The sequence below is a fragment of the Martes martes genome (genome assembly GCF_963455335.1).
Source record: "Martes martes genome assembly, chromosome: 10".
Lineage (NCBI taxonomy): Eukaryota > Metazoa > Chordata > Mammalia > Carnivora > Mustelidae > Martes > Martes martes.
The window spans coordinates 30,008,879-30,152,432 of record NC_137898.1 but is presented as its reverse complement, the minus strand read 5'-3'; the positions used below and the strand labels follow the sequence as shown (position 1 = coordinate 30,152,432).

General features: G+C 45.5%; 4 protein-coding genes across 8 annotated transcripts in view; 1 reads left to right on the top strand and 3 right to left on the bottom strand.

Annotated features, from left to right (window-relative positions):
• KIAA1549L (KIAA1549 like) overlaps window positions 1-54,799 on the top strand; it is a gene marked incomplete at both ends in the record, with an annotated part of 252,816 nt that extends 198,017 nt beyond the window's left edge. For all 4 annotated transcript variants that reach the window (XM_080817502.1, XM_080817503.1, XM_080817501.1 and 1 more), the window contains 7 exons: window positions 4,840-5,057; window positions 11,381-11,510; window positions 31,109-31,459; window positions 42,474-42,571; window positions 45,042-45,190; window positions 46,357-46,508; window positions 54,518-54,799. In XM_080817502.1, coding sequence (XP_080673628.1) covers window positions 4,840-5,057; window positions 11,381-11,510; window positions 31,109-31,459; window positions 42,474-42,571; window positions 45,042-45,190; window positions 46,357-46,508; window positions 54,518-54,799 — 1,380 coding nt within the window. The remainder of the gene's footprint in view (window positions 1-4,839; window positions 5,058-11,380; window positions 11,511-31,108; window positions 31,460-42,473; window positions 42,572-45,041; window positions 45,191-46,356; window positions 46,509-54,517) is intronic.
• An 18,649-nt stretch (window positions 54,800-73,448) lies between these two features.
• LOC308351258 (uncharacterized protein C11orf91 homolog) lies at window positions 73,449-75,536 on the bottom strand (the record flags this gene model as incomplete). The annotated part of the gene is made up of 2 exons (XM_080816778.1): window positions 73,449-73,706; window positions 75,047-75,536. The coding sequence occupies 2 exons, from the start codon at window positions 75,534-75,536 to the stop codon at window positions 73,621-73,623; spliced, it is 576 nt and encodes a 191-aa protein (XP_080672904.1). The 3' UTR covers window positions 73,449-73,620.
• Window positions 75,537-85,776: 10,240 nt separating this feature from the next.
• CD59 (CD59 molecule (CD59 blood group)) lies at window positions 85,777-106,395 on the bottom strand. 2 transcript variants are annotated; one of them, XM_080816663.1, is made up of 5 exons: window positions 106,343-106,394; window positions 105,068-105,151; window positions 96,826-96,901; window positions 93,433-93,531; window positions 85,777-87,358 (listed from the first exon to the last, which is right to left on the bottom strand). In XM_080816663.1, the coding sequence occupies exons 3-5, from the start codon at window positions 96,881-96,883 to the stop codon at window positions 87,162-87,164; spliced, it is 354 nt and encodes a 117-aa protein (XP_080672789.1). In that variant the 5' UTR covers window positions 96,884-96,901; window positions 105,068-105,151; window positions 106,343-106,394; the 3' UTR covers window positions 85,777-87,161. The 2 variants fall into 2 exon arrangements, with proteins under 2 accessions (XP_080672789.1, XP_080672788.1); XM_080816662.1 differs by lacking the exon at window positions 105,068-105,151 and having other exon boundaries at window positions 106,343-106,395.
• Window positions 106,396-109,532: 3,137 nt separating this feature from the next.
• On the bottom strand, window positions 109,533-141,572 carry FBXO3 (F-box protein 3). The gene is made up of 11 exons (XM_080816112.1): window positions 141,435-141,572; window positions 137,652-137,741; window positions 135,601-135,764; window positions 126,428-126,542; window positions 124,125-124,329; window positions 122,931-122,976; window positions 119,399-119,483; window positions 118,415-118,537; window positions 116,934-117,049; window positions 115,837-116,027; window positions 109,533-110,730 (listed from the first exon to the last, which is right to left on the bottom strand). Exons 1-11 carry the CDS (start codon window positions 141,536-141,538, stop codon window positions 110,554-110,556), a joined length of 1,416 nt encoding a protein of 471 aa, XP_080672238.1. The 5' UTR covers window positions 141,539-141,572; the 3' UTR covers window positions 109,533-110,553.
• Between the last annotated feature and the right edge of the window lie 1,982 nt (window positions 141,573-143,554).

Sequence of the window (143,554 nt, the reverse complement as noted above, 5' to 3'; positions counted from 1 at the left end):
CTGGGCATTATAAACCACATCAGGGTTTCAAGGCTGCTGTGGCCACAGACGTCTCCGGGTCCTCTTGGCCTTGGTTTCCCAGCAAGCCAACGGTGGCAGGAAGGGGTAGGAGAGGAGGGCAACCCTGCTCTGCGAGCCTTGCAGGTTGTGCCAGGAGAGTAGCCAGCCTGGGATGGAGGCAGCCGGGGCCTGGAGCTGCTGACCCACACATCACAAATGCCCCTGTGGAATGGCATCCCTTGGAAGAGAGCTTCGAGGTCCTAGAACAACCCAGGGGGGCCATGGGCTTCAGGGGCTACCCCCTAGTAGACTGGGCTCATGGAAGGGGTGAGCACTAGGGGCAGAATGTGGGGCAGTAGTGGAGCCAAAGGCATGACCACACTGTGAGTGGAGGTGGGCAAGTAGGAGTTGGCAGCTGCCCAAAGTAAGGCCCTGTGACTCCCACCAGACGGTCCCCTGGGCTCTGGGGTACCCTGCAGTTAGTAGCAGGGCCAGGCTCTGGGCTCAGGGGAGAGGGGTGGTACCCCCCTAAAAAGTCTCCCCCTCTGCTCTCCTGGGCCTAGAGAGGGGGCAGGGGGTCCCAGAGGTCTCTCAGAGGGCAGGGGTGGGGTGGGCACCACCTCCTGCCCACTGTGCCCAGAGTCAGCTGGGCCTGGGCTGCTCCATGGCATGCCCCCAGGGGTCACCCAGCGAGACTTATTGCTGGAACCCTCGCTGAGGGGTGGCTGGGCACTGGGCAGCTGGGAGGGCCAGCAGTGCCTCACGCAGGGGCCTTGTCCTTGGCAGAATCTCCCCACATGCCCCTGCTCTGCCAGTACCAGCACAGCGCCTGGGCTGGGATCAGGCTCATGGTGACCACCCAGACACTACCCTTGGCCTTGGACTTTGCAGGATCTTTAGGCACCTTGCAGAAGCATCAGTGGGAGGAGAGGTTGTGGGGGATGGAGTCCTCCCAGCCCTTCTAGTCCTCCCTGAAAAAGGGAATGTGGCCCGGACCTGACCTGACAGATGATCCAGGCCTGCTTCAGCCTGCAGGGGGGTGCAGGCTGAATCACCAAGGCAGTCATAGTCAAGTAGGTGCAGGGGCCTTGTTATGCCACAAATATCCCTTCTTCTTCCTCTTGGGGAGCTGGGAAGACAACTCCGACTGGGAAGCCCCAGGCATGGGTTGCTGCTGGTCCCCATGCAGGGGGAGCGGGCCAGCAGTGGGGGCAGGGGCCTGGCCCCATGGAGGGCACAGGGCAGTGGGGGAGTGTGGTGAGGCAGGCAAGACCCGAGGGTCATCAATTTTTAAAAAGTACTTCACTGGTTGTGGATCTACAGGGAACTTCTATGCCAACTTCCTCAGAGTTTAGACAAAGAAACCGAGGCCAGAGGGTCAAGCGGCTTGCTCAGAAGCACACTGTGGAAATTGTGAAAGCCCCGATATGGTGTTCAGGCCCCTGGCTCCCTGTCCAGTGCTCTTTCCCTCTCTTTGACTTACTGCAGCATGTCAGTGAAAAATAGCATTGTGCTTAGAAGAGTACAGACTCTCAAGTTATCCTGCAGGGATCTGAAGCCAAGGTCTTCTACTTAGTATTTATGTGGCCTTAGGCAGGTTAGTTCATTTCTTGATGCCTCAGTATTTCCATGTGTAAAATGGGGCTATTGGGAGGATCAAATGAGTTACTATAGGTAAAACACTTAGAACAGGGCATAGCAGATTGTAATGTACAATCAGTACATTATTATTATCATCATTATTATTATTGTTATCAGTCAGCCAATGAGCATGGATTCATTGATCATTTATCGTCTGATGTCTCTTGGTTCTATAATTTGGGAACCTTCATGTCTTCTCAAAGCCAATCATGCCCACTGAATCTTTCCTTAGGCACAGTTCTCCCACCTGATACACAAGCCCAATGACTGGAGGCCTCTGAGGGGGTCACTAATAACCTGGTAACTGCTCTTGATTAGGACGTCTGCCCAGTGTGAATCTAGATAATGGGTGCCTTGTCGGGATCTTTTCACCCCAGCTTCCTGATGTGACTGTCACGGGGACACGTTCTAGATCTCAGTGAAATTCAATGTACAACTCCTTTTTTCTGCCAGGCCCATCACCCTGTCCCAGAAGGAAAACAGATGAGTATTTTACCTGTCCAGAAATGGATACCTCTTATATTTTGGCAGTTAGAGGAATGGACCTTGCTGGCATTTGGATTGGAAATGAGCCCTGAAGTGTTCTCTGTAATCTACTGCTTTGTAGCATTTAAGACAGATTGTCTTAGACTTTTCTTCCTTCTTCTCTTATGGTTGGCTTTTTTCACTGAAGAAACCACAACCCCAAAGCCATCAACTTTCCTTTTATGAATTATAGGTAATTCATTTAAAGATTATTTTAAAGAAAACATAATAACCACATAGAATGTTCAGAAGAAAAAAGAAAAACCACTATAATCTCACTACCCTTCCATATCCTGTTTTCATTTTCTATACCACCTCCCCAGACTTTTGAACAAACTCATGTATATTTTAGAATCTCATACAGACAATTTTATATCATATCTTTTTTAAGACTTTATTTATTTATTTGAGTGAGAGAGTGACAGAAGGAGAGGGAGAAGCCAGCTCCCCACTGAGCAGGGAGCCTGATGTGGGGCTCAATCCCAGGACCCCAGGTTCATGACCTGAGCTGAAGGCAGATGCTTTTAACCAACTAAGCCACCCAGGCACCCCATATCTAAACATTTGCAGTTGTTGCTATTGTCTTTGGAATGATCATTGTTCATGACCTCGTTGAGTAGGTATACCATTGATTGGAAAACTGGTCGCCCATTGTTCAAATCTTCCTGGTAATTTGTGGTTTAGTTTTGGTTCTGGTTATTATATCTGAGTAATTTCATGCTTGACTTTTAAAACCTTCTTATTCTGAGATAATTTCAGATTTACTCAAGAGTTGTGGTAATAGTACAGAGAGCCCTGTTGGCTCTTTACCTAGCTACCCCGAGTGTGAACATCTTTTTTTTTTTTTTTAAGATTTTATTTATTTATTTGACAGAGAAAGAGCATGAGTGAGCACAAGCAGGGGGAGTAGCAGGCAAAGGGAGAGGGAGAAGCAGGCTTCCCGCAGAGCCGGGGAAGCCTGACACAGGACTCAGTCCCTGGACCCCAGGATCATGACCTGAGCCGAAGGCAGCCACTTAAGTGACTGAGCCACCCAGGCACCCCCTGAGTGTGAACATCTTACATAACCATAGAATAATTTTCAAACCCAGGGAATTAACATTTGTACTCTGTGATTGACTAATCTACAGACCTCATTTGAATTTCATTGGTTTTCCCACTAATGTCCCTTTCCTGTCCCAGGATCTGGTCTGGGATCCCACATGGCGTTTAGTCATGTCTCCTCCAGTCTGGAACTGTTCCTTGTTCTTCTTTGTGATCATTCTTTGTCTTTCATGATCATTACTCTTTTGAAGAGTACCGGCCAGTTATCATAGACCATGTCTCTCAGTCTGGGTTTGTCTGATGTTTTCTTGTGATTGGATTGTAGTTATGCATTTTTGGCATAACCACGGGGGTGATGGGCTCTTTTGTGGGGATCAAGCCTTAATACTGATATGTCTGATTACTGATGATGTTAACTTTCATCTCTGACTTTGAAGCCCACTTGGAATGTTGCTTAAGGAGAGATTCCAGAAATGGGATTCCTGGCTCAGAAGATGTCATCTTAGCTCCTTCTCTTTGCCTAGTTTTCTTGGTGGCAAGCAGAATGAGGGAACAATGAAGACTGTGAAATGCTACCAGCCTAAAAATATCATTAAGGCCCAGGGTGGGGAGACCTTGGCAAGGGTCAGAAAAAATATGCCATAAATATAAAACATCTTAAGTAGAGCCTGTGTTAGTGAACCTTGGGCCTCATCCTATAGCTCTCTGTCTTATCACTAGATGAATTTTCTGTTTATGAATTGCAGAAAACTCTTTTAAAGATTATTTTAAAGAGAATATAATAACGACGCTATACATGGTTATGTTAATAGAATCCAGTCTGATTACAAACAGCACGAATGAGCCTCCATATCATCCAGTAGATGTCAGGCTGATTTCACCAGTCAGCTCTGCCCATGGGTATAACGTCCTCATTGTTGGTTATTTATTTACTTAGCATAGCCATCTGCTTGTATCTTTGACAGGTCAGAAGGTATGTTGGCCATGTTCCTTCCTATATGACCAGTCTGGCTTTGCCCTATCCAGTAGGAACTAACTGACATGAGTGGGCATACAAGGCTTCAGAATTACCTCTCAAGAAAGATACAGATTGACAAAAATAAGCTCTTAAATGCAGGTTGGTAGAGAGAACTTGGAAACAGGACGTCTACTCTGCCTTCTCCCTCCATTCATCCCAACTCAGCCTCTTTGGGAACTGGCTATCTTGTCCAACTGGGCATGAGCTAAATGGCCAGGGGAGGCCGTTGGGTTCCTCAGGGCTGGAACTACAAGTGGGGTACCAGGATCCAGCTGGGCTTCCAAGTCAGAAGCTTCCAGACAGGGGAACCTAAAGGATGTAGGTGAGATTAGCCCAACACTACAAAGGCCTGAGCAGACTTGGTTAGAGTAGGGAGAAGGAGCCCCTGATAGAAGGTCCAAGTGGCTTATGTGAGTGTCAGGCTCTATATTGTTTGTGGCCCAAACAATATTGTATGCTGGTATTAGAATGGGACACAGGTGGGTTTGGCTGGCTTGAAAGACCAGAGGTGAAGCCTAGGACAGCTTTTGCAGGAATTGTGAACTGATGAAAACCTCCCATGTATTGGCTGTGGCTGATTGGATGTGGCCTGAGACTCCCTCTCTCCCCAGGTGAACAAAGCCCTGAAGCAGAAGTCAGACATTGAGCACTATCGGAACAAGCTGCGCCTCAAAGCCAAGAGGAAGGGATATTATGACTTCCCCCCAGTGGAGACGAGCAAGGCTCAGACAGAAAGGAAAAAGATGTACGAGAAAACCCAAAAGGAAATTGAGCACGTTTTGGATCCAGACCCAGAACTCTGTGCCCCATTTGCTGAGTCTAAGAACAGGTACAGTGTCTAAGGGATTCTCTGATGGTTGCTGTCCCATTAGTGGGTTGAGGGCAGAGGGTTCCCTGGGTAACAAGGTCTTGGTCCCTCAATCTGTTACCTTACGACTGTGATCTTTGCTGGCTGGTGATCTGGACCATGCTGGTCCGTGCGAGCTGGTGCTCCATAATGGGTTTAGAAAAGAATAAAATTGAAGCCATTAAAAGAAGTACTTGGGTAAACAACCATAATTGTCGTTTAGCTCAATAATATTACAAACCAGTAGCCATTTCAGAGCTGGGTGAAGATACAATTATCACCTGCCTGGTTTTGCAACTTCCAGATCAAGGGACATTGTATTTTTCAGTTAACTAGTGGCTCTTGCATAAGGAATGCCAATTTCATGCCTCATCTTTTCATTCAGCTTCAGTAGGTACTTGTCGCACAGTGACTCAGAGCTGTGTGCTGGGTTCCTCTCTGAAATTCATAGATTTGTTCATTTGTTTGACATTCGTCATCACCGACTATGCATGAGGCACCGAACAATTTGCTGAATGCTCTCGTGGTCGTGTATGGTTTGTCCTATTCATTCATTCTTCATTCACTCATTCATTCATTCCACTCATTCAGGATTCTGTGGTGGGAAGGACAGCCCAGTGAATGCTCTTGTGTGACTTCCAGTCTGATGGGAGAAAAAAGATAACTACCCCAGAAGTTCGATACTCACAAGTTCAGTGTGTGTTTGTCATGTGATGGTCTGTAAGGGGGGTGAGCTGGCCTCGGGGGCGGAGGGCGGGCAGGGCCAGTGGTTTGAACTGGCATCATCCCCAAGCTTTTTTTTTTTTTTTTTCCAAAGATGTATTTATTTATTTGAGAGAAAGAGAGAGTGAGCAGGGAGAGGTGCAGAGAGAGACGGGGAGAGAGAATCTCCAGCAGACTTCCCACTGAGCGTGGAGGCTGCCACGGGGCTTCACGCAGGGCTCAGCCCCACAACCCTGAGATCATGACCTGAGCCAAAATCCAGAGTTGGGTACCTAAACGGCTGAGCCCCTAGGCACCCCAGCATTATCCCAACCTTTGTTGTTAACTAAGCAGACTGACCTCACCTACTAGGTAAAGGAAAAGAGGCTAGCAAAGCTCAACATGACCATCTCTCTTCTTTTCCATCCTACCCTAAAGCCCTCCTTGGAAGCATTTTTATGGGTCGAGACCATCCCTTCCAAATATACATTCTCCTTGGCAACAGCCCCCTGGCTCTGGGCATGCCGGCTCTCCGATCCCCCCCATATATCCTATTGGCAGAGTCACCCTTCGCAAATGAGGCGAGACAGGACAGCTCCTGGCCTGAGCAGCCATTTGTTCAAAGCAAAAGTGACTATGTGACAGTCTTGGATGGAAGCCACAATAAAGTTGGGAGGTAGGGCTGAATTTTAGTAATTGAATTGACATAATTTATTTTTAATAAAGAGGGAATTCGAAACCATGACTTCATTCATCATGCTTCTGATTAGACTCAATGGGTGTGATAAGCTAGTATGAAAATCACACTTTGACAGGGCTCACAATGCACATGTCCCCGTGTTGGTAAGTGTAGAACAAAGAGAAGAAGGCTATGGGTTTTATAGGAAGTCTGGCAGCTTCTTTAGCTTATAGGTCACACTTGGGGATTTTTTAGCTCAGCGGTCTTTTATAGACTGGGGCAGGGGTTGTTTTTCCTGGGTTTCCTGCTGCCACTTGGAAAATGAATCAAAGATCATGTGCAAATAAGAGGAACTTAGCTTGGAGGTTATTTGGGAAATACATAAGAAATTTTGGTTGGAGCTTTTTATGAGAATGGACACATCTCCCCTCCCCCACCCCGAGATGCATCCCGTTGCCCAGCAAAAGTTCAGGCTGGATCCTCAAGGCCCTTCCCTAGCCTGCTGATGTCCTGAGCGTGTAGTCCCTTCCCCATGAATGTCTGTGGAAGAAATGATTGAATGACTCTAAAAATAATGTTAAAATTTGTTCTGCCAGTGAAGGGAATAGTACGAAAGACCACAAGTTGGGTGGGGGGAGGGGGTAGGACTGGAGATGAGATCAGCAAGGGATGGGATTAGGAAGGGAAGGATTCACAGAGAAAAAGAGAATGACGGTGACTTGGTAAGCTCTGAGGTGTCATTGCTGTCACACTCTGCTGGTGAGGCCGGGGCTGCCGCCAGTGTGTGGGGCCTGTTCTCACACGCTGGAATTACCTCGTAACTGCTGCTCCCAGTTCCGCTCTGCAGAAATTCTGCTCTTGGTGACCTCTCCATGGCAAGGGACGCGAGAGGGACACGTCCTCCCGTCCAGGGGCAGCGACAGTAACCAGGACTTTACCCTGAGACCTAAATTAGATCAAATCAAAGACAACGTTTAGGTTCCAAATGTTGACTCATCCCAACATCTTTTAAAAGGGTCCTCATGGCTTTTTCTTTAAAGTCAGAAGAACACCCCCATTTTTATGTTATAAACTCTTACCCGGAGGCACGAAGACCGTCGTCACGCGTAACTGAGGAAGATGCTGGCAGAGCCCCCTCCCCACAGATTCCCTCGGCCCCCACTGTTCCTGGGCAGCCCACATCCAGCAGCGCAGGCATCTCTGACTGCCATCCGGGGGACTTTTCTCGGTGGCCCCCACAGGAAGTGTGACGTGGTTGACGTGCCCCGGAGGGGCTTTGGACAGGGACAGGTACGAGCTGATGGGGAAGCACCCTGGCAAGAGAACTCTGAGGTGTAAGCTACCCTGTCGCAATAACCACATTCTCTAGCTTCTGTTGGATGTCCGACATCTGGGGCCTGGCCGACTCTGGAGAAACTGCCCCTCCCAGGGCCATCTGGCCAATTCTGAGGCAGTACCGGGCTTGTCTGCCAAGTGCACCTTTTTCATGTGAACCAAACAAGCCGGAGCCCATGCCCCAACCTTCTCCTTCACATAGGGCTCTCCCACTCTGGGCTCCAGTCCCTGTGCCCTGATCACCTGCAGGCTGGTTACCCCACAACTGGGAACGACCCCTTTGCCCCAGAGACTGCTGAAATGATCCCAACAATCCAAGCCGAAGCCTGTTTACCCTGCCTTGCCTGTTCCTTCCCCAAGAAACCACAAGCAAGCCTCTTGCCTACCTTTTCCCCTCACCGCCTCTGCCTTGTGGTTGACCCTGGTGCTTCTCCCCTGTGGAACCCCAGGGCAGGTCCCTTCCTCTTGGAATTTTGAGTACGACAAGCTGTCTTTTCCATGGCAGCTGCCTTCCGATCTGTTGGTCTTGGCCATACCTACATAAAGTAAAGCCTCCATTTTAATGCAACTATACTCCACCCTTCTCCAGTAAGTTTGAGGCCCCGGTTGCCCAAAATACTATCTCATACCCTCTGTTGGCCTCCTTCCCTTCTCGCTCTCATTTTTCCACTTCCCAGCTTGTGCTTCCTAGAAGCCTTTCCCCAGTAAACCAGTTGTACTCAAATCATCACAGAGCCTGCTTCCAGGGAACCCAACCTAAGGCAATAACTAATAAAGATGGAGTTGTTTTAATGAAACCAGAGCTGCTCCTTCTCAGGGACTACATTTCATCTTTATGGAACCCTAAGTTCCCACAGAACACAGTTTGAGAACTACTTTCTTAAACTATCCTGGGATTAAAAAGCCCCTAAAAGTACAAATAAAATGTATTGCTATCCACCCAGCAATATTTTCAGAGGTTAAAAAAAACTTTTCAAGTTTGCAAGTTTCAAAATTTATTAACTTTTGAAGAATATGCCCACGAAAGGCCCACAAGAAATGAATATACCTAATGGAACTCTATTAGATTAAAATAAGTAATTCCTCTACCCAAGAGCCTAATTTATTTCTAAGCAGTTGGTTATGCACCAAGCACATGTGGGTGGTCTGGCCCATTGAGATCCATGTTAAATAGCAGCCTTTAAAATGAATGCCATAATGGAACATTGTCTTTGATGTATAAGCAGACTGGCGTGCACTCCAATGTCTAAGTTCTCACCCACGTTCATGGTTCTTGAAAGGGCTCACACAATCTTGCTATTGTATTTCTAATACTTCCAAAATAGCCTACTTAAATGTCAATTGCTAACCCTAGTGTTTACTCCCCCACCACCCTTATTAGTAAATCTTTTCTAAATGGGTTAATTGGCAATCTCAGGACAGTCGTGAAGTCTGCTTTTTCAAAAAGTGATCTGTAATTAGGTCAAGGATGAGAATTCTTTGGGGTCTTCCTTTAAGGGTGAATCACTCTTTCACAAGGTTGTGCTCCATTCCTAAAGGAAGCTTCTAATTGCAGATAACCATAGGGCACAGTTTATAATACTGGTTTTAAGCCCCTATATTAGTCGGGATTCTTTGGGTTGCGAATGATGGCAATCCGGAACAAACTGGTTAAATAAAAAGAGAATTTGTCATTGAACATGAAAGGTCAAGGCTTCAGGCATGACTAGATCCAAGGGTTCGTACAATGTCCCCCTTATTTAGCTTGTTCTCTCATCACTCGTTGCTGGTCCCTCTTCATACTCTTACCTCATAGTGGCAAACTGGCTGCCAGCAACTCCCCACCTATATCCTATCTTCTCAGAAACTTCAAGACCAAGAGAATGCCTCTTTCCTGGTTGCTCTAGCGAAAGCCCTGAAACTCAGTCTCATTGAGACCAACTCGTGCCCATCCTCTGACCAGTCATTGTGGCCTTGGGGATGTGACGCTTGATGCTCCGGGCCAACTCCTGCAGGAAGGATAGCCTCCAAAGAATGTCAGAATGCTCCCACCGACAGAAGGTCATCATGGGTATCAGGCAAGCAGAGATCACAGAGGCCCTCTAAACAGGTGTAAGCTCCTCGTGGTGAGGGGATAGGTCTGATAGCCTCTGCTTTATTCCTCAGGCTAATTGCAAGGGTAGTGTATTGCCTTGGGCGTTCTATTGTTTGTTCTAAGCTAACAGCATGTGACTGTCGTGCTATGACTAACTGGGTGTGTGATCTTGAAAAGGTGTGTGTATGTCTACCTGCCAGGTTTCTGGCTTCCCACATAGTCATTGGGAATAAGTAATATAACCTCACCTTCAACCCATGAACGGATAGAATCTTAGGATGGAGACAAAACACAGGTGCTGGGGCAGGGGGGGTTCTCTGAAGATAGATGTTACGAAATGCCAGTATTCACAGAGAGAAATCTACTGTTATATGGAAGGGGAGCAGCCACCTTTGGCAGCCTGCAGTACCATGTGGACCCATCCATCCCCACTGGGCCGCACTCCCTACTTGTAAGAGTTGCCTTGTGTGGACGGAGAAAAGCGCAGCCACAGCCCTCACTGTGTTCCTGTTCCTTTCTTCATCCTCAAAAAGATTCCTCTAACGGCAAATGTAAACAGTGGGAGGCACGAAGGGAGCTTTCCTAAGGGAGCTGAGTGGAGCCTGTCAACATACTACTCCCTGGGCTTGGAATGTTCTGTGCAGGGTTGGCACGTGGCGGGCTCTCTTTGGGTCTCAGAGGAACTGTCCCTTCTCTAGAGAGGCCTTCCCCAACCATCCTGTCTGAAGTTGTCCCCCACATTAGCCATCTTCCATCACATCTTATTTTTCGTAACAGCACTCATCATCCTCTGAAATAATCATGAGAATTATCTGTCTCCTCCATTAGAGTGGAAGCTCCAAGAGAGCAGGGCCATGTCTGTCTTGTTCACTGTGAATCCCCATCGTCTTTCACAGTGCCTGGCACATGGTAGGCACTTGATGAATATTGGATGGAAGGATGGATGGATGGATGGATGGATGAATAGATGAGCTCAGCTCCAAACTGCCTCTTGGTTCATGGCTCCTTAGCCCAGAAAGAAATCCCCTGTGCGGAAGTTAGAAAAGAAAATATCAACACTCACAGTATTAAGAGGCTATTAGCTGCAGGGTTTATTAACACATCGTAGAACCCTGTCTGCGAAATCAGAAAGATTAAAAGGAACAGCGGGCTGCTGAGTCAACAGTCAACAAAATCAAGTTTAGAGGTCAAGAGAGAGCCCCTGGGCTTGCCGGGAGGCAGAATTTCAGATGTGGTAGTAGGGCTGTATTAGGTTAGTTACCTGGTTCCCATAAGTAGATTATTTACAATTAAACCAAATGGTTACAGCCTCTGGGAAAACAAAAACAAAAAACAAAAACAAACTTTGACTCCACTATTCCTCTGGCCTCTTATGGCCAGAGAACAAACGGAATGAATCCTGAGATCTGTAAGGCAAATCCAAAGCCTTCATTGGTTGCCTGTAGTTTGGATCTGTGGAGAATTCCATCTGTCAAGGCATTTGCTGCATCATAACAGTTGTTGGATTTTCTTCAGGCAACCGATGAAGAACTCTGTCTACCGAAGCCGGCAGTCTCTGAACAGCCCAAGTCCGGGGGAGACAGAGATGGACCTTCTGGTGACTCGGGAGCGACCCCGGCGCGGGATCCGTAACAGCGGATACGATGTAAGTCGCTGCTGGGCTACGGTGAACGTAGGCTTTGCTTTCCCCTGAAAACAAAGGAGAGAGAGCATCCCACAATGTTTCACTGTGCTGTATATCTGTGGAATTTAGAAGTGCACCAAAATGTTTGCTATTTTATTATTCCTTGTTACCTATTTTGCAGAGTAAGATGACTTGGAATGGGTCAGAGTGACAAATTATTGCTAAAAGGATTTTAATTCCTAAATCCAACTCTTTTAGGAATAGTACAGTATTGATCTTAAGTCAACAGTGATTCCAAATGTCCTTATTTTTTTTTCCCCCTCTCTCCTTAAAGCTCAGTAGGAACCACGGCTGTAGGTTAGAATTCATTTGAACACAGGCTTCTTTTAGTCCATGGCAGTGTGGAGAAGTTGGATTTGTTCCTGATTTCATAACTCCCCAATATGCCATGGAAACAATCAGATGTCCAACAGAGCGATTTGGTGATTTCATAGGATACAAACCATGCTTATGTGCAGTCGTGTCTCCAAATAGCAAAAATTGTTCTAATCCCACTGAACTTCCCCAGAAGAGGAGCTCCAAGGCAGTGTCTCAAATCCGATGGCTCCTAGCCTGTTAACGTAGTTGCATCCGTGAGCTCACGGAAATGCTACCCAATATCCTGAGAGGATATTGGATAACACTTCACCCTGTCCCAGAATTTCAGATGGCCTTAGGTCTACTCTTGGGTTTTATGGAAAAGGTTTCTTTCCCATTCTCCTGAAACATTTCTCCAGTTACAAACAAAAGCTTTTGTATCAAGAATTAGGATTCCAAAATGTTTGGATAAAATTTGGCTATAATCTACGAGGTTGTAATTTGACAATGACACTCGATTTCTTAAATGTACTGTGCTAATTTGAAGGCAAGAAGGGTTTTTTTTCCTCCACTCAGGATTGGTCATTGTTTGCCACAAAAGATTGAAGAGGGAATTTTAATTGTTCCGTTAAAAACAGAGATATTCTACCTAATTTGAATTTCTAGATACTTTACCCTTGATGTTTGTGTTGGTCATGATAACCTTATCTTTTATTTCTGTTTTCTTTTTCATATAAAACAAATAGATAGTTTAGTTTTATAAAATTCTAGATGCTTCAGGCAAATCTTTTTTTTTTACTCCAGGTGAAATTACTCAACACTAATTGTTCTCTTCATAAAAATCTTTTATACTTAAGCCGGTCAGCAATTTGATAATCAGCCTGTCGTTAAAAATTTGAATTTTCCACTTAATCTCTCCGTACCAGCAGTGAATATTCTTCCCACGTGCCCATGGTTTGGGGGACTTCTTTTGCTCAGACGTAGCTGAGGTATATGATAAGATTCTTAATGTATTTCGAGATTGGAATTAATGGGTCTCTTGGGAGATTCTAGGCACAGACATTTTTACACTTTGAGGAAACAGGACAATTTCTCTATTAGTTTTGAAAAGAGAAAAGTGTATTGCTTTTTTATTTTCTTGTAACCATAGACAATGCCATGACTTGCAGTAGTGACTTAATAATTTTAGAATGCCCTGTGAGTACGTTACTTATGGCAACAGAAGGAGAGGGATGATTTTTAAAAGGAGGTTGCTCACCCCCCACAAACATGTATAAATATTCCAATTACAAATTGCTTTAAGGGAAGCCCACTCTATTCTAATAGATTTTTCTGATTTCAGAAAATTAGAATATGTGTCTTGAGAATTGCATGTGGTCTCAAAAACATAAGCAAAGATAAGTTTCCTTAAGACAAAATGATTGTCTAGGGACCTGTTTTAAGAATTTAGACTGTTATTTATAAGAATGCAGTGGCTTCCTGTTTCTTTTCCCCGTGTCTTTTGTGCTGATCACATGAAAAGTAGCCATCATTTACTGACTGCACACAGTAGACCAGCCTCTATTCTAGTCTTTTTATGTGGATTATCTAATGGAATTTGTAGTCACCAGCCAGGTAGGTACCCCCTTATACCCATTATACAGATGAGGAAATCAAGGCACAGAGCAATTACCTAATTTGTCTACCCAACTCCAGAGCCTCTCCTCTTAACCACCATGCAGTAGGGCTTCCATATAAACCCATCACACTATATATCTGCCTTCACATGATTCTATATCCTATACTTCCGATCTCACCAAGAGGCTGGATGGCAGGTCTCACAAGAATTCTTGCATGGATGACTCACAAAAGCAAAAAATGGACCCGCAGATAAAGGAGGAAAAGAGGAGAGTCATGGCTTTAAACAATGCATTCATTTTCTGAACTCCTGATTTTCCAAAAATGCTAGGGCACCTCTGACAAAAGAATCCATTAGCCTAGCAGTGAACAGATGAGTCATTTGGAAGCATGTCATTCTTCCTACTGGGTCTGGGGATCTTGAAGCCAGGCCCAGATTTCCAGTCATTTCTGCCAGGTTAGGGATCACAAGGGGGGACCTGCTCCTTGATGTGGTAGAAACAGAAGCACTGGGAGACTGATTTAATTTCTCCAAAGCTGACCTCTTGAGAATCCCTACAGGAAAGGCTGCATGTAAAAATAAGAGAGTAAATAAATGAAGAAGCAAACAAACACACAAAGCACAGGCAAATCTTAGCCCCAGGACTGAGGGAAGCTTGGATTGTTTGAAAATGTTTCCGTAGAGCAAGGATGTACTGGGACCTGCCCAAAATAGACCCTTAGCTCTAAGGGGTGTGGGAGCGACTGTGTTTTGCAGCAACAGTTCTTAACCTCTTGGTCTCCCTAACAGCTAAGGGATGCAGTACACTCCAGGCAATTCCTTTGGCTCACCTGGCTAATAATTTTCTAGAAGGCAGCACCCCCTTTTGACGAAGGCATGACTTTAGAAAGATGGCCGGACCAGACCTTTAAACTAACCTTGGCATTGAAATGAATTCCTCCCAGGGCATGAAGCAGTTAGAAAAGATAATGTCAGCCTAATATCTAAGAGCAAAAATACCTCTATTTCAAAGTATTTTTTAAATGTTTTTTTCTGAATAAAAGACATATAGAAAATAATGAGCTGATGAGGAGGGAAAAGAAAATGCCCCACGTGTGAATTCTCAGGCAGAATAAAGACCCCAGTGATGTTCCCTCTATCAGGCAAATTAGTAATCCCTTTATGTCGTTGAGGAATCAACCTTTGCTTCCAAAGGACAAAGGATAACCCAATCATTCCCCAGAAATAAAAACGTACATCCTCAACCTTGATTCGTGAACGTCTGAGTTGTACCTTTGAAAAAGAATGCTCCCCTGTCTGAAGCAGAGAGCTCTACAGGCCCCTTCCCGTAGGTTTCTCTCCAGCACCTTGTCAAAGCTCACACTTCTCAGAAGAGGGGATGCTGAGGCTTCAACGGTAGTGACCACAATCACCGTCACTCCAGAAGCGTTCTTCAGGGAAACGTTTGGAAATGTTAGTGGAAAACCAGATGGTTTCGCAATTGAGAAGTAGACGTAAACCTACAAAAAGGGATACTATGTCAGGCAAGGTTCTGCTGCAAAAAACAGAAAACCTCAAGCCATTTGAACAGACCAAACATGACTGTGTTTGTGTGTGTGTGTGTGTGTGTGTGTGTGAGGCACTCACCAAATCATCAGAGGCCTGGCAGAATGTTCTGGGAGAGACTGAGAACAAAACCACAGGGCTGGCTGCGACCAGGAGGTGGGGGGTGTTTGCTGCCTGGGAACTACCAGGGGGCAGAAAGATGGGCCCTGCCTCATTTCCTCTGTTGGGCCGGCACACCAGGGCCTTCAGTGACAGAAGCCCAGTCTCCGTCAGGCACAGTCACCACCTCAGAGAGGGCCATAAGGGAATGTTGGCCGGTCAGCCTCGGCACTGCAGGAACGCACGCTGCAAGGAGGTTGCCAAGGGCCAGCCCCCCATCCCCATCACAGGTACAGGAGAGATGGGCGGAGAATTAGCAGGCAGAGTAGTATTTGGGAAACAGTGGGGAGAGCTAGAGGAGGCAAGGAGGCCTACCGGGAAGATGAAAGCATCACTCGGAGCTCGGTCTCCAGCCATCGGCTGAAGGCCTGTGAGGCCGAGTGGTGTGTGATAAGGCATTTATTTACTAGCTTCCCTTGCCTCACAAGGCAGCCAGCTCCCTCTGTCCCAGGTGAGCGGTGGTCACTAGAAGGGAAGGAGGCCAGAAAATCCAAGCGGTTGTTTGGGTGGGTTCTATCCACCAAGGGATGCAGTGTGATCTGGAAAGCCCCAGCTGCCTGGGATGGCTGATGGCAAATCTGGGGTCAGGGGGTCAGTCCTGTATTACCAGCAGCAGCCTCTCCTCCTCACTCACACTCCCTGCCCCAGCATCCGACGGCTTGGGCATGGTGGTCAGAGACTGTCGTCAAGAAAGGGCAAGGCTGTCCTCGAGCTGCATGAGGTCCCCAGCTCAGGGCTTTCGGTTTCTTTGGGAGGCAAGGGATTGGATGTGAGGACTTGGTCCTTCGCCTCCGAGGCAGCCTGCCTGTTGCCCTCTGAACTGGGGGTTCTTGCGATGACCCTGTCCTCACCACCATCTGCCCCCCAAGCATCCCACCCAGAACTGTCCCACACGTGTGCTCCCCGCTGAGCCCTTAATCTCCTTCTCTTACCTCTGCCAGCTAGCTTAAGCTATTAACAAGCGTGGCTTGATATGTCATCTCAAGTTAATTCAGGGGTTTTTAATTCTGGGGGACTATCTGATACTAAGAAGTCAGCCTCCCTGCTTGAGCCCAAGGCAAAGAGGTGGAGGGGTTTGGTGGCAAAGGGGCCTCGTGTTGTAGGCCAGATCTCGCCAGGCCGTGGCTGTCCAGATACCTGTTCCCCCCCACAGAGATGGGTGCTGCTTGGCAAGTAGGGAGCAGGAAGTGGATTCTGGTTGGCAGGTTTGAGAGGGAGTAGGCCAGGTTTCAGGATGGCCCTGTGACCTCAGTGGGAGCGAGGCCTCCCCTACAGGCCCAGGATTTCCCTCCCACACGGGCCATTTCCCACCTGGCAGGAGACACACAACTTCCTTCTGCTGTAAGCACGCAAGTGCCATCTCCCTGCTTATGCTCTCGGATTCCTGTGCTCTGACACTTCTCCTCGTGGTGCCTGCCTACCCATCTTGCTTCTCCTAGACTCTTGCAGGCCCGGGTCCCCTGTGTGCTGCTCTGGGTAGGGACACCTATAGGGGAAGGGAAAGAAGCAAGAGGATGCAGAGTGCAAAGTTGGGCTGTGGTACAGATATTACAAGGTCTCGGCTAAGCTCGTGTGACCCTGCAGAGTTGCTCCCAGTGTGTGTGAAGCATCTGGGCTTTTGTACTCTAGCGCTGACCATCACTGGCTGTCCTTGGGCAAGGCAGCTGTCTTTAGCCAAGGACAATTGCTACTAAGAGAATTGGCATTGCCGATTCCCACCAATGCCCAGGGAGAGCAAAGGCAATTCCCAGCTGACAGCTGAGGCCCGGCCGCTGGCAGTGTGCCCAGCCGCTGGAGGGAAAGTCCTCTGGTCCTGAGCCATGCACGCCACGCTAGTTCCTCCCGGCCCTGTGTGCTCCCTAGCCCACCTGTGCCCCCAAGCCCCTGCAGGAGCCGGAGGCCTACGGGCTAATGAGAATTCCTTGGGAACTGCTGTCCCTTTCATTTCTTCTAGTGAACATTTACTGAGTGCTAGAGCCACTTAGCATATGTGAATTCAGCAACATGGGCCCCAAAAGACTAAGGGAAGCATTTAAATGTTGCCCCCAAGATGAGTTTTTGCGTATGTTCTATAGAGACGGTATATTGCTTTTCACATACTGTAAGGTTGTATACACAGGCACGTATGCTGTACCCCAGGGATCATCTAAGGACCTTTCGAAGTTTTACTTTGTCTGATTTTTTTGGCAAATTTCTCTGATTTCTACCTCCTCTGCTGGCGTTAGCAGGTAAGCCTCACAGGTGAGGCCACCATCATACTGCCTGGCCGAGGCTGGAGGGGAGAAAGTTGGAGTCCCTCGAGTGCTTCTCCACACTCCTAGAGGAGGCAGGTGCAGACACGGCGGAAGCAGTGCAGCAGGCTGGGGCAGTGAACTTGGACGGGAGGCCTGTGCCTGTCCGTGCCGTAGCTGCTGATGGTCTGGTCCCCAGTACTCACCACTTGGGAAGCTGCCCTACAGCTGTCAGAGGAGGTGTTCTAAAACACACGCCCTGGTGTCAAATCCTTCGGGAACTCCCCACAGCCCTCAGGTTAAGATTGAACCCTCCACTCCGGGCCCAGGAGGCATCTGCGCTGGCTGGCCCCGGGCTAGCACATGCTTGTCGCTCCCTCACCTGCCCTTGGCTCTGGCCCTACAGGCCCTTCCCAGCTCTGTCATGTTGACTCCCATCTCTGTGTTCTCCCCTCTGCTCAAGACATCCCTTCCCACCGACCATACAGCCAAGCTTTCTTAGCCTCAGCACTGTTGGATTGGGATCTGGATAATTCTTTGTCCCGTGCGTTGTACAATGCTTAACAGCGTACCTGGCCTCTCCCGCCGGCTACCATAGCACCTGCGAAGTGGTGACTACAGGTTTCCAGACATTACCCCGGGGGCAAGCCCGCTCTTGGTTGAAGACCAGTGATCCAGGCAAAGCTTGCAGAACTGAGTCTCCACATTTTCTCCCCTGGAATCTTTTCCTTGACCACGTATCTGTGGGGCGGATTGAGGCACCTGTCCTTGGTGCTCCCGTCACACGGGGGACTCACCCCATCCAAGCCCTTTCTCCCGGGTCCCCCCTGTAGACTTACTCATGTTATTCTCCCTGTTTGACTCCTCAAGGACAGGAATCATGTTTTATTCATCCTGGAAGCCTCAGCACTCGAAACAGGAACTGGCGCATAGTAAATTCAGTGTCTCTATTTGTTGAGCAAATGAGCAAACAAGTGTGTCAGCCAGCAGACGGGATTCCTGAGCTGAGACGCGGATGGGGAGGGTGGCTTTAGAACTCTGAGCCATACAAGCATTTGATTTGACTGGCTTATCCAATCGGCGTAGACAAACGTATGTTACGGTTTAAGTTCCATTTCAGCAATGGTTATCTGTGAGGACGTTTGGGCTGACGTAAAAGAAAACCCATTCCGAACCAAATGATCTTAAATTGTGAAGGGAAGGTATTGGGTATAGTAAATCCAGGCGTGGTCAGACTAGGGCTCCAGTTCTATCCCTCCACATTGTGCGGCGCTGTCCTTAGACGTCGGCTTCAGCCACAGGTTAGCTCTACTAGGAAATGGCTGCAGGAACATACATACTATATGGACCAATGAAAGAGAGAATTTCTCCTTCCCAGCCATGAAACAAAATGTATGGGATTTACTCTCACTGAGCCTCTGAAGGTCAAGTGCCCAACGCATGTATCCATCACTGTAGCAATGGGAGGGGGAGGCTTACACTGATCGGTTTCACCTGGTAAGACCTCACCGAGGGAGCTGGGTCAGGAGAAGTGTGTGCTAGGACTATTGCAGTATCCACTACTCCAGGAACAGTGGTGGCTGGGCCTTGTAAGGAACAACACCAGCATAACCCTCCATGTCGCTTGTTCCTCCAGTCTCCGCCTCTCATCTTTGGTTGGCCCTCTGTAGAGAGAGAGTTGAGTGAGGTGAGGAGCTAGAGACTGCTGTTCTTTGTGGGGCTGGGAAGGCCTGGCTACAGTGAAAGGCTGTGTTTTAGGGCCAGATGGAGGGAGAAAGAGGGATTTTGTGAGTCTGGCTGGCTTTTTCAAGACCCGAAAGGAGAAAGAGCAGATTTGAGTGGGCACTGGGGAGAGCCTGTTTTGTTATGGAGTGGTGTCAGCTCTCAAAACTGACCTTCTGTCTCCTCGGCTGCCCACAGCACCTGCTTGGCTAAGAAGATGAGAAAAAGCAGGGGATGGCTCCCTTCAGACGCTGCCAGTGAAACAACTTCCCATGAGCAAAAGCCATCCTTATGTGCTTACTTTCAGGTTGAATCCTTTTTAAAAGATATTTGTAATTAATTGACTGGCTCACGCCTCGTTCTGGGCGTTAACAAGCAATGCTGTGGAATGGTCAGGCTTGACGTCCTGGAGCTTGGCTGCCCTCGAATTCTAGCTCAGCAACTTACTAGAAGCATGAATTTGGCCTACTCTGCCTCTCTGTGCTCTAGTTTTCTCATCTAGAAAATGGGAATACAAAGGGCACCTGCCTGATAGGGTTGTTGTAAGAATTAAGTGAGTTAATGCTGGTAAAGCACATAGAAAACACCCTGTGAGCATCAGCTGTTGTAACTATGCTAACAGATTCCATGAGGGAGATAGGGCCGCTGTTTTTTGTTTCTTTTCCATCCCAGCACTTTGGACATCTCAGGACTGCTAGGAATTTTGTCGCACGTTGTGATTTTGTGATTTATAATAAAAAATGTGTATTTGGTCTTTGTCCACTATTCAGGACCCAGAGCTCCAAAAACCCTTGGAATTTAAGTGATGAGCATATTAATGTGTGTTTTGTTATGTTAATGAGGTGATTTGGAACTCACCGAAGGATAGGGGCTGGTTGCACACACAGAGCCAACTGGGAATGTGATTTGGGGGATGGAAAGTTTCAGGGAAATGTGCAATTTTGCTGAGACTTTAAAAAATTCCATTCTCATGCTGATTGCAGAAAAGGAGTCACCAAACCATGAATTTGAACCCTCCTACCTGTTCTGAAGGGTGCCAGTCTCCCTTTGTTGCTAGAGAAGTTTTTGAGAGGTAGGCTCAGGGGGAAGCAGCTGCCCCGACTTGGGCCCTGAGAGGGCTTCTTCCCGGGGACCAGGGGAAGTGAAAACTCCCCGGCTTTTGATTTCCAAAATCAGCTTTGTAAGCATGTCTCTGCCTCCTTGGTGATAGGCAGCACTTGTACTGGGGCTGTTCAGGCCAGAGCTGGCATCAGATGGAGAGAAGCAGCCCTAATTTTGTGTTGCCCAAAGGACCCTGTTTGGTGGAGAGAAAAATGGACACAGAACCAGATCAAGGCATCATGGCCAGATGGCCCAGAAATGGATCTTGCTGAACCCTCCACTTGGTCTCTGGGCCCTTACTGGGAAGTTGCAGAATTTGTTCAGAATCTGTTCTCCTTGCTGAATGGAGCCGTGAGCATGGAGCTGAAAATCAGGGCCTTGGAGAGACAGTGGAGAAAAACAGGGGGCAAATTCTTGAATTCCGTAAGTGGAGAGCCTGGGCGAGGCAAAGTGCAGTTGTGGACACGTGCGTCCTAGGAAGTATGGTCTTGTAAGACAACTGTCTACTTTGGGGCTCGTAACTCGAGAAATTCTGGAATAAATGGCCTCAATGATCTGAAAATGTTAGGGTTCGGAACGAACAGTCAAGAAGGAATTCTTGAGACATCTTCTGTGCAAAAAGGTGGTTTTATTAAAGCACAGAGACAGGACCCGTGGGCAGAAAGAGCTGCGTCAGGGTTGTGAGGTGAGACAGATTATATACTTTCTAGTTGGAAGGGGGTTAGGGGTAGTGTAAGTCTCTAAGGAATTTGGAAGCAAGGTTTCCAGGACCTTGAGGGGCTAGCTGTTGTTAGGAAAAGGTCATTTATTACTGTCTAGTAGAACTTTAGTCATGAGACCCTTCAGATGTGTATTAGAGGGCCATATGCTTGGAGGATGATTGCCAACATATATCTTGGGGCATAGCAATAAAGGACGTTTGCAAAGGAATGTTTATATGTGGAGACTTACAGGATCTTGGACATCAGGATAATGTTAAGCTTAAGTAATAACATCGAGGCAGTTGAGTTCCTAGAGAAGGGTCACTCTGCTTGTCTCAAGGACTTGTCAATGGGTTGTAGGTTGTAAGGAAACTAAATTTTTCTTTTGCCTGTGTTCTCCACATCATCAAGAACCCTTCATCCCTCCTCTTCAACTCCATTCTAGATAAGGCTGTCTAATGTGGTGTCTAAATGTGGCATCTCTCGGGAGACTGGGGGGCCCCCAAATGCGGGGCAACAATTGGGAAGAAGCCAGGGGCTTGGGCTGTGAAAGAATTCAGCTGAGACGGAACAAAGGAGATGGAATGTTGAGCGCACAGCAAGGGAGCAGGCAAGGGAGCGGAGGGGCAGGACAGCAGAGAGGCTGTCTGCCAAGAAGCAGTGGGTGGGGGCCATTTTTAAAGGGGGAAGATGGGGAGGTATAGCGATGTATGGACGTATGAAATATTCCCAGTTTTGGCAACTGTGCCTAGTTGTAAGTAGCCCATTGGTCAGTTAGGGCCGATGGGTATTTCGAGCTGGGTCGCCTTCTGGGCCTGTCTGGATTCAGCCAGGGGGTCGCTGTGAGCCTTTTTTCTACATTCCGTCACTCAAGCCTCTTTGCCTAAAAACAGCTTCTACATCGAATTCATTTTAGACACTTGGCGATGTCTTTTCCTGGTAGAGGCTTTTGAGCAGAAATCCTCCAGGCTCTCTTTGAAGATGAATTTTGATTTATTCATTCAACTAGGATGTGTTCAAGTCCTGCTGTTTGCCATTCTGGGAAGCAGCAGGACACACAACAAAGTCCCTGCCCTCAGGGAGCTTATATTCCAGTAGGAAGAAAAAGTAACAAACATCTGAGCACACAGATGTTCAGCACGTCAGAAATGCTGAGGGGGAGCATAAAGCCGGGTGAGACCTGGAGAAAAACAGGAGGCGCTCTTCATAGGTTGTCTCCAGGGAAGGCGGGGGGTGGTGACTAGCCTGGCTGGCCTTGGGGAAAGAACATTTGGGCCGAAAGAAGAGCAAGTGAAAGGGCTCAGAGGACAACACGTGCCCGGGGAGCTTGGAGCACATCAAGCTCCATCCAAGTAGCAAGATGCCGCCTTCTTGGTAAAGGTCTCAACTTTGACTCCTTCCTTTGTTTCATCCGCATATCTCATCTCTCACCAAGTCTGGTCAGCTCTCTTCCAAGACATCTCTCGAGCTCATCTATCCCTTCTTTGTCCACGAGCACCCTAACTCAAGCCCCTTCTGTCTCTCCTTACCTTTATCACGGCAAGAGCCTTTTAGCTCGCCTTCTGTAAATTCCAATCACCTTTCTCCCATGCTTAAAATTCTTCAAGAGTTTCCCATTGCCCTTTGAAAACTCTCCATTCTTCTCACCATGGCCTTCAAGACTCTACGTGATCGTGATCAGGCTCCTGCCTGCCTTTCCTGCCCCGCCACGCCTCCTGCCAGCTGGGGCTCCAGCCACACAGGTCAGGTGTCAGTCGGCTCCGGCTGCCCTTACCAAGTGCCACAGACCTGGTGACTTAAAACAACAGAAATTTATTTCCTCACAGTTCCAGAGGCTAAACGTCGAGGGGTTCGCAGTTCAGCCCATAGCAGCCCATCTTTCTCTTTCTCGAATACTATCAGCTCTTTCCTGTCTCAGGACTTTTCCCGAAGCTCCCCTGTTATCTTCCCATGGCTAACCCCTTCTCCTTCAGCTCTTCAAAAATGTCCCCTCTTCAGAGAGGCCTTCCCTGACCATCCCCATAGAACTAGCTATGTGGTCCAAGCCATTTTGTTTTGTTTTATTAAGGCAAAATTAAAAATGATAAGATGTATAGGTGTTTAGTGTACAACTAGATGAGCATTGCATGCCTCTACCCTCTTAACCACCAGTCCAACCGAAATATAGGACATTTTTATCACCTTCTGAAGGTCACTCCCATCTGCACTATGGCCCCCCTGGCAACCACTTTTCTGATATCTACCTTCATAGTTTTACCTATTCTTAGACATCATGTAAATGGCATTTTTACTTACTTATTTGGTACGTACTCTTCTGTGCCTGACATCTTTTGCTCAGAATTCACCTACGCTGGGATGCCTGGGTAGCAGTCCATTAAGCATCCTCTTCTTGATTTCAGCTCAGGTCATGATCTCAGGTTGGTAACATTGAGCCCCACGTCAGGCTCCATGCTGGGTGTGGAGTCTCCTTAAGACTCACTCTGCCCCTCCCCCTCTGCTCTCTCTCTTTCTCTCTGTCAAATAAATCTTAAAAAAAAAAAAAAAAAAAGAAAAGAATTCATCTATGTTGTTCCATGCATCTGTCATTTATTTATTTTTTTATTACTGGGCACTGTTCTGTTGTATTCTGTTGCATAAATAGATCACTCTTTGTCTACCATCCTGTTGTTGGACATTTGGGTTATTTCTAGTTTGAAGCTACCAGAAAACACTACTGTAAATATTTTCATAGTTTATGAACATACATGCTATGGTCACCCCAATTTTTAAAAAGATTTTTACTTATTTTTTTGAGAGAGAGAAGAGAGCAAAAGAGAGCACTGGGTGGGGAGGGGCAGAGGGAGAGGGAGAAGCAGGCTCCCCACCAAACAGGGAACCCCACTCTGGGCTCTATACCAGGACCCTGGGATCATGACCTGAGCTGAAGGCAGACACTTAACCAACCGAGCCACCCAGGAACACCCCCCCCACACATCTTTTTTTTTTTTTTTTTTTTTTTAAGATTTACATCCCCCAAAATTTGTGTGCTTAAATCCTAACCTCCGATGTGTTGGTATTAGGAGGTGGGGCCCTTGGGAAGTAATAAGGTCATGAGTGCGGAGCCCTCAAGAATGGGATTAGTGCCCTCAGACGGGAGAGCCCAGAGAGCTCCCCGACCCCTTCCTCCATCTGAGGTCTGCAACCTGGAAGAGGACCCTTACCCGGCCATGCCGGTGTCCTCCCACTTCCAGCCTCCAGAACTGTGAGAAGGACATTTCTGTTGTTTATAAGCTATCCGGTCTGTGGCATTTTGTTCTGGCAACTGGAATGGGCCAGGACACTGTGTTTTCATGTATCTTGGATAAATCTGTAGGAGTGGAATCTCTGGGTCATAAGGTGTATGTTCAACTTTCTAAGAAACGACAAACAGGTCTAAGAGGTATGTGGGCTATTTGAGCCTCCCACCAATTTGAGCCTTCTCACGCCATTGGTGGGAGGCTCAAATTGTTCTGATTTCACTCCTCAACCTCACCAACACTTGCTGTTATTAACCTTCTTAATTTTAGCCATCTCAGGCTAAAATGTGAAATGATTTAATTTCCTTAATTACCCGCCACTGTTGAGCACTCCTTCGTGTGTTTATGAGACACGTTATGTATCTTCTTGTATTGATAATGTCAATTCCAGCCATTTGCCCATTTTTTTAATTTTTATTTTTTATTTTATTATGTTAGCCACTATATAGTACATCATTAGTTTTTGATGTTGTGTTCCATGATTCATGGTTTGCGTTGCCCAATTTTTAAACTGAGTTGTCTTTCTGTTCTTTACGTGCAGGAATTCCATATATATTCCGGTCACAAATCCTAGTATTTTCTCCTGGTCCATGGCTTGCCCTTTCATTAGGTGTCTGATAGAAAAGTAGTTTTTAGTTTTGCAGTTGCGTTTTTGTTTTGTTTAAGATTTTACTTATTTATTGGAGAGAGAGAGCATGAGGGGGGTGGGGAGGCAGAGGGAGAGGGAGAAGCAGGCTCACTGCTGAGTAGGGAGCCCAATGCAATGCCATTCGATGCAAGGCTCCTTTCCAGGACCCTGAGATCATGACCTGAGCCCAAAGCGGACACTTAACTGACTGAGCCACCCAGACACCCCAGAAAACTAGTTTTTAGTTTTGGTGACGCCTTACGGCTAGAATATGCTCCGGGACCAGGCATTAGGACTAAGTTGTGTCCTAAGCTGTGTTTGTGTTGGAATACTTTCTAGAAAGAAGGTACGTGGGGATCCCAGTAGGGCTGTCATTCCCTTCAAGTTTGTCCTGTAGTATTTCAGAGAAGCTGAAGTCACATGGATACTTAGCTCCTGAGTGAGTCGTCCTGGTATGCTCTTTTGAAAAAAGAGTCTGAAAGGGTCACAGATTCTCACTCTTTCCAGTGAGTACCAGAGCTCAAGCCCCGAGTGGGGGAGGGGTCGCGTGTTCAGGTGTGGAGAAGAAATGGCCTTAATTTCTTCTAAATACCAGTGGCCTTTGCTGCTGAGTGATAATATATGGTAAGAGTCCAAGATCTTCCATATGTGTGTATCCCTTGACCCCATAATTCCACTTGTAGGGGTCTAACCTAGGGCTGAATCCATGGTTATGTGCAGAGTGTCAGTCACAAGTACCCTTACATCACCTTTGTTTCTATAGCAAGATATTAGGACCCCACCTACAAGAGCGGATTCTGACATATAGACCGAAAACTCCATATAGCAGAATGCTATGAAATCATTTAAAGTTATTCCCAACAATACATATATTTACGGCAGAGACATTTCACAATATTGTATATGAAAAGGGCTTCGAAATATTACATACAATCCCATTTTACAAAAAAAACCTTATATATGTATATATATGCATACATATATATGTATGTATGTTTGTTTGTTCTGTTTATAAAAGCATGACCCAGATGGCTCAGTTTGAGTGTCTGTGTCAACAAAAGTAATTTTTCAGTACATCTATTCCTTTACTCGTATTTGTCATACAGATGAAGGCGATTATATCATGCCCTGTAATACTCACAAAATTCCCTAAATTCCTCTCCCATTCCTTTGTCATAGGTGCTTCTGCACCTCTCTCCAGAATCCCAATTAAAAATCCTGCAGCCCACACCCCTTCTGCTCGCTTGTTCTCCCCCACTTCCTATTTTCCATCACAATAGCTGGAGAATCTGGGTGGCCTGCTTGGGGCTGTCCTTGAAAGGGGGGAGGGGAGAAACTGCAGGGCCAAGCCCGCATTCTTCATTTTGGCCCAGGATGGGAGAGTGGGGGTGGGGATTGATGGGGAGTGGGGAAGTGATGGCAAGGCTCCAGCCCCGATAATCTTCCTCCTATTTCATATGCATAGAAAACATCTGGAAGGATACGCACAAAGGCCAAAATGTTAACAGTAGTTCTTTCTGGCAGGAGGATTAGAGGGATTTTAATTGTCTTCCTTTACTTCGTGTTTTCTAATTTCCTACCATGAATGGACATTCCCTGATTAATTTGTTAGAATTGTTATTGAAGTCTGTCTTGATTAACTTAGAAAATAGCTTTAAAAAAAAAAAAGTTTTGCCGTGCTTTGGGAGTTTGGAGAAGTAAGCATGGTAAACTTCAAGTTAAAGAGGTTTAAAAACAAAGTCTCTGTCCCAGACACAGCCCCCAACATTTACACAAGTCAACCATCAGCCCACATTGGGAAGTTTGCCTTTGTTCCTGTCTCCCCCTTTTTGACAAATAAAAGCAAAATGTATTTTCAGAAATGTGTAAATTAGAGAGAGGGCTTGGGGCAAGTTAAGCAAGTTACAGTAGCATAGAGGTGATATGCCTTATCTGGAAAGTGGGTACAGCCAGATGGTCCTCAGGGGTGGGTGAGGAAACACATGTGGAAAACCCAGGACTCTTCCGGGGGCAGACAGAGTCCAAGCAACAGTAAAGGTGAGAACCGGAAGGTCCTTCCCAGATCAAAGTTCAGCTCCCCCATCTGATAGCGGAGGAGCCTAAGGATGAGGGAGTTGACTTGCCTGTGGTCATACAGCTCATCAGCCGTGGAGTAAACGTGTCAGAGAATGTGGGTCTTTTAGCTTAACCTCAGGTTCTACCCCATGGACAACTGGACAGAATTTCTTACTGGTTTAATTTCACAGTTTTTTTTTTGAATATGCTAAGTTTATAAGAGACAGAGGTGAAATGGGCTCAGGGAGCATCCAGATTTGGGCAAGATGGACATTAAATAAGCAAATGCAAGTGCGAGGAGGGGGAAGCCCAGGGTACAATGACAGTTCATCTTGTTTCCATCGGTAGATGTCCGGAGACTGAAAAACCAAGTGAGAACAGTAGGAAAACAGGAGGAGGCTGGAGCAAACCTATGAGGTCACTTGGAGTATAACTCTGGCCCTTCCAGCTGAAGGGAAGCCCCCTTCCATACGAAATGGAAACTCTGGGGTGGGAAGCAGAGGTCGACTTCTGTTGGGGTGTGGTGGGGTGGGTGCAGTGGGAGCCTGGAGAAAGTGTCTCCACCTCCTCATTGAAGGCGATATCTTTCCCACCAAACTTAGAGAACCCCCAAGCTGGCACAGCCCCCCCATCCCCCACCCCCGCAGCCCGGGCTCCTGGGAGAGTGGCAGAACAGGGAGTCGTTGCCAAGAAGTATATTTTTGCCCTGCTTAAAGCACAACTATAAATTCACATAATAGATCCACCAATATGACTGGAAATGCATAGGACAGCTCAGGGGTGGGAAAAATCATAGCTCCCCCCAGTGCTATTAATCTTCCACCTGGGAGCAGGTTAGCCTTAAGCATGCATTATTTATTAGGGAGACGGGGATGTAGGGAGGAAGGGCAGTGTATGGGTGGCAAACAGCACCGACAGGGAAACGTAATGGGCAACGTGGTGCCGCAGGATGTGGGAGGGATGGAAGGCTCGGCCACAGCCACCCTGGGTGACTTTGGAGAAATTACTTCAACCACTCTGGCCTTGACCACCCCATCTGGAAATGGGGCTTGGATTCACTGGTCTCCTGAAGTCCTTTCAGGTTCTGTCCAGAATGTTCTCTGCATCATGAAGATAATTTGTTTCAGAAGTTGCATTCACCAGCTAGAAGGTGTCAGCAAACCATCAGGGAGCACATTTCTGGGCCTTTCCCTAAAGATCCCCATTTGATAAGAGTCCCTGGGGGCATGCACCCAGGTAAGAAATGTTTCTGAGTTTATTAGGGCAAAAGTAATTCTGCTTTCTACTCCATAACCCATTTTTGCTTGTGTTCCTATAAAAATAGTATTCTCAATTCTTTTTTTTTTTTTTAAAGATTTTATTTATTTATTTGACAGAGAGAGAGATCACAAGTAGGCAGAGAAATAGGCGGAGGCGGGGGAAGAGGAGCAGGCTCCCTGCTGAGCAGAGAGCCCGATGTGGGGCTCGATCCCAGGACCCTGAGATCATGACCTGAGCCGAAGGCAGAGGCTTACCCCGCTGAGCCACCCAGGCGCCCCAGTATTCTCAATTCTTACTGTAGATGTTTGTTGATAAATCTAGATCTGAAGGTTGACAGAGAACCTCATCTTTTTTTTTTTAAGATTTTATTTATTTAGTTGACAGAGAGAGATAAATCATAAGGAGGCAGAGAGTGGGTGGGAAGCAGGCTCCCCGCTGAGCAGAGAGCCCAATGCAGGGCTCTATCCCAGAAGCCTGAGATCATGACCTGAGCCAAAGGCAGAGGTTTAACCCACTGAGCCACCCAGGCACCCTGAGAACCTTATCTTTTGATCTTGATCTACCGCCAAGCCTTAACTCTGGGTGATAAGATAGATTACAGGAAATATCTCTTGCCTTCTTGGTGTTTTCTGCATTTTCTATTTCTTCTCTAATGTACTTATATTAATTTAATACTAATGGAAAGTGCCTTTACGTTTTCAAAATAGGAAAAATAACAAATTTCTGACCCTCTGTGTACTGATTTTAAGGAGCAAGAGACTTCCCTTTATGAACGAGTTCCCTGGTGACATTTTCTCGTTGTGCTCTATCTCATGTATCCAAGAGACTGACGCATAATAATTCTATGAGAAACAGGTGCGGTTGAATATATAAAAGTAATAATAACGACACTTATGGTGACGAGGGTGGCCGTCGTGTTTTGCCATATGCTACTATTCTAATCTCTGTATGTATCATCGTATTTAATCCTCGTGAGACCCCTGGAGGCAGATGCTACTACTGTCCTCACTTCACAGATGAGGAACTCAAGTGACAGAAAGCGAAGTAACTTTCCTGGTTCGAACATCTTTTATGCCCCGTCTTGTATCTTCTCAAAACACCCTTTAGATCTGGCCTTTGCAGCAGCAACTTGATGGCCCTGTAGTGGTCCCTTAGCTTTTACTTCTGCCCTGAGGCTTCTCTGTCTCTGTTCCGTGGGACACCCATGGAAGCCTGTTGCTCCCTGCGCCTGCAGAGATCTCAGAGTCCAAGGACACCTGCTGGAGCCAACTCTTGACTAGTGGGGGATGAGAGCTGGCGGACAAAATTTTGTCATACAGTCCTAAAGCATGTTCTGTCTGGTTCCTTGGAGGATCCCCAGAAAGGTGAAGTCTGAACTGCCCATGACAATCACTAATTTAATGCCTTGACTGGCTTTTTTTCCTTCCCCCAGTTTACTCATCCTAGGCCCTAACTCCTATTCCCTGGAATTGTTTTCCAAAACAAATGATCTGTAAATAAAGTAGGTCTCGGGTCCTGCTTGATGGGAGAGCCTTAGTTAAGACATTGCCCCAAGGTCACCTAACTGTTAAATTCTGGCACCCAGGTGGGAGAATATTCATTCTCTATAAAATAGTAATAAGCACCCAGAACCAGGATCTAGATATCTAAATCTTTTTAATGGGTGTGTGTGTGTGTGTGTGTGTGTGTTTAGGAGTTCACATGCACACCCCAATAGGCTTGGGAGTGGGATAAGTACACCAAAGGTTAATGAATTTTTAGAATTTTTTTCCACTCCTACTTAACCGTATCGTCTAATTTTGCTGAAGTGGCAGTGTGTCACTATGTCATGGACTGAGAGCAGGCTGGTAAACTGATCTGCGCTGATTTATTCTCACAGAACCCTCGCGCTCTTCTAGCAGACAGTAGTAGCCATGGACATGCTTGTGTGAATGTGAACTATCCTCCCACAGCCTCGCTCTCAGGCCATATCACAGAAGCGAGTCTTAGACCCAGAGACCCAGACACAGGCGGACTCCTTAAATAAGCATTCATTAGCAGGCGAGCATGGGACAGTCCGTGCAGCCTGCCCTGGAAGCTGGGGACGCCCCAGCCTCTGCCCACTCGGGGACTGCAGCTGCCCCCAAAATGAAAGGTTCGCTGGAGGAAGGCAGGAGAACATTCTAGAACCGTTGGCCTCCTGAGCAGGCAGTAGAGTCTCCTGGAGGGCTGGCTAGAGCACAGGTTGCTGGGCCCTGCTCCAGAGCATCTGATGCAATATGTTGTCCACCTTGAGATCAGGGATCTAAAGGCAGAATTTTGTTGCTCTCTCCAATAAAACTAGTGTCAGGCAGCCAGCAATTCCCTAAATGGCTGGACACAGGACCACTTAGGGAGTGAATCTAGAGTCCAGACCCTCAATCATTGGGGTGTAGACCACTAGACTCTCTAGGTTCTTTTTTTTTTTTTTTAAGATTTTGTTTATTTATTTGACAGACAAGAGATCACAAGTAGGCAGAGAGGCAGGCAGAGAGGGGGCGGGCGGGGGGGGGGAAGCAGGCTCCCTGCTGAGCAGGGAGTCCCATGTGGGGCTCGATCCCAGGACCCTGGGATCACTACCTGAGCTGAAGGCAGAGGCTTTAACCCACTGAGCCACCCAGGCGCCCCACTCTAGATTCTTTTCTAAAAGGCACAAGGGGGGAGAATGTCTCTAAGTGGTTTTAGAGGATTCCATTAATGCCGTCATTGAAAAGCCATTTCTCATCCTCCTATACCAGTTAGCACACAGAGAGCTGGCCAGTGGCCTTCCGAGCCCAATGCTAGCTTACCACCCCTGTGGGCTGGATTCCTGGCTGGGGCAGCGAGGAGGTGCTAACAGTGAGCACTGTCCCTAACAGCACATGTCAGCTGAACATTTTAAAGTGCAGACAGCATTAAGGGGAAGGAAAGTTCATTAACAAATCAATGGGCATGTGTTTGATCCCCCAGACGGAGCCTGAGATCATAGAAGAAACCAACATTGACAGGGTGAATGAGCCCCGCGGCTACGGCAGGTCAAGGCAGGTGAAGGGCCACTCAGAGACATCCACGCTCAGCTCCCAGCCCTCCATCGACGAGGTCCGGCAGCAGATGCACATGCTGCTGGAAGAGGCCTTCAGCCTGGCATCGGCAGGCCACGCAGGCCAGAGCCGGCACCAGGAAGCCTACGGCTCAGCACAGCATCTGCCCTACTCGGAGGTGGTGACCAGCGCTCCGGGGACCATGACGCGGCCCAGGGCAGGGGTGCAGTGGGTGCCCACCTATCGCCCAGAAATGTACCAGTACAGTCTGCCTCGGCCGGTAAGTCAGACGTCCCTTCCCCCTACCCCAGTGGGTCAGCTCTGCCCGGTGTGTTCCCGCAGGGGTCTCTGGCCTGGGATGTCTAGGGAAAAACCACCTGGGGATTTGGAGACAAACGTTTCTGGGCTCTCTTCCCATCCTCCACCCACGATCCAAGACTAAGCCCGTGGGTGCACACACACAGGAAGCCCTTACATCAAACCATAATACACTGCAGAATGAATTTCCTTTTCGACAATCCCTCCTGTGAAGGCTTAACCTCATTCTTCATGCACTGGTGGTTTCCTGCATTTCCCAGTGTGGGGACCCATTTTCAATGTCGGAACACATTAGGGGGCCACGGGCCTGGTGGTTCAGCACAGAGGCTCAGGCGACAGGAGGTTTCACTCGGAGTCCCTGCTCTACTCCTCTCTAGCCTTGGAGACATCACTTAAATTCTCTGCAGGTGAAATCAGCAAGAAAAATAACCTGCTTCCTAGGGTTGTTGTAAAGATTAAACGAGTCGATCTATCTGAAGTGCTTAGAAGAATGCCAGGCACACAGTAAATGCTACAACAGTGTCAGTCACACCTATTTCGTTCGCTGGTAAGTGCACTTCAGCATCGGAGAAAGCGCCCCGTGACTGACAGCTTCCATGATTTAAACCAGAATTTTAATTAACATGCATTTCACTCATTACCAGAGCATCTACAGATACTTCTTTAAAAAGACGGATAAACCATGGACCGCAATAAACAATGCACTGTGCATGTGTAGGTTTCATCCTTGTAAGAGTCTCTGCCCTATTCCCTAAGGTTACTCATTAACAGAACTTTATAAGTAGTTGTTGTGATGTGTGGTGACATAACAAAAGCCAATAGTTACTGTTTTATCGTTATTACATTTTGATCATGTGTATACATATGCTCTTGATCATGCTAGCTTATTTATTTCGTCCTTACTACGTACGGACCACTGAGGCCGGTATTAGTTTTCCCCTATTTTACAGATGAGGGAACTGAGGATTACACACATGTTCAGGTCCCACAGCCAGGAGGGGGCACTGCTGGGACCCAGACCCAGGCAGTCGGCACCAGGGCCCGTGTTCTTAACAAGCGTGCTCTTCTCCCTCGTGCGATGTTACCTTGCCTCCTCGTCCATGTTATTTCTTTCATATGCTGTAGACTATTTGGGACATCCATGGGCTTGTGGACCCTCGTGATAATTTCATGCCCCTACCCTCCATAGTCCACACCACACAGGCACTTAATAAATCATTGCTATGCTGTGTAAGTAAGTAGCCTGCACACGGTTGTGAATTTCCTTGTTCTCCCTTGCTCCAGACTCCCCCCTCTCCTCCAAGTCACTGAGATGTCTCCCCTTGACCCTGCTTCTCATCCCTCCCCTTGGAATGTCAGTGTCTAGCCTTAACCTTTCCCAGTGGCTAAGCTTTAGCAGGAGAGACAGGTCTATTTCAAACGGAACCTCGAGGGTAGGGTGGCTGTGTGTGTGGGACCACCACCCACATGCATTTGTCCTTAGTTCGGCAGGTGCAGAATTTCTATCTTGTCTATTCACTCCATGGGGATCGGCAGTTCGGCAGGTGCAGAATTTCTATCTTGTCTATTCACTCCATGGGGATCGGCTCCTGGGAAGTTGGCTCACTCTGATTAGGCTCCCAACAAGGCTTTTTTAAGGATTCGAACTTAGCAACCTGCAGTGAGAAGCTGGTTGACCACATGGGCCAGAATACTTACGTTTGTGGCTCAGTGTGGTCTTTCATTTGGTGAAGGCCAAGCCGAGGACAGTAAGACATTGTCGGAAGAAGGGCTAGTTATTGGAGCTCTCTTCTCCATCTGTGATATGCAAACTTGGAGAGTACTGACAATGAAGGACAAAGGGTAAACACCAGCCATCTTTTTTACATCCCATTTTCTGAGATATGGGTAGAATACAATGCAAAATTCTTAAAATAGTTTTTAATCTAAAATAGAAGACATGGGGGCCATGCCCAGCTCTCAGGAATCTGAGTCTGGCAGATCAGGAAAGTTTGCTGGATATCCAGAAGCACCACCTTCCAGAAGAGTGTCAGCAACTGTGAGGCCAACACAGGCCATGCTCCCATCAGCCAGAGTCCAAACATCCTTTTCTCAGAAAGAGAAAAATTCTCACCAAGCCTTACAGATCCATCACCTTTAAAAGACTTTCCCTTGGCCATCATGTTACAGTTTGCAAAATTATAGTTTTCTAATTGCCCATTAAATCAGTACCCACTCTAATGGGGGAAGAAGGGGTTTTTCTCACTGAGATTTAGAAAACACCTGAATCTTACCACATTTATACACAGCTGTTAAATGTCTGTCCTCTGGGTAGGGTCACCTGTGTCTGTCTGTATTGATTCGTACTAACTTCAGTTTCATGGGCTCATCCTTCTTGACCTCTGTACATTGACCCCATCCCTGGACTTGCCCTCAGCCTGGAGTAGAAGGGCACACAGTGGCTGAATGACCATAGCCAGGGGCTGCAGCTCTGAGTCTTGGATTCCTCGTCCACGAAACGGTGATAAGACGGCCTCGGTGACGATGAAGTGATGGAAAATGTTTAGCACCTGTTACTTGTTTGCTGGTATTAATCAGAGGGCTTCCAATGATGCCCAGCACCTCAAATTGCTTGATAAGTGGTAGTCATCATTGTAAAAATATTCTGCCCTTTTCAGGGAATTCCCCTAGTTATATCCCTTCCCCTGACAGACTTGAGACTCTATCATTTCCTCCTCCTGCTCTGTTAAATTTCTTCACGGGGAAGCTCCGGTGCTCCAACTAAGTGTCCCAAAGAAGCTTCATTTCTGCTGGAAGATGATTCTCAAGAAGAGCTGGACCCCTCTGGCTGGAGGCCAGACTCTGGGGATCCACAGAGAGATCCGATTTCAAAGCGAAAAAATCTAAACCACCAGGAAGGGTCTTCCAGCCGATGATGGGATCCACATCCACGGGGCCTCAATTTAACAAAGCCATCTGAAAATTTCACTGTGGGACATAGGGAAGCCTAGATCATTCTGTTTGTCATAATTTAGGGTTGTCAGTGGTGCCGAGAGGGCAACAACATCACCATTCTAGGCTTGAAAAATAAGGCCACCGAGAGAGAGAGAAAAAAAACTGGGAGAGAACTGAGAAATAACACAGCAGAGAGATGGGCCATCGAACCAGAACAGTATCAAAGGTACTTCTCTTGTGATGAAGGCTTCCTCTTTTTTGCTAACACATGGGGTCCCTATTTTCATAAAAGGAAAAAATAGCTAACAGTACACAGTAGAAATCATGATTCTTAACCCGAGTTCTTGCTGAGCCCCCTTGGGCTATGATAGTGTGGGAATCCATAGAAAAGGGGACAATTTAGAAGGATAACTATGATTACTTTTCGGCTTCCCAAAAGGAAGCGCTTGGAGCTCCGCCGGAGGATCATTGGAAGCTGGTAGTTTTATTTTTTTTTTTAAGATTATTTATTTATTTGACAGACAGAGATCACAAGTAGGCAGAGAGGCAGGCAGAGAGAGAGAGAGAAAGGAGGGAGCAGAGAGCCCAATGTGGGGCTCGATCCCAGGACCCTGAGATCATAACCTGAGCCGAAGGCAGAGGCTTTAACCCACTGAGCCACCCAGGTGCCCCATGAAGCTGGTAGTTTTAAATGAGCTAGGCCAGGCTGATGGCATTTATATCACGGAAAAGGTTACTGCCGCCAGACTGGGACCTTGGGGTTGCAGTTTGGGGAACTCTTGATCCATTTCAACCCTAGAGTCTGTGAAGGGACGGACTCGACACCTAACGACCAGTCAGTTTTGCCGGCGGCCCCTGATGTGTCAAGTGGAATGAAAACATCCTTCGTCCTTCCTGTTGGTGTCAAAGGAGGGGATTCAGAGCAAGGCGGGAGCATTAAAACCGCCTCCCCACTAGAGCCTTGCCAGGGGCAACTAACAGTAATAATTACAACGGTGTCAGCTGCGGCCATCTACTGAGTTCCTGTTACGTGCCGACACGAAGCTAAGTACTGTGTAGACGTTATTTCTTCGAATCTAACTAGCATCCTGTGAGGTCAATAGTGTTATCCCCATGTGCTCAGTGAGGAAACTGAGGCTCAGAGAACTGAAAAATCATGCCCAAGGTCACACAGCTGTCGAGGCTAGACATGGGGTAGGAGCCCAGAGCTGTTTGACTTCAGAGCCCACACACTTTCCACCCTTTGGCCCAGTGGGCCTTGGGGTGTCCTCCAGACTTTGGGGAGACTCAGATCCCCAGAACATCAGAGTGTGATCTCCTCATTAAGGAAGCTGACCCCGAGAGGATTTCGCCCATTCCTATCACTGCCACTGGTAAGGGAGACATCTCTATTAGGATGAAATTGAGAATTTCACACCTTTTTTTTTTTTTTTCCTGTTCTCCCCTCAAAATCAAAACAAAACCTCTGTTGATGAGATACACAGACCTGTCAGGTATGATTCTGCCTTCACCACAACACTTGACTTCAAGAGATAATTACGTTTCTTATGTTTCTCGGAACCCGATTTGAATCCGTTCTGAGTTCGCATCTGGTCAGGTGGGGTGGAAAATTCAGTGTCAGTTTTTACTGGGCTCCCTCCACTTCTGGTTGCTCCAAAGTCATTGATGGCTGGGAAACAGTTGGAACACCAGGAGAGGATCTGTCCCCCGCACTGTTGGTTGGTGGGTCACTGTCCAACTCTCGGAAGTCCTTGAAAGAAGGTCACACTGTCCTATAGCCCTGGCATGGGGATCTTTGCCTCTGGACCACCCTGAGGAAAGCCCCTTGAAAGTCAGCCGAGTACCCAATATCCAGCAAAGGCACACCCTCGAAGCTTAGAAAAATCACTCAAGTGAATAAAAACCAGTTTATCCAGGAGGACTGCATGGGAAGGGAGAAGGGGAGGTGTAGGACATGAAGTCTGGAGAAAACTTGGCCCACAAAACTCAGGGGGAGCAGGACATATACTTTTCTTTAGTGTTCTCTTCTCCGTGTGCCCAAAGCTCTATTTCTGTTCAAGGTCTCCCTCCCTACCCCCGAGTTGAGCTGTTGCGGGGTCTTACATGATGCAAAGCCTGGTGAAGGCGTGGGAAGAAGACATCCGAATCTGGTTTCAGTTTGTCTTCCTCTGACTACTCCGGCTGGTGTCCCTAAGGAGTCCTTGTTTCTATCTAGTTTCCAGCTCTTAGTCCAGGAGGAGCACAGCTGGATCCCGGCCTTCTGTTTGCAAGCTCTGTCAGGACGCCTCCCCACTTCCTGCCATGCACACACACACACACACACACACACACACACACACGCCCTATCCCTCTCCCCTGTCTAGCATCTTCTCATATTAACTACCCCCCCAACTCCCCCACCCCCCCTACCCCCTCGAGGCAGGACCTAGAGCCCCTTCTCCAGACCCATCAGCATCTAAGCCCTCTGGCTTCCCTCCAACTCTCCCCCCTTCCTAACCCAAGGGTGTTTACCTCATCTAGAGGCAAAATAGTCTAAAGGTACCTCTCTTCTTCCAAATCTCTTCTTTCAGAATCAACTTTAGGCCTTGAGTGCTTTCCGGCTTAGGTTTTTTATATTCAAAAGCCTCAAGTCAGTGGTTTCGGCTATTGGGCTATTGAAACGCCAATGAGAACTGGCTCCTGGGCCATCTTCAGTGGCTGTGGCTATGGCATTCCTTCCCTGGGGCAGGAAGGCTGGGTGCCCTTGCTGCTTGGGGTAGGAGGAGGGCCCTGGATTCCAGGAATTGTGGGGAGAAGAAAGTGTTGCTTACTACAGTTACTGTATCAAAGGATTACCCCTCTCAGAAGGAAGTGGTTTTCCTTGTGGAGGACCCACTGTGTGCCAGATGTCACCTTAACATGCAAAATGAGTCTTTTCAAACAGCCTTTGGCCTGGGGGTCTCATAGCCACCATCAGCAGGTGAAGAAAGTAGGCACAGACAGATGAGTTGCTCATAGTCAAGCAGCTGCTAAGGATCAAGCCAGGATTCAACCCTGGTTTTGTCTGATTTCAAACCCGTGCCCTCTGCACCACCCCACCCTTAGCTCAGAGTTGCAAGGCAGCGGCCTTAACTGGCTATGGGATTTTGGACAAGTCTGTTGACCTCTCGGCTTTAGTACCCCCCTTGGTTAAGGCAAAGGGTATGGTCTCAATGTCTCCTGCCCTCTTTCCAGCTTGAACCTTTTATGAGTCCCAGGGCCTTGGAAACCTTAGATAGGACTCTAGCAGTAGCTCATGGTAAACTGACAGACCAAGATAAGCTGTGGGTTTTCACCATAGGGTTAATCTTCAATTACCAAGTCCTCTGTTTTCAACTAAGTACGAACTGTCCTTCTGGAAGGTTTTAGTTCCTACATCAGGACGTAAAGCTCTGTGCAGCCCCATGTAGATGCCTGTTTTGCCTGGAGCAGTATCGTCAGTGTCAGCACAAGGCGCTGGAGGGGGCACCGGGCAACACAACCCAGCACTGTTCGCAGGTATGGAGAGACCAGTGCGTCCACTTTGACCGGGGGCTGGCTTGCTGGTACTGGATAAAAGCCTCCAATGAGGATGGGTCGACTATGGTCTGTCAGTCCTCCTTCCCGCACCATGCAAAGCCTGAGACCCTCCGCCCTGTCCCTCCAGCTGCAGGCTGCCCCCTTTGACCTGTATCCCTGTAGTGCTCCCCTTGAGCACTGTAACTAGTAACTAAGGTTACTAGAGAGGACGGCCTTGACCCACTGCCACCACCTCCCAAAAACATTGCAACTGAAACTTTGAGCAAACTACGTAGTTAACCTTTTTCCCTTCTACTCTTACAACCAAACTTCTAAGAAGCCTGAAGAGTGGCCCAGTCTAGTCACACCCAGGCTCCTTCTACCTCAGAGACCTCAGACCTGTTTATAAAAATGCCTTCAGTTCTGAGTCTCCGATCTCCTTCCTAGGCAGAGGGCAGGGATCCCAAAAGACGGTGTCCTTGGGTACCAGGCTGGGCACCTCATGGCCACTGTCACGGAACAGGGAACTTGGAACCAGACAGCAGTTTTGAGCAATAGCTTCCAGTGAAATCTCAATCACGACGCTGCGAGCAGGAAGCCAGATCTCCAACTACATAACAAGAGAAACCAGAACATGAGGGCTCAGAAGTCTGGGGAACCTGCACAGAGGGAGGGAAGAAGACACAAGGGAGGTCATTGTCTCAGCCACCAAGCACAGGGCACAGGCTCTATTTTTTATGTGACCCCTGTGGCTACCACAGGGCCCTGAGGATACAGCCCAAAGGCAACGGTCTGATCTCTTGCGTAGTCTTGCTTGTATCTGGAAAAATCTTCCAGAGAAAGGAATTCCCTTGGTACTTATCAAAAGTTCAGGATATTTAATCCATTCTTTGGTGAACGGGACAGACACAGGCATAGAAAGGCTTTTTCTTGGCTGAAAAAAACTGTTGAGCATAGAATAAGCCTTCCAGGAATCAGGGATAAAAATAGGTCGTCTGTCTCCTCTACCAAGTATCGTGAGAGAGGCTAGAAGAGAGAAGAGGGGCTCCAAACCCCCTTCTCTATTTTGGAAAAGGCATGTCCTTACTTGAGGGTTTATTGATAATAAGGAAGTACAAGATAATGAGTTTCCAACTCTCTACAAAACCTTAGAGTTTAGGGAGGTCCCAGGTTGTCATCATGCTGGTCCAAATTCACCAGCACCCCCTCATCAACTTCAACCACAGAAGCTCTGCCCTAATCTGGGTATGTGTTCAGGTTATGTCGTAATGATTTCATGGCTATAGAAAAGTTTGCTTGGAAGCCAATAGCTACTCCAATGCCTTATTTCACAAGGAAAATGACAAAAAATGAGGGGCAAAGCGACTGACTGATGTGTACAGAAAGTGAACGGCTGAATCAAGATGAGAATTTGGGTCTCCTGACTCTGGTTCACTCAACATTCAATTGAGCAAATACTGATTAAGTATGATTAGGTGCAAAACATTTTGCTTCACAAGTCTGGGTACCATGGTTGCTGACACCCAAGGAGCTTAGGATCTAGTCGAGCTTCAGAGTTTGGCTCCCTGAATACGACCTTAGCATACATCATTGATTAATGCTCAGAAAATGAAAATGCAGCATGGTAATTGAGCTTTCCAAGTTGATTCAGCCAGTACCCCTAGATCTGGGCAAATGTTTTCTTTCTTTCTTGTTCTGGAAAGTGAGCATTGCTGATACACTCCTAGGCTGACAGTTATTTTCATTGAGCACTTTGCATTCCATGGTCTTCTGGGTGATGTTGAGAAGTCCAGTGTCAGTTTAAATGTCATCCTTTCGTAGATGATATGCCTTTTCCCTCTGCTTTTAAGATGTTCTCTTTGCTTCAGCAGTCTACAGTTTCGGTACAATGTTTCCAGGTGTGTGTTTCATTTATCCTGCTTGGGATACATTGCACTTCCTGAATTTAGTAATTCATTGATTTTATCCATTCTGGAAAATTCTTAGTCATTGCTTTTTAAAATATTGCCTCTCTTCTTCTCTGGGACTTTGATTAGCTGCATGTTAGACCTTCTTACGCTGTCCTCCATATTTTTTTACTGCTCTTTTATATTTTCTGTCTTATCTCTTTGTGCTTCATTCTTGGTAATTCCTTCAATTCCATTTTCTAGTTTATTAATTTTCTCTTCATCTGTGGCACCTCAATTTCTTCATTCTCCATTGTTGAGTGTTTTCTTTCAGTAAGTACATTTCACCTCTGAAAGTCCTATTCGTTCTTTTTCAAATTTCCCGATCATTCCTGAGAATATCTCTGTCTGGTCATTTACTTTTTTTTTTTTTTAAAGATTATTTATTTATTTATTTTACAGACAGAGACCACAAGTAGGCAGAGAGGCAGGCAGAGGGGGAGGGAGAAGCAGGCTCCCCACTGAGCAGAGAGCCCGATGCGGGGCTCGATTCCAGGACCCCGAGATCATGACCCGAGCCGAAGGCAGGGCTCAACCCACTGAGACACCCAGGCGCCCCTGGTCATTTACTTTTTATAAACATTTTTTACCTTTCTGTTTTCTGTTTTAAACCTAGAAATCACAAACTCTTAAGTCCTTAAAGATCTAAATCTGTTGTTTGTTTTTTTTCTCCTGACTTTCACCTGTGTTTTCTGGTCTTTGATTATGAGCTCCTTTCTGCTCATCTTAATCTATGCCATTCCTGAGAGCCTGGGTTAGGGAGCTTGCCTAAACTTAAAATTGCTCTTGCCCGAGCCTGGGAGCACTACCAGCCTGCCTTCATGGAAGGGACCGATGTCAGCCCCTTGCAGGTTGGTTGTATCTCTGTGCCCACCCCACCCCCTTGCCTGTCCCAAGGCCTATCTCTTAATCGTTTACCAACATGGCACTTGTCTTCCAGGCAACCCACCTTTCATATTTGCATACTTCTACTTCTGTCTCTGGTTTCAGCTCATGGTTGGGTTTCAGTTTGCTGAGGTGTGTGCAGGGTTGCGGGGAGGGAAGGGAGTGGGTGGTACGTAGGGTCCTTGAGGTTTCTCTTAAATCTTGCAATTCCCGCGGTGCATTAAGAGGTATGTTTCATCTAGGATCTAGTTGTTAGCTCATGGGTCGGCCCTTACAAGTATGTAGTCTGCTAAAATGCTGCGGGGGAGAAGACCTCATTCAGTTCAAAGAACCCTATTTATGGATTCCCTCTGCTGCTGCTTTTTTGTCCTGATGCCTTCAGGCTTAAAGTCTTGTCATCCTGTTCCTCAAGAGATCTAGCAGGCATGATACCTAAAGAAAAAGATGAATGAGGAGCACAAGTTAAGCTTTGTCTTCCCAGACAGCATTTCCAGATTTTCTCTCACTAAAGGAGGCTGTGGCTTGGCTCTCTGATCCTGTCTATCTCTGCCTGTTTTCCTTTTATCCCCTCACGTGTTGATTAAAGTCTTCACTTTTGTGACAGTTCCAATCCTTTTATCTTTGAATAGTGCTTTATAGATTGTGAAATACTTACACTGACTTGCCTGATCTTCCTAGTCCCCCCCCCCCCCCTTGGAGCAAGGCATCCTTGTCCCCATTTTAGAAGAGGACGGTGAGGCCCAGAGAGGTCCTCCTAACTTGCTTAGGGACATAAAGTCTATTTGTCCGCAAACCAGGACTTCTACCCTTACTTCCTGACTGTAAACCCATTGCTTTCACCCACTAAACCTGCTTTCCATGAATAAGAAAGTAAAATGCAACCAATGATTCATTCATTTATTCATCTACTATTTATTGATCATGCGTGATATACCAGGTCCTGTGGCAAGCATCAGGATAGAGAGGACAATAAAGCCCCCGCCTTCATTACACTCTACCTGGTGGCAGACAACACAGAAACAAGCAATGATATGCCAGAGAATGACAACTGCTATGACAAAAAATAAAGCGGAGTATGGAGACAGAGTTACTGGGCCTTTGGGGGAGCATGGGGCTGGCTGAACGAGATGGAGGAAGGAGCCCCGGGAAGAACTGGGAGACAGCATCCCAGGGAGAAGCAGCAGCACGTATAAAAGCCAGAGGCAGGAAAGCACTTGGTTTACTCTAAGATCAGCTCAAGGACTCCATGACCACAGTGGTTCAAGCATAGGGGAGCATGGTCAGAGATGAGCTAGAAGAGGGGGCGGGGGGACAGAAGGAAGAGCTAAGGGCAGAGCTGGAGGAAGGAAGAAAAATCTGACCTGGAAGCTTGCTTTCCTTTTTCTTTTTCTTTCTTCCTTTCTTTCTTTCTTTTTTTTTTTTTTAAAGATCTTTATTTTTTTGAGAGAAAGAGCACAAGCGGGGGTGGGCGGTGTGAGGGGCAGAGGGCAGAGGGATAAACAGACCCCCCACTGAGCACAGAACCTGACACAGGGCTGGATCCCAGGACCCTGAGATCACGACCCACCAAAGTCAGATGCTTAACCAACTGCATCACTCAGGTACCCCATACTTCCCTTTTCAGTAAGAAAAACCTGTGTGTTGATCAACACTGTGTTTTAACATATCTTCCTCTGTTGCTTGTCCCTTTCACAGGCATACAGGTTTTCCCAGCTTCCTGAAATGGTCATGGGCTCTCCCCCTCCGCCTGTACCTCCCCGGACTGGCCCTGTGGCTGTTGCTTCTCTCAGGCGGTAACACATTCCTTTCTTGGCCTTGTCTGGAATGTCGGGATAGGATTTGGTCCCGTGCACTCTGACCTGACAGATTTCCTTCATGCCTGCTCCCATTCAGGGTGCATCCCTTGTACAGATAACCATGTGCTTGGGATACCCCGAGTACTACGAAGGAAGTGGGGGCACAGAGGGTTGACCAACTTTCTTTTCATTTGAAATGGAATGTCCTGTAGAACCTACAATTGAAGAAACCCAGGGTCAATCAACCCATTCCCTGACCTGCAACATCTGAAAATTATTCCAACTCAGGCCACTACAATGGCCGCATCCAGTCTGGGCAGCTCCAGGCACATGTGTGCTCCCTGAAGCCCCATTTGTCATTTAGAGGTGGTGTCCAAGAGGCCAGCAAGCGGCACGTCTAGGCACCCACCCTCACTCTTGACTCCCAGGAGGCTGAGAGCACAGGAACTCAGATATGTATAAAGAGATAAACTCAGAAAGCTACAACTCAGATATGATAAAAATATTGTCTCTGTTCTGTAACCATCTGACAAGCCGGTGTTTTAAATAAAGATAAGCAAGAAAGACAAAACCCGTGAGCACCGAGGGGCGTGCTGGAATAGGCATCGGGTCCAGGATTAAAGAAACAGCTGGGCCCCGGGGTAGGGATAGGCCAGTGCCCTGGCCCTCCCTCCCCAGCCTCCCCCGACATGCTAGCCACACCCTATCTGGGGATCACAGGTCTGACCTTTGTGGAAATAGTGAAGAAAAATGAGTTCCCCCCAGAAATGAACCTGCCCTAATTTTCCAGCAGTTTCGAACACCAAGCTGTGTGTAGACACCAGCTCCTGACCGCAGTGAGCCCGGGGTGGCGTGGGAAGCAGCAGACCAGGTTCCAGCCTAACCTGCTGTGTAACCCTAGGCGAGTGGCCTCAACTCGCCAGCCCCCTGTTTCTTTCTCTGTAAAATGAGGGCAAGGGTCTAACAGATGGCAGAGACTCGGGGATTCCTCCAAGGGGGCTGAGTGTATGGAGCAGAACCTGGGAATTTTCCTGGGAAGCGTTTTCTAAACTTGTAGCAGATACCTGGGAGAGTATGTGGGAAGCCAGGGAAGTGGGGGAGCAACCAGGAGAAAGAGGGGAGGAAGCAAGAAAGGAAAGGAGACCCCACACGACCGAGCCCCCAGCACCCACTCTGAAGCTGAGTGAACTCATGCCAGCCTCTGTGTTTCACCCTCCCTGGGCAGTGGTGGGGGCTTTAATTACTGCTGAGAGCTCTAATGCGATGAGCTTCACAGCAGTCATTTGTGGCCCATTTGCTACAGGCCAGGGTCCCTTTCTTATTTCTTCTCTCAACCCTCCGTCTCTTCCCACACCCTTCCACACTGTCTGCCGTCTTGCCAGATACCAGCAGGTCACTGCTTTCCATTTAGGCTCGGAGGATTAGAGCAGGGAGGAGCCTTGGACAGGGGGTCATCCACCCCCTTTGTTTCACAGACAGGGAAACTGAGGCTCAGCAGAGGGAGGAAGCTAGGACCCAGACTTCTGCCTCTCTGCCCAGCTGCCTTGCTGTGGCTCTGTTCTGTTCCAACAGGGACAGACCCTCTGCCGCTCAGAGGGTGGCCATATGGGCTGGCAGCCTGCCACCTGCTGTGGCCGCCTTTGCCTCCTTCCACTTTAATTTTAGGAGAGCCTGAAGTCCCTCTGTGAAGGGGAGGATAGAGACTGGCTAAAGCACCCTTTATTAGAGGGGGAGAGGCCGGCCCCTGTGGCGCCCAGGCAGCCCTCTTCTTACTGGCTTTCTGAGCACTAAGTGGAAATACGATGTGTTTAATGGGCTGGATTCTCTGCTTGCTTGTGGGACAAAAAAAAAAAAAAAAAAAAAGTGCTTGTCATTCATAACGCTTAGAAAGTGCTAGGCTCCTGGTTCCGGGGGCAGCCCGAGTCTTGGGCTTCTTGCTGCCAGCAGCAGCAGCAGCAGCAGCAATAGCGGGGAACGTCGTCCTCGAAGGCCCTCCCGGGTCACCAGCCCTGCTGCGGGGCTGGGGGGTGGGGTGCGGTGGGGTGGAGGGGTGGGGGCGTGCACTCCGGACGGAGGCTTCTCATTGGCTGATGATGATGTCATCCCTTCCCAGGCCGACCATCCCCCTGCTAATACCCAACGCTAATTGCCTGGCTTATTTTTATGTGGAAATTAAGTGGGCTACTCCCCAGAGACACAAGAGCCACCCTCAGGGGAACACTGACCTTGAATATCTAAAAATGACTCCAGCTCGGTCCACCACCACGGCCGCTCCAGGTCTGGGCGCGCTGGCCTCCTTTGTGATTGGGGGGCAAATCCAGGCCTGAGGACCGCACCCTCGTGGGGCTTGGAGGTCATCCGCGGCTCCCAGAGGTGACCCCCGAGGTGACAGGCGGGCGGGAACTTCTGGGTGGTGCGGCGGCGGCAGGTGTGGGGAGCGGCTAACGCAGCCCCTCTGCGCCCGCAGGTCCACCTCGGACGTGGGCAGCAAGACCAGGATGGCCGAGTCCGCGGGGCCCGAGCCCGCCCAGCTGCACGACAGCGCCTCCTTCGCGCAGGTGTCCAGAGGCCCCGTGTCCGTGGCGCAGTTGGATCAGTCGGCTTTAAATTACTCAGGTGGGCAAGGGGAGAAACGCCTAAAAAAAGCCGGTGCTTGCACCCCAGCCGCACCCCAGTGCTGTGTGTGTGCTCTTTGCACTGCCCTGCCCCCCACCTCCACTTTCGCCACCTGCTACCTGTCATCCTCAGCAGTCAACAATCGAGGCGACTGTATGTCTGACTTCAGTAGCCCTGGCCTGGAGAGCTACTGTTCTGTTTCTTTAAAGAAAAATCTGAAATATGACAAAATAGGAAGAAAAATGTTATAGACAGAGTATCCGTTAACATTTGCCAGACTTCAGGGTTTCTTTGTAGTTTTTATGTATCTTTAAAGCATTGCAGATAGACTTTCCAGCCCTATCTCATTCCCCCTCTTCCCAGAGGTAATCCCAATCCTTAAATTGAGTGTGTTAACTTTTTTGCTACATGGGTATGTGTATGCAGTTGTGCTGTTGGTATTTTACATGTACACAAGGGACATCAAACTGTGCCTTTCCCTCTGCCTTTGTTTTCTTGACTCAGGCTTGGGTTCAAGATGGGTAGGTACGTGTAGCTCTAGTTCATTTGTTGAAACTGCCATATGGATTCAATGATACCATGTGCCACAGTTTGCCTTTCCCTTAAGGAAGGGCATGTGGATTGTTTCCAATTTTTTGCTGTTACAAACAGTGCTGAAATGAACATCAAGGTTTATCCATGCCCTAAGTGGTTTTCCGAGTCTTTTCAAAGCACACCTTCTAGGCTAAAACCGCAAGCAGTCGGTTGCCAGCACTTACTAAAGCGTTCACTGTGTCCAGAAATTCCATCAGTGGAATCCATCCCTTTTGGTTTCTTTTCTTGCCTTTTTAAGATACCTCTTTCTCCTAGGAGAAAAAATATCTGGACAGTGAGATGTCCCTTCTTGCCAGTAGGTCCGGGGCGTTGGGATGGGGCTGGGGGATCTGCGAAGGGAGTTGCGCCATCATTTCTCTAGAAAACCAGGTCTGCCTCCCAACAGATGACTGTGCCGGTGGGCGGGGCTAGGACTGCAGGTGGAGGTCCCCTCTGCACCTCATGACCCCCTCTCCCCATGCCAGAGCTCCCCCTCCCCTCCGCCGTTTCCCAGCTTCCCCCAGCTTGTGCAAAGGCCAGCCCAAGAGGTGGGGTGCTGGTCTAATCTTCCCCACGCATCTCCCCCACACCAGGTAATACGGTGCCGGCAGTGTTCGCCATCCCAGCTGCCAACAGACCTGGCTTTACCGGCTACTTCATCCCGACGCCTCCCTCGTCCTACAGGAACCAGGCCTGGATGTCCTATGCAGGAGAGAATGAGCTCCCAAGCCAGTGGGCCGATTCGGTGAGACCCCTGCTGATGCCCTCACAATCTTACCTGCTGGACATGCTTGAGGGAGGAAATAGATGAGAGGTTAAGACAGTGTTGTTATCTCAACCCACTTCCCACTAACCAGGTGGCTAACATCGGTCACTTGAGAGGAGACAGAGTGGTCAGGTGCGATGTCCTGTGACAGAGGGACTTGAGACCCGCCTTCCAGTCCAGGTTCCACTTCTTCCTAGTGGGGTGACCTTAATCAAATAAATTTTTATTATCACTATAATTTTTTAGTGTTTTCTATGTGCCAGACACCATGTTAGATATTTTATTTGTATTACCTTAGTTAATCTTTACAACAGTCCTAGCCGGTAGGTGTTACAATTCCCATGATGGGGAAACTGAGGCCCAGTCAGGTGACCTGTCTAAAGCCACACAGTTGTAGGAAGGTGCTAAGGCCAAAATTCAAACCTGCATCGCTCTGGCTCCAAAGCCTGTATTAATTTTGTTCCTTTTATTTTTGTTTTTATTTTTTTTAATTTATTTATTTAATAAACATATAATGTATTTTTATCCCCAGGGGTACAGGTCTGTGAATCGCCAGGTTTACACATTTCACAGCACTCATCATAGCACATACCCTCCCCAATGTCCATATCCCCACCACCCTCTCCCGTCCCCCCTCCCCCAGCAACCCTCAGTCTGTTTTTTGAGATTGAGTCTTTTATGGTTTGTCTCCCTCCCAATCCCATATTCTTTCATTTTTCCTTTTCCTACCTCCCCCCAACCCCCCCACATTGCATCTCCACTTCCTCATATCAAAGAGATCATATGATAGTTGTCTTTCTCCGATTGACTTATTTCGCTAAGCATAATACCCTCTAGTTCCATCCATGTCGTCGCAAATGGCAAGATTTCATTTCTTTTGATGGCTGCATAGTATTCCATTGTGTATATATACCACATCTTCTTTATCCATTCATCTGTTGATGGACATCTAGGTTCTTTCCATAATTTGGCTATTGTGGACATATCTGCTATAAACATTCGGGTGCACGTACCCCTTCGGAGCACCACGTTTGTATCTTTAGGATATATAACCAGTAGTGCAATTGCTGGGTCATAGGGTAGCTCTATTTTCAGTTTTTTGAGGAACCGCCACACTGTTTTCCAGAGTGGTTGCACCAGCTTGCATTCCCACCAACAGTGTAGGAGGGTTCCCCTTTCTCCGCATCCTCGCCAGCATCTGTCATTTCTTGACTTGTTAATTTTAGCCATTCTGACTGGTGTGAGGTGGTATCTCATTGTGGTTTTGATTTGTATTTCCCTGATGCCGAGTGATGTGGAGCCTTTTTTCATGTGTCTGTTGGCCATCTGGATGTCTTCTTTGCAGAAATGTCTATTCATGTCCTCTGCCCATTTCTTGATTGGATTATTTGTTCTTTGGGTGTTGAGTTTGATAAGCTCTTTATAGATTTTGGATACTAGCCCTTTATCTGATATGTCGTTTGCAAATATCTTCTCCCATTCTGTCAGTTGTCTTTTGGTTTTGTTGACTGTTTCCTTTGCTGTGCAAAAGCTTTTGATCTTGATGAAATCCCAATAGTTCATTTTTGCCCTTGCTTCTTTTGCCTTTGGTGATGTTCCTAGGAAGAAGTTGCTGCGGTTGACGTCAAGGAGGTTGCTGCCTGCGTTCTCCTCAAGGATTTTAATGGATTCCTTTCTCACATTGAGGTCCTTCATCCATTTTGAGTCTATTTTCGTGTGTGGTGTAAGGAAATAGTCCAATTTCATTTTTCTGCATGTGGCTGTCCAATTTTCCCAGCACCATTTGTTGAAGAGGCTGTCTTTTTTCCATTGGACATTCCTTCCTGCTTTGTCGAAGATTAGTTGACCAGAGTTGAGGGTCTATTTCTGGGCTCTCTATTCTGTTCCATTGATCTATATGTCTGTTTTTGTGCCAGTACCATACTGTCTTGATGATGACAGCTTTGTAATAGAGCTTGAAGTCTGGAATTGTGATGCCACCAACATTGGCTTTCTTTTTCAATATTCCTTTCGCTATTCGAGGTCTTTTCTGGTTCCATATAAATTTTAGGATTATTTGTTCTATTTCTTTGAAAAAAATGGATGGGATTTTGACAGGGATTGCATTAAATGCGTAGATTGCTTTAGGTAGAATAGACATTTTCACAATATTTGTTCTTCCAATCCATGAGCATGGAACATTTTTCCATTTCTTTGTGTCTTCCTCAATTTCTTTCATGAGTACTTTATAGTTTTCTGAGTATAGATTCTTTGCCTCTTTGGTTAGATTTATTCCTAGGTATCTTATGGTTTTGGGTGCGATTGTAAATGGGACTGACTCCTCAATTTCTCTTTCTTCTGTCTTGTTGTTAGTGTAAAGAAATGCGACTGATTTCTGTGCATTGACTTTATATCCTGACACCTTACTGAATTCCTGTACAAGTTCTAGCAGTTTTGGAGTGGAGCCTTTTGGGTTTTCCACATATAGTATCATATCATCTGCAAAGAGTGATAGTTTGACTTCTTCTTTGCCAATTTGGATGCCTTTAATTTCTTTTTGTTGTCTGATTGCTGAGGCTAGGACTTCTAGTACTATGTTGAACAGCAGTGGTGATAACGGACATCTTTGCCGTGTTCCTGACCTTAGCGGAAAAGCTCTCAGTTTTTCTCCATTGAGAATGATATTTGCAGTGGGTTTTTCATAGATGGCTTTGATAATATTGAGGTATGTGCCTTCTATCCCTACACTTTGAAGAGTTTTAATCAGGAAGGGATGCTGCACTTTGTCAAATGCTTTTTCAGCATCTATTGAGAGTATCATATGGTTCTTATTCTTTCTTTTATTAATGTATTATTATTTATTATAATAATAATGTATTATTATAATAATGTATTATTATTTATTAATGTATTTTATTAATGTATCACATTGATGGATTTGCGGATGTTGAACCAACCTTGCAGCCCTGGAATAAATCCCACTTGGTCGTGGTGAATAATCCTTTTAATGTATTGTTGGATCCTATTGGCCAGTATTTTGGTGAGAATTTTTGCATTTGTGTTCATCAAGGATATTGGTCTGTAATTCTCTTTTTTGATGGGATCCTTGTCTGGTTTGGGGATCAAGGTGATGCTGGCCTCATAAAATGAGTTTGGAAGTTTTCCTTCCATTTCTATTTTTTGGAACAGTTTCAGGAGAATAGGAATTAATGTTTTTGTTATTTTTTTAAGATTTTATTTATTTATTTATTTGAGAGGGAGAGAGTCAGCATGAGCCAGGGGGAGGAGCAAAAGGAGAGGGAGAAGCAGATTCCCCACTGAGCACGGAGCCCAATGCGGGGCTCGATGCTGGGACCCTGGGATCATAACCTGAGCTGAAGGCAGACACTTAACTGAGCCACCCAGACATCTTGTGTTCTTTTAGTTTTAAAATTCTATAAAAATTATAGATGAAATACCAGAAAATATAGTTTTAGGAAGTCAAGATTGAATTACTTTGCAAGTAGATCCTAAGGCATTCTGCTTGACTTCCAGCAAAAGACTGTCTTATCAGGACACCTGGTTTCATCCTCCATCATAAGAAGGTGTATATGGCACAGTGGATCTGGCCCAGTGGACACCAAAGAGGGGTAGCAACCAGTTGAACCTGGATAATCACACCCAAACCTGCCTCTGAGTCACCTGTCAAGGGCTGCTAAATGAAAAAAATCAAGCAAAAAAAAGAGCACAATGATGGCTTCTAGTGTGGGTTGCCCCATCCCTCTGTGAAACCATCCATTATGGGTAAGAAAGGCAGGAGGTCTCCCAGGCTCAACCTGAGGGTTCCCTAATGCTATGTGTCATTTTAGGGTTTGGTCTCAACATTTGAAATATATCCTAGGTTTAGCAAACATGCTGAGGCCCAAGGCCCAGGTCATTTTTCTCCCTGTCCAAAGCCCTGGGCTCCATACTTTCTACCTCCACAGGTTCAATTCAGCCTTGGTGCTGGTGTCTGTTCTTATCATAGTGATACCACATCTGAATGCCATCAATGGGGTAAAGCTATCCTATATAAATTAATTTTCCTGGGGTGCCTGGGTGGCTCAGTGGGTTAAGCCTCTGCCTTCGGCTCAGATCATGGTCTCAGGGTCCTGGGATCAAGCCCTGCATCAGGCTCTCTGCTCAGCAGGGAGCCTGCTTCCTCCTCTCTCTCTCTGCCTGCCCCTCTGCCTGCTTGTGATCTCTGTCTGTCAAATAAATAAATAAAATCTTAAAAAAAAAAAGATAAATTAATTTTCCTGATAATCAAAACTTATCCTTTTAATTTTCAAAGCACTTAAAGTATATGCTATCTTACATTTTAAAAATTCAGGAATGAATTTATCCTTCCTTCCTTCTTTAAAAGAGGAACACAATTGAATTTGTCTCTAACAAATGATTCGACATCATCATTATGCCTTACTAAAATGACATTTGTCAGATGCGCTCTGATGGTAGGATGACTGCCTACACCACACATCTCCTAACTACTATTTTTGCAGTTACTACAAGGCTCAATATGTTTTCTCTCTTTTTTCAACCTTGTTCCCAGCCAGACCATCTATTGCTGTCAGTGTCCCCACTTCCACAGATATACTCACCCTTAAACATGCTTTTCCTAATGGGCTGTTATCTGCAAATGAGGCATATCTGAGCACATTGGAATTGTTTGTCAAGTTGGAGTAAATAAGCTTTAAGAATAACTGTAGGGAATCCCTATTGTTAGGTCTACAAATCTTAATGTGAGACTTTATGGCTTCTGTTTTGGTGGTTTGTGGGCCTTTTGCTTCCTTTGTCGTGCTCGGCTATTTTAAACAGCTGAAATCACTGGGTATGCGTTGATCAGTTCAGAGCTTACTTGACTCCATAATTCCACTTACAATCTAAACATGCTGTGTGCTTTTCAGAAAATAGATCATACTTAACTTGTGACAATTAGGCAGTAAGCCTCCAGCTTTGTCGGTTCACCCTCTGCATGGAAAGTTCCACTGTGTACTCTGCAGGAGTCAATGGAAATACCTTCCAGAATTTCGGCCCTTGCCCTCAAGACACAGATAATAGCTTAGCCAGGTTTAGGGCCCCTTCCAGAGGCTTTGGGGTTCACAGTGCCTTTAAGATGAACAGGAACCCAGCAAACCAAAACCCAGCCTTCCTAACAGGATGATTCGACCATCCTGGGTCCATCCCTCTCAGTGCGGAGGAGAGTTCGTTTCCTATTAGTTGTATTTAAGAGGAACATGATCACTGCGGCTTAAATGGGTCTTTCCTGGAGCCCCATTACCGCCTGCAGTTAAGCAGGGTGGAGAGTCCACACGTGGAGCTCAGTAGCCAGGAACCACAACAGGGGGATTTCTCGCAAGTGAATGAAAGTACAGAAAGCTGTACTGAAGGCTCAGAGGGACCAGTTGTCAGCTTGAGAAATTGGGGCAGGGATAGTGTCCACTTCCATATCCAGATGAGAAGGAGAAACTAGCCCCCCCCACCCCCCATCATTTGGGTGTCTGACCTTCCTGATCTCCAGGTATCCAGACATCCAGAGCTAGCTCAGACCAAATCACTTCAACCCAGGTCTGACTAAGAGAATTCATCCTCGGCACTGGATGGAGAAGGGTTGGGACGGGTGTGCTGTGATCAACAGGTGATGCCTGTCTTGGGCACTGCCTGGGAAAGGAGTGGCGTTTGCCAGCCCCAAATTTTGGCCCGCAAGATGTGATGGTTCCAGCCTGGATCTAATATTAGGGGAGAAAGACTTTCTCATCTGCTCATCTTCTCCACTCCACTGGAGTGGAGTCAGGCATCCCTGGCCTGTGCCAGCCACTGGCACCAAGATGCTTGACGCTGAGAGCTGAGGGGTCTCGAGAGCCGGACACTGACTCTCAGCTCCAGCTGAACTTGAAATGCAGGGAGAGGGGATACGACAGCTTCCTTCACAAACATAGGGCACCATCTGGTCATCCTTCAGTGATTTTCAAACCGTGTTCCTTAGAACCCCAAGTTCTGAGAGACTCCCTACTGTGTACCATGCATAATTCTGGGCACTGGTGCACAGTGACAAGCAAGACACCATTCTGCCTTTACGAAGTTGATGGCCTGAGACGGGATGACGTCATGAGCAATGACTGACTCTAGAGAAACTGCCTGGAAGCACCTTCCAGGGAGCTCTCGGCTAATGTAGGGCAGGGGAGGGTATCCTGGAAGAAGGGACCTTTGAGCTGAGACCTGATGTGTCCGGTCCCCTGTCCTGGTCTTGGCTCTGTTTCCCCACAATCACTTATACATTCCCAGCACTTGTGGCCCAAGGACACAGACAGTTCGACTCTGGTTTTCCTTTAAGATGCAAGGGAAATACGTACAGAAATACGTACTGCCCTTGTGTAGAAACACCCACCATTAGCACCCATTTGCCACTTTGTCTTTCTTTGCCAGGTCTTGGGAAATTGAAGCCTCAACCTTTGGGACATCCATCCTCCCACTTCTTCCCTCACCCAGGCCCTCACCTAGCCCATTGACGTAGCCGCAGAACTCTCTTGACCTCCAGTGGGTCTACTTCCAGTGTCCTTTCTAAAATACAGACCCCTCCTCTGCCTGACGCCCACTGGTGGCCCCAGGCCAGGCGTCAGGCATGCATCTCAGAAAGCTGCCTGCTTGCGGGGCGGGGGCTGTCAGAACATCTCAGGCGGGGAGTGGAGGGAGGCTGCTCTCCTGGTGTACATTCGCCCATCCAAAATCTCTGACTCATCACCCAACCCCATCCGACTCCATCCTCACCAGGCAGACAAGTGTCTCTGTAAAGAATGGGAACATGCCGTATTTCTGAGAAGCGTGCCATAGAAAACTGAACTCTGCAGCCTGGCATTCGGTGGCTTTCCGATCCGGCCCTGCCTGGCTGTCTTCCCTGGGCTTCTCCCATACCCCATACATCCTCTCTGGTCAGATGGAACTCTTCGAAGCTTCCTGGACACACCGTCCTCCACACGTACCCCTGTGCCTCTGTCTTTGCTTTTCCTCCGCTGGAAAACCCCTCCCACCTTGACTTCCTGGCCACAGCCCGTTCATCTTCCAGACCCAGCTAAGCTGCATCTCCCTGAAGGCTGCCTGACTCCCCACACGTGTCCCTTCCCCACAGCACCCTGTGCCTCCGTTGCCCACAGGCATGCATCCCACAGGGGTCTCGCTGACATTACAGGATAAAAAGGCCTTTTGTGAGTTGTTCTGAAACACCATCCCCACCTATGGCACTGTTTCTGTGGGAAAGTTTATCTTGAATTCCAGATCACTGATGTGTCCTTATCACCAGCAGTGTCCGGATATGTAAGCATCAAAGTATGTGTCTTCCACGTTGAATAAAAAGAGAAAAATTTTCAAGGAACCCAGATCACATCCCAGATCTGAGACAGTGCAGGGACTAACTCTCAGCCCCTGGCGTCACACAGACCTGCTCCAAGCGTGTCTCAGTGGCCTGTTAACCGTGTCACCCACGACTGTGGCATTCTGCTTTGGTGTCCTGTCCTGTAAAATAAGGACGACAGTATCTGCCTCTGAGGTTGTTGCTTTGAGAACCAAACGAGATAAGGTGTGGGAAGCCCTTAGCACAGGGCTTTCCTTCCGTGTCAGCAGTCTCCTGTCAGTAATGAATCCCTGAGCTCTTTGAGGTCCATGAAGAACAACACTTCTGTTTGCTGGATTGTGCTCATGTTAAAAGCGAGGCAGGTAGATTCAGGGGTAGACTCAGGTACATGCCAGTTGCTTGTAGCAAGGTTCAAAACCCCTTCTTCACTCATCCACCCAACGTATCCAGTGAGTCCAAATTACCTGTGTTCTGAACAGACTCCAGGTTTTATATATGGACGATGGTGCGTGGTCTCCATTTTCTTCTGAAGCTCTTCCCTTGGTTTCAATCCCCACCCCTGTGTCCAGTACCAAGTGTGCCCTGTGACTGGAGCCCCTTCCTAATCCTGGACCCTTCCCTTCTCTCCCGACACCCTCTGCAGGTCCCCCTCCCAGGGTACATCGAGGCTTACCCCCGGTCACGATATCAGCAAAACTCTCCGTCCAGACTCCCTCGCCAGTACAGCCAGCCCTCAGGCATGCACCCCAGCCTGGAGCAGGCGCCGGGGCCGTCCACGGCGGCCTCGCAGCAGAGCCTGGCCGAGAACGACCCGTCGGATGCGCCCCTGACCAACATCTCCACTGCAGCCCTCGTGAAGGCCATCCGGGAGGAGGTGGCCAAGCTGGCCAAGAAACAGACAGACATGTTTGAGTTCCAGGTCTAATACCTCCGCCCCGTGGGACTTCCAGACTCCGAGGAAACAGTCTTCCGGTGCCTCGGCCTGACCTGCTGGGACTTGAGGCACAGACCCTGTGGGAGTCATTCTCACCCTCTGAAAAGGTGAACACTGGGGCTTCTGGGCCACCGAGGACACTCTTGGCCAACTGGATTCTTGGCTTCTTCTGCTGATTGTACATCAAGAAGTCCCCACGTGGGACCCCATGTTTGATAGTCTGTGAAGTTAAATGTTTGAACTGTGGGTGTATTTCCCTACGGAGCCTTAGTCACAAGAGACACTAACTGATCTGCAGATCCCTGTCCAAGGCCACATTTTAATAAGTCACCGGAAGGGGGAGAACATTGCTCTGTCTTCGGTGAGTTCTGCATGTTAACCCTGTTTCTGTGTTAAAGGCGATGCAGGCATCTGATTAAGCGCCAGACCGCACACTCTCTCTCATTCAGCCGTGACTGTAATCATTAGTCACCTCCGGTCCGTCAAGGAGGCGTTGACTCCAGCCAAGAAACTCGAGCCCTTTTCTTTTAAAGGTTCAGATTCAAAGTCAGATAAATTGGATGAAAATCGGTACTGTCTATGACTCCACCTATAAATAGTCCTGACCCTTTTTTCCTCCCGTTCATTAAACAAAGGCCGAGGAAGAGAGAAGATTGAGGGGGAATGGTGGGTTTGGGTTGACAGATTTTTGGAAAGGTGTTGTCGTTTTGGAACTTAAGTGCCCTGCAAGGTCCTATCTAACTGAAAGAGAATGGATGCTAAGAGCTTTGAGGATTATACAAAAAAACCAGTCATACATCCGAGGTCTTTCTTTGCCCGGCAATGAAGGTGGCCTGAGAACAAAGCTTCTCTCTCCTTTGAGATAAGAGAAATATCAACGTTTACAGGAAAATCTCTGTCTCTTCAACAGCGACGTCCAGCGTGCGCTGCCAAGGGACAGAGAAGGACAGAGCAACTGATGTCTGTTCTGAAGCAGAAACAGTGAATCCCCGGTCTCCCCCTCCCCTGGCTGCAGCCTCTGTTTATAGAAGCTTCTGAATGTAGAAAATCTGTTGATTTACGTTTAGATGTAAATACCATTTTTAAAAGTGTATGGAGTTTGCCAGTTCCCTCCGTCCCCGCCCCCATAGTCAACGGATGCAGGAGGACATTGGCTTACTTTAGGACCGCCACGTGGCAAATGGCACTCCCTGGCATGGCGGCGGTCTCCAGAGCTCTGGGTGGACACTGCCTCGCAGCCCCGAGGCACCAGCTGCTGACTGTCAATGCCTAAGCAAACCAGCCACCGACTTCAGGTGGCCCCAAGGAGGGAACCTTCTGGCTCCCTCACCAGCTCTGGTGGGGGCCTCCTTGGTGTCTGTTGGAGAATGAGGTCCTGTCCTGCCTTCACCCATGACCCATCTAGCTTCAGCTGTGTCCATGCCTTCTGAGCCCATCCTGCCATTTTTCCTCATGAGTTTCTTTGGTCTTTACTGAGAGAAGGTGGAAATTTAAAAGTTGAGAGACGAGTAGGAGTGGAACTGATTAGAATGGAGATTCAAACTGTCAAAGCACAGACTTTTCGAAGAAGCTGTTTTTATTTCCCAATGGCAAATTGCCCTTTCTGGAAAGTTCCAGAGATGATGTGTCATGGAATCCCCCCAAACAAGTCTCATGTTCAGATGATATTAGGTAGTGTCCTTTTGGTATGCTGGTCGATCTTTCATAGTGTTAGTTTTTTGTTACTTAAAAAAAAAATCAGCTATAAATAAAATGTATTTTTGTAATTTCCATGTGTATATATGGTATATTTCTACCAATGGCCAGTTGTTGTAGTCCAAAACCTAAATCAGCTTGCAAAACACTGTGGATGGTGCAAGATTTTATTGACAGATTAACACAACGCCTAAGTCTATCCAAATAGGTATTCAATGCACTTGAATGAACAAAGAGCCAAAGAAACTCAGCCTTTTCATGCAAATGGTATGAGTCTGATAAAGTCAGCCACATTGTCCCGCCTTATCAATAATATTAATATTTCATCAGTGCAATGATATCAACCCAGTACTTTGTCTACTTGGTAAATGCCTGGAAATCCTGTATGTGAAAATGAAGTTTCACGACCTTAATGTGATGAAACTAGACACTTCAAAGACGGTGTCCGAGCTTTGGATGTTCCAGTGACTTACAGAGAATGAGCCTACAGCTTGTAGTGGTGCGGCTCCAGCTTGCTCAGAGGATGGAGAAACAAATCATTGCGGTCTTTGCAGAACCCCAGGAAGTACTGAGTTAGTCAACTGAGATGACTAAAAATATAGCGTGCTAAATCAGACACACTCGTAAACCAGACACCACAGGTTTAAGAAAAGTATATGGGAGGAAAATCTTAAGCTGAAAAGAAATCAATCTGTTCATGATTTTTCCAGCACCAGGGAGACAGCTGCCATTTTTAGATTTTCTGTGACTGTGTAAATTATGTGGTCCCTTCTCTGAAGAGACTCCTGACCTCGTGGAGGGGACAGATGCCTGGACAGCTGATTGTGAGCAAAGACAGATGGGCAGAAGTGCCTCATGGAAGTGAAAATAGAGTTCTATGAGAGCCCAGACGCTCTACGTTCCTCCTGACCTTCCAGACGGTTGAAGAAGCCACGAAGGACCTTGGCAGTCTTGGAGAAGGAATCAGAAGTCCAGAAAAGCAAAGTGACCTGCTTGAGGATTCCAGCCCAAGCCTGCTGATTCATGATTCAACTTGCTTTCCATTTCACCACGCTGCCTGCACGCTTGTCTGTGACGTGTTTCTTGAACTGTGCTAGGAAGTTTAAACAGTAGACCAGGGTCAGATGAGGGACGCCCTACATTCTCGTGAAGAGAAAAGATGACTGGATATGTAGAGGACTTCAGATAAAGTGTATAGAGGACGATGCGTTTGTGGCATAATAAACATTTTTCAGAACTTGTTTTGATGTGAGTTTTCTGCATTCCTGAAAAGAAATGCATTTTGGCTTTTTCCAGAGAGTCATCAAGGAAACGGTGTTCTCCTCATTTGCTGATGTTCAAGACTACAGGGGTGCATTCCTCTCTCAGTGCCATGGATCCAAACGAGCAGGGAGGGAGGCCATGACCACGTGTCATGTTGGGGCCACAGATTCTATGCTCTGCCTTAGGGAAGGCTGCCCCATGTGCAGAAGCCTGAAAGTCTGTCGTGTGCCCAGGTACCTAGGATCTGAGATGGCAGTGATTACCTACAGAGCCAGAAGTGCTCTCTTTCAGGGTGTGCTGTGGGCTTACTGTTGTGTCCCACCCCCATTCATATGTTGAAATCCTAACCCCAACATGATGATATTAGGAGATGGGGCCTGGGGGGGGGTAGTTCAGTTATGAGGGTGGAGTCCTCATGAATGGGATTAGTGCCCTCATAAAAATGATCCCAGAGAGCCTACTGCCTTCTTTTTTGCCACATGAGGCTACAGTAGGAAGTCAACAGTCTTAGAGCTCTGAAAAGTGTTCTCACCAGACCCTGGTCCCACTGGCACCCTGATCTTGTAGGTCTGGCCTCCAAAAGTATGAGAAATAAATTTCTGTTGTTTAAAAGTCACCCAGTCTGTGGTACTTCGTTATGGCAGCCTGGGCCAACTGAGACAGGATGGATTATGTTAAGAATCAATTCTCTGGTCCCGGAGGTTATATTGTTTATTTGCTAATTTAAAAGGCATGTCTTTTCTTAGTAGTCTTGATGGAAGAATGGATAGGAAATTGTTAGATTTGTAACTTTAAAAAAAAAAATCAGAGTACAGATGGAGGAAGATAGGAATTTAAATACCTAACTAAAAAGAAATGTTTCTCTAACTGGCAGAAATTAGAGAAACAGATCAAAAAGTTAAACACTGATTGTAGAAAAATAAGCTTTTTTCTACATGAGGCACCTTTTTCTACTCAGGCACTCAATGTTTAATGAATATAGTAACAGATACTATTTCCAAGGTCTGAAAACATAATATAAACTTAATCTCTTCCTTCTACCACACACCAGAAAATAGTTTGGACCTTGCTTACAAACACTTTTAGGGAAATAGAGTAATTTAACTTGGAGCAGTAATTGACTTGGGTCCAAGTGGTAGAAATTAAATTCTCCCCTGCAGTCCAGCCTTATAGGTATTCTAGTCAAAGACCTTTGCAAGGACTAGAAACCTATTCAGACTTGCTCAAAAGTGTGGGGGGTGATGGAGAGAATATAGGGCCATTTCACAGAAACTAACCACAGCACCCATATGGGAAAGGGCTGGAGACAGCTCACTCGTTTTCTCTCGTATCCTCTCTCCATATGGACTTTCCTCTGTTTCTCTCTGCATGTCAGCTCAGTTCTCTTGCTTACCTTGGCCTCCTAGCATTCTCTGTTTTCTCATTATCATATATGTAGCTGAAAATTCATCCCAGGACCCACTCCACACCACTTTGTCTTTCCTGTACCCATCCCTCTCTGACTACCATCTCTGTGCCCAAATCTTGAGAGTCTGGTTGGTCTAGCTCATCCGCCTTACGGATGAGCCAGCCACCCTTGGGTCACGTGCCTCTCCGATCAGCTGTCACCAAAGAGGCAGAGTCATGTAAGACCAGCACAGCCCCCTGGACTGACCCATTTGGTAAGAGCCTTTGTTGGGGGCTGGTACACAGAGGAGGAGCATAAGTGGACAGAACCTTCAGAAGGAAGGAAGCTCCTCGGGACTGGAATTGACCGGCACTCTTAGAACACCATGCAGCTGGTGAGCAGCCCCTGTGGACACTGCCACAGAGCAGAGAGGTCATCCTTGACCTTTCCATCATGTGGGAATGCACCCATTTGAAACCCCGGGGGATGGGCCAGCGCTGCCCCAACCACGGGTCATCCCAGTACTACTGATCCTGGGTCTGAGAGCAATTTCTGGTCAAGGTCCAGGAAGCCCCACACCTTGCTCAGCAAACAGTAAATACTTGTAAGTTGAATTGCATGATCTTAGCTCAGGTGCTGTGAATGTAGCTCACGGCCACCCACTTGCATGGATGAGGAAGCTGACAGCCTCTCTGTAGAGCCTTTTGAAACAAAATTAGTTTTGAATTGACATTATTGTGGCTCTGCCCTTCTGAATATAATAAGTTAGTGTCCTGAGAATTGGAAGATCTCTTGATTTCTTACGGTGAATGATTACAGAATAGAATCCTATCCTATGGTAAGTGCTAAAAGGGAGGCGGCTTCAGGGAGGGAATATTCAGGAAACAGAATGAATAGTGCCAGAAACAAATTCTTTTAGACAATGTTAAGTTGCTTGATTATGCACGTTTCACAGACAGGGGAATTTGTGATGTGGCAGAATTTGTCTCCAGAGGTCAAACCCATACTTCAGTGAAAGCCATTATATAATGAATTCTAGAAATTGATTATTTTCATTCTCTGACCTTGGCCAGACTTTTATAAATTACAGAAGGAGGCTGTCAGTGTATTTTACATAAATTAACTGACCTCCCCTTATTTCCCCCATCTCTTCCCTATGTCTAACTTCACCCCTGCCTACAAACGAACTGAGAGAAAGTTTGTACCAAACAGAATCAGAGTATCATTCTCTGGTCTGGAAATTTTGAAAAAGGCATAAATAGTCAAGGCTTTAGGCAACTCCCTTTAAACCGTACTCTGACTCCTCATCTGTGAAACGAGTACAACGGCATCTGCGCTTCTACCCACCCATGGTGGGCGTGAGGAGCACGGGGCAGATTGTATACGAAAGGCTTTGAAAAGTATGTTTGAAGGTATCCTTACTGAAGCACTAGCTTCAGTCTTTTCTAATGAAATATTTTAGCTCTTTCCATCCACTAAACTAATTTGTCACATATTCTATAATTTTTTTAAAAAACCTCCATAAAGGAAAAAAAATGAAGATGTTCCTAAGCTTGGAACTGCCCCCAAAAGCTAGCCTCATCCTTGCTGTATTGTGTTGTTGCTGTTGTTGAACATTTTGGGGGCCACGGGAGCACGTGTACATGCGCTGTCACTCCGAGTGGAAAACCCAGACTCACACTCCCCCTCCACCCCCACCAACCGCATCACACACACGTCAGGCAAGGACAGATACTGAACGGCAGCTCAGTTGTTGCTGTCGACACTTAATGCTTGGCTTTCTAATTAGCTTCCTACGTCCCTGGCCTCTGCCGGGAACAGAGCATTCATATGCTGTTAGAATTTTTTATTATAAAATAAAAAGCAAAGGTTTTCATACCCCAAAACCTGGCTGCTTCTCATTCTGCCTCCCTCATATGGTGAGATGGAGTCCCCTTCACAGCCCAACCACACAGCAGTCCCTGCTATGAGTTATCAAAGCTCTGTGGGACCCCTTGTGGTGTCAGAAGCCCTGCCAGCCTGAGGCATGAGCTCATGAGCCAAGAAGAACTTCTCCCTGGCCATCCACAGGCCCCAAGGGAGCAGTTCCAGCCTACTCATGATTGTGTCCTTGGAGCAGATGGTGTCCCAGGGCAGAATAAGCCAATATCTGGTCATAGGCCCTTCTTGGGACACAATGAAGTCCCATCCAGGTCAGTGGCTCCCAAAAGGTCCAGGATGACATGGGTCATGGACATAAACTTCCAAGACAACCTACTTTCCCTGCCTCTGCTAGTCCCAGCGATCATGTCTGCCTTATGTTCAGCCCTATTGGTGTGTTATATCCACGCTCTGCCCTCTGACGTAAGCCGAGTGGACAGGAAACCCATCTGACCCAGGAACAAAAATTAATTGGCTGCCAAGCTATAAAAAAATGTAACTCAGCCCATGGGGCTAAGCAACTGCCTTCTCTCTGTAAGAAACACCAAGACACAGAACCTATTGGCAAGAGATGTTGAAACTGACCGGTCAAGACTCAAAGGCCATGATGGGCTGTAGGAAAAGCAAAGGTCTCAGAGAACAGAATACTGAGTAAGAAGTAGCCTGGAGGCCAAGAAGACTCAGAGTATAGGTAAAAAAGTTTATCTCCTGTAATGAAAATAGACAAATGAAAACCAACTCTGAATGTTTCAGGGGAGTCCACTTGTTCTAGTCAAGAGCCACAACCCTGAGCTTTTGGGCTCCACTGAGATTTGGGCAGCTTGGACCATAAGCATGTCATTTCTCACAGGAGCCCCATCTGCTGAATCTCTCCACCAGTATTCATTCAGATGTACTCAGATGCCGAAGGAGCAACTTTTACTCCTCTCTCTGCCTCTCTGTAAAGGGGGCTCACAGATGCACAAAAAGTACTCCCCAGAGCCACCGTCCTGCTGCAGCAATGAGGAATAGACTTGGAGCTTCCACAAGATTCTGGCGCGCTCTCCAAGGTGGAGAGTAGGACCAGGGTATCCCTTTGCTTTTTCTTTCCTCCTGGATCCTGGCTGCTCTTAACCTTCAGGGCAAATGAAATGATCAAGCAAAGGGAAATGATGGTGCCTACTTCAGTCCCAGGAATGGCACACAGACACAGACCCAGGGAGCTGGAACAGACACATGACAATCCCTAGCCTTTCCTTGCTGGGGTCCCCCTCAGAAAGAGGAGAGCAAATTTATTCCAAAGGACCATCTCCAGACTTCTTTGAATCACTGTCATGGCACCCAACTCATGAGCTCGGCTGGCCCCCGGAAGCCAGAAAGAACGCACCTAGGAAGGAATGTGGAGCCAAGTAGTGAGTCGTCAGTGGCCAATTACCTGTAAAATGTACACAGATGGTTGGTGGGAGACATAATTGCTCTGAGTCTCTCTGTGATCTCTTGAAGGTATGGTTATGGTAAATACTGGTCCACACACTTGGGCACTTCATTTTAACAACATTTCAGTGTTCACATTTATGCATGGACAAACTCATATTTAAGGAGAGGCCATCTGACTCCTCAGAACTGAAATAAAGTTTCACAACAGTTTCATTGCCAACCCCTCCTCCAAACCAAAGAGCTCTGGCAAACTCTTGAAAGTAAAGGCACTCCAGGTTCCCTGGTCTCTGAAATGGGCTATATGAGCTTGCTCTGGATCTGATGGGCCTTTACTGAACACACGGAGAGTTTGCTTTTGTCTTTGGTGCCCGCTCCATCACCCAGCTCCTCAGTCCTGGTAGCTAAAGCCTTTAGGAGACCCAGAGGGCCCGTGGGAGCCACATCCCTTGAAGCCACATCTCCAGTGATGCCAACACAACCTAATGAAAAATCAGGTTACCACCGAGATGTCTTGCTTATGGGACATTTGGAAACAGTTGGATTTGGGACGTAAGGTCTACGAGTAAGCCAGACATTGGATTACATTATTCACGCTTCACCCTACTCTGCTAGGATTCATGATGGCAAAGCCAAAATCTGTTTGCCTCCTCCTGGAGTAGTCCCTTTCCTAGGTCAAGCAGGGTAGCATTGAGAGAAAGGGCCTGGAAAGTCTTTAGACTGTGAAAACAAAGGGCTGCCAAATTGCACAAATTTCTTCATATATTGACATTTAGGTGCTTTGGAAACCAAAAGTTGGCTTCTTTTCAATTTAAGATTATATCTCCAAAACTGGTAGGTCCCAAACTAGCCTTCGGTGCGTGGGGGACCCATTCTTCAGAATGAGTCCAGGCAAAGAAACCAAAGGCCGAGACCAGAAATTAGATGCCACAAGTGAGCAGAAACAAAGGCTTAAGGAGGGCCACAGGGCCGCCTTTCCGACAGGGGCATGTATTATGGGCACAGTTCTATCCTGTGGATCATTAACCTTTCATTTAACTGGAACTGTACGGGAAGCACTGATAGAACCTTCCACAGAATCACCCATTCAGTCCCTCGTTGGCTGAGCAAACATTTCCTGAGTACCTACTATGCACCAGACTCCGGCTAAGTGATGAGGATTCACCTGGGAGCAGGACAGAGTGCCTGCCCCTCACAGTGGAGCTCACGGTCAAGGAAGATTGATCCCTGAGACAGAGCCCAACATATGAAGAACCACCGTTCATTCGGTGGATTTTCTACCTCATCAGAGGTAGGCAAATTAAAATCCAAACGCAACCACATGAAAACTGAAGTCCCCATCTTTCTGGAAACATTTATGATTAGAAAGGACAGACTGCAGGGCTATCTTCTAATGACGCTACACAGTTTTCCTTATCCATGACCTTTAACTAGTTAGTAAGGTGCCCACAATATCCCCCTGGGGACTGAGAGCAAATTGCTAACTGCCAAGAATCAACAAATGTTATAAACCCAAATTTCAGAGCTGTCACCATCAAAGGAAATCAGGAGCCCAAATTGTCAGAAAAGGAATAACCAGTTTGGGGACTATACTATGCAATCCAAATGAAAATTTCAGGAGCCATATATTTTACAAATGAAACCACAGTACACCGAACACTCTCATTTCGCATTGTTCATATCAATAAAGTGCCGTTCAGAATGCCCTGGATTATTAACGAATGGGTTTTGGTTTTTGTTCAACCTCTGAAATACAGTGCTCTATGGAGCAAATCTCAATAGGCGAGCCAGGTAGAGCTTTGCGATGAAACCCTTTCTTTGCTGCATTTGTCTGTTGAGCTTAGTTGAAATTATGTTTGTTTTTTCTTGGCAAATTTGCATATGAAATAAAGCACGCTGTCTTACTGTAATTTTCTTTCTAAGGTGTTAGTGGATGTCTCTTCTCTTAATATTTCTTTCTCCATTCCCCATGAGGAAAAGATTTTAAGAAGCATTCACAAATTCTCAGAATATTAGAAATCATCATGTGATGGAAGGATGTATCTTGGTATTTTTAAAATTATAGGACCCCAGCCTTTTTGAGTTGGAAGAGTATTCAGTGGGGAAATTATCCAGCTTTGTACCCGCAATCAACAAAGGATAAACCTCACGCCCTGTATGCATGACATTGGCTTACCCCATCAAAGTGTAAGCAGAATGAGGGCTTCCGGGAGAGTGGGAGGAGAATGAACAGGAGGTGGGAGGGAGATGGTGAGTGTTAAAAATGACTTAATATTTAGGGCAAAAAAAGTAATGTAGTTACCATGGGGTGGAAATGGGGGAATTGTCTTGATTTTAAATTACACAGGGAGTAAGAGGACAGAAAATCTTTTTAAAAGGTTTTACTCTTGCTCAGAATCTATACCATACTCATTGTTATCACATGGGTAAAGAGATCCCCATTTTAGGACTTACAATCATCCAGACCTGGCTTTGAACCTCACTTTTACCTCATTCTAGTTTTTGGACAAGTCATGTCCCCTCTCTGAGCCTTGTCTGTGAAATGAAGCTAAGATCTAGTCTCTGACATGACTGCAGTGGTGAGAGAGAATGCCTAGCTTACCCCTGCATGGTACTCTAAAAGCATGATGGATTGTTGGTATTTATTTGCCTCCTTGAATACTTCTAGCATCAGGGAACTCATTATCTTCCCAGAACCAACACATTGCCCATTGATCACCCAGAAGGGGTGACACTTATGCTCAGCCCCTTCTAGCCACTCACTGTAAACAAACTCTCTTTTCAAAAGCCCAGGACACCCGTAAGTCCCCAGAACAGAAGCGAGCTCAGGACACCCGGGCAGGTAGCAGTGCTGTGAAAGGAAATGCCCTTCACCACCTGACCAAGCCAGAAAACTCCCACAGGTTCCACATGTTCTTTGGATGACAGCCCCACATGCCCGGGAGTCAGTCTTCAGAACAGTCAAAAGACTCAACTCATCCCGGGCTTTCGACCCTAGTTCCATCAAGCAAATCCCTGCAAAACGCCTGCACTTGGTGTATTTAAAGGTCTGGCAGCAAGGACAGTTAGCTCTGTAAGAAGGACGGGGGACTCACTACCAGAACCAAACAGTAAGCCCGTGGAAAATGAGACCCCCCCCCCGTAATTGCCCAGGCACCGTGTTGTTCAAGTGAAGCTCTCCTGCGCTGAAATCAGGAGAAACCTTGCCTGTTCCTGCTTGAGAGTCCAGAGTTCCAGTGGTTAGGATATTAGCTCACACAAAGGTCCTTGATAGCAGCTGGCTGAGGTGGGCGGAAGGGGAAGAGGGAAAATATCACAGTTTGAAACCAGTTACCGAAAAATGAGCTGAAGGTTTAAGTGATTGGGCTCTGGAGCAGCTTGGCCACGTCCTAGTTGTACATGTCTTGGCAGCTCTGTAAGTGGTGGGAAGGACATCCTTCCTCATGGGTTGGGCCTGGAAATATTAATAAGACTCAGGGTGTAGAGTGCTGAGCGCAGAGCCTGGCACAGAGGAGTCCATCAGTAACTGGTGGCTGATAGTTGGTACTGGTAGGTGTGGCATTACAGCAGGGGTGGGAAGAAGCCCTAAGAGTGTCTTGAAACCCCATCAGCCTCTCTTGTGCTCAGACACCAAGACACATTTCCATTGCTAGAATTGACCCCATCAGAGCATACTGCTCTCTTCCTAAAACAGACTATAAAATTACACCAGTCCTTGAAATGCGCCAAAAATAAACGGTCTCTTTGGGATGGATGAGAAGGGTGCAGTGAAAAATTCAGGTTTGCTCACTGTCCTCTTTCCCGCGCAGAGGCTCACACAACTCCTTCTACAAGAGGGCTGCCCATGCACACAACCGCATGCGCAAAGACACGCACACACGCGTACATGGCGTGTGTGCACACATACACACACGCACGTGTACATGGCGCATGCGCACACACGCATACAAGCTCACATAGCGAACCTTGGTCAAGTGGGGCTGTCCTCATTGTCCTGCGACTCCTCCCACATCACCCAGAGGCTTACACAGAGGAAGGAACTGCTACCTGGAGGTGGTGGGTAGGCTCCACCGCTGACCAGCTGTCCCCTTAGGCGTCACCGCTCTGAGCTTTGGTTTCCTCATTATAAAGAGATGCCACTTTCACCCCCTCCCCCGTCAGTTAACTCTGAAAACAAAGTCTGCGTGAAACCCCAGATTTTCCAAACTCAACACGATCCAATCAGTTAAAGGGGAAACTGTGTCTCTGACCTCTGTCTAGACCTGAATGGTCCAATACAGCAGCCACAAACCCAGCTTAAACTGAAATATAATAATTAAAATGAAACAAAATTTAAAATTCAGTTCCTCAGTTGTACTAGCCACATGTAAAATCTCAATGGCCACATGTGGCTAACGGCTTCCATGTTAAACAGCACAGATTTAGAACATTTCTACCATTGCAGAAAGTTCTACTAGACAACATAGATCTAGACCATTCAACCATTCGTGGGTAACAATAATAACAGATAATAGGCAAATAGCGGTCCACAGATAAATATCTTTATTTTTATATATTTATGTTTGATTCTTTTTATACGTAAGTAGGTATAAATGTATGTACTTATGGACTGTTTATCTGCCTATTTATCTATTGTCATCCATTAATGGTTGGACACGTAGATAAATGACAGGAGAGAGAGGAATAACTGAGAATACAGTGTAAATGATGCTACAGACTGACATGTGCCACCCCCACCCCCACCCCAAAACCATAGGTCAAAGCCTTAATCCCCAACATGCTGGTATTTGGGGGTGGAGGCCTGTGGGAGGTAATTAGGTTTAGATGAGGTCATGAGAGTGGGGTCCTCAAGAGGGGAAAATTGTGCCTATAAGAAGAGGAGGAGACGCTGGAGCTCTCTCTGCGAACTGCAAGCCAGAAGGAGAGCTCATCCGGAACAGGAATAGGCCTGCACCTTGACCTTGGACTTGCCAGCCTGCAGAACTGTGAGAAGTAAATGTATGTTGTGTAAGCCCCCAATCTGTGAAATGTTGGCATCGCCGCCCAAGTAGACCCACACAAACAATAAATATTAATGAGTTCAGTCCGGCTTCAGGTTATTCATGTGAACCGGCCTTTCATCTTCAAACTGGTTCTGAAAAGAGATCCTCCACCCCCTTCACCCCATACCCGGCACCCCTGTCCCTGTGGGAGTAAAATGGGGCTCTCCGCAGGCAGCCCCCTGCAGCCTCAGGGAAAGGCCCGGGGCTGCACCTGTTTATTTTTGTGATGAATCCCACCAATGGCCACAATGTGTCCTCCTCCCTCCAGGTTTCCAAACTGGATTTTCTCCTGGATAATAATGAACAAGCTGATAAATGCACTTCTGGATGTGAAAGGACTGGAAAGGGAAGGGGAATGCTGTTCCATCCCACTTCCAAGTTCAGGCTGCCCCCTAGCGGATCCCCCCCACAATCATGACCAGAAATCCTGACGCGAAACGTGGCCAGCAAACCCTACCAAGCCAAGTGATGGTGTCAGGTCCCGAGCTGAGCGGTTTTAGGCACATTATCTCAGTAATTTTGAAACAACCCCAGGCACAGGGAATTGCCATGTACATTTTCCCGATGAGAAGAGGCTCAGAGAAATTAGGCACCTGCTTCATTGAAAGAAGGCTTGGATGAATAAATGAAACAACGAGTGAGTATAATGAACACAGGCTTAATTTACGGGCAGTGTTTTCAGAGTGATGGACGAGCTGCATTCAAATAAACTCTGAGATGAGATAAATAGTCCTGGGTGAATGGATAGATGGGCTCACTGACAGGTCCTCCTCCCTCGAGAGGAATTCTCCTTCCGCCCCGCTGAATCATCCAGGGACTGTTTGACCTCGACCGCTCTGTCTCTCCACTCCCCTAGTGGACCTCCCTTCTATGACCTACCTCCAAGCCAGCCATCCCCCTCCCCCACCCTCACTCTTTCCTGAGGAACTGTGATAGGAAATTGCTCACCGGGAGCGGTCCTGTGAACCTGGAGCCCATCGTGGCTCCTGTGAGTCACTGAGGAGTGAAGTTAGGAGGAAGCCACCAAGGAGAAGCAGGAGGGCAAGGCAGGAAGGCAGGGCAGGAGCATGGAGCGGGAGATAAGAGGGTGGCTGCTGGATTGGCAGGAGGCCCAGGAGGGGACAGGCAGCGTCTTGGAAGGCAGTGGCTCCCCCACTCTGAGTGCCTCTGAGGGGCTGCTGGCACAGGACCCCGGCCACCCGCCCTCCGGGACATGGACAGAGATGGACGCGGAGTCTGGGGCGGAGGGCCAGTCATATTTCCTCTCCAAGGATTGGCGGCTGGCGTGGAGCTGGCATCATCCTCATTCCTTTCCTCCTAAAGGCCTGGATGTCCTTTTTTTTTTTTTAAAAACATTTTTCTTAGGTTTGTTTCTATTGCTTGTAATCAGAGAACCTTCCTGGCAGCCCTCTTATTATTTAAGTAAGCTAGTTTGAGTGGCCCTCTGTTTCCCCACAACCAAAAGAAACCCAGCCCACTGATATATTTCCGGATTCCTCTCTAGTTGCATTTCCACGCCCTGGGGTGGACAGACGGAAGCGGTGGGTGGTGACCACAGCCCTCCCTTGGGGGACCCACCTGCAGAGAGGCTCAGCCCTTGGCTTTGCTGCAGATGATGCTGCTTGGGAGAAATGCAGTTGGCCCTCTCCAGAAAAGACTCAAACCTCTTCCCAAACTGCCTCCCAGCCCCACTCACCTCCTTATCACTTCTTATAGGACTGAGCCCTGGGAGAGGACTGAGCCCTTGGGGCCCTGCAAACTCAAAGTTTCTCCCTCCCTGCAGGCAGGCCTCCTTCCAGCTCACAGCCCACAGCCACCTCCACTCCTTGCACCTGTAGCCCAACAGTGAGAACAGTGTTCTAAATGCACCAAAAAATAATAATAATGACTCCCAACTGGGGCGGTCTCACATCTGTCATCTTATTTCTTGTCCTCCACCCAACCATCCTGTGAGAGCAGTATCCCCATTTTACAGATGAGGAAACAGGCTCAGAGAGGTTAGGTGACTTTCTCAAGGTCACATGTCTGGAGACAGACTCACCGGTTGAAAATGCCAGTGAGCCATGAGGCACCCAGTGGTGTTCACCTCCAGGGAAAGCTTTAAAGCTGTGATTGGATCTCACTTGTGTTCTGAGAAACCAGGTTCCTGCAGGTGCTGGGTCCTGCCTGACTCCTTCGGCCATAGAGTGGGGCCCAAATGACTTGCATTAAGCAGAAGGAAATGGAATGGAATAATGGAAATCCCATTTCACTTGAATTTGCTATTTCTCTCAGGACTAACAGATCTGTGGATGAAAGGGATGTGATATAAATAGCTACTTTCACGCTTAATCAAGTTTCGTGTTCCATCTTGCTCAAAACGGTTACCACTGGAGAGGAGGGACTTCCGTCCCCCACCTGCAGGCTGTTATCTCTGTACTCCCTTATACCCTAATTACCCGAAAGTAGAAGTCACAAATCTGATTGGCCAGAGTCCAGAACGTTCCTTGGGCACCATATTACCAGTGGGCAGACTTACTACATCTTAAAAGTCAGTCCCCACGTGCTCCGTGAAAGCCTATTTATTTCAAGGTAAAGCCTGCCTTGGGGGCAGGACTGATCAGGGTTTTTCCTGCCTCCTCAATGTCTGCAGCTGAGTGGGCAAATGGGGCCAGAGGAAGAAAGGGACCTCATTTATACCTTCAACCCAACTTCAAATGCTTCAAAGCAGCTTTCTCTTTAGCTCAGTTATGAACAAAGTGGCATTTTTATTTCTCATTTATCTGGTGGTGTGCTAGTAAACGTTTAACACCCAACTCTTTGGGGGAGTGGAGGTGGGCAGGAACAAACATGATTTGTACATTCGCCAATTTCCATGGTGTAAAAAATCTCACGATGGTCAATATCATATGCCAATGTGACATTCTTGGGAAGTAATACACGTTAGTACACTATTAGATAGTATTTCCACCAGCTATAGCAGTGCCATGGACATCACCTCAAGAACATAGGGAAATGTAAAATGAAACAAAATAGGCTGTGATGGATTTTGAGTATTCTTTAACTTAGTTGTAAATACAGTCTAATTGTGAGTTGACACAGTTTAATTTTTAATAATGGCTGTATTTAACAACCAGCTGACAAAACTCCAGAATTTTAGCAGTTGGTGCTCATGAGCTACTCAAGCTGGCTCCAGCACGCAAGGCCTTCAGCTATTATTCTTTGCATATGTTCTTCTCTCAATCAGGACTCCTATCATTTTCATCTGCCAACATCCTTTTCTTTGGCAAAGAGTCTCTTCCATTTTGTGGTGGGGGAAGCTCTCTTCCCTCATTCCCTAAAACATGCCAAGAGTAGTGCCTATGCCACAAGGTGATGATGAGGATTCAATGAGATTGTTTATATCAATTGTCTTCCTCTGCACCTTCAGAGGTGGCCAATCTTGTGCACATGGGGGGTTCAAGTGGGGGTAAGGTTAGGGGTTAGCAGGAGGCCAGAGCTATTGGGACTGGAGAGGGAATGGGAAACAGGCCCCCACTGGATGTACCGCCCTTGGTTTTCCCCACCCTCTCATTAAAATTCTCCAGCCCCTTTCACTGGCCTTGCCAGCCAGAAGTTTCTCAGAGCAAAGGCGGGAGCTTCTCCAACAGCAGCCGACCTCGGGCAATAGGATAGGAATGGAGCCCCACACAGCATCTCTGCTCAGCAGGGAGCCTGCTTCCTTCTCTCTCTGCCTCTCTGCCTACTTGTGATCTCTGTCAAATAAAATCTTTTTTAAAAAATCAACATTAAAAAAAAGGGGGGGTGGAATCTGCCTTTTTCCTGGGCAGGGGAGAGGGCCTGGAATCCCTGACCAGGGTGAAAGGACTGCTATGAGTAGAGCAGAGTTTACAAACTCTACTGGACTGTCCAGCCCTTATTTGGTCCGAATTGTATTCTGGAAATATCTGAATTCGTCGCTAAGATTTAGAAAGCAGGAGCTGTGACCTGGCAGCGTGTTACCCTCCTGGCTGGGCAACAAGCAGTGGGAAGTCAGGGTCAGCTGCTTTCCCCAGCACCCGCCTAGGCTCCCCAGCTAGCCACTCTCCACCTGGCTCCCTGCACCCCTTTCACAGTTTCCAGCTGGGCCTTGCAGGCATGCGCATTTGCGTCCTCAAGCACACAGGTTGCTGCACAAACTTTGGGGCAAAGGTCTGCAACTTACCGGGGTTCCTGGCACCCATTTCCCCATCTATCGGCATCTGCATGCTCACACCACGGACGGAACCGCCTGTGATTGCAGAGGAACCGTCTCTGCTTCCACCTAACTCCGATCCTTCCACTGTAAAGTAGGTCCCACCTCTCTTGTCCACTCGAGGACACCACTCCAGCCAGGCCTCATCTACAGCATCACTTTTTCTCCCTCTGCCCGACCACAAACAAGCAGTAATTTCTCCCTTAATAAAGACCTCTCAACCCCGCTTGCCCTGCCAGTTACTGCTCTAAGAGGCCGCTAACTGCCTCTCAAGAGTCTTCCCCACCCACGGTCTCCAATTCACCTCCACCCCCTTCTCTTAAAAGCGACTCTGGTCAGGCGTTAAATCCCCCTCACTGAGCTAAAACTACTCTTCACAAGGTCACCGACACCAAGGCCTCCTTGCCGGCTCGAAGAGGGCCTCTCAGGCACGTGGTGCCGGGCGATCGGTGCTATTGGTCAGAGCTGACCACGCCCCCTCCCAAACACCGCCTCCCGCTCCTATTCTAAGACGTGAGATTCACTGGTCGCTCCTTTCCGTTCTCTTCTGCAGAAAGCCCAAATGTCACAAATTCTTTGGCTAGGATCTACCGTGGCTGCAGGCAGAATGAGGGCACAGGGGAATCCAGATGCCAAGCGTCAAAATGTTACACTGTTTCCTAAACTACTTCCTTTTTTATTCGTGCGCTTGTGTTGCGGAACTCTTGCTCCTTCTGGCCAGAGAGACAGCACCTGGCGGCAGGGGTGGCGGCAGTGGTGCGTACCCCGCAGGCCATAGATAGACACCTCTGACCCAGCAAGGGGGAAAGAGCGGCGGGGCCTGGGCCACACTGGGCGGCACCACTGCTTCTGGCTTAGCTGTATTGTTATGAAAGCCTCCTACTTGGTTTCCATGCTTCTTGCCTTAGTCTATTCCCACCTTAGCAGCCCAGGTCAGATGCGATCACTCGCTGAAAACCCTCTAACTACTCCATACTCCACTTGGAGTAGAACCCAGAGTCCCATGTTTGCAGAGTCCCACTGGGAAGGACCCTCTGCACTCAGCCCTACCATGCTCTTCCTGCTCCAGCCACCTGGGTTCTTGCGGGCCTCCAACACCACGTATGCTCCCACCTTCAGCCTTTGCCCTGGCCCCCCTGTGCCTGGAACGTTCCCCCAGCTGTCACATGGCTATCACCCCCAACTTCCTCCACACCTTGTTTACATGTTATCTCTTCCAGAAACCACATTTGAAATGCCACCCTGCTTTCCTCTGACCCCTCCTCAGCAACCTTGCCCTGCTGTTTTTGTTCATCCCTTGGCAGGTCATCGGTGATATTGCATTATGACCTACTTACTTGTGTTTATTGTCTAGGTCTCTCCCACTCCCAATCCTGAATCTCGGAGGGCACATAACAAGCCCTCGGTATTTCTTGAATATGTGGTTTTCTAGGAAGGACCATAGCTTTGATCAGGTTATCAGAGTTTTTTGGGCCCCAAAACTATTAAAACACTTCCCAGGACTAAAGCTGTTTGAGAACAAACCGTTTGTTCCAGGCTTTAAAGAACCTTTCTAAGCAGGGAAACAGCAAACCATATACATATTGCCCTTGGGTTTTCCCAATTCCTTTCACATGGCAGTGTTGGGTGTCCCCTCCTATGGTCTCAGCAGCTTCCAGGCCCCGTGAGAAAGCTTCCCCAGCAGCAGCACAGAGAGGAGACAGACCATGAGATTTACCCCACAAGTGGGCACTGTATGTGGAGCACATGCTGGGAGCAGTGAGAACAGCGGTAAATACAGAACAGAAAATAACGATCTTTGAAATGACAACAAACGGGACACATTATCTAAGCACTAACACCTAAGGAGGCGGCTGCCCAGGCTCTGGTGGGCAGCTCCTCAGGAGAGAGAGGCCGACTTCTTTCCAGGCTGCCTTGTCTTCAGTCCTTGTAACTTTTCATCTTTCAGTGCCTTCAAGAATTTATCTGCAGGAGAGCAAAACAAACACAACTGTAGTAAAGATAAGGGCTTTTCTAACACTTCCAAAGTAAACTTCCAGGAAGCAGTTGTGTGTTCCCTGCATGAACCCCAAACCCAACATGGGTAGGAAAAAAAAAACCCTAACAGACAAAACATGTTTAAGTGGAGAATATGTAGTAAAGAAATCCAGGACTTAGACAAGCCTAGGAATTCTTTCCATGGCTGTGGGGGAAAGGACCTTACAGGGGATGCCTGATGAGTTGGGGACCATTCTCATGGTCACATTAACCTAAACATTTAGGTTATGTCAAACTCCCCTTCCCTGTATGGCAGAGGAGCCAATTTAACCTGTCGTTTTTGTTTTGTTTTGTTTTGTTTTACAATAGTGGGGATGGTCTTTCTAGAGCAATATCCCCTCCTCCATTGGTATACTATAAGCCTTAGAACAGGTGATGGGAAGACAAAGTCTGCAGAACAGCCTATGGCTACTGAATATTCCACAGTGTGATAGGTCCTTATGGGAGTAGAATCAGACTTAACTTTACCCTCCAATGGGAAGGATCAGTTAGCTTGCAAGCTAAAGGAATCCTGCCCATATCAGCCCACCTGGTCTGCCCTGGTCCAGATCCCTAAGACTTTAAACCTGCAATCAGAGGGCAGAGCTCAGGACCCCGGTGAGACAGCTTCCAGGATCAAGGCCAGGGTTCACAGGGAGGTTTCCTTCCAGCACTGAGAAGTGGAGGGCCCCAAAGCCCCTAGATGATCTGTCCTTGGGCTTCCTGGGTCTCAAACAATTCCCATCTACAGACCTAGGCTGGAGTGTCTCCCTACAGACACACCAACTGACCTTTGCTTCCACCTCCTCCCAATCAGGACCGAAGTTGAAGATAAACACTAAAGCTCAGGTCTGTAGAGGTAGGGAGGGTGTGTGTGGTGGGTGATGGTAATATTACTACCACGGTGCGGGGAGTGGTGTCACGGTGTAAAAGTTTAAAGTGCAGGATGGGGGCTGTGGTGGTTTGAGTTCTAAGTTTGGAGGTTCAGAGTCCAGATTACCAAACGGGCTCAGGATGGAAGGAGGGTGGAGTTTTGGGCCAAAAGTGTTCATGAAATCCTGACTGTGGTGAGGGAAGACATCGGTTGAAATCCAGGATGGGGGCGTCGGGGCGCTGGGAGGTGTGGCTGGGTGCTGGAGGAGTTGATCTGGAATCTGGGCTTCCTGGGGGCTGGAGTTTGGGCCGGAGGCCACACTGCGGGGGAGAGGTTTAGGAAGGCTTGGAGCCAAGGAGGGAGCCAAGGAGCGAGCCAAGGCGGGCTAAGAGGGGACTCGGGCAAGGTCACGCACAGCGCTGAGAGTCGAAGCCGTCCCCAGTGATGGTGAGCAGCTCCAGCTCCTTAATCCGGATCTCCAGCTCGCACAACTCCTCGGGGTGGGAGGCGGAGGCGACCCGGGGGGTCGTGGGGCCAGGGGCCAGTGGCGAGGCCACCTCGGGCCCCGGCGGTGGCGAATAGAAGAAGCGCAGAGGCTCGTAGGGGATGGAGGCCAGGCCGGAGGGCCAGGGCGGGGGCCAGGGGCGCTCGCTGGGAGGCCCCAGGCCCGGTGGCGGCGGCGGGGGCGCCGGAAGCTGGGCTGCCTGGGGCAGGGGCCGCCCCGCCACCGCCCCGCCCGCCGCCGCCCCGCCCGCCTTCAGCGGCACGAAGAGCTTCTTCCAGATGTTGAAGTCGCTGAGCGGGGACGAGGAGATGCCACGGTCGTAGAGGGAAGGGAAGTAGAGGGGCGGGGCCGGCCGCTGGCTCATGGTAGGGCTCTGGCTGCCGCGCCGCCCCTTCGGCATCTTTTGAATGGGAGGCTGCGTGGGAGGAACCCCGCGCCCGGAGACGCGCGCCTCAGCCCCGAGTCGCCCGGATTCTGAGGTTCTACAGGCCACGCCCCGACGGAGCGCGGCCCCGCCCTTTCGGCCAGCCCCGCCCCGAACGGGCGGAGTTCTAAGGTCCGACCGGCCACGCCCCAGAACGTGCCCCGCCCATTGACGGCTGGCCGAGTCCTTACAGTGGGAGAAGGTGGCGAGAGCAGATCTGGGAGTCTTGCAGGCACACCCTCGTCCGCCCTATCCGCATCCCTGGTTTTCCGCTACGCTCGGCGATTGCCCCACATCCGCTGTCCTCCAGCCTCCGATCAGGTCCCGCCCCTCGACTCTTCCCAACGCCCCTACATTTCCACAGGCCTCGCTCCCCTGCTGTTGCGCCCCTGGCCCCACCTCCCATCTCACATCTCCCTTCCCCACAGAACCTCAGACAAGAACAGGAAGCAGGGAGCTGGCCAGAACTGCAAGAATACATTTTCTAGTCTTCCTTTCCTTTCACAGGGAGAAAAATATTTCCTAGAAACCCGCCCCCTGCCACAGCCTTAGCACCTCTCGCCGCAATGTATCTGGGGAGATGAATTTTCATCCTCTACAACAGGAGGCAAAGGGGAAGAGGTTGATAGGGATCGGCTGTTAGAGCCAATGCATGTTTCTGCCAAATTTCCCAGTGTTGTGAAAGATTCTAGAGAATGGGACCCTGGTATGAATTTGTAATAGATCTGAAGTAGAATGTCTTTAATGAAATGCAGTTTACTTTAGTTCTTTTCCGGACACATTATTAGGCGCTAACAGGAAACAAGCCACCAAAAAAATCCTGCTGAACCCACCTCGAATAGCTTACCCATTCTTTAAGAGGAACCTGTACATACTGTCCAAGAGGCTTGTTCTGCTCATTTTACCTGAGTAGCCTGTGTTATTAGCCACAGACTGAGGGGGAATAAATTTCCTTGAAAGCCTCCCCCTAGTGATTATTGGTGTAAATGGACAAAGGTGGGTGGGGGCCAGCCAAGATCTGAGTCAGTAGAAGCTCCACTGGCAAATGCTGCATATATGCATTGGCTGTATACATATGGTTCATATAGGGGTCTCTGTGTGTGTATGTACATGTATGTATGTGTATGTGTGTACAGATGTTAGGAGTGACCTGGACAGTTAGATAGTCAGGACCAGGGTCCCAACAAGGAAATATGGAGTCAGAACAGCTAAAATAAAACAGCACTGATGGCCTGTTTTGCAGCTTAGAAAGGACCACACTAACATTTTGCTTTTCAGCCTTTGCAGAAATGACCTCTGCAAAACGTCCTTAAATAAGACAATTAACCACAAAGCATTTGGCAATATCAGAGGCAAGGGACAGTTAAGACACACCCACAGATGTCGGCAAAAAAAGACCATCCGCACAGAGACATTAACCCAATAAGTAGGCAGATATCTGACTAAAGCCCTGGTTGGCACGACTCAGCACACCCTGACTGCTTAAGACAGCTCCATGGAAGAGCTCATAGAAACCCCTAAACTTACGCATTCTGGGAGTAACCCACTCACGCTCTCTTCCCTTTCTGGGAGCTTAATACTCTTGCTCAATGAACTTTGCTTTGTTGCCCACCACTCTTCGTCTGGTCTACCTCTTCATTCTTCCAAGAGGCATGACCAAGAACCGCAGGCACTAAGGGGACAAAAATTCTGTAACATAAATAGAACAGTGGGCACTCAGATGTCCAAGCTGGATATCTTTGGGTAAGTTGCTTGACGTCTAAGAGGGTTTCCTTTAAAATAAAAATAACAGAAACAGGCTACCTCTTACAGTTGTTTGTGATGATCCAACAGAAGACAGAATGATGTGTGTGACTTACTTGGAAACTTAGAAACTCTGTCCAAGTGTAAAGAGCAGCTGTCCCCACTGAGGGGCTTGTCTGAAGCTGAGCAGGTTTGTCTTCCCGTGCTTAGCTGCCAGCTCCTCGAGGGCAAGAATTCAGCCTTCTGATGTTGAGCATATAATAGAACTCAAGAAATATTTGAGAACTTTTAAAAAAAGATGTATTTGTTTATTTGAGGAGGGGGGGGAGGGACAGAGTGGGAGGGAGTGTCTCCAACAGACTCTGTGCCAAGCCTGACATGGGGCTCCATCTCACGACCCTGAGATCGTGACCTGAGTCAAAACCAAGAGCTGGGTGCTTAACTGACTGCACCATCCAGGTGTTCCTATTTGAGAACTTTTAAAACAGTGTTATGTGTTTGGGGAACTGAGGGACCCAGAATATAGCACGCCAAAATATGCCACTTTGGGATACAAATTATTATAAGTTGAAGGCAACTGAGAAAGACAGACACAGGAGAAGTTCTGTCCTCTCCCTTTCTGCCTAAAAGCAGGGTATAAATTTCCTTTGGTGAGGGTAATATCAATTTCCCTTTGTGAAGGTTTCTGCTTCCCACTTCCATACCAGGAAAAAGAGATGATAATTCTCACTGGAGATGGCACTGACTTGAGTCTGAATAAACTAATTTTATTACACAACCCTAATCTTCAGTGAGTTTCCCCCATGTATCCACCTTCCCACAATTTATGACTTCTAGAAGACCAACCCTCTTTTTCTTTGTCTTGTCCCTTGTCTACAATTTTATCACCTTTTGTTAGAATGGCTTATCAGCTTTCAAGCCCAAATGTTTCTTTGGGTTTTCACACCTTTTCTGTGAGGCCCCATGTGCATGCAAAATAAATTTCATCTACTGTTAATCTGTCTTTTGTTGGTTTAATCCACATGACCCAGCTACTGAACCTAAGAGGGTAGAGGAAAAGATTTTTTTCCTACTGCTACAGAACCACAGTAGTGGTAAGAACCAGTTTTGGACTCAGACCTGGGACCAACTCCTGGATCTACTATGTACTGAGCTGTGTGGATGAACCTTTCGGAACCTCGGTTTTTTAATCTGTACAATGAGAATAGCAATGTACTTCCTCATTAAATTGGCAAGAGTAAAATGAGGCCGTCTAAGTACCTGGCCACAGAACATACTCAGTGATGTTAACTCTTATTATATATTAAAGAGCCTTAGAAGGGAAAGTGATTTTGCAGTATGTTTTTTAAATGATGTAATCTAATCACATTTTTGTTCACATATATCCATTCAAAGAGAAAGAGCTTACAGACTTTTTGCCCTAACTTCAGGGTAATCTGAACAGTGTTTATCCTGGGTGGCCTAATTATAAAACAGTCCTGATGTTACAAGTGGTAGATTAAAAGAAAGACGGTTTCCTCTAACAACTACACAACGGAAAAATGCTACAATGAGCACGCACTGAGGCAAATCCCGGTGAGGTGAAGTCCTTATGGGATGCTAACAAACCGCAGTGGTTAACGCAAAACCCTACAAATTTGTTCTGCAAACAAGTGTCTGGTAATGTCAAGTTGGTAATGAAAACGCAGAGCAGGCTTACATTTTTGTTTGTTTGTTTGTTTGTTTTTACATGTTTTAAATAGAAACTTTCTTTCCCCCCCTGGGCTCAAAAGCTCTTGCAGCACTTGCCTCGCTACTCAAATTCCCCATTAAGTGCCAGCCTGTTGGGGCCGAAGGGATTCGATTTCCGACACCCAAGCTCCATGCCTGCACTTGGAACCAGCTGCGAGAGATACTCATCCAGGTCCTTCTTCGCAGATACAGGTCTGTTGGAGGACGTGGCTCTAGGTCTGAAAATCAGGTGGGTGGGTGCCTGGGTGGTTCAGTGGGTTAAGCCTTTGCATTCGGCTCAGGTCATGATCCCAGGGTCCTGGGATCGAGCCCCACATCAGGCTCTCTGCTCAGCAGGGAGCCTGCTTCCCCCTCTATCTCTGCCTGCCTCTCTGCCTACTTGTGATTTCTCTCTCTGTGTGTCAAATAAATAAATAAAATCTTAAAAAAAAGAAAGAAAAGAAACCAGGTGGGTTTGCCAGGACTGAACCTCTGAACTGAGCTCAGCTCTCCAGGGCCAGGCCCGGTGGGAAAACCTCAGGCCTCGTCCACAGGGGAAGGGCCTTTACTGGCACAGAGGAGAGTGGGCCAAAGACAGGCCTGGTGCTCTCTCGAGACTCATCTATCTCCCATCTCAGGAGAAGGGGGGCTGGCATGTCGCCGTTAAGACAGGTGACACCGTGGGGTGGGGCTTTCTTCCAACACTGACTTGAACTCTCTCATGGCGGTTGGGGTTTACAATTTCCCCTTGCCCAAGCCTTGTTCCCTCATCATAGCCTGCTGGAGATAAGAAAGCTTCTTCTGGGTTTGCTCCCCTGGGCCTCCCACTGCCCTTCAGCACCTTAGCTCTGCATCTAGACGCACGGCTGGTGGTCTCATCCTGCCCAGGGGCCCGGCCCCTTTACAGGCGCACGGTGATTTGCCAAGCCCGTGGTGGCTCCGGATGTCTTTTTGGGACGTGTAGTGCTTGTGGCTCGGAGTACAACAGGGTTGTGATGGAGTGCATGTTTGCGTCCCCTCAAATCTCTATGTTGATATCCTACCCCCAAGAGGAAGGGGTTAGGAGGTGGGGTCTTTGGGAGGTGATGAGCTCATGAGGATGGAGCCCCCATGAAGGGGATTAGTGCCCTCAGAAGAGGCGCCCCGGAGGTCTCCTTTGCCCCAACTGCCTTGTGAGGACACAGGAAGAAGATGGACGTCTGTGAACCTGGAAGTGAGTTTTCACCTGACACTGAACATGCTAGAGACTTGAGCTTGCACTTTCCACCCTCCAGACCTGTGAGAAATAAATGTCTGTTGCTCAAGGCCCCCGGTCTATGGTATTTTGTTATTGCAGCCAGAATAGAGGCTTGAACCCACGACTCTGTGAGTTGGGGGAGATCATGTCAGCTCTCTGAACTTCCATTTTCTGGTGGATAAAATGAAGATGACATCGATGCCCCAGGGTTGGTGTGTTTGATGAAGATATGAATAAGCAGTACCTGGGACATATAGTAGGTGCTCAATAAAGACCAGCTATTGTGATAATACAGTTGTGGGTGGATTCTTTAGTTTACCATTAAGCCCTGGTAAACTGATGAGGAAAATGGAGCGGGGAAGGGGGGATGTCATTTCTAATGTCACTTTTAACCAAACCCACTCTGGATAATTTAGCAAGGCCTAAACCCGGGAAACCACAGCTTGGTTGTCCCACCAAGGACAGTGATAGCAAACTCACCAAGCGAGGCTGCTGCATGTCACGCACTTGTCTTAACTCCATTAATCTTCTTAATGACCAAGCACTAGGTGTTATTATCCCCATTTTCCAGATGAGAAACTGAGGCATGGAAGGTTAAGCACCTCGTCTGAGGGCCTGTGGCTGGTTAGCACCAGAGCTGGCATTCTAAATAGGAGGGTAGACCCCACTGGCACCTCCTCCGGCCTCCCCACGGGCCCCCAGCCCTCAGGGCAGGGTCACAACGGGGCATCTGGCCCCTGTCCTCTTCCTGGCAGGGGCCTGGCTCTGCTTGGAAGTTGCCTGTACCACAATTCAAGGGACCAGCTATTCCGGGAACAGCCTCTCCTTTATTACTCATCTGAATTAACCATTGTGTTGGTCCGGACCTGGGGGCCAGGCATGCCCACTTGCCTTCACAATGCCCACTACTTATAAAAGTTTCTAGAAAATACAGTTCAGCCCTTATTCTTTTACCCTGGGTCGACATGTCCCTCTGTACTTGCAGAGTGAGCAAATTGTTTAATAAACTGGAGCCTGAGAGGCAATTTAGTGGAATGGAGCATACAGGGGCTTGGAAGGTTGACCAGCTCCACCGAGCTGAGCAACCTTGGGTAAAATCGTCGTGGCTAACACTTACTGACCGCTTACTATTCTGAGTTCTCTTGTCATCCTGACAGCAAAACTTAGAGGGTAGGGCTGTTAGAATTTTCTGAGCACAAGCAACAGAAGTTGACGCTGATAATTTACACGGAGGGCTATGAGAGAGGTCGTGGACTTGAAAGCTTAAGAATTAGGTTTAGGAGGAGCAAAAAGCAAGGCAACTTCAGGGTCAGGAAGCAGGGGGATCAATAGCTTGTTCAGTGTGGTCCTCTTTTCAGGTAGGCATGGCCATGAGACACAGTTCCAGCCAGATAGCTGGGAGATTTCTGGGGAAGATTGTACTCTTCTTGATAAGAGTAATAAAAACAACTGAAGCTTTCCCTTGATCTCCTCTTCCTGCCCTGAACTTGGATGCAATGCTGGAACTTCTGCAATCACTTTGTGATCAGGAGGGAAGCCCAGACATTGTTGAGCAGCTGACCTGATGCCAGCCGCTTACCTGCAGACTGTTTATGCAAGGAAATCTGATTAAGCTACTCTAAGTGGGGCTGTCTGTTACTTGTAGGCTTCCTATAGGGCTCACACCTTCAACCACAAACATTTTTTTTCAGTCCTTGCAGAACTCCACTGGAGACTTAAATTCCAGGTGAGAACATGCCCAACTTTTGGCTGGAGGAGGGTAGGCTACTTTTACTAACAATCCCAGCAACACCGCACTTACAGAGTAGAAGGAATTCCCTAAAAGGTGAGTATGCTCCTGCTACCAGAAGGAGGGGGCAACAGAGGCTGGGAGGCTGAAAGTCCAACGTTCATGAGGATAGGTGCCATGGTTACAGCTGGTGATGACACAGAGGCTTGGGTGGTGACATAGTAAGTTCAAAGCCTCCGGCTAGTCGGTCTCGGGGGCCAGGAAACAGACCCTTCTAGAACCATGCTGCAGAGGTACTGCCTTTAAGGACTGTTGCAGTGGGATTTTATTGTTAACCCACCTCTTGAAAAAGGGCCAAAGCTACATTATTCACCTCTTATACACGTGTTATTTCCATCCCAATCTTTAGTGTGTTTTTATCTGCTCCCCATAGCTCCAGGAGGAGGGTGGTTTAGTTAGCAACTCTCAGTTAACCCTTTTCACTTGTAGATGTCTTGGTGAGGGATATTTGGCTGCAAAGAACAGAAACTTTCTCAAACTAATTCAAGCACCCAAAAAGAACAGAGGGACATACGGTGCAGATGGACCTGACTCTGGGGATAGACAGTCAATACTAGTCATAGTTACCGAGAAAAATTAAGCGAACTCGTACACATAGTGTTTGGCATAGTGCCTAGCACACGGTAAACCCTCAAGTTGTGACCACGACACTCCAGGGTTGAAAATTCAGTGCCGTCCCATTTTGTCTAGAGCAGTAGAGTTTACGAACTCTCAGTTCCACTTCTGGCATAACACCATGTCACACCAATGCACGAGAGCTGTTTGCTTTGGAGGGCCACTGCATCTTTTTTTTTTTTAATATTTTATTTTTTTATTTATTTGACAGATCACAAGTAGGCAGAGAGGCAGGCAGAGAGAGAGAAGGGAGGAAGCAGGCTCCCCGCTGAGCAGAGAGCCCGATGCAGGGTTCGATCCCAGAACGCTAGGATCATGACCTGAGCCTAAGGCAGGGGCTTTAACCCACTGAGCCACCCAGGCGCCCATGGAGGGCCACTGCATCTTATCAGCATTGACATTGTAGGTTGCCTGACATATATAAAACCTGCAGCCAGATTGGGTGGCGTTAGTTGAGCCAGTGTGAGTATGGTCTGTTTATGGGATCGACCTAGTGGGGTCGGCTAAGCTTGCAGAGAGCCAAGGACGGCGAGGATGGGGATAGCAGCACCCTCAGGGAAGCCGATCACAGAGATGAAGGTCCTCACTGCACAGTATAGGAACTGTGTTTCCCAGTTCAGTGCACCTGCACCGTGCAGGGTCTGTGCTGTCTCCGTATCCCCCGACCCTGCTGCTCCTCCTCTCCCAGAGGCTGTGGACCTACATGGCTGCTGGGGAAAGGAGAGCATCCTTAGCCGCAACGGAGCCTCGTAGCTACCCAGCTAGAAGTTCTGTGATTATCTACTTTACTCCAAAATAATGTGTGTATAAATAGGAAGCTTTAGATTCAACAAGAATCTTAGGGTGCACAAACCTGTATTAAGCAATGTGAAAATAAGATCTCTGGTCATTTTCTACTTCTGCCAAAGCCAGTGGAGGGAATGCAACAATGTGTTCACTGGAGATTCTCAGATTTCTTTCATTTAACCACCCCAGACTCTGGACTCCGTGTAACCTGTGTTTTTATTATAGCCCACTTCCTGCCAGACACTTTACAAATGGGAGATTACAAGCCTTCCTGCTAGGGGCAGGAAGCCAGAGTTCAGAGAAGGTCCAAAAACTTGTCTAGAGACCTAGCCAATTCGTGGCAGAGATAGGATCGGAACTACAACTACAAAATCCACACACTCAACTGCTATTATCCTAAAACGAAATAATTACGAGGCAGTGGGCCTTGGAAACAGACTGTGGCAAACACTGTATTTTGGAATTATATCGTGTTTCCAGAAAGGCCTATCTGGGTTCTATAAAGCTCACCCTGTTGGCTAACCTCACTGTTCAGTGAAAACAACTGAATTTAATGTTTTTGTTTCTAAGAAGAGGCAGGAATCAATCGCTTCAAAGCAAGAAAGCACCCGTCTCTCCTTCCAGGATTTCCCCCAAAGTCACGTTGGTATGTGCTAAAGGTCACAGGGCAGTGGAGTGGCTAACTTGGGGAGCTGAGTGTGAACCCTAGACTTCCCAATGTGTAACCTTGGTCACTGGGAACAATTCAGCTAATTTCTCCAAATGTAGTTTTCTCTTAAGTAAAGTGAGATGATGATAGCACAGATGGAAATACATGTGAAACCCAGAGCAGAGAACCCCACACCATCAAGTTCCCCTCAAGAGAGAGGATGTCCGGTCTGTACTACTACTGGTCAGCTCTGTGCCTTCCCAGCACAGTAAGAATCTCTTAGAAATGTTAGCATTAGTTCAGCTCTGTTTGCAGACAAACCTACCCAGCGTGAGCTGGCGGACTTTGACCACTGATGAGGGACTTGCCACGTGCAGGATGATTCATCAGGCTCCAAGGAGGGTTCAGACATGTAAAGCAAGGTTCATGCTCTCAAGAAGCTCAAAGTCCTGGGGTGCCTGGGTGGCTCAGAAGTTAAGTGTCTGCCTTCAGCTCATGTCATGATCCCAGGGTCCTGGGATGGAGCCCTGCACGGGCTCTCTGCTCAGCAGGAAACCTGCTTCTCCCTCTCTCCCTCCCTCTCCTTGTGTTCCCTCTCTCGCTGTGTCTCTGCCAAATAAATAAATAAAATCTTAAAAAAAAAAGGAGAGACCCAAGGTCCAAAACATGTGGGCTAGGCAGGCTCTTTTCAGGACACACACTACCTGTTAAGTCCCACTACAAGGACACAGGGGAAATAGACCCATACCTTGAGGCTCAGTACCATCAAGACTAAGTTGGACAATGGGTCAGCATACTTTGGGACATGAGGCATTCCACTTATTACCCATTGTGTGTATCTTGCATCCATACCTCATTCTCTGAGAGAGAAGATCCCATGTGGTTAATACCACCCAATAATAAACCCAGTATGAAGGTTCCTATAAAGCCATACAAAGGCTGTTGACTCTCCACTCACCTGGTCTTTGCAGTATTGCCTTTGGGTCAAGACACCCAATGCTCGGTCCATCCATGGCGTAAGACATAGTAATTTTCTGCAGCAAGAAACCTCAAAGCTTATGGCCATTTACTGCAACCCTTGCTGATTTTAGCTCCCAGGAGCCCTCTCCCCATCTCCCCACTTAACAGCGCTCAGATTCTGCTTTAGAGAATCATTTCTTTCTTTGTGTCCTCTGGCCCCAGTGTGGGCACAGGACCCAAGACAGCAGCCAGACAGTCCCACCCTGGAATCCGAATGTTGAGAGAACATCCTAGAACTGCCCAAACCCTGGCTTGCTGTAGTCTGGTTGGATTCTCCCTCAAAGGCTCCCCCAGATTCATTTTTCTGCATAAGTGAGTCAAAACTGGTTCTGTTTCCTAAAGGCCTAGGGGAGAGGCACTGCACTGCTCAGCCAGGGGCCTTGCACACGGGTCAGGACCTCCCTGGGCAGAAGGCCTAGTGAGAAAAGAGTTCCCTGTGGTATTTTGTCTTGGACAAGAGAATGAAAGACGATGTGAGAAAAGACACTGGGAACCCAGAGCACCGAGGCAGTGCCAGGTTTTGATGAGGAAGCCTCAGCCCGTGTCTGTTCGAGGTCGGGCGTGGACAGGAGGAAGCTGACAGACATGGCACAGACTCTCTTCCTCCTGCTGCCCCTGGGTACCCGGCAGACACTGCTCTCCTTCTGGGCCAAGAACCACACCTATGCACTTGATTACATTTTATTTTCAGAAAGGCATCAGTCATTCCAGCCTGTTGCACAGATTACACGAGCAAGGGAGTGAAAAAAATGTTAATCCTGAAGTCCCACCTCCATCTGCAAAAGCCAAGCTGTGCTGTCAGACAGCCGAGATGGTAAGAAAACAAGTGTCCTTACAGCCTGCTGGATCTTGCGAATTATTCAGCCACAGCCCCAAGAAAAAGGCAAAAACTCTTCCTCAAAAGGTGTACCACTTTTTAGGGAACCGGGAGTGCTTCCAAAAGCCTCAACATTGGTTATTATGCTAATAACCCTGACAAATGTCTCCTCAGCACACTGTGCTAAGTCAGCCAGGGGGCAACGCAGGCCAGGTGTTGGCAAAACGCACCCCTGCTGCTGTTCACGAGGACATCTGGAGGTCCCCGGCTGCAGCCACAGAGGATCCTGCCGCCAGGTTCACACAGCATCCAGACGCAAATGAAGAGATTGCTACCGCTACTATTTAAAATAGGAACCCTTAATACTACAAGGCATTTTTAACCCTTAATACTACAAGGCATTTTAATGTCCCAACGTTCAGTCTTTAACTGCGTGTGACAAAGCCAAGATACCCCACCAACCCAATACAAAAGTTGGGGGGATAGTTTTCACACATCATCATTAGATGCTGTTAAGTTTCTCTACTGCAGACAAGCAAAGCCCATTCACAACCAAGCGATAGAGGAAAACTTAGGTTTTAGCCACTGCTACCTCTTGGAAGACAGACCTGGTGGGGGTTCAAGGCCCAGCCGTGCGGAAAGCTCCCCTCCATCCCTGTCAGACACCCACGAGTTGAGAATACAAAGGTCACTGTGATCACCCAGCACTGAGAATCTCACGGCCCCTCCCCGACAGCCCAATGTGGGAGCTTGGTCGGGCCCGCTTGGCAGCGCAGGCGCCATAAAGGGAGAGGATGAAAGCATTCCCTGGGAGAGTCTGTTGAAAAGAAGCCCCTGTCCCAGTACCACCGCCCCCCCACCTCCAGATCAGAGTATTTAATAACCACCTCCAAGGTGGGTCGGAGGGGAAATGACCGTGACCGGGCCATGCAGAGGATCTGAGGTACTCAAGCTGTCCCTGCAAGGCTGCTCTTGCGAAAAGCCGAGGAAGAAACGTGCGGCCGAGCTCAGATCGCACGTGCTGCCCCTTTTACACCGTGTCCCTCCGACAGGTCTTTGCTGCCCACAGGACTGGCCTTCAACGTCTCTCAGAGTCTCTCTCGTCACCAAGTTGCTCAAGCTAGTGTTAGTCTTGCCCAACGGGACAGGTGAAATAAAGCCTTGGGCATGCAGCACAAGGAAATAAGGAATATACGGAGACACGAAAGTTTAGGAGAAGGCCTCCCAGTGCTGATTTAGAGACAAAGCGTCAAGGCTGCCGCCAGAAGGGGGAACAGCATCAACGCTGTCATCCCGGAGACCCTGGCACTCCCGTTGCACAGGTCCTTCTGGCAACAGCTGTACTCGAGATTCTTCAGCCCCAGGGCTTTGGAGATGGAGAGGTAGCTGCAGTCATCAAGCTTCCAACACTGGTGGTAAAAAAGTCTTGGCTCTGTGGGGGGAAGACACACACAAGAGTAAACAAGCAAGCGGGGACAGTTCTGTACCTGCCTCTGACCTCTCGGTTCTATTTCCTAGAACATAGCCACTTCCGGCAGTAGAGACGTCTAGGTGGGAATGGGTATCCTTGTTGGGCTGGAAAAGGGAACGACTAGGCAAATGATGATACAGCTCAAGGCGGAACTTTTCCCTAATTCATCAGAGCCCGGAGAGTTTGTGCTGCAACAGCCAATCAAGCTGATGTTTTATTAGAGGTTTGATATGATTTTTAAGCCCATTTTCCCTTTGATCCAACAATCCTACTTCTAGAATTCACTCTAGGACATTACTTGTGAAAAAGGTTAAGAGAGATGCTCGAGAAATGACGGGCAACACTGTCTGTCACAGCAAGAAACTAAAAGACAAAAATCAGTCCATTACTAAAGAAACATTGGGAGAAATTAGAGTAGAGTTCCATACAATGGAAGTCCAGGTAGGTAAGCAAGGACACAGGCCTGCAGGTGTCGAAGTGGAGTCTGAGTTTAAAGAAATGTAGGAAAATGGATAAATTGGACTCCATCAAAATTAAAAACTTTTGTGCCTCAACGAGCACTATAGAAAACAAAAGACAACCCGCAAAAAGGGAGAAAATGTTTGCAAATCATATAGCTGATGAGTCTAGTATCCAGACTATAGAAAACATTCTTACAACTCCATAATGAAAATACAAACATGAGCAAAAGATGCAGAGATTTCCTCAAAAAAGATACACAGATGGCCCGGCAGCACATGAAAAGATGTTTGATATAATCAGTCATTAGGAAAATACAAATCAAAACCACAATGAGCTTTCCTTCACACCCGATATGACGGCTTTAACCCAGAAACCGGAAAAGAACGAGTGTTGATGATGAAGTGGAGAGACTGGAAACCTGTTTCCACCACTGGTGGGAAGGCAAAATGGCACTGATACTCTGGAAAAGTCTGGCAAGTACTCAAAAAGTTAAAAAATAGAGTTACAGATACATTATGATCCAGTCATTCTACTGCTGGGCCTTTACCCAAAGAAAGCAAAAACACTAATTTGAAAAGATACATGCACCCCTATGCTTATAGCAGCATTATTTACAATAGCTAAGACATGGAAGCAGCCCACATGTCCACTGATAGATGAATAAAGATGTGGTACACACACACACACACACACACACACACAATGGAATATCATGTGGCCATAAAAAAAGGATGAGATCGTGCCACTGGAGACAACATACATGGAGGGTACTATGCTTTCAGGGTACTATACTCAGTACAGACTGAAAAAGACAAATCCTATATGATTCTACTCATCAGTGGAATCTAAAAAACAAATAAATAAATAAATAGAAAGCAGAATCAGACCTATACATACAGAGAACAGACTGGTAGTTGCCAGGAGGGAAGGAGGGGGGTGGTTGGTAAAAACGGGTGATGGGGAGAGGGAGATACAGGTGTCTAGTTAAGGAACACGTGTCATGGGAAGACAAGACGGTGTAGGGAATTCAGTCAACGCTTCTCTAACAGTGGTATAAGGGGACACGTGATAGGTACACTCGTGAACACAGCATCACGCACACACTTGTCAAATCCCTAAGTTATACACCTGAAACTATCGTAGTATTGTGTCAACTATACTCCAAAAAAAAAAAAAAAAAAAAAAAAAAAAAAGAGTTACCATATGACCCAGCCACTCCACTTCTACGCAGGGTCTACCCAGGAGAACTGAAAACCATGTTCACACAAAAGCTTGTTCAGAGCAGCATGACTCAAAACAGCAACCAAGTGGAAACCCAGAAGACAGGTGAATGGAGCAACAAAAAGTGGAGTGTGATTCAGCCACAAAAAGGACTGGAGGTCCCGATACCTTCCATGACATGTGCGAGCCTTAAAGGCACTCTGCTTGGTGGAAAAAGCCAGTCACAAAGGCCACAGCCACTGTATGATTCAGTTTCCAGTAAATGTCGGAACAGGCAAATCCACGGAGACCGAACAGGCAAATCCACGGAGACCGCAAGTAGATTAGTAACTGCCAGGGCATGTGGGAGGGAGTGGTGGGGAGGGACTGCTAATGGGTGTGGGATTACTTTTCAGGATAAAAATATTCTGGAGTTAGACAGTGGTGAAACTGGTGCAACTCTGTGAGTATACTAAAAGCCACTGAATTGTACACTGTAAAATGTACGTTTTCTGGTATGGGAATTTGATCTCGATAGAATGGATGCAGACCAGGATGCAGAACAGGGGCCATATGCATAAATGAAGTCTATGTCTGGGGGTAAATGCATTCATTTTCTCTGGAAAGATTCCCAAGGATTCTTGGGTTTGTCTCCCCAGAAGACTACCCTTCATTTATATATTTCTATATGAATTGAGATTTTTAAAGTCATTGGGTAGATTTATTTTCAAAATATTTTAAACTTCAGGGGCGCCTGGGTGGCTCAGTGGTTTAGGCCTCTGCCTTCGGCTCGGGTCATGATCTCAGGGTCCTGGGATGGAGTCCCGCATCGGGCTCTCTGCTCAGCAGGGAGCCTGCTTCCCCCTCTCTCTGCCTGCTTCTCTGCCTACTTGTGATCTCTCTCTCTGTGGAATAAATAAATAAAATCTTTAAAAAATATATTTTAAACTTCATTTAAAAATCATTAGATGATTCAGTAATACAGGAAGAGTTTCCCAAAAAACATGTCATTATGGTCCAGTGTCAACACACATTGAAAAATAAAGGCCCAAAGCATCTATGCCAAGTATCTTATTGTGGTTTTTGAATATTCAGAAAAATTATGTTAAGGGAAAACCAGTGTGCTTGTTGAGAAGCATTATGGTCAATCTTCCTCTCCAAAAATAAGTGTGCACAAAGATGGCGTGCTAGCTGCTGGACACACCCCAACAGAGAAGGGACGGTGCTGGCCCTGGGATCACTCTCTTATTATCCTCTGTGCTGGAAAGAAAAAAACACAAAAACAAAAACAAAAAACCCATACAGATGCCTATTTCCTTGCTAAGGACTTGTAACTAACTTAATTTCATTCATAGCTGGGAACTTAACTATGTTTGTAACTGCCGGTGTTAACCGTTCCATCTTCCGCCTCAGAGGGGACGAACATTTGGGCTGGCTTCTAACGAAGTCTGGTCAAGTGGCAGAGGCCACAGACTGTTCCAGGGCCTCTAGTTTTGGTAAGCATTTAAGCGGATGCTTCTAATACTGAACTAGAGGATGCTGTTGAATAGCACGAGTTACTGCTTTACGTGATCCTAACCAGGAACTGGAGCTGGAAAAACACTCAGGTTCCCAGAATTTTAACTGGAGGCACCTAACAGCCTGGAGAAAGCTGACAGTAGTTGATTGATAATTGCTACCAATGAATCATTTACTCGTGGCCTGCAGAATTACCCCAATAAAGTGGATTATCAGAGGTCCCTGGAATGTTAAGAGTTTCTCTCCGTTGGGCCCATCATCCCTGATCTCTTTGAAGATTTCAGTTTGAGTCTAACATCACCAAGAAACAGTCGCTCATTGTCCTTGGCACCTCTACAGCACCCCTGATTCAGAAGGTTATCCTGGCAACGATCACTGGGTGCTGTCACCAAAGGCTTATGCCAGAGTCTAATAAGCACGTTGTTTATAGTTCTGGGACTGGCCGGGATGCCAGTAAATAGTGGCTGAATGAACACCCAGCACCTGCCTCCTCTCTTCTAGACTTCATCTGTACAGCACCCACATAACCCTTTTCTCTTCTATCTGTCCACTGACCCTGGGAGAGAAATGTTCCCCTTTTACAGCGGGGGAAGGGGGTGTGGCTAGAGTAGTGGAGTGATTTCTTCACTGGAGTACCTGACCTTTGACTCATGTTTGTGGGGACAGTGTGCCATGCGACTCCCAGGTGACGTCAGTCTGAGCTGGAGGGGGACTGAGGTGCTCTCGTAGGATCTGTCTTACTGTGAGGTCAGAATTTCTCTATTTCCAGAACTGCTATCATCACATGTCAAGCTGAAGTCTCGGGACTTAAGTTCATAAAGAAGAAAAATTTTTAAGATTCATATTATCCTTCCAAAAAATAGATTTTATTCTTTAGAGGAGTTTGAGATTCACAGCAAAACGGAGCAGAAAGTACAGGGCTCCCATTTAGCCCCCTGGGACCCCTCCTTACCCTAAAGAACCTGTTCTTAGCGTCCCCTGCCAGAGTGGTCTACTTGTGACAACTGACGAAATGACATGGATGCGCCATTACCGTTCCAAGTCCGTGATTTACACTGGGTTCGCTCTGGGTGTCGTATGGGGTTTGACAAAGCAGGACAAATATCCACCAATACAGTATCCTACAGAGTCGTTTTATTGCCTTAAAAGCCCGTGTTCCACCTTTTCATGCCTTCCTCCTTCCTAATAACCCCGGCAACCGCTGATCTCTTTATGGTCTCCTTGTTTTGCCTGTTCCAAAATGTTCTCTAGCTGGAATGATCCACGATGTAGCCTTTTCAGATTGGCTTGTTCCACTTACTAATATGTATATAAATTTCCTTCATGTCTTTTCATGGCTTGATAGCTCATTTCTTTTTAGTCCACTGTCTGGACGCACTACAACGTACAGTTCATTGACCCATTCCCTTACCAAAGGACATGCTGTTTGCTTCCAAGTCTTAACTACTACAAACATCTGTGTGCAGGTTTTTGTGTGGACATGGGCTTTCAATCTCTGTGGGTAAATACTCAGTGACTGCTGAATCACAGGGTGAGATTATGTTTAGCTTATTAAGAAACTGCCAAGCTGCACCATTCTGCATTCCCTCAAGCAAAGAACAAGAGCACCCGCTGCACCACATCCTTGCCAGCATTTCTGGATTCTGGCTACTCGGAATAGGTGTGTCTTGTTATTTGCGTGGACCACTTTTAAAAGCTGAACAATTCATTGTAAGATGAGTAAGCTCCGAGTATCTAATCTATAGCGTGATGGGGCTAGTCACTAATACTGTATTACGTTCTTGAAATTTGCTGAGAGGGTAGATCTTAGTGTTCTCATCACACACAAAAGAGGTAACTATGTGAGCTGATGAATGTATTAATTAGACCACTGTGGTAATCATTTCCCGGTGTACACAAGTTTCAGATCATCACACTATACACCTCAAGTATACATGATTTTTACCTGCCAATTATACTTCATCAAGTTGGAAAATTTTTCGATAAAAGTTTAACCGTCTGGTAAGAGACACTGGGATTCGAGAGCTGGGAAAAAATTCTGGCTCTACTCTACCTCCTCTCTTCCTCACCCCTACCATCCAACATACACATTTCATAAATCAAAAGCCACAGGCAGAGAGAACTTTCTGGAGGCAGGACAGAGGTTGGAGTTCAGAGCTCCTAACTGCGAATCTAATTCTTCCTCTACATGTAATATTGCCTTTACTCTCTCATTTGGAAATTACATGTCTTGTAGTGGGGAGGTCCAAGAGACACAGATGATCAAGGTTAACCTGACGTATATACTCACTCAACTCACTCATTAACTCATCTCCCAATATCTGTGGAATGAACGGCTACATTCTCTCCACGGGCCTTACTGTGCTTTCCAGATTAATAATGAATGATTGTGGTCCTCTGGAAGCAGAGGACCTGTCCCCCAAAAGAACCAAGGACCTCCCATATAGGAATCGGAATCTTATCCACATTCCAGGACTTTCCATCAAAATGATCATCGGATCATCCAGTCTGACAGGATAATGCTGATGTGCCCTTACTTACTGAGGGATTTCTCCTTTCTAGGGAAATTAATCTTCTCCACCTTTCTATCAGGGTTTTCTGAACTTGTGGGTCTCCCGATCCTTTTATGAGTCTACTGGACACGTTCAGTTTATTCTCTGATGATGCCCCTACAAGGACTTTGTGGTAGAGGGTAGAAAAATAGAATAAGCTTGAAGGGCGCTTTTATTTTTACTTCTTAAATGGTAACCGTTACTTGTTGAATGCAGGTCTCATGAGAATGAACGTGACACATTTTTTCCCGTGCCCTCATCATCCCATTACCCTGAGGAGACAGGAAAGGGGCGCGCTCTTACCAGCTTTGACCAACAGACACGAATCATGATTAACTGAACAAACAGTGGTCCTGTTGCAGGTTTCACCGAGAGCACAGTTGTAGCATTTCAGGCTATGACCTAGAGTCAGGAAGAAAATCTGTCAGTGCTTGTAAGATCACCACTGACCTGTCCTCCTAACAGCAAAAGGGAGCCCACCACCGCCACTGGTCTGGGGCCGAGGTCGGAAACTCATGGCATGCTTCCCTTCCCACACAAACCTGTAGCAGATACATTTTCCCAACCTCAAACTACAGTTCCAGCAGCATTTTTTGGACCCTGATAGAAGTGCAAAAGGAATCTCCACATTTCAAAATCCATATAACTGGGAAACCTGGCTGGCTCAGTCGGTTCAGTGTCTGCCTTCGGCTCAGGTCATGATCCCAGGGTTCTGGGATCGAGTCCTGTATCCTGTTCTCTGCTCAGCAGAGAGCCTGCTGCTCCCCCTGCTTGTGCCTCCCCCCACCTCTCTCTGACAAATAAATGAATAAAATTTTAAAAGTAAATAAATAAATAATAAAATCCACATAACCAGGCAATTGAGAAGATTCCTCTTACCTTCAACTATAAGTGATTTAAAAACAAAAAGGAAATGCTTAATCTGCAATTAATGAGATATTAAAAGGAAACTATCAAGAGAAAAAACTAACAGAATTCTATAAATGCCTTCCAGGCCACGACTACGCTCTGTTTGATCACAGTCTCCTAGACTGATACTCAGTTATCTGGTAGTACATAATCTGTGTGAAAAGACACTTTCAAAGATGAAATCTGTAAAATCTCATAGAAGAATGTAATGTTAAACCCAGACCAAGTGTGGGTTTTAGAACCCAAGAGCTGACTCGTAGTTCTAAGTCCAAAGCCTACATTCATCACACAGGGCAGGGAAATTCTCCAGAAGGCCAGAAGAAAGTGGCTCGTCACTATCTGAGCACCACAGGAACCAAGCTCTCTGTAACAGATAAAATGGCCACGCTGCCTTCACCAGTGTGAAATCCCATCCAGCGCAGGGCCCTCTGACTTATGAAGGTTCCAGATTAACCTTTGAAATGTCAGTCCAAAAAAGCTCCCCTGCCCACTTTGTTTGCAGATGACAAGACAGATGCCTACAGAAGTGAAGTGTCTCACCCAAGGACACCTGAAGGACACCCAAAGCAGCACAGCGGGACCCAGGGGCCCGGCTCCATCAGCTCACTCTGCCTCCTCCCTCCCATTGTTAGCATCAGTCGTGCCTATGTGAGAGGGGAGCCACCATGAGAAGGGACAAAGATGTGATCTTTCTGCAGGCCCCTCCCTGTTCCAGATGTGTACACGTGCATGGGAGGGGAGGATATAAGAAGAAAGAATGTTCTAGCCTGGATACTTGGGAGGGTCACCTGAAAAGGCTGTTCTGAGGACTGACTTCTCCGGGCTAAAGCCAGACCTCATTTGGCTTCTAGAGAACTCGCTGAAAACAGAGGAACCAAAGCTCACCCTTAACTTTTGTGGGGCAGAGAACAGCAAATGTGTTCATTTGGGGTGTGCAGGGATCCCGTATGCCTCCAGGCTAAGCTCTGGATCTTGGCAGAATTGTCATGAGAGGTAGGCTCTGTGACCTCCAACTCCGTGTTTGTTTTGAAGAGAAAACCAGATCTCCCACGTTACAAAGGGAGAGCTGGGACTCAAACCCAGGCCATCGGTTCTGAAACCTGAGCTTAGTTTAACTGTGACATTCTTCTAACAGTCCAGAGCAGGAAAGGAAAGGGCACAAACTGTGAAGGGATCCGACTCTGGGCTAATGGAGGTGAGAGGGAGGATCCCCTGCATTTTCCTCAGAGCCTAGGCAGCAGCCAGGGAAGCGTCTTCCCTGCGTGGGCTCGAGTTCCGGATGGACCCTGACCCTCTGTGAAAGGGCTGGGGACCTGTCACACCATGGGCGCTGGCCCCAAACCCAAGCAGATGCCGACTGGGGGAGATTGAGCACGAGGAGGCGATTCCAATCACAGGAAATACACCAGGCAGAAGAACAGAGACGAGCATGTCGTGAGCCCCATCACCACCGACCCCAGGTGCCAGTAACAGAGGTGGGGGGGGGGGCGAGTCATGAGGGCTCTTTTTTCTCAGAAAGGGAAAGCATATCCAAATGTGTCCTTGGGCAAATTCCTTCTTTGCCTCAGTTCCCTCAACTGTAAAATGGGAATAACAACAAAGATCCCTCAAGGGGTGGCTGGAAGGGTTAAGTGAGACTAGGCTTGGCACCGTCCCTAGGACACAGAAAAAATTCAGTATAGGGTAGTTTCTAATGCTAACAGTATCTAAGACATGCTCTGACACAGCAGAGATCTCTTCATCGCTTCTTGCATTGGTACTTCCCTTTCTGCCTCTCCCTCACCAAAAAAAAAAAACCTCTGAAAAACTGGCCGAACTAACCAGAGGCAGAAAAAAACATTTGATCCTTATCATGAAGCAAAGCAAGTAACCCAGCTGTTCCTTTTTTTTTTTTTTTAAAAGATTTATTTATTTATTTGAGAGAGGGAGTGAGTGAGCAGGGGAAGGGGCAGAGGGAGAGGCAGACTCCGCACTGTGTGTGGAGCCGATCTGGGACTGAATCGCACGACCCTGAGCCAAAATCAAGAGTTGAACATCTAACTGACTGAGCCACCCAGGCGCCCCAGTAACAAAGGTGTTTCTACCATTAAAGAACTAAGACTCAGGAACACGCGACTATTTGCAGGAACCAGGGAGGGTTGGCTGGGAAGAAGTTCAGAGCACACTCTGGTGCCAGTCCACTGGAGCTCAAATTCGGGCTGCACCACTTCTGTGTGACATTTTACAAATTATTTCATCTCTTTGGGTCTTACTCTGGTCATTGCTAAAACAATGGCAAAAACAAGACCTACTCCACAGAGCCGACATGAGGATTCAGTAACCGAGTGCACACAAAATGCTGAGGACAGCGGTAGGCACACGAATGCTGCAAACGGGCTGCTGCCACTGCTTCTAAGATCGTCATCACTGTCCTCGTCATTATCACACAGCAGTCGCCCCCGTGCAGAAGGAGCTCAGCACTTTAAAGCTGGGGCCCACTGGGGTCACCAACAGCTGGTGAGAAGGAGAAACTTTAGCTGCTGCATGTACCCCCAGGCCTGCTCTCCCCCAAAAGCTACTGTCACCCAGGATGGGGTGTCACTCAGGAAGGTGCTCCAAGGAGAGCAAGAATGTCATGTAGGAAGGAGCTGTCATACAGCCCTAGACCTGTCACACTGGAAGGCAAAAGAAGCAAAGCCAGGTCCGAGGCCAGTGGCATCCACTCCGTCTCCCTGAGGCCTAAGAAAAAGGAAGCTTATGACCAAGGTGACGGAGATGCTCTAAATCCGTGTCCCCGGGACCACTCACCTGAACGGCAGAGCACAGCGAGGATGAGCAGCAGGATGAAGCCTCCTTTGCTTCCCATTGTGATTGTCCAAAGAATCTGCAAGGAAGGGACACAGAGGGTTGTCATGCACCAATAAAGGACTGCTGGCTATTTCAGAAACCAACAGGAGGAAGGCCTGGAGCCTTCAGGAAACATGAGGAAGGAGTTAGCACAGAAAGAAATGGTCTGGGGTGCTATAAGCCAAGGTGCTTTCCTGGTCCCTCCTCTTGCCCCCAGACCTCAGGTTACCGAAGAAATGCTCCCCGGCCTGGCGAGAGGGGCAGCTACCGGGAGTCAACGCAGAGCGGGCCAAGCATCAGCAAGAGCCAGGCCCTGCCCCAGCTCCCACCTACAGTGGCCAGGAGAAGAGTTACCTTTGACTAAACCTCAGTCCCTCCAAGTCGCAGTGGTCGTGATCATGCAGTGGGGATAATGCTCTCTTCCCCATAAGGGCTGTTGAGTCAAATGAGAATACGAGAAAAATAATACAGTGACTATAATTGCCACTGCGCTGGCCCACCCCAAGCTGCTGGCTGAGCATAGGGGCCTAGCAAGGGCCATCTCTCCAGGCCACGCTACTAAGTATGTCAGACCAAAGCGGTGACCCTGGAGGGCACTGTCAGGCTTTCTGCACAGAATAGGAGGCAAGGGTTTAGCAGGCCCAGAAGCTCCGGTTCCCCGTCTTAGCAAGCGTGATGCAGACAGCGCCTTGTTCACCTCCTCCCCTCTGGGGAATTAAAGAGGGGTCCTGGTAACTTCGATGACCAGTGCCCTTACATTAATGCCCACATGTGTGGCAGTGAGCATCAGGGGAGGAAATGGGAGGGCTGAAATGCCTCAAACCCTCCTTTCACCTGACGAGGAAGCCAAAACACAGCAGTTTCTTGTTGTCTAAGTCTAAGCCATGAGTGGCAGATCTAAGGGGTCTCCCAATCCCGCCGCTACTTCCCTGACCCCGCCCCGAAACAAGGAAGCAAGAGCGCCTCTAAACCAGGGTGCCCATGCTCTCCTCCTCTCAGCCCCACAGGCCGGGACAGCCCAGGGCTCTGGCTGGGTGAACAGCCCCCCCCTTTGTTAGGAATGTCATCTCTATACCTCTGAAGGTCATCTGCTGCTCAGAAGCTGATCAAGGTCAGGGGAGGGTTGAGAAGCAGAAAGAACGGGTTCTGGCATTGCCCAAAGTCAAAAACACAGAGGAGGTCATGCCCGGATGAAAGAGACAGGTTGTCTTCCTGGGTGGGGGACCCAGGAAGAAAATCAAACAGAGCCCAGCCTTCCTTTACAAGTTGAGTAATGTCCTCTTCCTTCTGGGGTCTTCAATATCTACAACAGCCTATGAATGGCCACCCCCCCGCCCCATGCCGACCCTGCTGGGGCTTAGCTGCCTTCAACAACCCTGCACAGTGAGGAGTGAGGTGGCCAAGGGCAGCGGTGGAGAGCTCGGATGCTGGTGGACCAGAGGCCTGGCCCTCAGGGCCAGTTCGGTCACTGCTCCCCGAGACACTTTTACCTCAGCTGTAACAAGGCGGGTTGCAGAGGTGCTTCCCAACACTGTGAGGATTCAATGGGATAAAACAAGTTAAACGAGTATGTGCTTGAGACACAGCCAAGCACAGGGAAGCGGTGGTTGTCACCCACAGGCCTCGTGCCCTGACCCGGACAGGCACATCTACCGCACCTCCCATTTGAGGATCTGAGTAACCGCGGGTCTTTCTTCCTGGCCCTTGACCCTGAGAGGTGGGGGCCCTGAGGTCTCTGCCCACTAACAGATGAGGAAGAGGCCTCACTCAGCCCCTCCTGCTGGCACCCTGTGCCCCCCCCGCCTGGAGCCCCAGCCACTCTCCCCTCGCCAGTGAGTGACTCGGGTCTCAGGCCCCCGCCAACTCCTCGCCCCAGCTTTTCTCGCTCAGGAGTTTCTGGGGAGAGAGAAGGATTTACATGCTCAAGTGAGGCAGGGCTCAGGTCTGTGGAGAACAGCGGCCTGCGAGTGAGCAAGGAGAGGAAGGAATCCATCTGAGGGGCAGGAGCTACGTGAGCACAATGGCTACAACATCCAGTGTCCCCCCTGGAGGAGGTGGAAGGAGCTGCCGACCTGCCTCAGGAGCTGGAGAGGCATCAGGCTGGCGGGAACTGCTGGGTCCAGGTCCCCTGGAGTGGCCATTGGCGTGAATGACACCACCACAAACAGGGTGCCACACCACAAGGAGCAGGGTTCCTGGATGGACCGCATGACAAAGAACCTCTCCTAGGAAAGGCTCATCTCTTAGCAAAAGCAGAAAAGAAGCCATGAACTGGGTAAGGGAGAGGCTTTCTGGTCTGGTCTGGAGAGGTCGATCATGGCATCGGCCAGCTCTGGCTCTGCCACTTCTACGGTTAACTCAACCTCTGAGCTTCTCTTCCTTCAGCCAGCCTGGGGATAAGGACACAGACCGCAGGGGACAATGCCTAGCACTCGGGAGGCACTCAAAAAGCAGTTGCCACTACAGCCTTACTGCAAAGTCATGAGGTTACCGGGAGGAAGCAGCTGGGTAGGGAGGAGGTGTTGGGGGGCGAGGGCTGGGGGAGGGTGGGTGCAGTAGGGAGCGGTAGGTGAGGAACCCAGACAAACACCCCAAAATGGATGGACCGCGGACACCTCAGGCCCCAAACGTCGAGCAGCCCCCAGCTTTTTGGGTTGGAAGGGGTGTCAGGTCTTGGTTTCAACATGCCGCCCAGCTGGCTGGGGGTCGCAGCAGGGTGACTTGGCTGCAGGAGGGCAGAGATCGTGGAGGAAGCAAGGGGCCAGTGTGTGGATACCAAGGGGAAGCTGTTCAAACTGAAGTAGGACCAATTCTTCACCAACAACCATGACAAAAATATACCATTTCCTAGGGCAAAACGTTGTTATGGAGTTGGGGGCAAGGGAGGACGGGAAAGACCTGGTTGTTTTCAAGCGATTTTATAAATACCCCCAAAATGTTGACAGTAGGGGATGCTAAACAGGATTCCTTATGATTTCTTATTTCTCTTCCTGACCCTTTGCTTTCTGCCATACTTTCCTCAACTGTTCTCTCAGGAGCCAGGCATGACTTCCATAATCAGAAATATTGGGGAAATCCGCACATGTTTCCCTTCGGGGAGGCATCTATCACCTATCTTTTCACAAATCTTTTTTCTTTTCTTCTTTTTTACAGTATGTGTTTGGAGCCATTTTATTTTAAGATTTTATTTATTTATTTGGGAGAGAGAGAGAGTGCACAGGGTGGGTGAGGAGAAGCAGACTCCCCGCTGAGCAGAGAGCTGGATACGGGACTTGATCTTGGGACCCTGAGATCCTGACCTGAGCCAAAAGCAGATGCTTAACCGACTGAGCCACCCAGGTGCCCATTGGCAAATCTTTCACGGAATGAAAACACAAACAAACTGAACTTCCTGATTTCAAATACGTCCCCCTGGTCTAAAACAGCCCCCACCGGACACTTTAAATGATGCCTGTGAGTAAACGTTCATCGGATGGTGGCTGAGGCAGAGGAGCTGGCCCAACCCCTCCAACCCACCCACGCCAAACACTTCCATGCAAGGTGCACCCAGAGGGCCTCAACGCTCTCTTTTCAAAACATATGAACTCATCGAAACAGCCGAAGTGAATATAATGACTGCAAACAGACCACAACCATTCTGAATAAGGTCCGCTGAATAAAGACGGGTGAGCCTGAAGCCAGCCTCAGGGAGTTCAGACAGGTTTTCCTGGGAGGTTCTGCACTTGACTCAGAAGTTCTGGCGTCTCATCACAGGATGAGGTAAATACTCCTTACTCACTCAAGGATACATACCCATTGTTTAAAACAGCAAACATCTGGCAACAGATGTGCCTAGAAGTAAATGAGTATATAATTCCTTGGGAGGTGTGCACAGCCATGAGGAATTAAGTATTAGGGAAAAAGCCAGTCTAAAGATAAGCTATAATCTTATTCCTGTTTCTTAAAGATACAATGCTTAGCATACCGTACCACCTTTTCTTTTTTTTTTTTTTTTTAAAGATTTTATTTATTTATTTGACAGACAGATCACAAGTAGGCAGAGAGGCAGGCAGAGAGAGAAGGGAGGACGCAGGCTCCCTGCTGAGCAGAGAGCCCGATGCGGGGCTCGATCCCAGAAGGCTGGGATCCTGACCTGAGCTGAAGGCAGCGGCTTTAACCCACTGAGCCACCCAGGCGCCCCCGTACCACCTTTTCTGAACATTTTTGGAACCTGTGGTTGACAGAAAGGTAGAACTATTGGTAGCTTATTCATATCGAAATATATTCTCTTAACAGTAGACATTTTTATAGAAAGAGCCCTCGAAATGACAGCAAGGTAATAATGTACTTATGAACTATTTCACTTGTCGCTTCTTAACTTTTTATTTTTCTACTACTGAACCTGATTAGGTATAAAACATACATACCGCCTTTCAGAATTGGCTTCTTTGAGGTAAAAAAAGGTTTCGTGTACACATACTCTCCTGAGTCTGTCTGACAGCAATTATTTTAGTCATACTCTGTATTTGTAAAACATGAGGCTCAGGGGATTTTCTAGAAGTCCTGAGAGAGCGAGACCTACATTCTAATCCCACACTGCTGCCAACTCACACGACCTTCAAATAGTCCAACAACCCTTTACTTCCACTCCTCACTTGTGAAAGGGTAATAATGGTTTTATATAATGATAAAACATAAGAATAAGACTTGAGAAGTTCATAGCCCAATGTAGACCAAAACATAGCAGGTTAAGGAAGAAGCAAGTGGACAAATGCATGTCAGCCTGATCACTATTTACTCACTCGGATCCACTGAGACGTAAAAGGAAGCTAAAACATTGCAAGGTGATTTACAAACACAGGCATTCCCTGTCAAGTTCCCGAAAATGTTTTGGGTAGCAAATTTATGGATAGTGTGAGCCTAGATTCCATTATTCCCCCAGATGCCATTATTTTAAAAGGAAAACAAAGACACGTTACTGTCCATCCAAAAGTCCCAACCAGTCCTTCCAAATATCTATCCATTTAAACGAGCCACAGGAATTTAACTATAAAGCATTAAACACACTAACTATTTAATGATGTAACTGAAACAAACGAAAGGAATTCACTAGTGGGTCTCTTTACTACTGTGAAGTAGTTTCAGTCTCGACAACAACTGTCTGCTGGGAGCAGGTGTCCTACCAGGCGCTGCGTTAGTGACCTGCTGAACCAGGCAAGGCCCTGCTCTTGGCAAGCTACCAGAGGGGGACACCAGCTAGCGCTAAAGACTAGGAGGAAAATAAAATAAGGACACAGCACTGGTTCTAGACCTTGAGCGGCCAAAAAATCATCTGGAGGGCGGGTAAGCTCAGATGCTGAGTCCCATCTAGAGATTCTGACTCTCCAGGTTTTGGGACCCAAGATTCTGCATTTCTAACCAGGCACACACTGAGAACCACTGGGTTAGTGGGTGACCTGGGACAAGGGTTAGGCTACTTTAGATCGGATTGGAAGCTTCTCTCACAATGTTGTGAGAGAAGCTGTCCATTCTGATTAAATAATTAAAGGCTGCTTCTCCTTTTATGGGCCTGTGTGATGACACTGGGTCCGATGTCACCGAATGCCAGCTGTAAGAAAACACTTCTTTCAGTGAGCAAAAGTTATGGCCAGTTGCTACGCTCGTGTTTGACGTGGTAACTACACCGAATCCTCACACAATGCTGTAAAGTAAATTTAGTCCCTGCCTCTCTTTATCAAAGGAGGGAACTGAGGGTTGTGGTAGGGATTGAACTAAGGCAACAGTGGTAGGTAGGATAAATAACACTTCTCCCGAGAGATGTCCACACCCTAATCCCGGGGCCACCTTAGATGGCAAGTGACTTTGTAGAGGAGATTAAGGTTACAGATGGTTCTGGATTATCCAGAATCACGTGGGTGATTATTATGAAGAGGATGAGGAAGGCAGCAGTGTCTGTCAGAGAGATGGGAAAACAGAAGCAGCAAGAGGGCCTCAGTCTGTGGAACATGCGACTCTTGATCTCAGGGCTTTAAGTCTGAGTCTCATGTTGGGTGTAGAGATTACTTAAAAATAAAATCTTGGGGTGCCTAGGTGGCTCAGTTGGTTAAGCATCTGACTCTTGATTTCAGCTCAGCTCCTGATCTCGGGGTTTTGAGATCGAGCCCTGCACTGGGCTCCATGCTGGGCATGGAGCCTGCTTAAGATTCTCTCTACTTCTCCCTCTGCCCCTATTCACCCTGCTCACACATTCCCTCTCTCTCTTTAAAAAAAAAAAAAGAAAAAGAAAAAAAAAAAGCCTCCAGAAAGGACGCAGCCCCAGTGAGGCCTGGAACAGACTTCTGACATAGGAAACCGCAAGGTTAATAAATCTGTATTAAGCCACCAAATTTGTGGTGATTTGTTTCGGCAGCAATAGAAAACTGGGACATAGAGCAGCATTTAAACCCAGGTCTGAGGTTAAATGCTCTGGAGGAGAGACTTCTTGTGAATTGAGCTTCTGAAATAAAATAGTTAAGCTGAGGCCATGGAAAGGAGACTTTACATCAGCACGGGTTTCAAGAGACTCACAGCAGTTTCGTCCCTGCTCCAAGGACCGTGGTGCCTTAGAGGCTGACGAATGTTAAGGCTAGAAGTGTCCTCCAAAAATAAAACCCAATATGCTCATTTTCTGGAAAATTCTCAGAGGCCCAGAGTATGAAGTTACCTGTCCCAAGGCAACAAACTGTGGCAGAACCACACAGAGTGGACCCACTTCCATTCAGCAGGGGCTGGTAGCTCAAAAGTGGGGCTTAGCATTACTGTCAGGAGGCCTGGAGCTTTGCCTACTTATCATCCTGGCCACACACCGCGCCTGCAGGGGCCATCCATCCAGAGACGCCCAGACAGAAATCAACTACTCAGTTCACTCAGTTCAAGAAGTCACTGAATCAGAAGGCAGAGGCAAAGAGAAAGGCGCCTTCATAATGGCCAGCCCCTCCCAGCCACCCTGAGGTCCTGCTGGCAGAGACGACCACCCCAAAACTCTTTAAACCACAGGAATCGGCAGCTTGCCTCAGAAGGGCCCGCTCTGCCATCTGTTCCAGGGCCGCCAAGTGCTGGGGAGCTTTCCCAAGAGGGCCTCTTCGGAGAGATCCTCCTCCAGGCCCTGCCCTTTGAGATTATGCACGCACAGTGGAAGGTTCAGTGAAGATCTGCACAAAGATCGGGGGCTTAGGTAAAAATATGTCTTCCCCTTTGGAAAACCTCAAGCACCTCTGGGCTTGGCTTTGTTTGTGGCAGCCTGGCCCGAAGTTATAGCTCCAGGAATTTTTAAAATCTGCTTCTTTTCAAAAGCTTGGACCTGCAGCCGTGAAAGATGAATTCCATTACACACCGCTCTCATCATTCTAAAGCCCTTTTAATGTGGGCTTTTATCTTCCAAACCACGCAGCATAATGGGCTGTTCTCCTTAAATGAGGGTTCAGCAAAAGGTTTCCTGTTTTTGTTTTAAGAATACAGAAGCCCTGGGGCGCCTGGGTGGCTCAGTGGGTTAAAGCCTCTGCCTTCGGCTCGGGTCATGATCCCAGGGTCCTGGGATCGAGCCCTGTATCGGGCTCCCTGCTCAGCAGGGAGCCTGCTTCCCCCACTCTCTCTCTACCTGCCTCCCTGCCTACTTGTGATCTCCATCTGTCAAATAAATAAATAAAATCTTAAAAAAAAAAAAATACAAAAGCCCCAAGTTACAGGCCTGTGTGGACCTCAGGGAGGCTACTCCCTCCCACCCAGGGATTATACACTTCCCACCAAAGTAAATAACCACAGTTTGGGAAATGTTGCCATGGCCTCAGTGAACATTCTGAGCTCGGTGTGCGTTTCTCAGAGGACTGGGAGTGAGATGCCCTGGTGGGGAACAAGAACAGCTGCTGTGGGGTCACCGCAACAGTCCCTAAAATATTAACAGTCCCTAAAATTGGCACTGTTCTCCACAAACAGGTGCCACACTGATTTCCACGAATTATCTCCGTTAGTTCTGATAACACCCTATGAAGAATGGGTCTATTTTTTTACTGATATGAAGGGGAAGCTGAAGAGTTGCTCAGGATTACCCAGCCAGTAAACAGCAGAGCCAAGGTTCAAACCCTGGGATGTTGCCCGGCCCCTAATCACTACCCTGTGACACATGAACTTGGTAGGGAAGTGCAAACTCACCACTTCTCCTCCCTGCACACCAGGCTTCAAATTGTACCTGATTCCAGGTGGATTCCAGAGGCAACAGATTAAGCCAGACAAGGCCAGACAAAGTGGTGGAAAGGAAGTGTTTCCCTGTGAACTGAACACCAAATCATCTCTGAGTTAACCACTGCGTTTGAAGTCTCTCCCTCCCTTTCAAAAATTTATTATCACAAGCTAACATGGCAGAGGCGCGTGTCTCTAAATCGGTAAAATATGGGCTGATTTGTTTAGAAAGAAGTGGCAATATTGCAGGTGAAAGGGGTGGGGAACCAGGTCTCCGCTGGGGCCCCCCTGGCCTCTTTAGGAAAGTCAACACCCGGTGAGAACAGGATTTTTTAAGACTCAGCTGGTTACAGCGGGCGGCGCCTTTAAAAAGGACACAGCGGACGGGAAAACACCCTCAAAAAGGATACAATGATCGGGGCCAGCGGAGGGGTGTACTGTTTCACAAACGGGGCCTCCCGCGGGCACAGCGTCAGGAGCCGCCGCCAGCGTGAGTCACAGATGCCCGCGCTCAGTGTGCCACCTCCGAGAGGCCATTTCCCGGACACCGGGCGTGTGCGCCAGCGAGGGGACAAACGGGACACGTTAACTCGGCACCTTTCCAGCTTCTGCGGAGAGCCTGCTTGTCACCAGCAACCACAAAAAACCACTAGCTAACGTTTCTTTAAAACCCGGCTGTCAGACTCCGGGAGCGGTGGAGCCCGCCAAACAAAACGCCACACCAGACTTGGACTTAAAATGTCTACCTTTCGGCCCCGTCCTTTTCCCCAATTCCAAATTTGTACGTCTAGACCACGCCTGTGACCACTCGCCTGAGAGGGGAGCGGGCTAACCTCCTTTCAAGGCGCGATTTTCCCTCCCTAAGTTACGACAGTTTCCCTACAGTGACGCGAGGGCAGGCGGCGGGGTTCAGGGAAGATACTGCCAACGCCATGGAGGGCACGGCGCGCGGAATCTGGGGTGTTTCGGGAAGAGCGCCCTCTTCCTCCCCCGCCCCCCGCGCTCCCGCGCTTCTCTTTTTGTTAACAGAAGCCAGCGTTCCGCCGGGCTCCCTGGGGAGTCCCAGAAAGGCCACCAAAGGCCTCGGGCGCGGGGATGTTGCGGGCCGCGGGCGGCTCGGAGGGGTCTGGAGAGGACGGCCGCAGCACCCCCCTGCGTCAGGGCCCTCCGCCCGCCCGCCCGCCCGGACCCAGACGCCCGGGCCGTGAGCGCACACGCCGGCTTAAGCTCGCTGGGGCCGCGGGCTCGGGGTGCTGCTCGGGCCCTTCCCCGCCTCGGACCTTACCTTCCCGCAACCCGGTCCCGCTGCTAACACCGCGCTGTTTGCGCGCTCCGCCCCGCCCGTCTTTATAGCCTGGGTGGGCCGGGCTCCGCCCCCTCCCGCAGGCCCCGCCCCCACCGAGGCTCCGCCCGGACCCAAGGGCCGCGGTCTGGGAGTGCAAGGTCACCCGGCTGCAGACCCTTGGCACTTACCGCGCGCTCTCACAACACCCGAGCGACGGCCGGGCAACCAGCTCTGGCCATGCAGCCGGGCAGCCACTCCTCGCAGGGTGAGTCAGGCTCCCCGCCCAGGTTTAGAAAGAGAGGGAGACCTCCACGTGCCTAGGTGGCTCAGTCGGTTAAGCGTCTGGCTTTGGCTCAGGTCATGATCCCCAAGTTCCGCACGTGGCTCCCTGCTGCTTCTCCCTCTGCCTCTCTGTCTCTCATGAATAAATAAAATCTTAAAAAAACAAACAAACAAACAAACAAACAAAAAACTGACTACGAGTAGATTAAGACCTTTAAAATCCCCAAGACAGAAAATTTATAGTGTCCTCCTCCGATTTGTTACAGGAAACAAAAATATGTAACTCCATGAATTCTGATGTTCCCTTCATTTAAAAATATATTATTATAATGTTTCAAAAAACTTTCTTGTGCCCGTGCCAAGCTCCCACTTTGGCAGGGCTGTCTGGCTATCCAATCCTGCTTGCAGCCCCAGTCTCCTTTTAAGATTGATTTTATTTATTTATTATTGATTGATTGATTGATTGAAGATTTTGCTTATTTGACAGACAGAGATAACAAGTAGGCAGAGAGGCAGGCAGAGAGAGAGGAGGAAGGAGGCTCCCTGCAGAGCAGAGAGCCGGATGCGGGGCTCTATCCCAGGACCCTGGGATCATGACCTGAGTGGGAGGTAGAGGCTTTAACCCACTGAGCCATCCAGGTGCCCACCCCCCCACAGTCTCCTTTTTTTTGCATGAATGCATGAGATACATTTTATGCAGGGAAATCATATGATAACAGATTATGACATGTGCCTTCTACCATGACCTACCATGACCTACCAAGCTACCTCTGGTGGCTTTGGGATGTCAGGGAATGACTTTCCACTGGTGGTGCCCAAATCTTGGTTTTCCTCTCAATGAACGGGAGTTTCAAACCAGGACTTGCTTTGATATTTAAAATGTGTCTGCTTAAAACAGTGAATGCATGTATTTCCTTGTTTACAGTACTCTTTCACATGCATTTTCTCATACACATCCTGTTAGCTGTTAGCTGTTAGCTAACCTGTTAGCTGTTCCCTCCTTGGAACTCTTGGATTCTGAGATGCCACGCTCTCCTAGTTTTGCTTCCAGCTTCTTGATCTTTCAGTCTTGAGTCTTTTCCACTACCTCTTCTAAATCGGTGTTGCCAGGATTGGACTGAGTCCTTTGCTGTGTGCTTCCTCAGAGAGGATACTGCATCGGCTTAGTTTTGCCTTGGGGATATGTATGTTTGCAGATAATTTGCAAATCTTTATTGTCCATCCCTGACCACTCTCAGTCTTCATGTTCACACCCAACTGATTGCTGGAATCTGTATGGCCTACAGGCATCTTGAATTCAAAATATACCCAAATCTCATCTCCAGTGTCCAACTTTATTTCCTGCATTTTCTTTTGCATAAATGAAGCCAGAAACCTGGGAATCACCTTTGATTTCTTCTACTCTTTCACATCTGATCACCAACTCCTACTTACTTTCTTTTGTAGACAACTGTTTCATCCTCTTTTCACTCTACTCCCACTGCAACTGCCCTACCTCAGACCTGTAAGCATGTCTTACTTATGGAATTCCAAGTTCTTCCCAGCAGGTCTTTATGCTCCCGGTGTTAAATACACCCCCCCTCTCCGGCTTCTCTATCCTCCTCCTAACTGCTGGAGACCTGGTTGGTTTACCCCTCCAGCCCTATGTTTGATTTTACTTTCCATTTAATTTGTCCCTTTTCTCATTACTCTTCCTCATCCATTTCTGGAATAGAATATGACTGTAGCTACCATATTACAACCACGAGGTAAACTTCTATGATTAAAGCCCTGTGCTAGGGATGGCAGAACAGAAATCTGGAAGGAATCTGGAATGAAGACACCACTGGGCCACTTTATCAGTCCTCAACTACCTACCTCTGGCTTTTCACAGAGAAAAATAACCCTTAGCTATTTGCTGCTGTTTAGGTATTGGTCTCATCCTAATTGATACATCAAGCTTTAGACAGAGTCAAAGATGGGTTGTGGTCTCACCTCAGAACCAGAAATGGCCTTTGCTCTACAAAAGAGTAGACTGGCCAACTGTTAGAGCCCTTCTATGTGTGAAAACACATTCTTGCTGATGAAATAACACTTGAGCGTGTTATCAACTAATCAATCACACCTTGGTATGAAGGACAGGTCATTCACTCAACATACTAAGACAATGTGAATTTAGATGAGAGGATATATAAGCCTGAAGTATTCTAAGAACAAGAATTGAATGAGGTTGCAGGGGAGATCTGGGGAATCATGAGTACTCTGGGAACTGAGAGGAGAGATCAACCAGAAAAGATAAAGAAGCAAAAATGGCAAGGAATCCTGGGAATAGCTTTAACTTTCAATTTTAACTAGTTTTAAATTATTCTTTTATTGGGAAAGTTTATTTTTTAAAAAATCAGTAGGTTTTTTTTTTTTTTAAGTAGAGATAAGCATAATAGATGGATTTAGTAGCCTGATGATAAAATTTTAAAACGCAGAAAAACTACTTACTCCATTTCAGAACATTCTGACATGTGCCAATAGGAAAGGGTCTTCATGGTGCCTGGGGGCAGCTGCTTAATCCTATATACACTTCTGTCTTCCAACAGTTTTCCCTACAAAAGAAACATTCTTGGGGCTCCTGGGTGGCTCAGTTGGTTGGGTGTCTCCTTGGGCCCAGGTCATGATTCCAGGGTCCTGGGATGGAACCCTGTGCTGGGCTCCCTGCTGAGCAGGGAGCCTAAATAAATAAATAAGATCTTAAGAGAAAAAAAGAAGTACTCTCGGGGAAAATGGAAGGTAGAGCATATAATAGGATATAATCAAAGCCAGGAAATACTCTGGATGGCCCTCTGGCAACAGGACAATTAATTTAGATTTCATTTTCCATCCTGACAGCAAAGGCTGATTAGGTATTAGTTTATGGAAAATAGGCAATTACACAAGATACAGGATCAGAACCAAAATTCGTTTTTAAAATGTGAGTTTTTGCCACTTGGAGGATTTCATTCCAAACTCTCAATTATATAATTACAAAAAAATCCATGTTTCAGGAAAACATACTTAATCTTAACATGAAATTCATGTCACTTATCACAAAGTTAGACAGTCAAGTGTATAAAGGGAAAACAAAACAGGAAGCAGTATTTACAAATTCAGACTACATGAGACATTGTGAAGACTCTTGTTAATAAACAACACAATACTTTTACACACTACATTTCAAAAATGATGCATCTGTGAACAGTATGATAAAGGTCATAGCGTTAAAGACTTTAAATTAAATTCAAGGTTGTCATGTTGAAGATTTTAAATTAAATTCAAGGTTGGCAGAGTTGAAGACTAAATGCAAGGCCAAGATCATAGTGATGAAGACTTTAAGTTCAAGGTTGTAGTGATGAAAATTTCAAATTCAAGGACAGATTGTCTAAGAAAGGACAAAACAACTAGCATTCAAGCTATTTAGTTAGTTCCCTGTGAGTACAAAATATATAGGAATCACTAAATGGATTAGCCTAATTACAAATTCCGTTCATTTCTAAATAAGTCACAACGGCAAGAAGTCTTTTCACAGAATCATTCATAGTTTCTCTCTCACCTTGTGTAGGTATTTCTGCTACCGTTTTCAATCCTTACTCAAAACAATTCCCTCCCATCTCCGTATTTGTAGAAGTATAAAATATTGTGAAACTAAGAAATGTCTGTTCTTTAGCTAGAGAAGTATTCTCCCTCTGACTGCTACAAGAGAGAGAAAGAAACAAAGATTTCCATTTTCTCCTCTACCTCAAAACACAAAGCAAACCAAAACAATCCAATTCCTAACGTGGTGTCTCATAGAACCCAGGGCCTGGTACAAGATCTCATGCTAGTTTTCCTGCTATACGTGGAGAACAATTTAATTATTTACATTATTGGGAAATCTCTTTAACAACTGGATTCATGCCAGCACTTCCATCAGGACGGCCTCCCTAAAAAAGGCGAGAGCAGCGGCGTCTGCGAATGGGCACGTCAAAGACTCTCCTCCGCCTCTCTTCCTCATCCTCTTCGTCAGACTCGTCCATGTCTGCCGAGTCGTCGTCGTCCTCGTCTTCCTCCTCCTCCTCTTCCTCCTCTTCCATCTCTTCATACTCATCAGGACCCATCTCCTTGAAAGAGAAAACAATCTTTTGATAAGAACTTCCATCAGTTTTTTATACTTATTTTATGCAAATTCTCATTTATCTAGAACCTAAACAACAGGACACGCCAAATAGAATTTTGAGAGTTGAACCGTGTATTTTCATAAATGAACACGCTGATGCAAGATTCTAGAATGTACATCCATAGAGCACATGTTTTAAAAGGCTCGATGTGGTTTTAATGGTAAATCTATTTCATTAATACAGTACTTCTATTTTACATGCCAGTTGATAATTTGTACAAGGCAGCCAACAGACCACTTCCAACAATCCGAGATAAAACTTTACTGGATTTATTTTAGTGTATTAAGTAACAATTCTTTATTAATCTAAATGCTGACAAAAAGAGGACTAAAAAATATTAGTAAGGTATGACCTCTACTGGTAACTTTTATGTATTGTCAGAAGTCTAATAGACTTCTGTTGAACTCCTACTATGAAGACACGTTATTTCAATTCAACCACCAGGGGCACTTTGAAATTAACTTGCTCAAGGCTCTCAGAATAGGGCAGGCAACAATGAGGCTGAACATGCAGTATCTGAACATCTCATGGAAACTTCACTTCCGCTTAAGCATTGTCTCTAATGAAGTCTTGACTTACTCTGCTGTCAATTTTCCTCTCTCATACATTTGAAGACTTAATTGAGAGGAGTTGCTATATTAGAGAGAGTTCTGAACAGCAAGGAGCACCTAGCTGGTATGTGGGAACTATTGGGAAACATGGGATGTGTTGTCAGCAGTTCTTTTCCCGAGGCCTTTATGGCATCACATATCCAGCACTCACTACCCCTCTGATCTCATCTCTAACCACTCTCTCCCCTAGCCTCTGCACTCCAGCTACACTGGCCTCCTTGCAGTTCCTCGCACACGCCAAGCATTAGTATATTGATGTAACATCAGTGTTTCAGGGCCTTTGCACTTGCTGTTCTTTCACCTGGAACATCCTTCTGCCACATATATCCCCCTGGCTCCCTCTACTTCTTTCAAGTCTCAACTCAAATGTTGCCGAGGCCTTTCTTGACAGATCTTTCTATTAGAACCCAACAGGACACTCCTTATATATCCTTTACTCTGATTTTTCTCCAGAGCACTTATTACCACTTGGTATAGCCGGATATTTGCTACCCTTGTCTCTTCTAACTAGAATGTAAATTTCAAGGCAGAGATTTTTTGTTTTTGTTAATTTCCTCAACTTTCTTCTTTTTTTTTTTATTGAGGTATAATTGACATACAACATTACATTCATTCGTTCCAGGTGTACAGCATAATGATTTGATATTCATATATATTACAAAATGATCACCACAGTAAGTCCAGTTAACATCCATCACCGTACATAGTTACAGAATGTGTTTTTGTGATGAGAATTTTTAAGATTTATTCTCTTAGTAACTTTCAAATATGCAATGCAGTATTTATTCACTAGAGTCAGCGTGTTGTATAGTACATCCCCGAAGGCAGACTCTGGCTGTATTGTTCACTGCGTCTTCCCCAGCACCTCGTTGGGACTCAATAAATATTTGCTGAGCAAGCAAATTAATTAATGTGGGAGAAAAAAATTGTTCTTTAGGAGTTGTCAAAGGATTGTCACTTAGGATTTATTGTAACACTAATAACAACAACATTAACAACAGAGAAAATATACATAAATATGACATGATATTCCATTCTTTTTATTGTTGGATTTTTTTTTAAATCTAGGGAATGAAGACTTTAAAATTCAGTAGAAGGTTCAAAAGCGGCAAGGGGGGAGGCTTAGGAAATCCTAAAACATTAAATTCAGGTAGTATGATCATTAGTCATCTTATTGAAGAAGAAAACAGAAAAAAGAAGTTAAAGAAGTCAGTGTGGCTGAAGAGGGAGACTGCTGATGATCTCAGATAAAAGTGTACATATAGAAGCAGCAGATGGAAAGAGGCACACACAGATAAGAACGGAAATAAATAAGCAGCAGGAACCTCTAAAGTGTCCAAAAGCAAACAACAAACCACCTAGAGCAAGAAAAGGCTAAAGACCAACCAAAAGTGTATTTTGCAGTGACATTCAAAATATAAAGCAAAAGGAAGTATCAAGTACAATAATTATCATACGGTTAGGGTACAAAAAAGGAGAACAATTCAGTTTCCATATCAAGAAAACTAATATTTCAACAGGAAAGTTACAATACAAATACAACACCATACAAATACAATCCCCACTGCCTCTTTCATGTTGATTAGAAGTAAGTCCAGAATTCTCATTTCTTTGTATTGGTATCTCATGCTTGATAGAAACATTTTCCATAAGGCAGGTCAAGATTTTATATGCTTATTTGTGGTTGGGAGAAAGTTAAAACTCCAAATAAGTAAGAACATAGTTAAGAGGGTTGAACATGTAATGAGTTTATTATTATAATTTAAAATTATAAATTTAAAAATTGTAAACTTTAAAAAAAGAGTAAGTAAATACTATAAAATTTCTCAGTTTTAATTTCTAATATGATAAATATTGATATAACCCACATCAACAAGAGTTCTTTGGAGTCCTCAATAACTTTTAAAAGCTTAAGGGAGCCATGAGACCGAAAAGTTTGAGAACTGCTGTCCTATATTAAAGACTACTTTATACCTATCCTAACAAACATTAGAAACAATTCTCAACAGGATCAAGCTGACCCCATAGTAACTTAACTGCCAGCCCAAACAAACCTCAACATTCTTTACACTTTAGGTCAGGAATATTAGCAATTTTAGGACAAGAAATATTATCAAAGAGAGATTTCATAATAATAAAAGAAAGAACTTCATTAAAAAGACATAATTATTCTAAGCATATTTGCATGTGATTATAGAGTTTCAAAACACATGAAGCATAGCTGATAAAATTAAAAAGAGAAATAGACAAAATTGTAATTATGGCTGGAGATTTCAACAATCATTTTTCAGAGAACAAGGATCAAAAAAAAATCAATTAATATATAGAAGACTTGAGAAACAGTCAACTAATTTGAACTTTCATTTATAGGCTAATATTCCCACAATTAGCAGAATATACATTCTTTTCAAATACAAGGAATTAGTTACCAAGATAGACCATAATGCTGGGACATAAAACCTTTAAAAGGATTGAAATTACACATAGTGAGTTCTCTAACCATAATAAAATTAGAAATCAGTAAACAAAAGTTAACTGGAAAACCTCCAAATGTTTGAAAATTTAACACATTTCTAGAATAGTTACAGATCAAAATTAAATTACAAGGGAAATCCTGGAATATCTTGAATTAAATGTTAATGAAAACACATCAAAATTTATGAAACACAGCCAAAACAGTGCTTTAGAGAAAAGAAAGGCCTAAAATCAATAATCTAAACTTCTACCCGAAGAAGCTGGTAAAAAAGCAAATAAATCCCAAAGTAAGTAGGAGGAGAGGAATAAAGAAAACTGCAGAAATCCATGAAATAGAAAATGAGCAAACAATAGAGAAAACCAGTGAAACCCAAAGTTGTTCTTTCAAATGACTAACAAAAGAGATAACCCCTTAGGTAAACTCATCAACAGAAGATATAAATTACCATTATTAGGAGCAAAAAAGGATATATGACTATAGTTCTTGCAGCCATTAAAAGGATATCAAGGGACTATTATAATTTTATGCCAATAATTCAACATTTAGACAAATGGACAAATTCTTTGAAAGACACAAATGACCAAAAGTGAAATAAGAAGTAGGAAATATCTGAAAGAAATTAAACTCCTATTTCAAACTTTCCCACAGAGAACTCTAGCCCTAGATGGCTTCACTAATGAGCTGTATCCAACATTCATGGATGATACCAATCTCAGACAGAAACTGGACTAGTCAAAAACAAGAGACTGCTACAAGAAGTAATAAATTCCTAGTACTAGAAATATACAGTAGAAAGCATTCCTGCACTGGGAGGGAAGCTAAACTTCACTTTCAAACCCAGAGGGTAGATCCTTTTCACCAGATATGCAAGCATTATGGCCTAAAGTCTCATATCATCCTTCTCTTTCCAAACTGGGGTTGGGAATGTATCAGCTCTGGGTCAGACTAATCCTATGTCCATCTTCCCAGTAGCCAGAGGGCCCTTTCTGAACATTCAACACCTACCACTCTGTCATATTCTGGCTATACAAGTCATATTTTATTCCTATTGTATAGCTGGGGCCTCATGATTCTCTTCATTCGTTTTATAATCCATAAGATTGGGGTACTGCCATTATCAATAAGTAGTCCTAAAAGTGAGATTTAAAAATTATACGGAGTTGACTTAGGAAATGATCCCAAAGAGAGAGGACTACAGAGGATTTAACAGGTAGACCTGCACTTTTAGTAGTCTCTCTCTACGATAATTGTATTATTTTACAAAATTGGTATTTTTAGCAAAAACACTGCAAGAAATTGCTCTTCTAATCTTAATGAAATTAATCTTAATGAAATTAAATAAAGCTTATTCTAACTGGTCTAGTGTGGTGTTTCTCATTACGCCACAGAAGTTTTTTTGGAAATGGTAGAAAAGAGGCTGAACCTTTAAAACCAGGAACCTCTCTACATGATACTATGATGGCGGATACATGTCATTATATGCTTGTCCAAACCCAAAAAACGTACAACACCAAGAGTGAACCCTAATGTAGACTATGGATTTGGGGGGATTATGATGTTCCAATGTAGGTTTAACAAAAATACCACTCTGGTGGGAGACTGATGTTGAGGACGTCTGTGCGTGCATGGGGGTGGGGGGTATTTGGAAAATTTCTGTACCTTCTGCTCAATTATCTGTGAATCTAAAACTGCTCAGAAGAAAAATGACATTAAAAACAAAAAAACAAACAAAAAACAGCTAAGCAGAGTAGAGTTACTCTGACTGAAGTGTACGGAGTCTAGCTTACTTATTATTCACCACCCCCACATATTCACATGGCCCCCCACAATATTTCCTCCGAATCTCTAGGGTTCTCCGGAACACCATTTATACACCATTTGTCTGGCTAATCAACAAAATCCTTCTGTGGAGTTAATTCTACAAAGTCATGGAAATCAGTCCCAGAGGAAAGTTTAACTCACCAATCGGGCTATAGACACCCTGAATGTTGGACAAGCCATATGGAATCGGGGAATAGCAACATTAAAGATCTTGTCTTTAAAGTAAAGAAAATGGAAGGTATAATATCCTTCCATATATCCTGATGTTGTAGAAAATGTGGTACAACTTGTATATTCATATACCCGACCTGGGCTGATGATTGGAAATTCACCTGCAGAGAAAATAGTAATAAGAAACCAAAGTATAAAATTCAGTGCTTTATTACAGCAAATAAGATATGTCTTCTATGAGATTATGTAAACTGTGTTAAAGTAAATGCACAATTAGGAAAAAAGATCTAAAGTGCCCCAATAATAAAAATCTTTTAAAAAGCTGACGGTCAATGACAATCAGAGCTAATGATGATTGAAATCCACAAATAAGAATCTGTGCTACTGGTTTTAACATTTCCCCCAAATTTCAAAAAGATGATCAATAAGAAATTTATTTTCTCTTTCTGCCCTATTATTCCTGGTAACTCTAAAGAACATGATAGTGAATAATTATCCAGTTTAAAAAGGAAGACAAACTTAAGAAACAAGGAACTCAAGTGATCCACAGAATGGAAAATCAACCCCTGAATACTCGTTTGCTATAATTTTAGAGAAGTTCATGTTTAAGGTAGTAAACTAATAGAATAATGATCTTTACACATTATATTTATGAAGCAAAGAATGGGAGTTACAAGAAGCCCAGAATCTATAATATCTTTCACACTGTAAACACAGCTATTAACTGAAACAGTCTTGGAGCACCTGTGTGGTTCAGTCAGTTAAGCGTCCAACTCGTGATTTTGGCTCAGGTCATGATCTCATGGGTGGTGAAATTGAGCCCATGTTGGGCTCCAGGCTTAGGGGTGAGTCTGCTTGAGATTCTTTCTCTCCCTTGCCTTCTGCCCTTCCCCCGACTCATTCTGTGTGTGTGTCTCTCTCTCATAAATAAATAGATATTTAAAAAAAAATACAGTCTTATCCACTAACTACATCGTGCCTTTTCCAAGCTGTATATCACATATATGCTCTCCAAAATGTCTTATAGGCAAATGATCTGTAAAGCAAATCCTGAGTTACATACATACCAACTACTCCAGGTCCTTGAACTTCTTCTACATCACCTTTAGCATTTGTTATTCTCCAGTAGCGACTGTCCAACTGACACGCCTTCTCAGGAAGTGCATCCTTTGACATTTCAATCCTGGCAAAGGGAATGGGGTGGTAGAGACATAAATCTGGCCTGATTTGGTTTCTCTTGCTTAAGAGGTGTAATATTTAGACTAAAGTTTGTGTTAACCATCTATCTCTGTAAGTTCTCAAAGATAGGGGCCTGATTAGCTTGACTCTCCCACAGAAATGCCTTTACTCAATTTGCACACTTGACTTGCTCTGAGAATCAACAATGGGGAAAATAAAAATTTACGAACACACTGGTAATGATAATTTTTTGCTTTTCAAGTAAAGATCAATGTACAAAATACTTCCCAGAATAAAGTGCAATAAAAAATTCTGATTTTCTTTAAAAACTTGTTATTAAAAAATGAGACTGAAGACATTTTCCTTTTTTCCTTTACTTCTAGAAAGCTCAAAGGAAAATGTCACCAAACAGTTACTAGGATTACATTTTGACTCTTTCCCAGTACTACTGTTTCCCCCCCTTCTCTAGGAATCTGCTGTCTCTTATCTTCATTTGGAGTACCCTATAAGCAAGGGTCAGTGTTACTATTCTAAGCATGTTTCAATCTTAGACAGGATCTGAGTTAAACAATTACAATAACAAGCATCTGTACATGTGTAACTGAACCTATCAAAGGCTGCATATAATACCAAAATCCTAGGATGCTCCCCGGTTAGTATATAGAGCAAAAATAATTCCAGTATGTATATATGCATGTACATGTATTTTTAAAATATCTGTAATATATCATAAGTTATATAAAAATACATCTAAAAACAGAGTATCCTTAATATTTTAAAGCAGTGAGTTATCTTTATGTCACAGCACAAAGTACATCTAATTAAAGTGAATTTAGTGTTTGTTTTTTATTTAGCCAAATCCAATGCTTAACACCATGGCTGATATACAGGCAGCACCTGATAAATATTTATTAGAGTTTTAATCAATATAGGCAGCCTCAGTGAAATTCAAAATGCACAGCTTTATCTTGAACAATTTGACAGCTTCTCCACTTGATCTTAGCCAAAAGGCCAAGAAGCGATTTGATAGCTTCTAAATGCAACTCTCATAGTGAGCTTTTGTGAAGATTATAACTTAGTGTCTACCTCACGGGCACAGTACCTGGCACAATTCTTTAAACACAATACTTTTGCATGAAATAACTTAAGTAACTTGGAGGTTTCTGTAAACGCAAGGTACTGGATTACACTAGATTATAAAATTATACTTTATAAAATGATATATTATTATACTAGGTTATAAAAAGTTTGTTATCCACCTCCCTCCACACCTCAGCAAAAGGCTGTCTTTCAAAATGTGTCTGATGGACCAGGTCAAAGGGGACAATGAGAGCATATCCACAGGCTGCACCTCATTTTTGTCTCTCACCTGATTCGGTATGTGAAGAAGTAGTGGGGTGGGTGGACAGAGCTGAGTTCTGGCAGAAACGATGTAGAAACTGAAACGGTTATGTCCCCAGTTGTTGCCACGCACTCTGGATCATGAACATACCTAGATAATTTTAAAACATTAAACATTTTTTAATCAACTAACTTCAAGTCCATAGGATAAAAGATTTCAAGATACAACGCCAAATAGCTTATATTTTACCCTACGATCAAAAATTTAAAACATATTTGGAAAGTTAAATGGGAACTTAAAGGTAAAGTCCTGTGAAGCTTAGAAGAAAATTATAAATTACAAGCTAACAAGAAAACCTTGAAGATTTCAGATCAGTAACGATAGCATCAAGGCTCAGTAATCAGTGGTTTGAATAATGATTCAGCAATTACACTGGAAACTAAAAAGAGCTTAAGTCAGTTTTCAGAGCCAGGAAACTTTTGGGATATCTGAAAACCCTATCAACGGTGGCTCTGACAATAAGATGTGCTGGTATGTTATTCTGGAGACCTCTAATTTATAATTAATCTATCATTTCTGCCAATCAGGCTACTGTGAACCAATATTACCTGTAGTACTATCTATAATACCTGGATATTTCATTTATAGATGATAAATAATATTTGCCCCGAGTTAACGGTTACTGACTTGCTATTCAGGATAAATCCATTAACTGGCAAATAGCCTGTTTCCACCCCCCCCCCAAAAAGAAACTATGTATAAAAAGAAACTATAACATAAAGCCATAACTTCAAAATCAAAATCAGTTTTTCCTCTGGATCCTTCGAGATAAGAAAAATATTGGCTATTCAAGTATTTGAATGTGGCTTTGAAGTGGGAATAACACAGTGGCACTTAAGATAATAAGAGGTTCTGTTATTTACCTTCTTTGAAACCTCATCTCAAGACGTGTAACTAATGGTATTTTCTGACTTACAATCATTTTAATTCAAAAAGTCCTGAGGGAAATACCTGAAAATTTGGTCTCTGATGATTGGGAAGCCACCGGATACAACATTGTTGACATAAGAAGTAAACCAGTCAGTAAAAGTAGCACCTATAAACCAGGAAGGGGTGGGGAGGAAGAAAAGGACAATAATTTTTATAAAATCTATAAAGGAAACAATGACAATTCCTCTATGCTTAAGATACAAGATCAAAAGTAGAAACACTTAAAATTCTACGGCCAATTTCTGTTCTCAGTTCTATCCACCGCACTCCCAACTGCCTTGCTAGGGAACCCTCCATCTACCTTCAAGCTACTTTTTACACTGAAAATTAAATAATAGATTTTTAAAATTTATTTTGTGCTGGTACAAGAATGAAAAGCCTTCTTCTGTCTATAGTTTCTAGAGCATATGGAACAAAGGAGATACAGATACAGCTATGTCTAGGAAGAAACTACAGGAAAAATAAGAACACCATCCTCAGATGATCAAGGTATATACCCTTGGCCCAGGTACATCCTGACCCATGCACAAAATTCTGGCAAAAGCCAGGCTCAGTCCGGGCATCTAACAAGGGTACGGCACTGTACAGTTCTGTGTATCAGACCAATCCCAAAGTAGTCTAGTTGCACCACTACAGATTCAAATGCACAGTGGTCCTCCATATTCTCAGTGACCAGCTCAAAGTCCAGTCCAGACCTGACCACACATCCGTCCGTGCTCTAGTGAGTGGATCAATGACAAGTATTTATGTGAATTATGTTTGCCCCTTCTAGGTAATATAATGTAACTTTCTCAGACCCCCACTTCTATTGTTAATACAACTCAGTGCCCAGCACTATCAGTCCCTGAATCAATGTTTTTTCAGTGAATTTTTCTGTAATCTTGTTTCTATTAACACAGTTCTCACACTCTGCCATGGAGCTGAACACTGGAGCTAAATTTACAGTATTTACTTACTATTCTATTTAGGGAATAATAGAAGATACAGTTTAAGGGTTTATAGCTTTAAAATTTTAAAGGCATCAGCTGAGAGGAGGTGAACTGCAATAGCTGGCTCTTTTCTCGACATCTACTAATGAATGGCCAATTCTAACCCTTTCATTATTGAATGTTCTATTCAAATGATCACCTACCATCTATCCACTCTGAAAAAGATACTAAGGAGGCACATGAATAAGGTCATTAAAATTCATAGAAGCTACAGTTTTGTTTTTAGAACTAGTGATCTCCCTGTAAAGTTGAAAACACCACTTTGTCTATTTCATGGGAGAAAATGTTACAGTAAAAAAAAAAAACAGGGAACCTGGGTGGCTCAGTGGGTTAAAGCCTCTGCTTTCGGCTCAGGTCATGATCCCAGGGTCCTGGGATCGAGTCCCGCATCGGGCTCTCTGCTCAACAGGGAGCCTGCTTCCTCCTCTCTCTCTGCCTTCCTCTCTGCCTACTTGTGATCTTTGTCTGTCAAATAAATAAATAAAATCTTTAAAACAAACAAACAAACAAACAAAAAACCCACAAATTTTTCATGGTTTACATAAAAATGAAATTGGCGTGGTGTATTTTAAGGTACCTTAATTTATAATAATACACATCCAAGTGTGTTCTTTAGAATGAGGACAGTCTTTTCTATGCAGTCTTTACAACTCAACTTACCTGAACACAGATTCTAGTTTTTTCAAATATCTACTAATAATTCACTGAACACCAGGAGATTCCATCTTGGGTTTTACCAGAAATTCCAAGAGTGTCAAACTTTGCTGAATCAAGATGTAATTTACACATTTCAAGGTAGTTTACCTTTTAAAGTAAGCCTATATCTTGGTGTGTCTTCGGTAGCACTGGGATTTTATCAAGGCAGCTTAAAGGAAGCTTTAAGCTTTCTTGTCTCTCCTCCCAGCACTAATATCCCACCTCATCTCTCCTCCCTCAGTGCATCTCAAATCTTCTGCTTTGCTTTCTTATTCCAGGAGAAATCCCAGCTACCAGAACAGTAGTCATTAGATCTTAGAACTCTGCTGTAGTGGTGGGACTTTCATACCATCTCACACCAGCACCAAACCAAGAGTGAGAAACTCCCAGAGCTTAGCTGGCACTTACCTAAGAGCTGAGGCAGCCTTTAGTTTGTACATTAGTAGCACCACTGTTCTAGAGCCATGGTGATCGTCTCTGAAGGTATACTCAATGCAAAGATGCCAAGGAGGGCAGTGAGCAGGGGCAGAAGCCCAAGGGGGCACTTAACTTGGAAACCATACACCAACACAAATCAGGGGGAGCTAAAAGCTAGTGGCTAAGTTAAACAGCTTTCTATAGGGCACCTGGGTGGCTCAGTTGGTTAAGCAACTGCCTTGGCCTCATGTCATGATCCTGGAATCCCAGGATCAAGTTCCTCATCAGGCTCCCTGCTCAATAGGGAGTCTGCTTCTCTCTCTGACCCTCTCATGCTCTCTCTCCCTCTCTCTCAAATAAATAAACAAAATCTTAAAAAAACAAAAAAACAAAAAAAAAACAGCTTTCTATAACTTTCTACGTAGGGAGAATTTCCTGATATTGTGAAATATACTGTAAACCTGGAATGTGTCACAATATGGAAAAAATGGAGACTAATATTCTGTTCAAGGTTCCAATTAGGAGATATAATTAGGGGCGCCTGGGTGGTTCAGTGGGTTAAGCCTCTGCTTCAGCTCAGGTCATGATCTCAGGGTCCTAAAATCCAGCCTGCATAGAGCTTTCTGGTCAGCAGAGAGCCTGCTTCCCTCTTTCTCTCTGCCTGCCTCTCTGCCTACTTGTGATCTGTCAAATAAATAAAATCTTTAAAAAAAAAAAAAAAAAAGGAGATGTAATTAAGTGCAAACACCTAGCCTACAAGGCCCCTTTGCTATGAATATAGGGATGTTTAATGTGTGCCTTTGAAAACAGAATGGATAGTCAGGAAGCATCTCCTGAGCAAAACCTAAGCAAAACAGCACTGGATGAACAGCAGAAGGTTCAGGAACAGCTCCCTGGGTAAGCTGCAACTGCATACAATCTGGACTGTTCTCAAACTCTTATGAGAAATACCTCTGAAGGTCAAGAAAAAAGAGTTGTGTCAAAGAGCTCACGGAGCCCAGTTTTACTGGTCTCTGAAGATTGCTGTTCTAAGATCTCTAGTGTGATTTATCAGTATTTTCCCATAATCGGCACCACAAACTTTATAGATATAAAGTTGTTTTAATCTATCTGTCTCCAATTAGCTATTAACATGATGGATGGAAAATTCATGCATGTGTAAGGTAACTATATACATACTCACAGTAATTCCATTCATTTCCCTGTTCTACAGCAGAGTCCTAAGAGCACGCGATTATATAGGGCATGGGTTTTTTCCAGGTAGAAAACAAATTTCCACAAAGTACAAGGGCGATTTGAATCAGAGCCTAGATACGGTACTTTATAAACCAGCAAGCTTTAAGAAGGACAAGTTTAAATTGCCAGCTGATCAAGTAACTGCAAAGTTTTTACCTATTTAATTTTTTTGACCAGGAAGAAGAAAGGAAAAGGAAGACTGTTTTTTCTCCTACCTATGATAAACATGTCAATAGCAGCCGGATTCCGAGCCATTTGGTCCTAGGTGAGAAAAAGAATATCATAATAGAGAAAAAGACATTTTACTTACTTTCTCATTGTTCATTATCTGCATCTTTCCCTGGAGACAAGGCAGAATAGACAAAAATAACAAGTGCTCTAAACAACACTTGGACATTCATTACTCATACTTTTCAGTCCTTGCTCTTATGATTTCTATATTTAGGTCTTTTCTAGAAAGTCTTTAGAAGAGTGCCAGGCACTTCTCATTAACAGTTAAAACGCTTGTGTACTGCCATTACTGTTAGAGCAAACTAAAAAAAATTATCCTTTAAGTTAGGAAGTTATGGTAAGAAGATATATAGCCTATTAAGAAAGGACTTTAGACTCAGAGTCAAGAGAACTGAACAATTCTAGGTTGGTCACTTCTCTCAGTAAATGGAGGGACCAACCCATCATCTACAACCTTACAGAGGTATCAAGTAAAAAATGAGATAAAATACATGAAAACACTTAGGAAAAAAAATAAAACTATGAAAGCTCTTTAAGTATTTTCAATGTTACATGGAGTCCCATGTATCAGGTATCTTTCAATTGACTTTCAATTTCAAATTCCTCTTTTAAGTTAAAAGTTCACATTTTGGGAAAAATGAAGCCAGAAGATCTACAACTGAGAAATTACAAAGAATCGAAAAAATAAGAAGGAAACGAAATACATTTTCTGTGATCGTATTTAAATTGTAACAAAAGCCTCCTAAAAAAAGGATCCATACTTTTCCACAACTCAACTATCTAATGAAGAGTTTAAAAAGTTTCTATTACACTCAGAACTTGAGTGAAATGACGTTCAAAAGCTAAATTTTTTGTTAGAAATTCAGTCAGAAATGTGTATCATAATTACTTCAGCAAATCCCATTACTTTTTCTAAAACTTAAACTGCCTTAACACATATCGCTGTCATACCTCTGTGTGTGTAATGGTTTGTTGTTTGTCCATGGGTAAGATTTTCCTTTGGCATTCTTTAATGTCAGAATATTATGGCCGAATATTAGCCCTTTAATAAGATGGGTCTATAATCAAATTGTAGAATGCTCTATACCCATTCTACAGTCCTGAAAACTCCTACTGCACACATATATACACTCATCAGAACACCTCTGACAGCCGCATTTAAACATACTTCTACTTACTGGACACTGGTAGAAAACTTCATTTTTGTTTCGGCCCTCTGCAGCTTCCACTGCTATGTACTGACTCAGACCAGTATGTATGCAAAAAGTTAACGGGAGACAGTACTTCAGTCCCTGTCTCTGCTGGAAGCCTCCGGCAGCTGTATCGACATCTAACAAATCCTCCGAACGATAGTGGTTGGACAGCGCCATACTTCCCAACAACCTGAGAGCACAGACAAAAATTTAATCAATTCCAGTGCCAAACAAACAGCTGTGCTTCATCGTTTTTGAGGAATGATAATTTCCTAGACAGCTCTGTAAGAACTGATTAACATGTCAATCACCAAAAACATTACAATTTTTTTTACATTCAAACTCTTGAGTGGAAAGATTCTGATTTAAATTAAAAGCCTGAATGTCTAAAATGCCTAAAAAGCCTTTTTAAAGATTTTATTTATTTATTTGACAGACAGATCACAAGTAGGCAGAGAGGCAGGCAGAGAGAGAAGGGAGGAAGCAGACTCCCTGCTGAGCAGAGAGCCCGATGTGGGGCTCGATCCCAGGACGCCGGGATCATGACCTGAGCCGAAGGCAGCGGCTTTAACCCACTGAGCCACCCAGGCGCCCCTAAAAAGCCTTTTTAAAAGAAAAATAGTTTTATTGCTTTCAAGACTATCTTGCCGTGATATACTGATTTGCTAGTGTTTTGCTATATATGCATGTGTGACTATTTTAAAGTTTAAAGGGGTAAAACTCTGATACCTTTATCTTGATACAACTTTCAGCTTACCCTGCCCTCCCAGACAATATCAATGTAAATAAATCTAAACCTTGCCCAGATTTCCATAAACTTGGAATGCATGGGGTCTAAATTGATCTCACTGTATATACATGAGAACAGAGGTACTGGTCGTTGATGGAAGAAATCCTTGATGACAGGAGTCCTATTCTAAAGTCTCACAGTTTGGACCGTGGGCAGACATAGATCCCTGTGTAGAAATTATGACCTGGGAACACCTGGGTGGCTCAGTTGTTAAGCCTCTGCCTTCGGCTCAGGTCATGCTCTCAGAGTCTTGGGATCAAGGCCCCACATCGGGTTCCCTGCTTGGCGGGAAGCCTGCTTCTCCCTCTCCCACTCTCCCTGCCTGTGTTCCCTCTCTTGCAGTCTTCTCTCTCTGTCAAATGAATAAATAAAATATTTTTTAAAAAAATTAAAAAAAAAAAAGAAAAAGAAATTATGACCTGTTTGTCGTGTCAATTCCGGGCAACTATTTTAATAAAGTTCTATTATTCTGTTATTATTCTATCTATTATTCTATTATCTATTATTCTATTTTATCTATTCTATCTATTTTAATAAAGTTTTAATAAAGTTATTTGCTCTTGAAGTATGACAATTTTTCAATTTTTTGTCAAGTTTCAGTTGAATAGGAAAAAAAGACTAGAAAAAAACAGCAAGTAATTTTAGCTTATTTAGTCCAAACTGCCCAATATTTGATTTCCGCATACAACCTTAAAATCTCAGTATGATCACCCTGTATTCCCTCAACCCTGATCTAAAGTGGTAAACAGGGCCTCATTTGATTCCTCACAACAAAGAGACGCCATGTTCCATTAAGAACAACACAAAGTTCTCCCTAAGTTCTCTTATGAACATTTGCTAAGTGCAACGTCTCTGAAATAGCTCGATTTCATAAAAGAACAAAAGGAGTAGGCCCAAAGTATATAGCTTTTAACACTGTGAATAAATCTGACAGCTACTGCATGTCTACTTTTACCAAAAGGTTCCACAATGAATACTTCCTCTTAAAAATAGACCACTCAATTACAATTACTATTTGCCTGAATAGGACAAAACTCTATGTTCTTTAGTGTATACAGCTCTGAATAAATTATTGCTTTTTATATGTATGGTATACAGAATTTACATCAGGCTCTCCAAAACAATTTACGTGGCCTATAATAGGATAAAGACCTCAAGGGTTCTGAAGAGTTTTAGTGAAAATAAACTTGCACACACATCCACCCTATGTACCACAGCACCCACCCCTACCACAGCACCCACCCCAACCCCAACCCCAACCAGACTTCATCTTAAGTATAAGGACGCATTGGCAGAAACGTGTTTTTATGAGATACTTATTTGGGGAAAATCAAATTCAAGCAACAGATTCTGTCTTTTGGATGCTTACAAGGAAGAAGAGGGAATTCCTATACTCCTGTACTCCTTTAATCTGTTAAGATAACTACAAACTGTATTTTTAAATTTTTATTCTGGGAAATGACGTGTTACCAATAACCCAAATGGCAAACATTCTTACCCAGGAACCACCAACTTCTGCCCATTGTGGATACGATATGAACATCGATAATCATCAGGAAGCTTGCAACCAATCTGCGCTTCCACAGCATCTAGGTCTTCCTCTCGAGCGCCCTCTGCAAAGGCACAAAAAAAGCAAATTCTGAAGAAATAATAAGCCTTATATCTAAGGAGAAATATAATCTGCTGCTAGCAGATTGCTAAGTGAAACAAACTTAGAGCAAATGAATTCTGTCCAAAATGTACTGCTGAAATACAGGGAAATAAATGGAAAATTCAGGGCGACATTATTTCACTTTGGCTTGGCTCTGACATCTGCAGCACTGAGAACGAAATTCTTCAGTTTCCTCTCAACAGAGAAAACACTGGCACTTAGTGAAATATGGAAAGGTACGCAGCAGGGAGATCCACTGTAATTATTTCACTTTACGACGCAAACTTTAGCGTATACCTCATTTTTCTTAATCGAACACACTCACATTTAAAACACACTCTCTATTAAAAAACAAACAAAAAACCTCTCCAGAAGGTCTCTAAACTGATGTTTTTGAGAGCCCTGACATAGTCTCTTAATGAGAAATACAGAACATGGTAAGTATGGGTTCGTTCTATGGGGAAGCCACTAACTTAAATCCAATTTCGCGTGTTTGTCAGCCTGCCATCTGTTCCAGCTTTAAGAAGCAGGAAGTGATGACAAATACCGAAAGAAGAGATTCACTTCCAGTAATGGTTCACTAGGTGGTTGGAACAGACCTTGTGTTGAGAACTAGAAAAACAAACAACAGAAAATTGGTTTCAAGGCTTCTGGAGAACCTCAAAGACAGTGAGAACTGGGGAAGAGAGGCAGTCAGAACAGAGGAAATGAAAGGTTAGCCGGGCCTTTGGTGCAAGCCCGTCTTGGAGGCAACTGCCAATTCTGACAGTGGGCCTGTGGCTGAGAAGCTGACTAAAACTTAACAGCAGCAGTATGGGGAAAATTTTCCAAATTCAAGAAGCACTATAAATCCCACGGAGAGTAGTTTTAGAGAAAATCGTATCTAGGCACATTATTGGGAAACTGCTGAAAATCAAAGACAAAGAGAAATCTTAAAAGGAGCCAAAGAAGGGTAAAAGCCATACAGTCACTTTGAAAGGAACAACAATAAGAGTAACAGCTACATTCTCAACAGAAACAATAGAAGCTAGAAGAATGACAGCTTCAAAGTGCTGAAAAAAAGAACTGTTGACTAGAATTCTATATCCATTGAATATATACTTCAAAAGTGTCGATGAAATAAATACATTTTTGGACAAAAAAGAAACCTGAAAAAATTCAGCAATAGCAGTCCCTCATTAAAAGAAAAAATACTAAAATGAATTCTTCGAGTAGAAGAAAAATGACCCCAGATGAAAACATGAAGATGCAGGAAGAAATGAAGAACAAGAAAATGTAAAAATGGAGGTAAATCTATAATAAAATTGAACATATAAAATACTAATAATGTTTGCAGGGATAGAAAATATGTCCAAGGTTAAAATCACAAAAACTATAATCAAAAGGCAAGAGGGTGGGCACCTGGGTGGCTCAGTGGGTTAAAGCCTCTGCCTTCAGCTCAGGTCATGATCCCAGGGTCCTGGGATAGAGCCCTGCATTGGGCTCTCTGCTCGGCAGGGAGCCTGCTTCTCCCTCTCTCTCTGTTTGCCTCTCTGCCTACTTGTGATCTCTGTCTGTGAAATAAATAAATAAAATCTTAAAAAAAAAAAAAAGGCAAGAGGGTGACAATTGGAGTGAGAGTATTCTAAGGTTCTTATTGACCAGGAAGTGGTAAAAATATTAATTTCCAATAGATTTTAATTAACTCAGAGATGCATCCTTTAATCTCTAGAGTAAGTCACTAAAAATGATAAGAAAGAGAGGTACAGAATAAAAGATAATTCAGAAGAACAGATAAAAAAGGAACACTTACTCAGGAGCACAAATAAAAGACAAATAGGAATATGGTATATTCAAGCTCAAATACATGAGTAATTACATTAAATATAAATAAGCGAAATTATCTAGTAATGAAAAGACTGACAGACCAGATAAAAAACACAATCACGTATAAGAGGCACATCTTAGAGATGTAGACACACAAAAGAAAGTTAAAATAGCTGTACTAAAATCACACAAAATAGACTGTAAGGCACAGAGCATTATCAGAGGTAATGGAAGGCTTTTTGAAATGGCAAAATAGTGTACCTAAAAACCCAACTTCAAAATATATTTTTTTAAAATAACAGAACTAAAGTGGAAAAAAGATATATCCACAACCATAGTTACTAGTTTTCTATTGTTGTACTATTGGCAGGTTAAAACAACATGCATTTATTATCCCATAGTTTCTGAAGGTAAGAAGTCTGGGCATGATTCAATTGGATCCTCTGCTCAGGTCCCACAGGCTGAAATCACCACGTCAACTGTGGCTGCTATCTCAGATTATGCATCTTATGATGCTTGGGGTCCTCATCCAAGTTCAGTGGTTATTGTCGGAATTCGTTTCCTTGTAGTTGCAGGACTGGGGCCCTTAGCTCCTAGAAGCTACCTGCCATTATTCTCTATCACCTGTCCCTCCTCACAACATGCCAGCTTGCTTATTCAAAGCCAACAAAAGATACCCATGCTTCAAATCTCTCTGCCTTCTGGAAGGGCCCAGTTTTTAAGGGCTCACCTCTTTAGGTCAGGCCTGTTCAGGATAATTTCCCTTTTGATTAATGATTAACTCAAATACAACTAATTTGGGACCTTAATTACATCTGCAAACCCCATTCACCTTTGTCATCTATTACCTAATAACGGGACTGAAATCAATTATATCCACAGTACCACTCGCACTCAAAGGGAGGCCATTATTATACCAAGCAAGTATAGCAGGGGTAGGAATCTTTGGAGCTAGCTATCTCAGAATTCTGCCTATCACACTGGTAAGTTTTACCATACCTCTCTCAGTAACTAATAGAATAAGCAGACCACAATAAATAAAATAAAGTAAAATCAGTAAGACTGCAAAAGACCTGAACAAGGTTAACATTTTTTGCCAATTATATACGCAGTATTGAATCCAACAATTGCAAAATATATGTTCTTTTCAAGTGTACATGGAATATTTACCAAGATAGATTATATGCTAGACCAAAGAAAAATCTCAACAAATTTCAAACAACTAAACTCATATAGAGTATATTCTTTGATCCCAGCAGAACTAAAGTATAAATTATATTAAGAAATTTACTTTGAAAAACCCCCAAAAATCTGGAAATCAAGCAATACATCTCTCTATAAACCTGTGGGTCAAAGAAGAAATCAAAAGAAATCAGAAAATATTATGAACTGCATGTTAATGAAAATATAACATATTAAAACTTATGAGATGAAGCTAAAGCTATGCTTAGAGGGAAATTTATAGCAAAAGCATTTGAAGAAAACAAGAAAACCTGAAAATTTATGATCTAATCTTCTCAAATCAAGGAAAATGCCACAAAAAACTCAGAAAGAAATCAGATAAATTAATAAAATAATAAGAAATGAACATAGAACTGACAAAGGCTAAAGCCAGTTCTTTGAAAAGGCTAATAAGATTAACCCCTACCTAGTAAGACCAATCAAAAAATAACACAAAGAGTACAAACAATATCAGAAATGGAAATGTGAGATCACTACAGATCCAACTAGAAAAATAGTCAAGATTGACATAAGAATAAGTAGAAAATCTGAATAATCCTATATCTTTTTTTTTTTTAAAGATTTTATTTATTTATTTGACAGAGATCACAAGTAGGCAGAGAGGCAGGCAGAGAGGCAGGCAGAGAGGGAGAGAGGAGGAAGCAGGCTCCCCGCCAAGCAGGGAGCCCGATGCGGGGCTCGATCCCAGGACCCTGAGATCATGACCTGAGCCGAAGGCAGAGGCTTTAAACCACTGAGCCACCCAGGAGCCCCTGAATAATCCTATATCTAATAAAGAAATTGCATCTTTAACTTAAAACCTTCCCACGAAGAAAACTCCAGGATTGAATGGCTTCAATCCATTCTACGAATGGATTCTACGGATAATTTAAGTAAGAAATAATACCAAGCTTACATAAACTGCTGGAGAGAACAGAAAAAAAAAACCAAAAACAAAAAAAAGTAACACTTCCTGACTTGTTTTCTTTCTTTCTTTCTTTTTTTAAAGATTTTATTTATTTACTTATTTATTTGTCAGAGAGATTGAGAGCACACAAGCAGGCAGAGTGGCAGGCAGAGGCGGAGAGAGAAGCAGGCTCCCTGCAGAGCAAGGAGCCCCATGCAGGACTGGACCCTAAGACCCTGGGATCATGACCTGAGCCAAAGGCAGCGGCTTAACTGACTGAGCCACCCAGGCGTCCCCTGACTTGTTTTCTAAAGCCAGTATCATCTTGATACCAAAACCTGACAAGAACATTCCAAGAAGGAAAGATTACAGGCCAAAGTTTCTCATGAACACAGATGTAAAAATCCCAATCAAATACTAGCATATCAAATCCAACACTCAAAAAGGATATTACAAAAAAAAAAAGAGGATATTACAGCCATTGTAAGTTTATTCCAGAAATGCAAAGTCAGTTTAATATTCAGAAAATCAATGAATGCAATTCAGTACATTAACAGAATTAAGTAGGCAAATCACGTGATAATCACAAGATTGGAAAGTCATTTGACAAAAATTCAAGTATCCATTTAAAACACAAAAACAAAAACCCTCTCCACAAACTAGGATCAGAAGACACTTTCTTCAATGTGATAAAGAATATCTATTAAAAAACCTATAGCAAACATCATTTTGAAAGGAGAAATGTTGAAAGTTTTTCCTCTGTAATCAGAAAGGCAAGGATACTCATTATCATCATTTCTATCCAAAACTGAAGGCCCTAGCCAGTGCAATAAAGCAGGAAAAAAAACGACATGAAGATTGGAAAGTTAGAAGTAAAACTGTCACTATTCAATATTCTTAGGGAAATGCAAATTAAAACCACCACTACATATCTACTAGAAAGGCTTAAAAAAAAAAAAAAAGAATGACAACATTAAAGTGCTGGCGGGAATGTAAAGTTTTAGAACCACTTTGGAAAATTAATAGTATCTTCTGAAGTATAATATAAGCATACTTTACAACCAGGAAACTCAATCCTAGATATTTACCTGATGGAAGTATGCTCATATGTGCATCAAAAATTATCTGCAACATTATTTTTAATAGCCAAAAAACTAGAAATAACCCAATATCTATCAACAGTAGAATTAATCTATAAATTATAGCCCACCTATATAACGGCAGACTATACTTGCGACAAAAATGAACAAGCTATTGTTACACACAACACAGCTGAATCTCACAAACAAAACAGAAAAAATTCACACAAAATATATACTTAATCATGCAAATTATATAAAGTTCAAAAAGAGAGAAAACTACTCAGTGGCATTAGCAATCAAGATAGAGGTTACTTCTGAGAAAGAAGGAAGATTCTAGGTATAGAAAATCATTCTACTTCTTGACCTGGAGGGTGTTACAATGGTCAGGTTTATGTTGTGATAATTTACCAAGTTGTACACTTAGAATCCACACACATTTCTGTATGTTAGTTAACATCACTAGTGATGGCATGTGGATATCATGTGTCCCTAGGTAGGATGTGATAAGAGGGGCACTTCATCTCTGTGGTAATCTTTCCAAAAACCCATTACCCCAATCTAATCATACGTAATACTTCAGACAAAGCCACTTTGGGGAATATTCTACAAAACAGCTGATGAGTATTCCTTCAAACTGTCAAGATCGTGAAAGACAAGCAAAGACTGAAAAAGTGCCACACATCAGAAGACACTAAGGAGACATGAGAATTAAATGCAATGTGGTATTCTGGATTGAATTCTGGAATCCAAAAAGGATATTAATGGAAAACGTGGTGAAATCAAACAAAGTCTGGAATTTAGTTAACAGTAATGTGCCAATAAAGACACTAGCTTTGAAAAACGTCCCACAGGGAGGTATGTTAGGGGAAACTGAAACTGGGTGGGGGGTGTACAAGAACTCAAGAACTTTCTGTACGTCTTTGCAACTTTTCTGTAATCTAAAATTACTCCAAAAATAAAAAGTTTATCTATAAAAACATGTAGTACAAAAGAAAACAAGTCAAATAGCTGCCTGAGCCAGAAATTGATGAGAAAAGAAACTAATATTGGTATGGTTAGTGCTACATGTTGGACATTCAACACAGAACATTAAGAAACTACGAATTTCTTGAAAAGAGAGCTGGACAGAAAAAAGTAAAACCAAAACAAGAGAGAAATATAAGGAAATAGATGTTTATAATACAGCAACATCAAGGTTTAGAGGGGCATCTTGTTGTAGGAGAATTCGGGAGCCAACCAGACCAGGCTCAAATCTCACTCTACCACTTACTAGCTCTGTGATTTCTGGCAAGTGGTTTCACCTCTTTAACCCTGTTTCATCTGCAAAATGGGGGATAATAATACTACCCACTTGAGACAATTATCATGAGGATTAAAGAAGCTCCCTCTGCTTAATAAAGTGCTTTTTGGGCACTCAATAAATGTTCATTTACTTTCCTTTCCCCTCAGCCTACTTCTAAGGAAAACCAGGGTACAGGTTACCAGGAGCCAAGAAACCTAGATTAAAGTTCTGTCTCTGTCACTTAGTAGTTATGGGACCTTGTGTAAGTCATCTAAAACTCTCTGAGCCTGTTCCCTCACCTGTAAAACAAGGGAACCAGTATAAATCAGGGACTGGCAAATGACAGCCTGCAGATCAAATCCCAGCCTGTCGCCTGTTTCTGTAAATAAAGTTTTCTTGGCATACTGCCATGCCCATTTGTTTAGGTATTGTCAATGGCTGCTCCCCCATAGTAACAGGAGAGTTGAATAGTTGTGACAGAGACTCTCTCTCTCGCAAAGATTAAAATATTTACTACCTGGCCATTTAAATAAAAAGTCTGCCAAACCCTGGTCTGAGTATCTCAAAGGCCCCTTTCAACTCTAAAGTTCTAAGCCCACACGTAGGGTAAATACGAAATTCTAACACACATGATATATACCATTAGATAATTCTAAAGTACTCTGTAAAACTTTCCCCAAGACCAGTGCCTATTTGCTTTCCAAGTTCCCTTTCTATCTCTGCCATCTGCATAACCTTGAGATTGAGTCAAGGACTGTGGCCCTTGAGGTGAGTGGCTAGTTCCTGATTCAGTCCAGCAACTCATAGGCCTGGCACCCCTAGAGTCCCCAGCATTCTAGATATCGAACAGCTTTTACCCCATTCCAACTCACAGCAAAACCCCCCAAAGAACTGGCACCTTGTAGTAAAACAGAAGTTACCAGGGAAGTCTCTGACACCCTCGTCCCCAACCACCAGGTACAGAACAGTGAGCAGCAAACATGGAAATGCCAAATGAAGGGGGGTAAAAAAAAGGAAGAAGAAAGAAAAAGAAGCTGCTATGTATCTTTAGTTTCTTCCTTTCTTCTAGCTCTGTGCCTGAAAGGAGAACCATGCCTACATTTTCATATTCTAAAATCCTAATATTGGACTAGCTCTCTAAGAGTCCTAAGGCACTCTGGACAAAATGGAATCGGTCATCTCTCCCTTCAATTGTTAAAGACCACAGTCTTTATTCAAATCCTGGCTCTGCCTTTTATTTTGTGATGGCAAACAACTTACTTAGGTTATTATGTCTTAGGTATTTCACCTATATAATGAGAATAATAACTGTCTACACCTCATAAGATTTTGGCAAATTAAATGGAATAATATGAAGTACTTAGCTTAGTGTCTTGCTTTGTGTATAATAAAAATAATAGCTATTATAAACCCTTACCTGTTTTACTTATCACCACCAAATACCTATTTTGGGTATTATTAAAATTATTTAACCCGACATACCAAGTAGATATTATTCTTTTCCAAAAAAAAGAAAAAAACTATTAAAGATATTAATCAAGGACACTTTCCTTCAAAGCTCTACTCTCTCTGCCAAATCACTCTTTTCCCTACCTCCTAGCAATTCAGTTCGAAGTACCTAGTCATGTGAGCCTGGTTTGTGTGAATTCATGGTTGCATGCGAAGTTACAGTGGAGATATGAAATGTAAAAGGAATACTGTTTCCAAAGGGACCTTAGTTCAAAAGGAATACATGTAAGAACGGATCCCAGTTTCATTCAGCAAAACCAAAACATGTTTAAAATTCCTTTGGAGAAATCTGAAAAAACTTGGGAGGCTAAAGCAGGTAAGCAGTGATATATCTGCAATCTGTTTATGTACTTTCTTGTTTGTTTGTTTTTAAGATTTTATTTATTTTGAGAGAGACAGATAGTAAGAGGGAGCAGGAGCAGTGAGCAGAGCCAGAAGCAGGTTCCCTCGGCAGGGAGCCTGATGCAGGGCTCATCCCAGGACCCTGGGATCATGACCTGAGCTACGGGAAGACGCTGAACAACTGAGCCATCCAGATGCCCCAATGTTTATGTACTTTCTTGGGCATAAATTAACAAATCAAATTAGTGGGAAATAGCTTGTTAATATGTCTTGCCAGAGTTGGACAGTAACAGTACAGTAGAAAAACCACAAATTCTGGGGTCAAATAGGCCTTAGTTCAAATCTTAGTTTGCACTATTCTGTGAATGTCAAAATAGGAATGAAAGTTTTCCTTACTTTATTATGCTGCTCTGAAAGACCCCAGGTCCTTAATATTTGGTCTTTCTAAATCATTAGACTATCAAACAAAACTTTACTTGCCCTAAAAATAAGAAAGAGCGTTAACAAGCAGGCTGTTCTTCAATGAAAAAGGAAAAAAAAAACAAACCTCCTTTGAAAGAAATCACAATAGTTATCCTCAAGCAATCTTAGCATTAGTGAGCTTATTACAAAACAAATATAAGGACAAAAGGAGTTCAGCTTTCCCTTCTAATAAATAATCACATGGGTCCCAAGGCAGGCAAAATGGGACAAGCAGTAGAGCAAGGGTCCTTTTAGCAATATAGGTGTCCTATTTCCTTGGCCAAATGTGAATGGTGATTTACAGATAATGTTGGTGAATTACAGATTAGCATAGATGATAGAAACCCAAGTTATTTAACCTATTTATACTATGTTACTAAAATGAAGGGAGACCCTGCATTGCCAGTACCTTTCAGAGATAAAACCATCCGAGGACATCTGGGCTCCAAATATTTCTTGAGATCATCCCAGGCCTTTTTAATAGCAGCATAATGGTCAATGTATCTTCCTACATCAGAGTAAGTATCTATGAAGAGAGATTTCCAACACTGATTCTTCTGTGTTTTCTCTTCCCTAAATAGATTTTAAAAAATGAGATTAAAAATCTTTTGAAATGAAATTAAACACTTACCAACATACTTTATTGGGAGTTTGTGCTTACTTTTGCCTTCCTTTTCATTTAGTTTAGCTACAAATGAAGACTAGATAGCAAAAGTGATACATACATCAAAAAACTTAACAGGAGTTATTGATGGCATGGTGGGATTATAAATCACCTATTTTCTTACTTTCTACTTATTCTTTTCCCTAAGTTTTCAAATCCTCAATAAAATATAATGTGAATTGTATCGGTTAAAGCATACCAATTATAAAGTTTAAAACACATAAGTAGTTGTTCTATTTTAGAAATTATTAGGAATTTAATGATATAATACTACTAATCTAATTTATCTGCATTGGATTAGCCAGGAAATCATATAGCATTCAAAGTAATCACATGATTTAGTATCTCTATTTGGTACAATTCCACAAACATTTATTGAGTGTCTACTTAGCCACTGAGGACATCAAAAATAAGGCACATTTTTTTCCCTCAAAAATACATACATTCTAATCAGGGAAAAAGAATGAACAGTCAATTTAAGAGTTGGAAGTAGTAGAGGATAAGGCAGCCACAAAGGGCCTTCTGGTATCCTGCTAATGAGGTTGGACCTTATCCTTAGGGAATGGAGAGCTACTGAAGGGTTTTAACAGGGGAGTAGAAAAAGCAGAATCGTGGTTGTGGTTTGGGAGGTGTGTAAACTAGAGGCACAAGAGATGAGTCAAGACAGTTTTCAGTAGTCCGGGTAAGAGATGATGAACTGAACTAAAACTGGTAGCTATATGAAATGAGAAGGAAAATTCAAGAAAAATACAGAGGCTAAATCAGATAGCCTTTGTAACTAAATGAATGTAGAGACAGAAAGAGGAGATCTAGGATAATTCCTATTTCTGGCTTAAATGCCCAGGTGGATGGTACTGCCAAGAAGACTGGGAATGCAAGAGGATCAGGTTTAGGAATGGTGAGAAAAACAATTCAGGGTGTTGTTTTGCCTGGGAGGCGGGGCGGGGGGGAGGGGAGGAGCAGGAGTTGGAAGGGAAGCATCTTTTTATTAATCAAAGTAACATATATACATATTATCAAAACCAAAAAGTACCAAAAAAGTTATGATGAACAGCTAGTCTCCTAGTTGAAGCCCAACATCTCAAAGGAAACATTAGTCATTACTGCAAGTTATGTCTGTAATTCTAGACGTTCATGCCTTTAGACACGATTTATCAATTTTACATCTATCTGCTGATACCCCAAAGTAAAAGATCCATTCATGGCAATACTTAAAATGTCTTCTTCCCCATTCTTCCTTCTCCTAGTGTTTGACAGCCCTGTTACATTTAGTTCTATTAGGTAGCTTGCAGCTCTAAATAATATACTTAGACCTCTACTTCTTGCTTTGCCAACTTGTCACTACTTGACTTCCCTCCATCTAAGAAACAGATACTGGCAACCCTACCTTTCCTTTCATCTTTCCCAACTGCCACCTTCTGTCAACTACACTTTGATTCTGTCAAATTTATTAACATTTACTGAACTCAGAAAGCCCTTGTGGGTCATCCAATGGAAAGGTCCAGAAGGCGGCTGTAAGAGCTCGGTGGGGATTTCAGGGATGGATATTCAGGTTTGGGAGTTAGGAACAAGTGAGCAGCCACCATAAATGGCAATAGTGCATGCAGAATTCACAGAGGGAGAAAAGCAATGGCCCAAGGATGGAAGCTTGGAGAACACTAGCATTTACTGGCAGGCACAAGAAGAGCCATCAGAGGAGATAAAGAGACAAGGGTGAGAGAGGAGAATTGGGACAGACTAGTGTTATGAAAGCTAAGGGCCAAATTTCAAAATTACATTATTTCCTGAATACTCACTCAGATATCAGCCAGTATTTTTTGCAATGTCTTCTCCACAGCGGATCATGACTTGATAGCTGGCTAAGTCTTCGACTGACATAGCAACAACTGGCAATAACCAGATTCACAGTTAGTATAAAAGAAAATAAGAAAACAATTTAGAATAAAGATGAAAATATTTAATTTTCTTATTTCCTACTTTCTACCCTTATAATTGTAAAACAGTATTTTCTAAAACCTGCTTAGCGTGTTAGCTAGTATAATTACTTTGTGAGTGGTGAAATCTTAACTATTTGAGTTCACAAATAAACCCCAAAACCTCTGCAAATGTAATTTTCATATGAAAGTCTATAAAACAAATAAATCACTGGAGTTAATTTCAAATCGAAGAGTTTTCCTACACTTATTATCGGGACGGTATTTCCATATATAGGAAGGAATGTTAATCAAGTATACACAAAACGGTTTTCTTTTTATGATCTGTGACATATTTGATATTAAATACATAAGCCTTTTGTCTGTTTCATTCCAATTTTTTCTTAAAGAAATACTGCAGCCAAAATCAATCTTAATTACAGCAACTATTGGAGAGCCCATTTATAAAATACATCAGGTTCATAATAGTTCTAATTCAATATCTGTAGTGATCCAAGTTAGTATCAGCTGCTCAAAATCATGGAATGTTGGAAATAAATAATTTTCTTATTATACAGAGATTTCTAATACAATAGGGCTCCAGTCCTATAATGCCTAACCTACCTAATTAATCTGCAAAAAGAATGAACCTAGGATTAGGAAAATGGCCCTCTATCCTCTCAGAAGAGGAATCACAAGTTATAGAAAGTCAATAGTCAAAGATCTCAGTTAGGCAATAGGTAATCAATTAAGTGAATCTTAAATTATATGGGATTTGTCAATGCCACAATTGGGGCATGTTAAAAACCAATTGATGGTAACAACAAAAGAACCTTCGTTCAATTTTCAGATTTCATAAACACCATCCTCATCCTTTTCTGCCAAGCTCAGGATGTACCCAAACAAACACTTGCAAACATAGGAATCCCTCCAGCTTTGTCCATTTGGAGTCCATTCCCTCTTTTCTTGATCCTTCTCTCTCTACTGTCCCAAGATGTAAACAACAAAAACAGTAATCTCTGGAATAAGCACCAAAGGACATTTTGAGGCACATGAAGGGTGAGAACAACTGTTCTAGACATTCTGACTCGGTTGGCTTGGAGTAAGATCTGTATCTCGGGCATGTATGTGTATGCTTAATAAATTGTCACATGTAATTTTGATACACAGTAAGGGTTAAGAATGAATAGTATACAACAAGTCATCCTGGAACGGGGGAGATCCATGTTGTGCAGCTGATTATTACACAACGATCCCAACAGACTACTGGAACCCAACCTGATCTAGGTCAGTAAATATGTATCAAAAACTTTGGAGCTCAGTGATGGGAAGGACACTTGGCAAAGGGGAGCAGCAGTACAGTGCAGGAAAGAAGTTGCAGTCCACTGGAAACTTTTCTGTAGATAAAATCTGATGATGTTTGTGGTGGTTAATTTTATGTGTCAACTTGCCTGGGTCAAGGGGATACCCAGATAGAGGGTTAAGCATTATTTCTGTGTGTGTCTCTGAGGGTGTTTTGGGAAAGGATCAGCATTTGAAATGGTAGACAATGTGGGTGGTCCTCATCCAATCCACTGAGGGCCTGAACAGAACAAAGAGGTTCCTATCCAAAGGATTTAAAATAAAATCAGATACCCCTCCTCTTGGCTCACAGGGTCCTGCATGATCTCATCAGTCTCTTCTCAAGGCACTCTGCCTGTGAGTCACTCCTTACCCTCCTGCAACAGCATTCTAGCACCCATCCTGGCTATGCTGCTGTCCAATCAGCTTCTGAACACACTGTTCCCTCTGCCAGGACTGCTCTATGCCAACCTTCATAGATGGCAACTCCTTCCAATTAGAACTGATCATCTCTCTCTCTCATTCCTTTACAGAGCAATTGGTTTATTTCCTTCATGACAAACAGCATCTCTTGTAATTATGCACTTTGTTTTCCAACCTTGCCCACAAGACTGTAAGCTTCCTAAAAGGGGCTTTATCTGTCTTGTTCACTATTACATTACCAACATTTAACCAGCTGGTACATAGCAGGCACTGAAAAAAATCTGTTGAATAAATGGTGAATACGAAGATAAACAAGCCAGTCTTTACTTTTAAAAGTGCACCATCTATCTGGTATGGCAAATAAACTCTGCAGAGGAAGGAAGAAGAGAGAAGAATCAGGAGAAGGAAGAAATTCCATCTTGCCAGGGTGAAAAAAGGCGGGCAAGGCATTACAGACAGGGTCAAGAACTTAAGCCACAGAACAAAAAAACTAAGTGTGTGGTATGCTGGCAGAGGTCTGATTTGGCTAGAGTGGACTTTGCCAAATTGATAAGCTCCCAGAAGTTTAGGTTATAGTTTGTAAAAGAACAAGGAGCATCATAGGTTTTTAAGGGGACTGGCAGACAGATCTGTCTTAGAAAAATCACCCTGGCAGCAATGTACATGTGTCTATGTGTGTGTTAGATTCCTAAAGGGCCACAGCAAGAAAATATTTCAGATGAAAAGTCTGCTTTTGGAACAGGTTTTTCCAAAGAAAAGATAAACATTATTTCTCTGCTTTATGTACAAGCCTGAGGAGGGAAAAATTAATTTTCTTGAAAAAAAAAAAAAGTTACAGGTACTACATAAATAGCAGACAGAAACTGGGGTTATCCCTCTATCACCACTTAGCTAAGCCAACCAACAAATACCAATAAATCTAAGAATACTGTATTTCTAAAAGAATTTCTGGTAACACAGGGCACAATCATCAAAGGGTTAAAATCCAAATGGTAATCCAAAAAACAAAACGAAATGAATCTTGCCTACCGATCCTTAAGAGGTCGATTTTGCCTCCTCTGCAAATATACATGGTGGCACAAGAAAGACAGAGCCATGCCACCAGCTGTCAAGGGTGTAAACAGCGCCATTTCTTCCACCATACAGTGCCGAGAGCTGAAGGAACTGGGCATTTAACCACCCTTACCAGCAACCGGTGTTTATTTTTGGAACGGATGCTAGTAATGTGGGAAACCCAAAACGTACGGGAGAGAAGAGAGTCACCTGTATCGCACCACCGGAAATCACTACCAAAACACAAAATCCAACATGCAACCGTGAGGAGGAAGGCTGGCAGCAAAACAATGATCAAGCACTGATGTCCGAAAGTGAGCCCTCCTAGATATTATGGGGCCACGGAAGGCGCACCTGAGGGTCAAAGGGTCGCCGGGCTCCTTCTCTCGGGCGCCCCACCTGTCCGCTCTGGCACCCGACTCCGCAGGCCCGGGCCCAAGCGGAAAAGAGCGCTTGGTCCGGACAGGGGCTTTCCCAAAGCGTCCAGGTCTGGGCCAGATGCGGCGGAGACCAGCGGGACGGCGTGCGGTGGGCACGGGGGTCGGCGGGGCGGCATAGGGGAGCAGTGCCTCCCCACCTTACAACTGGGCCTCGTCGAGGCCTGGGAGAGAGGATTCTCGTCGCTCCTCCGGCCCAGGCCCTGGACCCGAGGTAGACCTAAAGGCGGGGCCCTTTCCGCCCCCGTCTCGCCCAGGCCCCGGGGTGGCTCCGCAGGATCTGGGCGGCCCGGGCGTCACCTTCTGGCTGACGCGGGAGTCTGGGTCCTGTCGGTGAGCCGGGCCTCCGTCCCTCCTGCCTGTCTCCCCCCGCCCCGTGACCCCACCCCTGCCATGCGCGTTGTCCCATTACTTGATTAGGTCCCGGTAGTCCAAGAAGGATAAGATGAGGAGCAGGGGATCGGTGGGCAGCGATTCTAGGGTCAGCGGCGCTGACTGGGTCTCCATGGCCGCCATCTTGCCTGGCCCGGTGCAGGCCTGGCCCCGCCCTGGCCCCGCCCAGACCCCGCCCCCCGCCGCCACCGCCCGAGCCGCTCCCCAGCCGCTCGTACAGGTTTGTTATGTAACCGCCTGGACAGCCCCGCCCATGGGGCGGGCCTATGGGCGGCTCCCGGCAAGGTTCCGCCCCCGTCCCTCGGGCTCAGCGCTGGTGCGGTGGGAGCCCACTGCAGCTGGGAGCCCGGTTCCTCCACGTTCCACCAGCTCCGCAGGCTAATAACCCCGCACTCTCTACTCCCATTCTGATCCTTAAACTTGCCCAGCCCGTAATCCTTCCAGTCTTTGTTCCCCGGCGTTCTGCCTGGCTCTGTCTAGCCCCGTATGCAAAATTTTACACCCGGTATCCTCGAAGCCAGGCTCCGAATCTCATCCCAAATCCTCTCCGTCCTTGGCCCCAGGATCCTTCGTTCGCTTCTCTTCGTTTCCCCCTTCGGCCTCCCTCGCCTTGCTTGCTCCACTTACAAATTGGGGAAATGATGGTAGAGGGCATAATTTTAACCCCTTCCCTGAGTGATAGGTGTACAGGAACTGAATCTTAAGGTCAGTCGCTCTCAATCTGGTGTTCACGGTGATTTTTCAGCCTATTAGGGCAATGCAGAGGGTATAGTAAATGCATTTTTACCCTCAAGGTTTAATCTCCGAGGGTTTCAGTACCCTGGCTGTGAGATGAGCTGAGCCTGCCCTTGGGTTTGAGACGCGGTGATGGCTCATCCTTAGCTTTGCAGGTGGGTTAAGTGTCATGCACGCATCATGAGCTAAATTCACTTACCTGAAGCCATCTTTCCCCTTGCTTTTCCAAAGGCCGTCTGGTACAAGGTACTTTGGTGAGCCCAGCACTGGACGTCACGTAGGTCATTTCCTTTAGAAGTGAAAACGGACTAGCTAACTATGCCTAAATTCTCTGAGCCTGTGGACTCATCTCTAAAAGCCCTCCCTCCCCTTAAGTGGTTTATGGATGGCCACGAAGCATTATTTGTGTAAAGTACCTGGCTAGATAATCAATATTAATCCCAAGCCTATACATAAAACCATTACTAAATTTTCCAAACGTTTCAATACCCTGGATGGAGCTTCCTCCCAACTATTTGGAAAAGTAGAAATAATTCCACCACCCACCCCAAAACGCTCCATTTCCTCAGTTCACCATACCATTAATGCTTCATGATTTTGTCTATACTAACTCCTCTCCCCACCGCACATGTACTAATTTTTTCCATAGCTTATGTTTTGATCCTGAATATCTTGCTCTCAGGGTGAGGTCTGGCCTCCCAGTGATAGGGTTTGGGAATACAGGGGACATTTAATGGGGTGGAGTCCAAAGCCGAAAGCCAAGAAGGAATTCTTGAGACTTCTTTGGTGCAAAATAGTGGTTTATTAAAGCACGTGGACAAGACGGGTGGGCAGAACAAGCTGCTGCACCGGGGTTGTGCAGAGTGGCTGATTATATATTATGGGGTTGTGGGGGTTAAGGAAAAAGGAAGGTTTCAAAAAGACTTTCATATGCTGAAGAGGACCTACAGGATACCAGAGGCCTTGCTCTTAGCACATTAAGGTTGTTTTTCCCCTCTAGCAAGGCATTAACATTAAGATAATTGAGAACTTCCTGGAAGGGCACCACACTTGTCCCACCCTGGAATGGAGGTGGGGGGGGTGTAGGGTGGCAGCTTGTGCTTGTCCTCAGCCATCCTTCTGCTCCTTCAGCATTCCACCCTGAACAGTTTTGGCCCTTAAGTATTTCAAGGTTGAAGGTGGAAGGTCTCATCTTCTGTTAACTTCTTGCTGCTAAATAGGGGCATAGAGACATCCCTGCCGATGGGTCAACATGGGTCAGTTGAGGACTTGATATACAGAGGAGTTACTAAAGGCAGAGGCAGCCGAGTCCAGGGGAGACTGATGAAGTGGGTCTTCCTGAATGGAAAGGACCATCTGTCTGAAGTTACGGGAGTGAAGAGTTCTCGACACCAGGTGGAGACA

Excerpts from the sequence above, each read along its gene's own strand:
- FBXO3 (XM_080816112.1), bottom strand. The coding sequence starts at position 141,538 with ATGGCGGCCATGGAGACCCAGTCAGCGCCGCTGACCCTAGAATCGCTG. Across the intron at positions 118,538-119,398 it reads ATCAGAGACCAAATTTTCAG|GTATGTTCATGATCCAGAGT; the intron begins GTATTTCCCTCA and ends AAAATTATCTAG. Across the intron at positions 116,028-116,933 it reads TCAAGGACCTGGAGTAGTTG|GTGAATTTCCAATCATCAGC; the intron begins GTATGTATGTAA and ends TTTTCTCTGCAG.
- CD59 (XM_080816662.1), bottom strand. The coding sequence starts at position 96,883 with ATGGGAAGCAAAGGAGGCTTCATCCTGCTGCTCATCCTCGCTGTGCTC. Across the intron at positions 93,532-96,825 it reads CGCTGTGCTCTGCCGTTCAG|GTCATAGCCTGAAATGCTAC; the intron begins GTGAGTGGTCCC and ends TCCTGACTCTAG. Across the intron at positions 87,359-93,432 it reads GTGTCTGTTGGTCAAAGCTG|AGCCAAGACTTTTTTACCAC; the intron begins GTAAGAGCGCGC and ends TTCCCCCCACAG.